A 124,817-nucleotide genomic window follows, 5' to 3' on the forward strand; every position below is an offset into this window, starting at 1 on the left:
GACTCAAAAAAAACTTGCAGTCCAGCGGACAATCCGGCTGTCTGTGCGCTAGTCCACCGGACTTTTGAAATGAACGGACTTGCCCACACACGGAGGAAAGTCCGTTCATTTTGAACGCGGCTCCATGTAAACGGGACTAGCGAAGGAATTCAATAGTGGCGATCAACGACTTATAATGCTACTGCGATATTGCGGCGGTCAATCTCATACTAACTGATGCTTGGGAAACCTACTAACTGCCACTGAGATCACCAGAACCATTAAAGTGTTACTAAACCCAGGAGCCTGCATTCACTATATTTGATCTCCGACAGTACACAGAACATGGAAATGCAGTCGTTTTAGTAAAAATAAAAAAACTGCTAAATACCTTTTCTCAGCACTATATAGCAGCCTTGTGACTTCTATCAATGTCTGGTTAAAGCTTGTAGGAGGAGTTTTCATTCTACTCTGCCTATCCTATGAGGCTTCAGGACCCCTGACCCTCCGTCTAGACAGTGCTGATTGGCCCTGTACCGATCATATGCACCCTCCCAAGAAATAAAAAACTCTCTAGCAATACACACCAAAACTGAGCATGTGCAGTGTCCGCAAGGCTGTGTACTACAGGAAAGAGGGATTGAGGATAGTAAAAGAAGGGGAAGATCAGAGAAAACACAATCAAACAGCCTTTTTACACAATCTACAGGATTAACCCCTTGGGTTCCACAGTGAGTATAATAAGCACGCTTTGCTGCACACACAGACTGATTTTACTTGTGGTTTTAGTAACACTTTAATTCAGTAATCAGTGCTAATACCTGTACGCTATCACTGTACTAATGACACTGGCTGGGAAGGGGTTAACAACATCTAGGTCTAGGATGATTCAGGGGTTAAATATGTGTCTAACTATGTGTAATGTGTGCTGCTTTTACTAAGATCTCTGTTTCTCAGGGATGAAAAACGGAAAGATCGCTCCCTCTGTACAGAGCTCTGTGGTGTTTACCAACACAGAGCTCTGGGCTATGATTGTACACAGCCAATAAGCAGATCTCAGCCATGAATCATTGGCTGGGACATGCTGACAGGCTCCCACTGTGTGCAATTCTAGCGGGTGCTGGGCAGGAGCGTGCATGTGTGTGCCATAGACCCAGAAGAAGGCCGCCGCGTACGAGTATGTCGCTTTGCCTACAGTGGCTGCCTGTCCGCAGTACATTGTGGGCGGGTGGTCACTAAGCGGTTATACTCCTCCTCTCTCTCTAGGTCAGCAGGCAAGCTCTGTGAAATGTGTGGCACAGCAGTGCCAACCCACAGGGCATAGTGACTACATATCACAGAATTAAAGTAGTAAATGAGTGGGCATCTTCACAGAGTAAGTTTACAAACTTGAAGATCATTCAGATTAATAGTAGGCTGGAAATAATTGAAACACAATAGTGAATATATGATTTTATATTTTGACTGTAGGTACACTTTAACCTTTTAAGGACCAATGGACATATTTGTCCTGTTTTTAATTGCCTGTATCATCTGATTAAGAACTTAAAATACTTTTTTTTTTTTGGTTTGAGTCAAAATATTAGTTCTTATCAACAAATGGTTGTCATAATTCCTCCCCCAAAAAAGACACAAGTGTGGAAATGGTTTTATTTATTGTTCAAATACCTTCTTAACCACTTGTCGCCCGCCCTATAACAGATACACGGCGGCAAAGTGGTTTCAAAATCCTGACCGGATGTCATATGACGTGATCAGGATTTTGAGCCGCTGCGTGCCACTGGGGGCGTGCATCGCGGCGATCGTTGTTGCGGGGTGTCAGTCTGACACCCGGCAACTACGATCTCGGTAAAGAGTCTCCGACGGAGACTCTTTACCATGTGATCAGCCGTGTCCAATCACGGCTGATCACAGTGTAAATAGGAAGAGCCGGTGATCGGCTTTTCCTCACTCACGTCTGTCAGACGCGAGTAGAGGGCAGCCAATTGGCTGCTCCTCTGACGGGGGGGTCTGTGCTGATCGAATATCAGCGCAGCCCCCCCGAGGATGCCCACACTGGACCGCCAGGAACGCCACCAGACCACCAGGGATGCCCATGACAAGGTATGCCACCCTAGACCACCAGGGATTCCAGTCAGTGCCACAATGGATGCCAATCAGTGCTCATAATGGATGCCAATCAGTGCCCACAATGGGCATCACTGATTGGCATGCATTATTGTTTGGCACTGATTGGCATCCATTAGTACAGTATAATATAATACAATGCTGCCTATCAGTTCCCATCTGTGCCGCCTATCAGTGCCCATCCGTGCCACCTATCAGTGCCCATCCATGCCCATCTGTGTCGCCTATCCATGCCCATCTGTGCCGCCTATCCATGCCCACCTGTACCGCCTATCCATACCCATCCATGCCACCCACCCATGCCAATCCGTGCCAGCTATTAGTGCCAATTTGTGCCACCTATCAGTGCCCATCCATGTCGCCCATCAGTGCCGCCTATCAGTGCCCATCAGTGCCACATATCAGTGTCCATCAATGCCACCTCATCAGTGCCACTTCATTGGTGCCACCTCATCTGTGCCCATCAGTGCCGCCTTATCATTGCCCATCAGTGTAACCCCATCAGTGGCCATCAGTAAAGGAGAAAACGTACTTATTTACAAAGTTTTGAAACTGAAACAAAAAAAACTTTATTTTTTTCAAAATTTTCGGTATTTTCTTATTTGTTTAGCAAAAAATAAAAACCGTAGAGGTGATCAAATACCACCAAAAGAAAGCTCTATTTGTGGGAAAAAAATGATAAAAAATTCATTTGGGTACAATGTAGCATGACCGCGCAATTGTCATTCAAAGTGCGACATCGCTGAAAGCTCAAAATTGGTCTGGACAGGAAGGTGTTTAAGTGCCCGGTATTGAAGTGGTTAAAGGGAAAAAAGATATAATTGTTTTTATATTGATGACGGTAATCTTATGGTCCTCAAAGGGTTAAAGGGGTTGTAAACGCTCATGGTTTTTTCAACTTAAAGCGGAGTTCTGCCAAAAAAAAAAAGTCAGCAGCTACAAACACTGCAGCTGCTGACTTTTAAAATAAGGACACTTACCTGTCTGTTGACCCATACCTCGGCTCCCGGGTGCAGGCGCCGGCATCTTCAGTAAGAGAATCAGCAAGTGCGGCTTCACAGTCTGGTTCCCTACTGCGCATGCGCGAGTCGTGCTGCGTGTCCTGACTGGTCCCTGCTGTCTTCTGGGACCTACCAGAAGACAGCGGGGGGGGGGGGGGGGGCGCACATGGAGTAGATCGCTGCAGATTCTGTGGCGATCTATCGCCAGAAGTGGGAGCAAATACCTGTATTAGACAGGTATCTGCTCCCCCCTGAAAGGTACCAAATGTGACACCAGAGGGCTGGGAGGAACCGGATACACAGAAGTTTCATTTTTGGGTAGAACTTCGCTTTAATGGATTCTATGCATGGGCTCCTTGAGGGTAGGGATGGATGTGAGTGTGCAATGTACAGGGATAGGGACAATTGTAGACACTCACTCAGGTTGAACTGGATGGACTGGTGTCTTTATTCAACCTTACTAACTATGTAACTATGTATGCATTAAGGTGAAAAACCTTCTTTGCTACAGCTTCCCCCCAGAGACCCCCCTTTTTCTCACCTGAACCCATCCGTTCCAGTGACATGCATGAGCCCAGCAGCTCCAGCCGCTGTCTCTGTCCTCAATGGATAGATTGATAGCAGCGGGAGCCATCGGCTCCCGCTGCTGTCACTCAAATACAGTGACACAAGAGCAGGGGGCAGCGCTGAGTCCTGCTGTCTGTGTCAATGGACATGGGAGCCCCCATAAAAAGTGTCTCTCCGTGGGGGCACCCGATGAAGAGGAGGAGCCAGGAACACCAGCTTGGTACCCCAGAAAAGGAGGATCAGGGCTGCTCTTTGCAAAACCCTTGCACAGAGAAGGTAAGTATAACATGTTTGTTATTTTTATTTAAAAAAAAACAAAAAAAAAAAAAACCTTTACAACCAATTTAAGGTTCTGGGCCAGAGTTCTTCCAGCCAAGCAATTAACATTTCCAGAAGGAGAGGTGCCCCTCATTCCTCTCTCCTGTGGGTCATTGCAGGTTGTCCTTGGCTGAGTCTGGACTGTCTGCTTCTATTATGTGTGGTGTGTGCTGAGATCTGACAGATAAGATCGCCCATGTCATGCTGACAGCTCGGTCCTCAGGATTCCTTGTCCCTGTCATAGGACCAGTTTTGGAGGAGAATATATTGCAGTGATCTCTCAGTCCTCAGCACCGCAGCCTCACACAAGTCAAATTAATGACATTTCATTGAAAAGTGGACGCATCCACTGCCAGCACATAGGGGGGTGTTTGTATGCTTCCTCCTCTTCCATCCCCTCCAACACATCCACAATACAATTCAACCCTTCTCTGATGTGTTGTATTTATAGTCTTCAAATAGACAAACATTTAAACGCAAATACTTTTGTAAATTGCATTGTAAATAGAGATCTGTATGTTGCAGACACCCCTCCACCTTGACTTGGCATCGCCCAGATTGTAACAGTTTCTCTTTGTAGGTTTCCTGTTCAGTTTCTTTGAGGACTGACCATGGCGGCCACAGAGATCGCTCAGCAGATGGTGAGTGATGGAGGTTGTGGGTACTGTAGAGGGCTCTGATCGCCCTTATCCGGGGACTCCCCCACCCTGTGATGGATGCCTGGCTGTGCATTATTCATGTGTGATGGTGCAGACTGCATCATGTGCCCATCCTGCTCCATGCCTGGCTGTGGTGGGGAGCAGCTCTCCCCCCCCCCCCCCATTGTAGAGGCGGTGATCGGCGCCCCACACTCACACCATCACAGCCAGGGCGTTGGCAATGCTGATGGCAATGTGAGGATCAGGAGATGATCTGGAGGATAACAGGTGCAAAGCAGAAGCTAAGCACTGATCTAATGCTGTCTGCTTCCAGCATTGGGGAGGAAGCATCTCCTATGTCTCTGGATGGGGGGGGGGGGGGGCATCTCTGCTTCTACATGTCCCCATCATTCACAGCGGATGGAAGGACTACCAGGCAGCATCATGTGGCTGTGTGTAATGTAGATGGAAAGTGAACCTGTTACTGACCTGATGATGAATAATGTATAAGCAGAATGGTTAATCAGCTGTATGCAAATCTCGACTTTTCTTCTATGAGTCAGACTTGGCCCCGCCTCCTATACAACTTTACCGTAAATGTATTAAGTGTAAAATGTGTTTTGGGCCAGAATGGTGGCAGGTGCAGGGACAAACTCAAATGTGATACTAAACCGTATCATTATTTAAAAAAAAAAAAAAAAAAAAAAAAAGAATCTGCCATGAGCAGTAAAAGGAGGTGGTTGAGCCACGGTTTTACCGCCTCCCCTCTGACTGCCCACCTAAACACAGAAATGCATCTGCTTAAAGCGGGAGTCCGCCGGGACTCCACGTTTTTTTTTTTTTTTTTTTTTTTTAAAGTCAGCAGCTACAAATACTGCAGCTGCTGACTTTTAAAATAGTGACACTTACCTGTCCAGCGCGCCCGCGATGTCAGCACCCGAAGCCGATCTCTAGATCGACACTCGAGTGCTGCCGCTGCCATCTTGGGTATGGGAATCAGGAAATGGAGCCTTTCGGCTTCATTTCCTGGTTCCCTACTGCGCATGCGCGAGCCGCGCTGCGCAATGAGGACGGTCCCCGCTGCCTCTGGGATCTGTGCGTTTCCCAGCAGGCAGCGGGGCACTTGCGGAAGGGGGCGGGCACTTGCGGAAAGGGGCGTAATGTACGCCCCTTTCCGCAGAGAGCTAGCCCGGAAGTGGGTGCAGTTACCTGGATTATCCAGGTAACTGCACCCCCCTCCCCCCTGAAAGGTGCCAATTGTGGCGCCGGAGGGGGGGAGGATTCCGATGAGTGGAAGGTCCATTTTAGGGTGGACCTCCGCTTTAAGCTGTACACAATCCGCACGCAGTGCTTTGCAGCATCTCATGTTGTAAAGCTCTGAGCAAACTGTTGGTGCTATATAAAACCTGTATAATAATAATAATAATAATATCACATTCGGCTGACAGTACCGCCGCTGACCATGACCCATTCAAGTAAATGTGGCTGCGCCACAGGTATGTGAAATGCACTAGAGTTCTGCGTGGTGGCTCCGCATTTTTAGGATTTAAAGTGTTACTAAACCCACAGCAACGAAATTCGTCTGTATATGTAGTAAATCATGCTTGTTATACTCACCATGAAAGCTAAGGGGGTGTAAAAAAAAGAAAAAAAAGCTGTTTGATCCTGTCTTCTCTCATCCACCCTTTCTTTTTCTGTCCCCAATCCATATGCTGATAGCCCAAGGAGGCACTCTGCACATGCTTAGTTTGATGTGTATTGCTGGAGGATTGTTGGGGGTGTTGTTTTATTTATTTATTTTTTGGAGAGTGCATGTGATCAGCATAGGGCCAATCAGCACTGTCCAGACAGAGGGTAAGGAGTCATGCAGCCTCATAGGACAGTTAGGGTAGAATGAAAACTGGACACTGATAGAAGTCACAAGACTGCTATATATTGCTGATCAGAAAAGGTATTTAGCAATGTATATTCACTAAAATAATTGCATTTCCATGCTCTGTGTGTTGTGGGAGACCAGATCTAGAGAATGCAGTCCAGGTTTAGTAACCATTTAAAGCAGGAGTCCGCCGGGGCTCCGCGTTTTTTTTTTTTTTTTTTTTTTTTTTTTTTTAAAAGCCAGCAGCTACAAATACTGCAGCTGCTGACTTTTAAAATAGTGACACTTACCTGTCCAGCGCGCCCGCGATGTCGGCACCCGAAGCCGATCTGTAGATTGTTACTCGGGTGCTGCCGCCGCCATCTTGGGTATGGGAATCAGGAAATGGAGCCTTTCGGCTTCATTTCCCGGTTCCCTACTGCGCATGCGCGAGCCGCGCTGCGCAATAAGGACGGTCCCCGCTGCCTCTGGGATCTGTGTGTTTTCCCAGCAGGCAGCGGGGCACTTGCGGAAAGGGGCGGGCACTTGCGGAAAGGGGCGTAATCTACGCCCCTTTCCGCAGAGAGCTGTCCCGGAAGTGGGTGCAGTTACCTGGATTATCCAGGTAACTGCACCCCCCTCCCCCCTGAAAGGTGCCAATTGTGGCGCCGGAGGGGGGGAGGATTCCGATGAGCGGAAGGTCCATTTTAGGGTGGACCTCCGCTTTAATACAGACAGTGAGAAGGTAATTATGAAGGACCTGGTTTAAAGACTAAGTTCACCTTTTCCAAAAAATAGACTATGGGGCCCCAGTATGTAAAGTCGGCTGACATCACAGAGCTGGTCCAGGCTTTGCTAGGATCTTTACAATAATGTCTGAATCCACCCAGATGTCTGACTGGCAGCAGGCTCAGCCTCTCATTTCACTGCTGAGAGCCTGAGCCAGCCGCTCCCTGCCCTCACCATAGTTTCCAGCTCCTGAGAGTGCTGGAGGAGCAGAGAGCAGTAACTCAGTCACTCTCTGCTCAGAGTGCACAGAGAACTGAGTGATTAGCGCTCTTTGATCTCTCAGTTCTCTGTGAAGAGCTGTCGGGGAACAGCTGCAGCATCAGTCTGGTCTAGATGATGATTGGCTTTTTTTTTTTTTTTTTCAACCCGTAACTCTCTTAACCCCCCTAGCGGTAATCCCAAGTCTGGCTCGGGTTGGGAATTTACTAGCAGGAGCGGCAACCCCGAGCCAGACTCGGGATCGCATCGCTGGATGCAGGGGAGAACACAGGGAGAGTTACTTACCTTGTCCCCTGGATCCAGCGATGTCCCCCGCGCTGTGTGATCGAGTTGTCCTCCGCTCGATTCACAGCGCCGAATGCCGCCGAGCTCCGTTCCCTGTGACGTTACGGCGCACGGGAGCGGAGAAGGGCGGCAAATTCAAAAAAGTAAAAAGACACAAAACACACACAGCACTGTAATCTTACAGATAACAGTGCTGTATAAAAAAATTACACACCCCCTTTGTCCCTAGTGGTCTGTGCAGTGCCCTGCATGCACTTTTATATTATAAATACAGTTTTTTCTGCCTGGAATTTGGAGATTGTCCATAGCAACCAAAAAGTGTCCCTTTTTCAGGGTTTTAGGATTTGATTACATTATTGAATAATTTTTATTATTTATTATATTATAAACTTTATCATACCCGGGATGTCTGCTAGACTCTGGTTTGAAGAGATTTAAGAGCGTTATTCCTAAGAATTACAGGACTACAATATAAAACGCCAGATTTCCATGCAAAATAATTGTACCGCTTTCAGCACCTAAAACCAGAACTAATCATACCGCCAGGGAGGTTAACATTGCTGCACAGTATTGTATTATTGTCCTTTTTAACAAGCTGAAATGCGGTACACGATATGCCCTGACACTGGGTCATTCTGATGAGTAGATCTCCAACATTTCTGGTAGTGGAGGAGCCTGTCTGTTCTGTTTTCCCAATGGCTCCATCACTGTGGAGGACTGGATCAAGGGGCCATTGGGATTAGTGGGGAAGTGGGCAATATACTGATCAGGGTGGTCTTTGGTTTGGTTGTATTGAGAAGGGGCTACAGGTATGTGCTGTATGCACTTGGTAGTGCCATTTTTCTTCTTTTTCTTTTTTTTTTTCTTTTCTTTTTTCTTTTTTTTTGGGTGTAATTACAGAAACATTTTAGCAGGAAAAGTTGATATTGGTCTATAAATGTGTCTTCAAGATATCTGTGACCTACTGTAAATGTCATTGAAGGTAAGCTCAACTTTTGTTGTCTGTTCAATTTTTGGATGGTCCAGGTTAGTGACATGTTTACTTGTGGAGTAGTGATTATTACTAAGCACATCTGCCTGGATAAGGTGTGCAAATACCACTGTCAAATCATGGTTGCATTAGAAGACTTCATCTAGTATTAGTTATTTGTGTAGAATCGATTACCACCCTTTATTGTAGGGATATGCAATTAGCGGACCTCCAGCTATTGCAGAACTACAATTCCCATCAGGCATAGCAAGACTCTGACAGCCACAAGCATGACACTCGGAGGCAGAGGCATGATGGGACTTGTCGTTTTTCAGCAGCTGGAGGTCCGCTAATTACATATGTATCCTTTTATTTTATGTATTTATGATGCCTTGTACACACGGTCAGACATTCCGACAACAAAATCTCTCAGATTTTTTCCAACGGATTTTGGCCGAAACTAGTCTTGCATACACACGGTCGCACAAAGTTGTCAGAAAATACGATCGTTCAGAACGAGGTGACGTACAAAACATACAATGGGACTACGTAAAGGCCAGTAGCCAATAGCTTTCATCTCCAAAAAAATTTCTGAGCATGCGTGGCACTTTGTGCGTCAGAATTCTCTACACACGGTCGGAAAAAGTCCGAACGGATTTTGTCGGAAAATTTTAGATCCAGCTCTCAAACTTTTCCCGTCAAATTCCGATAGAAAAAGTCCGATAGAGCCCACACACAATCGGATTTTTCGACAACGTAATCCGATCAGACTTTTTCCGTCTGAATTTCCGACCGTGTGTATGGGGCATTAGGCATTATGATCTGGTCTGTTCTACAGCAGACACATTTCCAGGGACTTGTTGTAGTGTTTGTAAATATCAGTTCTAATTGATGAAGCGATGCTCCTGGTTGAGCATTTAGAAAGCTTGATTATTATAAATATCTTTCATTTTGTCACAGAGGCTTTCTGGTGGAAAGAACCGGTTGGCCCTGAAAAGGTGGTTGTTGCTTCTTATTAGATGAAAATAAAACTAAAGCTTCTGAAGAACGTTAGGGGTTGGGATTCCTTTCGTTATCTTTCTGGGAATCCATGCAAACCAAGTGTGCACACTGGGAACTGCCATTGCTGGCTTGTGTTTAACCCCTAGGCATAGACAGTATGCAAATATGTGGCCTCTCGGTGGGTGGGCCTTGGCGCCTAAAGACCACGTATTTGCGTACCAATTTACAGACACGACTGTGCTGAGAGCACGCTCCCTGTGGGCTCCCGGCACCGTTCCCAGCTTTTAACACAAAGCTTTCTGATCACGTGACTGCCAATCACGGCGGTCACGTGATCATAAACTCAGTTTCCCGGCATCTGGATACCCTTAAAAGCTTGGGAGGCACCAGCACAAAGGGGTTAAAGCAACTCTGGAGCTTAAAGTGGTTATAAACCTCAGACATGAAATATGAACAAAGCATATCCATCTATAATGTGTACTTGTCTCAAGTAAGAGCACTAAGTGTCACCTTTGTCCTCTGCTATCAGAATGATAAAGCAAGACACCAAGAGAAAAAATGAAGGTGATAGGGGAGGGGCCTCTGTCTGATTGACAGCCTCAGCTCTCTGTTCCTGTGCGCTGTGTGAAAGGGGTGGGGGTTTCCCTTCCCTCCAATCGGGTGTGGGAACTCTTCTCACTGACCTCCCATGGAGTGCAACTTCAGCTCTCCACCCCCACCCTTTTTTTTTTTTCCTGAACTTTGTTTCATCTCTGTATCACCTGAGGCCCGTCACTTCACTGGGTTCATGGAAGGGTTTACAACCACTTTAACCACTTGCCGCAGTTATACTGCTACAGGTTGGCTCTGCTGTGCGAAATCACGTAGCTGTACGTGATCCTGCGAAGTCTGGACAGCGGGTCCTGTGGATTCGATATCCGTGGGGATACCCGTGAACGGAGAGGAAGAACGGGGGAAATGCTAATGTAAACAAGCATTTCCCCGTTCTGCCTAGTGACAGGACACTGATCCCGCTCCCTGTAATCGAGACAGGGAGCCCCCCCCCCACAGTTAGGTCTGCCACCTTCCTCAGCCAGGGTGCCACACCAGGGGGCTCTCTCCGCTTCCAGAACAGGGGGATGCAGCTTTTCACCGCTGTGTCCAGCAGGGGCAAGATGGATTTCTGGTATGTCCTGTTCGGTATGTCATGAGGGTGCAGTAAAAAGAACTCAGGAGTTCTAGGCAGCTCTCAATCCGTGAATTTCTGTATAATACGGTGTACTTCCATCCAGAAGGATGTCAGGAACTTGCAGTTCCAGAAAATATGCAGCATATTGCCTGTCTCATCCCCATACCTCCAGCATAAGTCCGAGCACTGAGGGAACATCTGATGCAACCTAACCGGGGTGTAGTACCATTGTGACAACACTTTGAACCCTGCTTCCTGTTGATTGGCGCATATTGATGTTTTGCATGTGAAGAGAATTATTCTCTCCACCTGCCTCTCGGGTTAGTTGCAATCCCAGGTGCCGTTCCCAGCTGGCTATATAGGGTGGTTTATATCCCACGGGGGGGGGGCGAGATGAGAAGCTGATGGGTCACGGAGATCATATGACGTATTGGTTCTTGCTCCAGGCAGAGGAGCTCAAAGGATAGCAAGGCTCTTTCATAAGGTTGTGCCTTGATAAAGTGAGCCAGTTGGAGCTTTTGCCAAAAGGAAAGATTTGCCAGATGAGGGTCCTCCATAATGTTCTGTCTGGTCATCCACTTTCCATTACTGGTGAAGTGGCGGAGTTAGCATCCTTCACCCCCCTTCAGGGCTCGAAATCTAGTCTCCAAGTCCCGGGCTGAAATCGGGGTTCCCAACCACAGGTGTTAGTGGTGAGGGACTGGGCGCGATTAAGTGATCGTGAAAGGTTTTCTGGGCTACCCTCCACGTCTCCCCCACCATGGGGTGTTTAACTACACGGTCAGGTACAGACTTCTGGCACCAGGGAAGCCCGTCCAGCTCCATTCCCGACATGTGTTGTTCTATCTGGATCCATTGCTTAAGTGTCCCATGGCGACACCAATCAATGATTCTCGTCAAGTGACACGCCATCCGATAAAAGCTCATGTCCGGGAGGGCCATTCCACCCCCCAGCAGTTTAGGAAAGCGTACAATTGTGCCAACCTCTGGGCTTTTTGTGCCCAGATGAACTTCACCAATGCCCGGTTTATTGCTTTAAGGAATGTATTCGGGATCTGAACAGGAGTGTCTGCAGGAAGTAGAGTATTCGGGGCATAATGTTCATTTTTATTATGCTGCAGCACCCAAACCATGAGAACATGCCCGTCTGCCATTTTCGTAGATCTTTTCTAATCTCTGCCAAGAGAGGGGGGAAATATAGGGGAAATATGTCCATTATATGGTTAGGCAGGCGAATGCCCAAGTACTTAATATGAGACTGTGCCCATTTAAAAGGGAAGTCAGCTCGAAGCAGGGCGCTCGTAGAGGTCAGTATGGAGACGTTTAAGGCCTTTCCGATTTCCGAAAGTTGACTTTAACCACTTGCCTACTGGGCACTTAAACACCCCTCCTGCCCAGACCAATTTTCAGCTTTCGGTGCTCTCACAATTTGAATGACAATTACTCAGTCATGCAACACTGTACCCAAATTAATTTTTTGTCCTTTTTTCCCACAAATAAAGCTTTCTTTTGGTGGTATTTGATCACCTCTGGGTTTTTTATTTTTTTGCTCTATAAATGAAAAAATACCGAAAATTTTGAAAAAAAAACAAACTAATTTTTCTTTGTTTCTGTGATAAAATGTTGCAAATTATAAATTTTTCTTCATAAATTTTGGCCACAATTTATACTGCTACATATCTTTGGTAAAAATAACCCCAATTAGTGGATATTATTTGGTCTTTGTGAGAGTCTGCAAGCTGTGGTGCGAATCATAAAAAATTTATCACATCTGATGTACTGGTGGCCGACCTCATTTCTTGCGACCCGAACAAGTCAGGAAAATACAAATACCCCCCAAATGACCCCTTTTTTGAAAGTAGACATTCCAAGTTATTTAGTAAGAGGAAAGGTGAGCTTTTTGATGTTGTCATTTTTTTCCCACAATTCTTTGCAAAATGAAGATTTTTTTTATTTTATTTTAATTTTTTCCACAAAATTGTCATTGTAATAGGTTATTTCTCTTACGTGGCATGTGTATACCACAAAAAATGCCCCAAAATTAAATTCTGCTACTCCTCCCTGAGTATTAAGATACCACATATGTGGGACTTTTTCACAGCCTGGCCACATAGAGAGGCCCAACATGCAGGGAGCGCTGTCACGTGTTCTAGGAGCATAAATTACACATCTAACTTGTTGACTACCTATTACACTTTTGAAGGCCCTGGAGCACCAGGACAATGACACGTGACACAGATGGCACTGATACCTGGCATTGATGACATGTGGCACTGATGACAGATGGCACTAATATGTGGCACTGATGACAGATGGCACTAATATGTGGCACTGATGACAGATGGCACTAATATGTGGCACTGATGACAGATGGCACTGATGACAGGTGATGAGAGATGATCTCAGCCGGCGATGAGAGATGATCTCATATGTTTACATCACATGTTTACATCTCTCATTGGGCACGCTGTAAACGGCCACTGTGATTGGCCGTTTACAACGATCTGTGACTGGCTGTGTCCAGGGGACACGGCCAGCACAGAACTTCCCCCGATGCGTGCCCGTGGCGGCGTGCAGAGGGACAGCCTCCCGGCAGATAGCGTCCGCGCTGCAGCCGTCTTTTGGCTATAGCGTGGGCGCGAAGTGGTTAAAGAAGGACAGCGTTCCATATTTTTTCAGTTCTGCCATCAAGTTAGGGACTGAGACCAGCGGGTTGGATATGGAAAAAAAAAGCAAATCCTCTGCAAAGGCTGCTATTTTTGGGGACAAATGGTCACTCAGACGCATTCCCGATATGTCAGGGTTAACCCTTACCGTGCGGAGGAAGGGCTCCAGGGACAGAATGAATATCAGGGGGGACAGGGGGCACCCCTGCCTCTTCCCATTTGTAATCTTAAAGGGGGGGAATAGCTGGCCATTTATTCGCAGAGCGACTCGCGCATGCGCAGTAGGAAATGGGCAGTGAAGCCACAAAGCTTCACTGCCTGTTTCCCTTCTTTAAGATGGAGCCGTCGGATCGGGGGGGGGGGGGGGGCGCGACATCGCGGGCTCACTGGACAGGTAAGTGTCCTTATTAAAAGTCAGCAGCTACAGTGTTTGTAGCTGCTGACTTTAAAAAAAAAAAAAATTTCAGCTGGCCCACCACTTTTAAGTATTTCTGTGTCCATGCAGTGATGTCCATCACAGAATCATGCCTGGTTTTTAATACAGTGCCACCTGAGAGCCCAAAGATCATGAGCATTCAATATTGCGTTTCAGCCTTGTCCTTTTGTACACAGAAATTTCTCCAGATTCTCTGAAGCTTTTGATATTATGTACTGTGGATGAGGATATATTTTAAAGTCTTTGCAATTTTTACATTGAGCAACGTTTATCTAAAATAGTGTGAAAAATCTTAGATGCAGCTTTTCACCGATTGGTGAACCTCCTGCCCATCTTTACTTCTGAGACATTCTGACTATCTATGATGCCTTTTTTTACCCAGTCATTTTACTGACCTGTTGCCAAGTAACCAAATTAATTGCAGAATGTTCTTCCAGCTCTTCCTTGATAGTAACACTTAGTTTGTCAACTTTATGTTGCCATGTCCCAGTTTTTTTAAGACGTGTCGCTGCTGTCAATTTCAAAATGACCTTATTTTTCTTATTTTCTTTTCTTAAAATGGTAAATTTTCTAAGTTTATACATTTGATATGTTTTCTATTGTGAATAAAATATATGTTTGAGACGTGCAAATCATTGCATTCTGTTTATGTAGATTTTACAGTTTCCCAAATTGTTTGGAATTGGGTTTGTACCCGAGTCCTCTCTCGATCCAGCGCAGTGCCACTGCTCTCTCTTTCTGGTCTCACAGGAGAATGTGAGAGCAGTGGGAGCCATAGGCTCCTGATGCTGTCCATTGAACCCCTAGCAAACTCTGGAGGAACCCTGGTTGAGAATCACTGCTCTATATCTATGCCATTTATGCATTCCAAAGCTTTCATTGCAACATAACACTTTTTTGTTTGTTATAAATCTGAATTTCTGGTGGTTGTTTCAGAAATGAGATAAACAGGTTATTCTGTAGAAGTACATAAATGTAATGCAGTACGATCTTTCCAGAACGAAAAGCGAGTTCATGTTGTGTATTTATTTTCAGAGAATTTTTGTCTTTGAAAAGGGCTTTAAAACAAAGTAGAAATGTTATCCAATAATTTGAACCCCAGTGATGAGCTGTTTGCAGACTTGGCAGCCTTGCAGTCAGTTGGCAGATTAATGGGCTTTACAGGGCAAGTACCACTGCCTGTCCTCACAATATTCCAACAATAATGGATACGGCAAAATGTTGGATCCATACAGCACATGCACTATCTTCTTCTTTTCTTCTTCTTTTCTTCTTCTTTTCTTCTTCTTTTCTTCTTCTTTTCTTCTTCTTTTCTTCTTCTTTTCTTCTTCTTTTCTTCTTCTTTTCTTCTTCTTTTCTTCTTCTTTTCTTCTTCTTTTCTTCTTCTTCTTTTCTTCTTCTTTTCTTCTTCTTTTCTTCTTCTTTTCTTCTTCTTTTCTTCTTCTTTTCTTCTTCTTTTCTTCTTCTCTTCTTTTCTTCTTCTTTTCTTTTCTTCTTCTTTTCTTTTCTTCTTCTTTTCTTTTCTTCTTCTTTTCTTTTCTTCTTCTTTTCTTTTCTTCTTCTTTTCTTTTCTTCTTTTCTTTTCTTTTCTTCTTTTCTTTTCTTTTCTTCTTCTTCTTCTTCTTCTTTTCTTCTTCTTCTTCTTTTCTTCTTTTCTTCTTCTTCTTTTCTTCTTCTTCTTTTCTTCTTTTCTTTTCTTCTTTTCTTTTCTTCTTTTCTTCTTTTCTTCTTTTCTTCTTTTCTTCTTTTCTTCTTTTCTTCTTTTCTTCTTTTCTTCTTTTCTTCTTTTCTTCTTCTTCTTTTCTTCTTTTTCCATGTTAGTGACTTTTGAATATTTCCTCTTGCACTACCTTCACCCCTCCCTGATATTTTTGTATACATTTCTTACAGCTGAAGCCTTCTTACATTTGAATATTGCAGTAATAGATCTGTATGTGAGAATTCCAGGTTTTGTTTTTTCTATTATGGAGGATTCTTGAAAAATTTGAAGTTGGAAGTTTGGCCCCGATTGTACATGCCTACTCTCCCATAGCATGGAATTTTGCTCTTAGAGAAATATGTTACCCATCTCTTTTTCACCTAACCATTTTTTTCTCTGTCATTAACAGGGCCAGCTTTCACCAGGCAGGCCTTACTTATAAGGCTCTATTATTCTACACATTGGTTTGCAGATTTTCAAACATAATGTGATTGTTCCATGATTGCACTGTCTGTGGTGCTGTCTTTGGTCAGATGTGTTATGTGAAACCTTCAATGTTGTGGTAAATCTCCTGTTTTGTTCATGTGAATAGTAATCTAAAGGAGGGTGGCTAGATCTAACTATACTTGCAGATTAGACTGGAATGTATCTCACACACTCTATATCAGCCTTTCTCAACCTTTTCAACACAGAGGAACCCTTGAAATAGTTCTCCGGTCTCGAGGAACCCCTGCTAAAAATTAGAAATCTACAACTCGTGATATATTAGTGTGATGGTCAGTGGGAAGAATGGTCCTTACACTTGTGGTCATTGGGAAGAATTACCTCCTTACAGATAGCTAAAAAGATCAATGGTGTCAGTGGGAACAACATATCTGAGAGGCAGAAATTGCCCAATGCTGAAGGAACCCCTAGCAACCTCTGGAGGAACCCTAGGGTTCCACAGACCCCTGGTTGAGAATCACTGCTCTATATATATATACATGCATGCATGCATGTATCTATTACCATATTCTTGTGTGGTTTTCTTCAATTGCATGCCACAAATTATTTTTCTTTGGGTATAATTGTCTCTGTTTTCTTTGTATGCGCCAAGGAAAGAATGAAGGACATAAAAAAAATACCATGGAATGGAAACACTATTTTTGTAGCCAGTGTTACAGGGTGTATACTCCTATGGCAGTCTTTCTAACATAGCAATCCTACAAGGGCAGTTTGCAGTGTCAGCCTCACTTTTCTTCATCCTTCACTCCAAATGATAGTATGTTGATAAAAACGGTGACACTGCCCCATGACCCTTGTCAGCCCAGATTAATAACCTATCTACAAATCCCTGTACTGATTGTTGAATGGTGGCATCAACCCTTCCATAGACTGAGACCTGTGACCCTCTACATACCTACAGCCTGCTGCCCTCTCCTAGACTAAGGGCAGGAGCACCATGGTGATCTGGTAGTCTCCTGTCTATGTGATCGTGCACAATTGTTGTATGATTAGCAGTTTTTTACTAAGCAATGTAAAAAAATAAGTTATGCAAATGTTCCAAAAAGATCTAATCTAAGTTCTTCCTGTTTCCTGCTTTGGGAAACAGTATGTTTGCCTTTCTGCTGTGGTATTTGTGAATTGTCTATTTTGCAATATGGCAACATACTCCTTCCCAACCTCTTCCCACAGCTTTTCTGTCCTATTCCTGTCTGTGGATAATGGGTTGGTTTTGTTGAGAGAACCTGGCCGCTTCTCTATTACTGGAATAGGGGCCTCCATTGTCTGTCCTTCAGTGACCATATGCTGTTTGTCCTCCTGGAACCCTCCTCCTTGCCTATTGATTGCTTGACTAATTATTGCCTGTGTGCTCCTGACCCAACCATCACTCACAACCCCCATCAGAGCAATGAAAATCAGTGACCTCAGGTTATTTGTTTATGCTGGGCACTTTATCACGGAGACATTTTTTATTTTTTCCTCATCTGTTCACTCATTTTTATGTATTTTTTTGAATTGCACACGATGAGGCTTATTTCAAGGTTTTGAGACTGTTCACTAAGTAGTTTGTGTGAATAGTCTAGTCAGCCTCAACCTATCTGTCAATTGAATAGCTACTGTAGGGGATTCTTTTAACACTAGACTTGCAAGTGCAAGGCTTTAGCTGTGGGTGTATACTGCACCTTGTGCTGCCAAAAGATGTCTCCAATTCCACCATCTCATCATGGCTTCACCTCCTATATCCCTACCATATTATTTGGACCCTTTTACACCAGAGCACCTTACTAGTTGTTCCTCGCAACTAAAGTCCTGAGGGAGAAAATCTCTTCTCAGAAGACGAATGTTACCCAACATTGTGCTTCTACCCATCAACTGGCTCTTTTATGCTTGTTTATGCCCACTTGTCCTACTTGTGTACCCCTCTAATTTATATCATTCTGGACTGTCCCACTGGTTCTTCTATTGTGACAGAAATAACTTGATTGGAACTTGAACCTTGAGTTTTATCCATTTTATTTAACAAGAAAGCATATCTTGGGGCACCGTGCCCCCCCCCCCCCCATATACCATCATTGGGGCACTATATTTCACTTTGATATCAACAATGAGGCACGGATGGGCCCACTGGCCACATCTCTCCCCCCTAAAGCCTGAGTGACAGTAAATTGTCACTTTGCTTAGAAAGTTTAGAGACCCCTGCTCTAGAACACTGTGCACAGACCTGTCCTTGAAGAGAAAACCTAAATGGTATTCAGGTATTCATATGGACTTTGACAGGTACTCAGATGGACTGTGACGGTTACTCGGCTACTCAGATGGACTGTGACGGTTACTCGGCTACTCAGATGGACTGTGACGGTTACTCGGCTACTCAGATGGACTGTGACGGTTACTCGGCTACTCAGATGGACTGTGACGGTTACTCGGCTACTCAGATGGACTGTGACGGTTACTCGGCTACTCAGATGGACTGTGACGGTTACTCGGCTACTCAGATGGACTGTGACGGTTACTCGGCTACTCAGATGGACTGTGACGGTTACTCGGCTACCCTGATGGGCTGCGATGGGTACTATGATGGGTGGTGACAGGTCCTCTTTATGGGGGGGGGCAATCAGTGTGTGTTGGTGTACACTGTAAGCGGTAACGAGATGTTACCGCAATCTCCTTCTCACACACGATCGGTGTGTGAGGAGGAGAACTCTGTAACATCTCGTTACCGCGGTTTGTTTACATTTAGTGATTGGCTGTGAAATGATCACAGCTGATCACGTGGGTAAACAGCCGGCCAATGGCTGTTTACCAGCATCGGTGGCGAGGAGTGTTCCCGAGAACTCGCCGCCACCACCGTGCACGCCGTGCACAGTTGGGGTGTAACCATCTGTGATCGGCCGTGACTTCATCACGGCCGATCACATGGTTAACAGCTATACCCAATGGCTGTTCACCCCCCTCGGTGATCAGCAGTGTCTCCGTGACACGCCGCCACAGAAGGAACAGGGATGCAAGATCGCGCGCATTCCCTGTTTAAATGGGAGGCCATCATATGACGGCCTCCCACCACAAGAGCCGCGCCGCCTGGCCGTCATTTGACAGCCGACTGTCAGCAAGCAGTTAAAGAGGAGTACTGTACACTAGATCAGGTTTGCTTTACATTAGGCATTTGTTTCTGACCAGTCAATGTTTTAGTCTCCTTAAAGCGGACCTTCAGTCATATTTTTTTTTTTTTTTTTTCCCCCTGACTTTCCATCTATTAAATCCTCTACCCTTATCGTTTTTAACTTTTTGTATAGTTAAACATTTTTTTTTTTCTGCTAGTAAATACTTTCTACAGCCCACTTCTTGTTTCTTGTCTGGTAAAAAGCCTAGGCTTATGACATCATGCACAGCTCGTAAAACTCTTGTGAGAGTTTGCCAAGAAGGGAGGGGGGTGAGTCATAAGAGGCCAAATGAGAGCTGTAGGTGTGCCTCTGTGTAAATCCAGGAAGTGAACAGGCAGCAGCTTCAGCTGCCCATGATTAAAATGATTGCAGCCAAACTCAGTGGAGAGAGATTTCTGCAGCATATTTGACAAGTACAAAATTACAGTATGTGTGTGTGTGTGTGTGTGTGTATATATATATATTTATATTAAAGAGAGATATCTCTCTCTCTCTCTATCTATCTATCTATCTATCTATCTATCTATCTATCTATCTATCTATCTATCTATCTATCTATCTATCTATCTATCTATCTATCTATCGGCGTATAAGACGCACCCCAAGTTTAGGAGGGAATTTAAAGGAAAATAACTTTTTAGGAGGGAAATTTAAGGAAAAAAAATTACATTTAAATGCCCATCAATGCAGCCTCGTCAGTGTCATTTGCAGCCCTGTCCTCATGGCAGCCTTGCCTTTTTTATTTTTAAAAATGGCGCCGCCGAAATGTCCTGTGTATCTCAGCGGCGCCCGGTAGTTCTCGGCGGCTTTTGGCCACTCTCGGCCCTTCTTAGCGGTTTTCTGCCACCGAGAAGGGCCGAAAGCCGCCGAGAAGGGCCAAAGGCGGCTGAAAGCCGCCCAGAGCACAGAAATCGCGGAGGATCGGCGTATAACACGCACCCCGCGATTTTCCCCTGATTTTAAGGGGGAAAAAGTATATAAATTTTATAAATAAAATATGCAAAGTGGTTGGAGGGAAGCTTCAGAATAGCAAAGATGTTTTCATTACAAATGATGATGTGAGCGGACTGCAGTTCCTCTTTAAACATGAAGATTGGGCATTACAAGTGATAAAATGAGATGCCAGTGTGGAATATTCTGTGTTCAGGGGGTATACCCTATTGGTCAAAATCCTCTTTTGCCTGGCGCTCTGATGCGACGACCTTGCTGTCCTTTCCAATTAGTTCTGGGAGGAGAACCTGGCAACAAATAAATACTAGCATTGCCTTTGGGTGGAATATGGATTGTTGAAGGCATTAGAGCTGACATTATGTAGTGCTGCCGAGTAAAGTGTCTGCATTAAAACATACATAAAGTCATGTAAAAATGGGGGTTTGTTATAGATTATAACAGGCAGTCCTTGGTATTGTTCCAGGCAAGCAGCCAGACACATCCATGCATGTACCGATATCTATATAAACTTGTTTATATCTTGATGCAAATACATCTTTCCGCTGCCCCAGGACATGATTGTTATCTGAAAAACGCACAAGCTATACATACAAATTGTGAAGCACTGGAATTCATTTCTATTTTGTAATTTGTTGGCAAGTGATCTACATGTTAAGGCATCATAAATGCATTGTATGGCTGTAAAATCTTATTGTGCTATATTGCCTATGGATTTTATTTTGCGTCGGGCTGCAACAGAAAATGAACAGGAGCAGTAGCGCTGGGGGAGATGAATAAAAACCAAAGGAATACAATGGGGGGTACTAAAACTGGAGCACACTGAATCGAGTGCAGCTTTGCATAGTAAACATTCAGCTTCTAGGTTTTGTTGTCAACCTGACTTTAGAAGCTGCAGTTTCTCCGGTTTTAGTAAGGCTCGGTTCACACAGGGGGCGATGCGAGGCGACACGACTTGCCTCGCCGCGACCTGCCGCGACCTCAGCGGCGACTTGCAAATGACTTCTGTATAGAAGTCAATGCAAGTCGCCCCGAGGTCGCCCAAAAGTAGTACAGGAACCTTTTTTCTGAGTCGGAGCGACTCGAGTCGCTCCTCTTAGAACGGTTCCATTGTACAGAACGGGGGCGACTTGTCAGGTCGCGGCACGGCAAGTCGTGTCGCCTCGTGTCGCCCCCTGTGTGAACCGGCCCTTAATCTATCCCCTCCCCGCCCATGAATCAGAAGTCGGATGGTTCTGAATGTGATGCACCGTGTTTCATGTGAATCTGGCCTTATAGTTGGTGTACATGTAAGTGGAATATTAAGGGACAGTATTAAGCACCTGCTGCCCACCCACATTGTTGTGCAGGTGAGCGGCAGCGGCTGTAGGCAAAGCAACTTACCCGTACGTCGCTGCCTACTTACAAGTTTAGGTCGTCTGCATGCGCGCTCCTGCTGTAATTGTACACAGCGGGAGGCTGTCGGCAACCCCAGGCAATGATTCACGACCGGGACCTTCTGATCGGCTGTGTGCACTCGCAGCCCAGAGCTCTGTGTTAATATTGAATGCAGAGCTCTGTTCACAGGGAACGACCTCTACGTTTCTTATCGCTGCAAAGCAGCGATAAGAAAGCAAAAGATCTGTAGTAAAAGGCAGCACATAATACTCACACGTTACACATAGTTGGACACACTTTTAACCCCTTGATCGCCCTAAATGTCAACCCCTTCCCCGCCAGTGTCATTAGTACAGTGATAGTGTAAAGTATTATAACTGATCACTGTATTAAGGTCACTGGTGATAGTGGCAGTTAGTCACTTCCCCACAGCTTCAGTTGGTGTCAGATTGACCGCCACAGCCCCATTATAAGTTGCCATTGGTAGTATTAAAAAAAGGTTGAGAAGGGAAACTATAACCTTCATGCAACCCTATCAATAAATGCTGCTTGGGATTTTTTTTCATCAAAAACATATAGCTGAATACATTTGCCCAAAATGTATGAAGAAACTTGATTATTTTTATTTTTTCCCCCAAATGTTCTGCCTTTTTGTGATCATATTGCAAAAAATTCGAAAACCCAGTGGTGATCAAATAATGCTAAAGGAAATCTGTGTGAAAAAAATTGTATACATTTTATTTAGGTGCAGTGTTGTATGACCGTGTAATTACTGGTTAAAGTAGCACAGTGCTAAATGGTAAAAAAAAAAAATGGCCTGGTCATGAAGGGGGTAAAATCTTCTGGTAGTTAATAATACCTCAGCAGATGGTGTCTGACATAGATGGGAATGATGTAGCATGCCAGAGATCCTTCCAGGGCCATGAAGTAATTTTCCGCTTAAAGCAAACCTGTTCAAGGAAACGCAGTGGCCTCGTTTAACCACTTCAGCCTGGAAGGATTTACCTCCTTAATGACCAGGCCTTTTTTTTGTGATATGGCACTGCGTTATTGTAACCGACAATTGCGTAGATGTGCAACGCTGTATCCAAATTTAGATTACCTTTTTTTTCCCACAAATAGAGCTTTCTTTTGGTGCTTTTCGATTACCTCTGCAGTTTTTTTTTTTTTTTTACGCTATAAACAAAAAAAGAGCGACAATTAAAAAAAAAAAAAAAAACAATATTTTACTTTTTTTTTTTTTTTTTAATGTACAGAATATCGGCCTGCGAGGTTGCCTATCGCATCGGCACTGAAAAAAAAAACAATATTGGTCAATCCCTAGTGGTGAAAGATCACTGTTCCTGATCACTAGGATGTCTGTCTCTGTCTTGTTTACATCCCCCGTCCTGCCTCTGTGAGGAGCGAACGCAGGTGGCCGGCGGACAAGTGCATTGGCTCCTGCGGGCGAGTAGCGCTCGCCCTGTATCTAATTACATGAAACGACGTACAAGTCACGCAATAGAGTTGCCCTGCCGCAGTATGTGGGCGGTCTTAAAGTGGTTAATGTCTAACTCTTTATTTGTCATGTTTTCAGCTATTATCGAAAGTAAAGGAAAATCCAAAATCTTGGGTTATCCCTAGAGCAGTATAAAGCTTCTTGCACACTGCAGCTTGAAAAGGGTCATATACATGCAAATGCGCGCATAAATATGTGTGAATACATGCAAAACAAACACCTAAAATTATGTCCAAAAAAGGAAGTCTTCCAGTGGGGACATTAGAGGGGGGGAAGTCTTCCAGTGGAGACATTAGAGGGGTGGGGGGGGGAAGTCTTCCAGTGGGGACATTAGAGGGGTGGGGGGGGGAGTCTTCCAGTGGGGACATTAGAGGGGGGGAGTCTTCCAGTGGGGACATTAGAGGGGGGGGAGTCTTCCAGTGGGGACATTAGAGGGGGACGAGTCTTCCAGTGGGGACATTAGAGGGGGACGAGTCTTCCAGTGGGGACATTAGAGGGGGACGAGTCTTCCAGTGGGGACATTAGAGGGGGGGGAAGTCTTCCAGTGGGGACATTAGAGGGGGGGGGGAAGTCTTCTAGTGGGGACATTAGAGGGGGGGGGGGGGAAGTCTTCCAGTGGGGACATTAGAGGGGGGGGGGAAGTCTTCCAGTGGGGACATTAGAGGGGGGGGGGAAGTCTTCCAGTGGGGACATTAGAGGGGGGGGGGAAGTCTTCCAGTGGGGACATTAGTGCTAGTGACCCTGATCAAAACCAGGGATTCCTCAGTTTAGAGGGATTTTCTCTACTTTCCTATTCTGGCGATTGGACAAGAAGTGAAGAGAATGTGACAGGTGGCAACAAAATAAAAAACCCTAACAGAGCTAACACCTTCCCTTTTTTGATCTAAAAATGGAGGAAGTAAAGAGTAGAATATAGATCTGCTGTCACACCAGTAGGAGTAGAGAGGAGGATATCTTCTTCCAAAGAGGACAGCTGTTCCACAATAAAAGTAAGATTTCCCATCACTTTGGAGAGATTTCCTTGGACCTCTGGCTGTTGGTTGTAACTTCCTCCATTCTATATGTAGTTTAGCCCAAACCGTGCCTGAAAGGGTTGAAGGAATCCCATACAAGTGCAAGAAGAACATCCTCACTGCACACAGAGTATGTATTTGGTTGGCATTAAACCCTAGACAAGAAGCATTAAAATCTAGGTAACCATAGCTCCTGTACTTGCTGGGGTTGATTTATTAAAAGAAAAAAGACTGTGCACTTTAAAAATGCAGTTGCTCCAGAGCTTGGTAAATGATGGGGAGCTCTGCTGATTTCCATCATCCAATTATGTGCAAGCAAAAATGCCGCTGTTTTTTTCCTTTTCTTTTCCTTGCATGTAATTGGCTATTCTTTGCAAAGTGAAGCTTTACCTAATTTACTAAGCTCAAGAGCGAGTGCATTTGCAAAGCGCAACTGCGCGTGCAAAGCGCCTAGTCTATTTGCTTTTAGTAAATCAACCCCGATGTTTTGTTTTGCTTTCCATTACATGGGTCAATGTAAATGGCTGGTTTCCATCATTTGATCATATTTTTGTTAAAAAAGAATACATTGCTTGTATGAAACTGAGCATTTTATATTTGATTGTCATCAGCAAAGTGGCCAGTGAATTTCTGTAGCTGAACATGCAGCAAGTAGCAGAAGTACTTTGTAGAATGTGAAATTATATAGGTCAAAGTTTGCAGACTGGCCCTTGCTTGATAGCAAAGGCTTAAAATAAACCTGTATTGAATAAAAGTAGCGAACCTAGACTCTGGTAACCTTATCCATTAGGCTGGATTCACACCTATGCAGTTTTAGTGCTTTTTGCATTTTGCAGATTTGCACTACAGAACTTGTTCCATAGGAAACCATGGTGAATGTACTATAGTGCAAATCTGCACTAAAAGCACTAAAACTGCATAGGTGTGAATCCAGCCTTAAACAATGGGGTTGATTTACTAAAACTGGTGAGTGCAAAATCTGGTGCAGCTGTGGATGGAAGGGAAACCATTTCTAACTTCAGCTTCTTCAGTTTTTATTATTTATTTTTATTATTATTCAGGATTTAAAAGCGCCAACAGTTTGCATAGCGCTTTACAACATGTGAACAAGTTAAGCTTTGACAAAAAAAAGCGGTTTCTATGCTGAACTGCACCAGAATTTGCACTCTCCAATTTTAGTAAATCAACCCCAGTGCATGGCAGGTCAGCTGTAAATAATAAAACCTTTACTTTCAGCTGCTCGTTTTCCTAGGACCATTTTGTCATCTATCCAAAAGCACTGTCATTGGCCAGCTTGGCCTGTGCCTAGACCTGTCCTACTGATGAAGCTGCCACTGTAATACAGTGATCAGAAGTCGAAGAGCTATGTGAATGGAGGGTGCCTTCACTTTCACTTGTGCTAACTGATCTTTGTAATTTTAGACTTTAATTATAGGTCTGCTTTAAAGTGGTTGTAAACCCTCCCCCACAACTTTGTCCCATGTAAATCGGCATAAAAAACCCTAATGAACACTGCTTGTAGATATCTCCTTACTTAGTATTGTTGTAATCCTTGTTGTTCTGTAGAATGAAGTCACTGAGCATGCTCAGATCTCCCCTGATTTAAGGCACACTCTCTGTGTTATCTATCTGTTATCAGGACTTCCTACGGCACAGCACTGAACTCTGCTAATCACTCAGAGCTTCCTCCTACACACCATGTGACCTCACAGACAGTCTAAACTTGTTTCCCTTTGTCAGACTTATCGGCTTCAGCTGATAAGACTGCAGTGATGGCCATTAGACATTGGCACAAGTAAATACTATGAAATAAACAAGTAAGCTATGAACAGGGAAGCAGGGTTGCCATAGAAACATTGGATTGAGAACGAGGCTTGGTTAACAGTACAAGAGGTGCTCAATGTAAGGGCGGAAATACACTCCACTGTGGACTCGGAAAACAATAGTTAAGATGGCTCTGCCTAACTCCTGGAAACAAGTTTTTTTAAAGTTTCTTTAAACAGTAAGTAATATGCAATTTGGGCTGGATTACAGTGGCTATAGTCTGATAATGACTTATTATAATGGACTAAATGAAAAGAAGCATCAGAGTGGGAGAGTTTACTTCCTCTTTAACTTCAATACTCACCTTCAGTTTTGTGCTGTCCCCACCATAAAGTCCTCTCCTCCACCAGATTGTGCTGCCTTCCAGGTGAAATGGTGCCCAGCATCATTGAGCCTAGTTCTTGTGAGCCTAGACCTAAGTACTACTGCCCTGAAAGGCTCTTAGTCATCGCATGTGCAATGTTCAGGACTGCCCACAATCAGTGCTGGACAAGAAGGAATACAAGGTGTGGAGAGAGGAGTTTAACTTGTTATATTTTAATCCTCTCCACATTTACTTTAATGATTACCTATGTTAATGTCGTAGTTTCAGCAGTCTAGAACGGATGTGAGGTGCGGTGAAATGGTTTCTTAACCACATTTCCTGATGTAGAGCAGAAAGTAACTGATTTCTTATCTGGGGGATGTTGCTGGTCTTGAAAGTCATGTTGGAGTGTCTGGTACTGTAGATGTACAGCTGCCATTTTGGAATAGTTTCTAGGGATGGAGTGCATCTCTTCCTCTCCTGTGTGCATATATGTACAGTATACAATACATTATTACTTGTGATAAAAACACAGGGTACGCTATTTTTAGCCTTCTAGTACAGTTTCCTTTCCGTTCCTTTTATTTTTTATTTTTTATTTTTCTTTTTCTTTTTCTTTTCTTTAAATGTATTTATTTATTCTAGAGCTGCCACGATGCGTCGATGTAATCGACTACGTCGACTAAGAAAATACGTCGACTTGCGTGCAGGGCGTCGATGCGTCACAGTGGGGGCAGTGCTTAGCATCTACCGCTGCCCTCTGTGCCGCCGTCCCCCTCTCTTCTCCCCCCTCCGTGCCGCCGTCCCTAGGGGTGCAACGGATTGTCACCGATCCGTGAGCACATGCCGCGATCCGCGGAGCGCTCCGCGGTCTCGGCCTTAGCAGAGGCCGTGGCTTCGGCCTAGCTCCGAAGCGGCGGCCATCTTTCTACACCCAGGCGTTTACAATGTGATCGCTCCGATGGAGCGATCACTTGTAAACAAACCGGCGTCATGTCATGACGCCGGTTTCTATCTCCCCTCTCTGTACTGATCTGTGCAGTGGAGACGTCGGATGGAAGCAGCCATCCCTCCATACCCTGCCAATACTCTGCCAGCCCGATACTCTGCCCGCCAATACTCTGCCAGCCAATGCAATACTCTGCCCGCCAATACTCTGCCAGCCAATGCAATACTCTGCCCGCCAATACTCTGCCAGCCAATGCAATCCTCTGCCCGCCAATACTCTGCCCGCCAATACTCTGCCCGCCAATACTCTGCCCGCCAATCCTCTGCCTGCCAATGCAATACTCCGCAATACTATACTCTGCCAGCCAATGCAATACTCTGCAATACTATACTCTGCAATGCAATACTCTGCAATGCAATACTCTGCAATGCAATACACTGCCCTGCAATACACTGCCCTGCAATACAATACTCTCAAGGTTATCCAAAGGATTAATTAGCTAATCAAAAAAAAAAACACTAGATTCATTAAAAAATAAAAAGGAAAAAAAAATAATCGGATAGTCGTTGACTAATCGAAAAAATTATCAATAGATTAGTCGACAGACAAATTAATTGTTAGTTGCAGCTCTAATTTATTCTTTCTTTCTTCTGGAGGACTTTTGACAGATTTAAAGGAAAGTTTGCTGAGATTAAAACAGGGCTGCCATTGCTGATTTTATTTTTATTTATTTTTATTTTTTGCAATAAACCAAACCAATCAAGACAGTAAGAAATAAATTGGAACTCCTAACCTGCATACATCTGAATTTGTGAATTGACACTGAAGCCTCTGGATTCAGCATGAAAGCTATTGAGCTAGTATTTTGTGCTTTATAGCAAGACTGAAGGCATAAGTAGAGGACTTAAATGCAAGTACCCCATAGTACAACTATCGGCTTTGACAGGCTGCAGATATTGGCGATGGACATTACACCTGTGCCCCCATGTGCTCTACAATGCCAGGGCTACACACGGGAGCTGGACTCCCTATGAGCAAGGGGCCTAAATGTAAACCGAAGTAGTAAACTGTTTTTTCAACCGGATACATTTGCAAATGATTTTAATACACTGCATGTTTTTTAATATTTTGTAAACCTGTCAGACTTGATTTACTAACACCGCTCCCTAATGTACCATGCTTTGCCTGTTGGCATGGACTTTAAAGCAAATGTTTATCATTTAATATTAACAGTGTGCTGCATGGCTTACCTAAGTGGCAGTGTTTGTACATTTTATAGCGGATGTGTGATCCCTACCGCTCCCAAGTATAAATATTTTGTATTACACACTTCCATCATTACCATGGCAAAATTCTATGGCCATTTCCAAGTTATGAAGCCAAATGGCTTGTCTCTCTAGTCTTGTATAAACGTTTTGGGGTTTAGAGAGTTGTGTAGCTTGGTGAGTAAAATGTGCTTTTTGTCAAATTTTAAAACACACACACACACACACACACACACACACACACACACACACACACACACACACACACACACACACACACACACACACACACACACACACACACACACACACACACACTGTTTACTTGTCATCATCGTCCTAAGCTGCCTTCTCTAGCAGGGTAGGAGGCAGTGGTCCATAAGGGCGCACGTGCGTCACTCTCTCTATGACCAATGGATAGATTCATGCATTGCTTAAATCCTATCCAGGGCCGCCGCTGCCACCCCGTATTCAGGCGCCGGCCCCTTTTTGGGCACCTGAATTACAGCGGTGGGGGGTGTTTTTTGAAGCGCCTGATTTTAGCCATAGGCTCCAAAATAGGTAAACTGTGAGCGCCATGCTTGGCGCTCACAGTCCATCCAGGTGTGTTAGAAAAGTGAATGAATATTCGTTTTCCTAACACTGAACCGCCAATCAGGTGCTTGGGTCTATTACCTGAGCACCTGATTGGCTGAAACGACAGGTTCTGTGATTGGACGCCTATCAGGAGGAGAGGACGGGAGGAGACCCACCGAGACAGGGTAAATGCCGGGCAAGCGGGTGGGGAGTCACATTGGCGGAGTTTGATAGCACAATGGTAGCATTAGATGGACACAGTGGCTCTGCAATTGATGATTTTTATTTTTTTTGCAGAATTTTTCCATTTGTTTGCGCCCCCCCCCCCAAAATTGTGAGCACCAGCCGCCACTGGAAGGAGGCTTATGACTGGAGAGTAAAGGGGTAGATGCAGGCTGAGCTCCTACCTCCCTCATGTCCTGTCCACATGCTCCCCTTTCACTGCAGCACAACTGGTGGTTGGTTGTTCAGGCACCCAGTGCTGCTCAATAGGTAGAAAAGGTCGCAAATGCCCCCCCTCCAAACCCAGAATGAAAGGGGTGGGCTAGGGACAGTAAATTTGGGGGGGGGAAGCACTAGATGATGCTGGATGTTTTCCAGCCATACGGTTAGGTGGGCTCTATCTGACTTGCTGTAACTTCTAATGCACACTATGAGAAGCTCAGAGTGTAGTCAAGTCAAGCAAATTCAGTACAGGAGAGTTACCTGTACAATGTGCAAGACTGAGGATAAGGCTGGCATTTAGCCTTAAAGAACCATTAAAATGTAAATATGGTGTGTTGTGTTTTTTTTTTTTCCCTGAATCATTCTTGCCTAGATGGATGCAGGATGGGTCCGATGCTGCATCTGTCCCCGCCGGCTCTAACTGAGCAATCGAACACTGCTGATCACTCGGTTCTCGAAGCTCCCCGAGCATAAAGTTCTCTGCTCTGCCCCCCCACGCTCACTGGAGCACTTGGCTGTGGAGGGCGCAGGAGCGGCCGACTCAGGCTTGCTGAGGGCCTGAGTCAGGCGCCGGTCCAGGCATGTGGGTGGATCCCGACTTCATTGTCGCAATCTTGTCTGAGCCTGGATTGTCTGTGACTTCAGCCAGCTTCAACCCGCTGTCTGCTAAAAATGAGTCAATGCAGAACCGACTGCACTCCTGTGATCCACAGGAGAAGTACAGCTAAATGAGCTTTGGCTGTACTTCAAGTAAATTCTTTAAAAGACACTGACAGGTAGGGTTTTTTTATTTTTTATTATAACAGAAGAGACTCAGGTCTCTTCTGTCATTATTTTCCTGGCCTCTAATGTAATCTGAGCCACAGGTGCGCAGCTCAGTCTGCATTTAAATCATCCGATCTGCATGAAGTGACATTATTGTGGCCTGACCATTCAACTGCCTGGAGAGTGCAAACCAAGAAAGTAGACCGATGGAGATGGAAGCTCCCAGGACCTTCAGGTGTGGTGACAGCACAGCGCTGGAGTGCTCAGTTTGACAGGTAAATCTGTCATGATGTGCCAATATACAGTGCACATTACGGCATTAACCTCCTGGGGGGGGGGGGGCATAAAAAAAAAAGAAAAAAGAGTTGACTACTGCTTTAAGCAAGATGACCTGTTTATCCAAACCGTCATATGCAATGGGCTGGGGGAAGTGGCTAGCATTCTTGCAATGCTGGGTTCAGTTTTTTTTTTTTTTTTAATTGCTGGTTTACACTGGTGCGGGGAATCAAATGTGATTCGGACAGGAATCTCACCGTATTCCTGTTTAAAATAAAACGTGCAGTTTGAACCCGTTTATTTTGTATGGCTCAAATTGCACCCCACCCATATGAAAAAGGTGGAGTTTTTTTTAAAAAAAATTGTGTTGTTTTTTATTTATTTTTTTATTTTTATTTTCCGTCTTGCTGAAATCTGATGACATGGGTCTTCACTCCCATGGGATCCTATTTAGCTAATTGCACTGCATTTTGCAAACTTTTTTTTGGCGTGTTGACCTAACCTTGACACCCGCAGTGGTTCACATGAACGTAGTGAGATTGTGATGCAGTGCAGGAAACTCACTGGAATCGCTGCAAATCCAGCACCACATCAATGTGAACCCGGGACATACTGCATGTCATTCAGACACTCTCCCTAACTTGCAGCATATTCCGTTGCATTTTCCCCCATTCTGTACTTCATGTTCTGTGTGTTTTTCGCTGAGAAGTCTGTTTTATCTGGTCATTGGTTCAGCAGCTTACTAGTGGCTTCTGCTCCTTAGCCCATATCTGTTCCGCCTGATGTAACGCATACAATGAACACCTGATTTACATGCACAGCAGCGTAGAGCACCTCTGTGTAGCTTTTCCAGAGCTGAATAATGAACATCCGGTTTATTATAGAATCCTGCTGTTATTATCTGGGGAATGAGCTCTTATTTATATTACGATCAGGTATTTGGCAGAGTATCACGCATTTTAATACTGCTCATGGTTACACATTAATGGAGCTATTTAGTAAGGTAGCACAATGATTAGTGATATGAAGACTGTAGTAACCCCTAGCAACAAAATCCATGACTGGTAAATTATGATTAGCTGCTGTGTGGCCCCCTGCACAATACCTTTCTTCTTACTGAATACAGATTGTATACAATAGAAAAGTAAATATTGCAAGAGGTCGGACTTAATATGTGGTTTTCTATTGTTATTTCAGGGTGAAGGGTGCCGTACTCTTCCTCTTTCTGGACATGTGGGATTTGACAGCCTGCCGGACCAGCTGGTTAACAAATCAATCAATCATGGCTTTTGTTTCAATATCCTCTGTGTGGGTGAGTATTTGCAGACATGCTGACTTTGTTAGGAGAGGCAACGATCCAAAAGATTGTGTATGAATAGCACCAGAGGAGCAAGACTTCTGAAAATGAGCCCATTCAATGGCCGGACATGGATGAATACAGTATTGTGTGTATGCCTTGTTTACAGCCAGCTACACAGTGCTTTGTAACAAGTCAAATTCAAGATCAATTCAACACTGCAGTGCTTTATTTGAGAAAGCTGGGACCATTTTAGTGCAAGTCCAGCACATAAGAATGGTATAGAAAAATGATTATGACTTATGCAATAATGTATCCATTGCTGGTGCATGAATGATCCAATCAAATGTCATCACTGATTTGTCATCAGGGATGCAAATGTGATTTTTTTTATTTTTTTATTTTTTTTTGTTTTATTTATATATATATATATATATATATATATATATATATATATATATATATATATATATATATATATATATATATATATATATATATATATATATAATTTTTATTTATTTTTTTTCACTGCCTGCATGAAAATTTCAAAGCAGAGAGGTGTTATTTAAAAATGTCTAAAATCTGCCTGCCAAAAGCACCATATGCCTTTTAGAAATATTGCTTTCTTATCAGGCATGAAGAAAAGCATCTTGACCCCAAACAAATGAAGGCACATATACTGGACCCATGTGCGATTGTTCACAAACTTGGGCAATTCAGCCAGAAAATAGAGAATAATGACTAAGCAGCGTTTTTATCCAGAGATAAAGGCAGCTAAAGTTTTGTGCAAACCTCTCATAGTGTGTGTGTGTGTGTGTGTGAGTGACACCTCCTGCACCTTCTTATTGGTCCTTTAAGAGCCCTTTTACAACGAGCCTTGGGGGGCACCGGCGGTAAAGCGGCACTATTTTTAGCGACGCTTTACGATCGTTTTAGCGGCGCTGTTCGGCTGCTAGTGGGGTGGTTTTAACTGTGTAGGGGAAAGCCAGAGAGGGAGCCACGCTGTACCCGCAGCACCAAAGGAGTAGAAAGACCGAGCCACTGCCAGGGTACAGACATGCTACACTACTGACTAGAGTCGGCCTGGGCAACCCAGAGTAAATGAACGTCCAGTCGAAGGAATCACTGTTGTGGTTTTGCTGGGTCTGGTAAGAGGGCCTGTTGGCCATTATCCATTATTTATCCTAGGGACTGAGCCATTAGGAAGTGCCTAACCTGCTATCCTCTAGACCTTATTGACCACTACAAGTCCCCCCTCTGCCCTCCTCCCATGGCGTCCCTCTCTGTCTTCCTCCCAAGGCGTCAGGGTCGTCTTTTCGCATGGGCACGCTGGGCAGTTACCTGGGAGCCCCACTTGCCTGGGGGGCCCCACCAGCCAAGCATCATTCAGATGTCACAAAGTTCGCTGCCACATTGTGCCAGTGCTGTGCAATGGCGTCACCAGCGTGGGGCCTGATGGGGCCACAACCCCCCCTACAATTTTAATCTGTGCCCCCCCAAATTAAGTGCTGTACTGTTTTTGTTATAACCAAAACAATGGCCGGCACCGCGGCTGTCCAAGTGTCCGCCCGCTGATCACTGAATGACTCATTATTGAGTGGCAGTCTGTCATGTGACGGCCGCCGCTGTTTATGGAGTTGTAGTCCGCGGCGGCTACGTGCTCAAGCTCCCTGCTCCTGGGGGGTTGGAGTCAGTCTGAGGAGAGCAGCGCAGCTAGCCTACCGCGTGCTACAACTCCCCTTGCCGTTGTCGGAATCCAGGATATTTTGCCTGTCTCAGTGCCTCTGCTCAGCTGGACACTGTGTAAAAACAGCACGTGACATGGCTGACCTGGGGGCGCCACTGCTGGCTGGTGGTACAGTAACAGTACTGTGGAGTAGATGTGACCCCGGGCCAGGAGTAACATTATCGCCCACCCCCCAGGACTGGTGGAAGCCGTGGAGAAGGAAGGAGAGGACCTGTCCTGTTGCTTCTGAGCTGCCGAGCAAGCTGAGGTGAGAGACCCTGACACCCCCCACAGGATCAATAATCCCATCAATCTGCCCCCCATACACCTCATTTACCTTACCCATGGCCTGTGAATCCTGCTGGGATCTGCCTACTGGCCAGCAGGACTCACAGGTCCGCAGCTTGTGGGTCCTGCTGGGATCTGGCCACTAACCTGTGGGTCCTGCTGGCCACTAGCCTAGGGTGACCAGAAGTCCCCAGCACCGCTAGATTACAAATATCTCCCGCTTACACATAATTAGTGCTTTCATACTGTCTCATTTCAATTTTCTTATTTTCTTGTTTTTGAAATTCTTGCTTTTCAAGCTTGTATTTATATTGTCCAAACCTTGTGTTAATGTTTAAACACTGATTTTGTTGGAAGTACCAATAAATATAGCCTTATTGATAATTTGCATTTTTATTCTCATGTGTGATTGTGTAGACCGGGCCCCTGTGCACTGTATTGCCCAGGGGCCTAAAATGCTCTTAAGATGGCACTGCACGGCATCCCTCTCTGTCCTCCTGCTGCGTCCCTCTGTCTTGCTCCCATGAAGATGACAGGGCGGGTCTTAAAAAGGAATGGGTGTGGCCTTGACAAGAAGGAGTGTGTCATATTTAAATTAGGGGGTGTGCGAGTTTAGTCAGGCCTAGGGCAGCACAAAACCTAAATGCACCACTGCCTGTTGTATAATTGTATGTATGCAGGGCCGCTGATGAGGCAGTACAACCAGCCTTGTGCTCGGCCCATCAGCTCAACAAAGGGGGCCCGAGAAGCTTTAAAGTTAATTTCTGGCCCCACTTAAGCACACCCCTGCTCCTACTTGCTTTCCAGGGTGTAATTACATTTTCCTATGCCACATCAGATCAACAGAGCAGACCAGGAAATGAGAGCAGGGGAAGGACTTTTTTTCAATTTTCGGGGCACAGGCATATAACCCGCACTAGTTGCGGCTGCCCATTGCTTGTACGTGGCGGAGTGGGTCATTTGTACACAACTCCCTCAGTAAGTGCTGCGTACTGTGGGAGAGACTTATGAGAGATGGGCAGGCAGCTGAGAGGGCACAGGAGACCTAATCCAGCAGCGGGTGGTGGACGGTGCACAGCTTCAGGCAAGCGGCAGCATGCACTGCACCCAGTCATACAGATTACTGTGGAATGAAGGTACAGACCCCATACTCCCCACTGTGTGCCTATGATCATCATTATGATGATCACAGCACAGCACGTCCCCTATTGCTCTCCTAAAGTGTCACTAGGTTGCTGGGTGTTGCTAACTAGCTGTAAAGTGTGTAAAATAGCCATAACAAAGTCGGCACCCAGCAAACAAGTGACACTGCAGGAGACAAATAGAGGACCTGCTGTGCTGTGATCATCCTAATTATGATCATAAGCATGAGATGCTACCTTACACTTGTTTGGAGGGAAGGGGGGCACTAAAAAAAAAATGCACAGCTGAGTTGCATTTTTACCACTTCCCCCTTAAAGAATCTTTTACCTAAGCTTAATAATTAGGTCCGCCTGCATGTCAGTTTTTCAAGTGGACCTGATCAGACCTCAGACTTTCCTCAGTGGAGCAGTGGATATTAGCGGTGACAAGTCTGCTGGCATCCGCTGCTATCTGATCCGATCCTGTCTGCAAAATCCAGACAAATGGTGGTCCTATTTTCCATCCGTCTGTGGATCAAATTGGATCTGACCAGATTGAAACAGACAGGCAGTCTGTTTTCACCTGATTTCCCCAGGAGAGCGGAGCTCTGTCCATCTCCTGCTCTGCACAGTGAGTGGACACGGGCCTGACATCCTCCTGCACAGTGAGGTCAGCAGAGCGAGCAACCATTGTTTTTTTTTTTTTTTTTTTTTTTTTTTTTTTTTCAACCTAGCAGGTTGGTTGAAAAAAACTGACAGCTCAAGTGGGAGCTGCTGTACTAACAATCCAATGTTAGTACAACAATCTCCCCTGCTGTGGTATTCTGTTCTGACAGGGGGGGTGGCCAGTCGGCTGCTGGTTTTCCAGCATGCTCTTTCAAACTGTCAGACCGGCTGCCATACACATGGGCCAAATGTCAATTTTTATTGAACCGACCGATGTCACTCGACATTCCCCCCGTGTGTACTAGGCTTTAAAGTCAGCCGCAGCATTCTCATTTTCTAGCAGAAATTAGCGCAGGCGTGTTCAGATCCTACTCTGATCAAATTTATAACAGCCTAGAGAAAGGTAAAAATCACTTGAAGCTATTGCACCATTTTCTTTTTTTTTTTTTCAAGGCAAGTGGGCAGGGTTGGGGGGCCCCATCAGGTTTCTAACAGTGAGTATGTATATGCCTAATACAAACTTATTGCTAAAGCAGTTTGGCTATGTGGTGTGCTTAATCTATATATTCGAAATGCTCAAATAAATCTGACAATGAAAATTTTTAGTACAAATAATTGTGTGTACCACATGAATGTGATTAGATTTTAGTTGAATAGGGTAAAAATGAAAAACCATAGAAAGCTTGACCCCAATACAATCTGTTGTAAACAGCATTAATGGTCTGACCGTTTCCTAGAGACAACATTGAAAGAAAATGTATTCTTGTGAATGGTTAGTAGTGGCTTTCTGTTAATTATAGGTCTACTATGTCAGATTTTTGTTGTAGCTTTTTTATTTTATTTTATTATTTTAAGCACGTTTTAAAACCATATTAAATTATTCAGAAAAGTTTCTGAAAGAGATATACATACACACACACACACACACACACACACACACACACACACACACACACACACACACACACACACACACACACACACACACACACACACACACACATAATATAAAAATCTCTCTATCTTCCACAAAGCTGAACTGCTTTTGCTGTGAGCGTTCCATTTTGCTAGTGCATAAAATACTTTGGGGAACAAAAACTGTCTAAATATAGTTATGTTATTTCAGAACCTTGGAGATTGTTAATTTGCAGACTGTCCTTAACCTGTTTTACATACAGTTGTGCTCGTAGGTTTACATACCCTGGGCGAATTTATGGTTTCTTGGCTATTTTTTGGAGAATATGAATTATAACACCAAAACTTTCTTTCACTCATGGTTAGTGTTTGTCTGAAACCATTTATTATCAATCAACTATGTTTACTCTTTATAAATCATAGTGATAACGGAAACTACCCAAATGACCCCGATTGAAAAAAAAAAAAAAATAATGTACATACCCCAGCACTTAATACAGTGTATTGCCCCCTTTAACATCAATGACAGCTTGAAGACTTTTGTGGTATTTGTGGATGAGGCTCTTAATCTTCTCAGATGGTAAAGCTGCACCTTCCTCTTGACAAAAAGCCTCCAGTTCCTGTAAATTCTTGGGCTGTCTTGCATGAACTGCACGTTTTGAGATCTCCCCAGAGTGGCTCAATGATATTGAGGTCAGGAGACTGAGATGGCCACTCCAGAACCTTCACTTTATTCTGCTGTAGCCAATGACAAGTCAACTTGGCCTTGTGTTTTGGATCATTGTCATGTTGGAATGTCCAAGTACTTCCAATGCGCAGCTTCCTGGCTGATGAATGCAAATTATCCTTCAGTATTTTTTTGATAACATACTGCATTCATCTTGCCAACAATTTTGACCAAATTTCCTGTGCCCTAGTAGCTCACACATCCCCAAAACATCAGCGATCCACCTCCATGTTTCACAGTAGGAATGGTGTATCTTTCATCGTAGGCCTTGTTGACACCTCTCCAAATGTAGCATTTGTGGTTGTGGCCAAGAAGCTAAATTTTGGTCTTATCACTCCATATGACTTTGTGCCAGAAGGTTTGAGGCTTGTCTCTGGTGTTTGGCGTATTGTAAGCGATATACTTTGTGGCATTTGCATAGTTATGGCTTTCTTGTGGCGACTCGATCATGCAGCCCATCTTTCTTCAAGTGCCTCCTTATTGTGCATCTTGAAACACCACATGTTTTCAGAGGGTCCTATATTTCGCCTGAAGTTATTTGTTGGTTTTTCTTTGAATCCCAAACAATTTTACAGGCAGTTGTGGCTGCAATTTGAGTTGGTCTACCTGACCATGGTTCGGCACACACACACACACACACACACGCACACGCTAACCATGAGTGAAAGAATTTTTTTTTATTTATTTATTTTTTGTGTTATCGTTCATATTCTCTGAAAAATGGCTAAGAAATCATAAATTCTGCCAGGGTATGTAAACTTATGAGCACAGCTGTATGTGTTAAATCTATTACTTTACTCTACTCTTAAGAAATGCTGTTTCCCTTTCTAGATTTGTAGAAATGCTGCATCTCTGAGGGTTCTCTTCTGTAAAGTGAAGCTGATTTACCAAAGGAAGTGACAACCTTCACTCAATAAATTGTGTGAATATTCAATTCAAATTATGCAGCCAGTTGAAAAGCGAATTTCTGTTTACTGTAATTGTGCAGATTAAATAAGTAAAAGGGAATTTGCTTTTCACATGAGTGGATAATTTAAAGTGAATATTCACACAATTTACTGAGTGAGTGAAAATACTCAACTCTGCCAGTAAATCAGCTAAATATATGCATGCTAACAAAACCCTTACAGTATAAAGTTTAAGCAAAGTGTGTGTTTGTGTGTTTGTTTGTGTGTGTGTTTGTGTGTTTGTTTGTGTGTTTGTTTGTGTGTTTGTTTGTGTGTTTGTTTGTGTGTTTGTTTGTGTGTTTGTTTGTGTGTTTGTTTGTGTGTTTGTTTGTGTGTTTGTTTGTTTTTTATTTAATTATATATAAAATAAATTATATCTCTATCCAGTATAGTGGCCTAAATTTATGGCAGGCGTCTGGAGGGTATTTAAGCAGCCCACTAGCCCATGCTCTTTGTCGGTTCCAGTGCGCGATACTACAAGTCACTGGACAGATTCTCACCTCATGTTCGTGAGTCTGTGCATTTGATCGCAAGTGCATTGCGGCTTCTCCATTTATAGTCTTCGGCGGCGGTTCCTGCTCACTGTCGCAGGTAGTGTTCAAACCTTTTCGTATCATGTGCAATCTTGCGATTCGTTATGCTTCCTATCCTGCATCCCTTTTGTAAAAAACCTGCCTCCGAGTTGTTGTCAGCTTAGAACATTCGTAAGTTCCTTTTGCCAAACCTATACGATTCATTTGTAAATTTGAGCTGCTGTCGGTCGTTGTCCAATATCACTTGACATAGGTTTCAGAGTAAAGGGTGGCATACACTCTGCAACCGATTTGTAGCGGATTCATTTCATACATTTTACAACCAATTCGTATCAGGTACATTCCATACTTTCTACCGTTGCCATTCCCCATGCCATGTGTTTTTTAGTTCTCGCAGCAACTTACGAATCGTTTGTACATGGTTCTTCTCTCATTTATTTACCATACAAAAGTTATTTTCTGTGTCATGCACGGCACCACACCACACTCTTCAGATGTATTGCACACCCGCTCCAGTCCAATGCAAACCAAGTCGCACGGTCAATGTTGCAGGTAGGATTCGTTGCTGTGTTTTGTCATGTCAAAATTCGTGGCCACTCGCGGTGTTGCCTGTACCATGTGTTGGGTTTTCACAGTGGAACTTGTGAATCATTCGTACGCACTTCTCCTGTTCTATTTTCTACACCAAACTTTGTTGTTTTGCCCCGTGTACGGCATCGCGCCGCACCTTCCCGATATGTTGCACTCCAGCCACAGTCGGCCGCAAACTCGCTCGCATGGCCCACTGTCGCAAGTAAGATTGGTTACCACAGTCTTTGTCCTATCAATTCGTTACCATTCGTTGTCTCTCATATTGTTCATTAGTTCCCTCAACGAATCAAACGGATGTTTTCCTTATCCCTTATAATGCTCGCTTAAGAGTACAGTAAGCCGCCAAACAAAGCGGGTGTTTCTATCCTTTTCTTAGTAACCCAATTCTCATTCATTAAGACCCATGCAGCCATGCAAAATGTCTCAACAGCCTGCCACTCTAGTTGAGACCCTTGCAAAATGCAATATCGTCTCGCTACCCCTCACTCGTCAAAAAAAGAAACAAAAACAAACCCCTTTGCCACCATGCAATCTCGACCCTTGCAACCACACAACATCGTCTCAGCAGCCTGACACCCTTGTTGAGATCCTTGCAAACACAACACCGTCTCAACAGCCTCACACTCCTCAAGACCCTTGCAACCACGCAATACCGTCTCGAGCAACCTCCCACTCATCAAGACCTTTGTGACCACGCAGTCTCTCGCCCCAGCAACCTGACATTCATTAAGATCTTAGCAGCCTAACGCCCTTCTTGAGACCCTTGCAAACGCAATATTGTCTCAGCAGCCTCACACTCACTGAGACTCTTGCAAACGCAATATCGTCGCTGCAAACCCGACACCCATTGAGACCGCAGCAGTCATGCAATATTGTCTCAGCAGCCTGACATTCATTTCAGACCCTTGCAAAACGCAATATCGTCTCAGAAAACTCGCACTCATCTAGACTCTAGACCTCTGCGACCACGCAATCTTGTCTCAGCAACCTGACACCCGTTCAGACCCTTGCAGCCATACAAAATCGTCTCGGCAGCCTGACATTCATTTGAGACCCTTACAAAAAGCAATATCATCTCAGCAACCCCTTGCTCGTTGAGACCCTTGGGACCATGCAATATCATCATAAAAGAGGAAAAAAATAAATAAAAACAACCTCATACTCATCGAGACCCTTGCAATCATGCAATATCATCTCAGCAGCCCGACACTCACTGAGACCCTTGCAACCACACAATATCATCTCAAAACAACCTCATACTCGTCGAGACCCTTGCGACCAATATTGTCTTAGTAAACCAGACTAAGCCCCTAGCAACCACGCAATATCGTCTCAAGAACAAACCTCCATACTCATCAAGACCCCTGCAACCACGCAATATCGTCCCAGCAACCTGGCACTCACTGACAACCTTGCAACCACGCAATATCGTCTCCAGTAGTATAAAATACTTCAGCACGCACCTATGTGCAAACCCGCATACCAACTAACTTCCAAACACTCCTCAAGTGCAAACAATCAGCCACATAAACACGCAGCAGAACCCAGTTGGCCATTCATCTCCAGTGGCATGCAGGCCACTCATCCTTTTCTCTGTCTTTCTCCCTGAGGTTAGCTCAAGTTTCCATCTGGGACCAGGTTGGACTTGGGAGGGGAAGAATGTACAGTTCGCATCTTCACCAGGGTCAGTCGTATGACAGGGGTGAGCCAGTTTATTTCAGATAAAGTCACACCAGGCCCACTGTCAGACGGTTATCCACCACCTCGATGACTGACTTCCTGCTCACCGAACAACTGAGCACGCCACCGGCAGATATAGACCGGTTGAGAGTGGTGTTCAGCAATCTCAACATGCCCATGGCTGAGCATAGAGTGGAAGGGCCGGAACACTCTATCACCTTCCTAGGTGTCACTCTGGACACACGTGCCATATTTGATCCCCTACTGATTTTGTATGTTTGCCCACTGACAAAGAAATTATTAGTCTGGAATTTTAATGGTAGGTTTATTTTAACAGTGAGATGCAGAAAACAACAAAAAAATCAAGAAAAACACATTTTAAAAAAAGTTATAAATTGATTTTGCATTTTAATGAGTGAAATAAGTATTTGACCCCTTCGCAAAACATGACTTCGTACTTGGTGGGAAAAACAACCCTTGTTGGCGATCAGAGGTCAGGCGTTTCTTGTAGTTGGCCAGAAGGATTGCAGACCTCAGGAGGGATTTTGTCCCACTCCTCTTTGCAGATCCTCTCCAAGTCATTAAGGTTTTGAGGCTGACATTTGGTAACTCGAACCTTCAGCTCCCTCCACATATTTTCTATGGGATTAAGGTCTAGAGACTGACTAGGCTACTCCAAGACCTTAATGTGCTTCCTGAACCACTTGTTTGTTACCTTGGCCATGTGTTTTGGGTCATTGTCATGCCGGAATACCCATCAAACGACCCATTTTTAATGCCCTGACAGGGATAGAGGTTCTCACCCTAGATTTGATGGTACATGGGCCTTATCCATCATCCCTTTGCATGTGGTGCCGTTAGTTTGTTCTTTATTGCTTCTGTAGGTATTAATTTAACGTTAATGTGTTTATTTATTTTTTATTTTTTTGTCTTATAGGTGAAACCGGTCTTGGAAAATCCACCCTCATGGATACATTGTTTAACACAACTTTTGAGGGGGAACAAAGTTCTCACTCCCAGCCTGGAGTTCAGCTGAAATCCTGCACTTATGATCTCACAGAGAGTAATGTACGTCTGAAAATGACTATAGTTAATTCCATAGGATTTGGGGACCAAATTAATAAGGAAGACAGGTAAGTTTTAATATAGATTATGTAACAAGGGCTTGTCAATTGTAATTTTTTTATTTTATTATTTATTAAAGTGAAAACCTAAGAACGATTCATATGGAATTCGGATCATCACAGTTCAAATGTTTGCATGTGTTGGCCAGTTTAGAATTTTTTTTTTAATAAAGGCTTTTTTTTTTGGTTAAGTTTGGTCTATAGTTGGTGAACTTTGTGCAGTAAATCTTTAAGGTGATTTCTACCAATCAGAGTGGACACCATATACATGTGACTAGGTTAGAAAAGATCTTTTTGTTTTAAATATCCACACACTTGTCCATTTTTATCTTAGTTACAAGTCTCTTGTCGAGTTCATTGACTCCCAGTATGAAGCCTACTTGCAGGAAGAGCTGAAGATTAAGCGAGTTCTTCATAACTACCACGATTCTCGTATTCATGCGTGCCTGTACTTCATTGCCCCCACTGGCCATTCCCTGAAATCTATAGACCTGGTCACTATGAAGAAACTGGACAGCAAGGTCAGTGTCGGAAAACAGGCTAAGACTGCACAGCTGTCTCCTATTTAACGTACTATTTTACAGGATTTATATAGTACCATTGTTTACCAAATAAAGGAAGACTGTACAGTTACAATACATTTCCATGCAAGAGCGTTCACAGGGCCCTGCTCATGTGCTAAAATATTAGCCATACATGTAAAACATGTGAGGAGAATCGAACTGGGACTTTAAATGAGGCAAGTCAATCATTAATCAGATGCTTCTAATGCCTAAATAATAAGGTCATATTGTAACATATTCCACAGAATCACAACTATATCAGTAATTTAATAATACTTATAATACCGTAATCACAAGATTTCCAAAGTAATATTCGTATAAAATATTTAATATAATTGATCATTGGACATGATGGTTCAGACGATAAAAATACAGAAGGCCATTGATGTGGTTAATACAGCCATATATATATATAAAAAGAATCAACAAAGCAATAAATTTAAGGTTATATAAAAAAAATTAAAGCATCCATAAGATATTAACTCTACGCGTTTCATGGTTTTGTACCAATCTTCAGGAGTCAGATGCATATAAATATGGGCTGGAGAATTTTTTATTTTTATTTTCTATGCATCTGACTCCTGAAGATTGGTACAAAACCATGAAATGCGTAGAGTTAATATCTTATGGATGCTTTAATTTTTTTTATATAACCTTAAATTTATTGCTTTGTTGATTCTTTTTATATATATATATGGCTGTATTAACCACATCAATTGCCTTCTGTATTTTTATCGTCTGTACCATCATGTCCAATGGTCAATTATATTAAATATTTTATACGAATATTACTTTGGAAATCTTGTGATTACGGTATTATTATAAGTATTATTAAATTACTGATATAGTTGTGATTCTGTGGAATATGTTACAATATGACCTTATTTAGGCATTAGAAACAGCTGATTAATGATTGACTTGCCTCATTTAAAGTTCCAGTTCGATTCTCTTCACATGTTTTACCTAATTTAGGGATGGGGGCAAGCCAATATTCTACTTAGACTTGGATCAGGTCACAATTTCTTTTCAAATATTAGCCATACATGTGTTGCTCACGTAGGAAGGTAGAAGTACTGTAGATAAAATAAGGAGCACCTACATTTCTTTTTGGTTTAGCCGTTTGTACTGCATATCTAAACTGTTATTACAGATCTGGGCATGGAATGTTTATCTCAATCAGTTTAGGCAGTGACCATATACATATACATGGTTACATCTAACTGGGCTAGCTAATCCTGTATGCCTGATTTATGACCTCCTAATGTTAAAGACCATCATTCTGCGAATACACTTTTGTTGGCTATGGTTATAGTGGGCTAAATATCTGTACAATTCATACTTTGTGTGGAGCTTTTTTACATTAAAAAAAGCGTCAGTTTTTCTGCACGCGTTCTGCAAGGGCCCAAAGAAACGTTTTTCTTTTATGTGCCCTGTGCACACCACAACACTGTATCATGTGCAGATTTTCTTTTTGCACAGGAATCTGCAACGTGTGGTATGGTGTGAACAGGACATAGAAAGCAGTTTTCTTTGTGTCCTTGCAGAGACGTACGTAATATGCATTTCTCTGCACATGGTGTGAACAAGCCTATGCAAGTCAAATGCATGTTTTTTCAATCAGTTTTTATGCATCTATGGTTTGAATTTCTTTTTTTTTTTTTTTTTTTTTATGCACATAAGGTGTGAAGGAGGCCTTTAAAGTGGTTTTAAAGCCTTGGTGTTTTTTTACCTTAATGTATTGCCTGCGTAAGGGTTCAAAAATACACCCCATTGTCTCCCCCTTCCCCCCCAAAACACTTACCCGAGTCTGTCAGCATTCACTCTGCCCTGGCTTTAGGTCTTATCTCCCCTCTTCTCACAGAAACTTGGGTAACAGCCATTGACTCCTCCTGCTTTTGGTTAAATCCGGTGAGCGGGGGTGGGGCTGAGCCATGATGTGTGTGTGTGTGTGTCAATAGCCCTGCTCAGGTTTGAGGAGGGGGTAGCTATGGGGGAGAAGAGGGGAGGGCCAATGGGGGACACCGCTCTACAAAACGATTCAACAGAGCAGGTAAGTGTAACATATTTAATATTTTAATCTAAAGAAATGCCTTTAGAACTGCTTCACTTAGGTGGTGCTAGTGGAAAGATTGTATACAATGTTGACACACTCTTAAATATCTTGGTAACAACCATTCCAGTGGCAAAAAAAGAATTCTTAACTACTTTTCAGGATTGCTATTGAAGATAAACTTTCATCATACAAGTCCATAAATGAAAATATACATTATTGAAAGATATAATATAATATAATATAATATAATATATTTTTATTTATTTTTTTTATTTTTATTTTACCATATTTTGGGCATGTTATTTACTGTTGCCAGCAATCAGCAGACTCTGAACTGCCCCTTGAGTGACACTTTATAGCAGGGGTATTAAACTAAAATTCAAGGAGGTCCGGTCAATAGAATATTCTTCATTCTGAGCTCTGATTCTCATGTTTGCTATTGTTCAGTCCCAGTATACAGTATCTCACAAAAGTGAGTACACCCCTCACATTTTTGTAAATATTTTATTATATCTTTCCATGTGACAACACTGAAAAAAATTATACTTTGCTACAATGTAAAGTAGTAAGTGTACACCTTGTGTAAATTTGCTGTCCCCTCCAAAATAACTCAACACACAGCCATTAAACCGCTGGCAACAGCGGTATACCCCTAAGTGAAAATGTCCAAAGTAGGCCCAATTAGCCATTTATTTTCTTACATCAAGGGACACAGCACCATAGTAATAACTATGTGGGTTATATCGGACTATCAGGTGCTGGACACTGGCACGCCCCTTAAGGCGTAAAACTTCCCCCATATAACCCCTCCCACTACTGGGGGGAGTCAGTTTTTTCGCCAGTGTCTAAGGTGTTGGGCACATGTAAGGATGTGTGTACTAAGCTCCACGGGCAGTAATCCTTTGAGAGCCAGCCATCCTGACCGGATCTGTTCTGATGTCTTCGTAATTGACTAAATGAATGGTACCCGGGCCTCGTCATCCGAAGACACGAGGTTTTGCTCGCGAATACTTTTAAGCTGGGCCCTGGGATCCAGTACTTTTTGGTAGTAAGGCCAATAAAAGTTTACTGGCAGGGTCCAGGATTGCGGGATTACCTGAGTGTACCCCTGTTCCTGAAGGTTTCCTTTCAAGGTCTCGGAGCCTACTGTGAAGTGCGAAGATTGGGCTTTTTATCTGTGATAAAGCCCTGCGGCGGAAAGGTAGGGGAGATTTTCTGCAAAGAATCTCTCCTTCCATGTATTTATGTTGTCATGTCATGTCTATGTGTCACCACTGGAGGCTGTATTGAGCACTCACTATTCTGACGCTGGAAACGGCAGAAGCTTTCACTCTCCTCTCCGTTCAAGCCAGCTCAGACCCTCAGGTATAAAGGGGCTTCTGATCACCTCCTGGGCCCCAGAGTGGCGTTTTTTGTTCCTTTTCTTTTCAAGAGCCAGCCCGCTGCCTCATTTTATTTTTTTTTCTTAAACAAGAAACAAAAATGAAAAAGACAAGAAAAGTTTTTTGTTTTTGGGGCAATTCGCAGCCGAAGGTGGCCTATAACCCATATAGTAATCACAATGGCTCTGTGTCCCATGATGTACTTCAAAGACAACAAACTAACATCAGGATACTCTGAGAGCCTCCCTACTTACATTAGGATCCCCAGAGAGCCCTCCCCTCTTACATCGGGGGCCCCAGAGAGCCCTCCCCTCTTACATCGGTCCCCAGAGAGCCCCTTCCTTCCAGAGGTTCCCCTGTACCTGGCTGGTCTCCGCTGTGCACCTTGGACCCCCAGCACATCTCTGTCCCCCCCCCCACCTGGGGGGAGGTGGGAGGCAGCGATCAGCAGCGCTATGTCCACGGATGGCGGGATTTTCCCAGGGCTTGTAGTTCTCTACCTGAGATTATGCACTGGAGAGGGGAGGGGCATCTGACCCAGGCATGTATCGGCAACATTGTAGAAGCAGAGTGACTCACTGAAGAGTGACGTTGATACATGCCTGGGTCGTAGGCCCTTCCCCTCTCCAGTGGATACAGTAGGAGAGAGAACTACAAACCCTCAGGCCTGTGGGCACCATCAAGCTGCTGATCGCGGCCTGCATTTTAAATCGACAGCAAGGGGTGCAGGGGGAGATGCTGGGTCTCAGAGCACCCCCACAGCGACAGGGCCCAGTTGTAAGTGCGACTACAACGACCCCTATAGTTCCGCCACTGTATTCATCTCATTTGAAAAAAGCTTGCCTGCACACTACTGTGTGTGGTGAAGAGTCTAAAGCCTCCTACACACGGTATGATTGTTGGCAGGGGATTGTCTGTTGACAGACTGTTGTCCTAAAATCTTACCATTAGTACGCTCCTTTTGACAATTGTTGTCCAACTTTCAGCTAACAAATGTTCCGCCTGTCCCCCCCCTGAGGCTACAGATGGATGGGCATCAATCAGGCTCCACTGATGGCAATGGTGGGTGCTGCATTCCTGGCACTTGTGAGGCTGCAGATGGGCAGTGACCCTTATTTTGCTTCACAGTTCTTTTATTTAAAATGTTAAGCTTGTTTCCTGAAAATTCCCTCTTAAACCACTTAGACCGAATTTTAATGGTTTAAAGAATATCAGGCAAAATGTTTGTTTGGTCCTCTCGCATGTTCACTTCATCAAATCTGGCCCTCTTTGAAAAAAGTTTGGACACACCTGCTTTAGGATGAACTCGGGCGTGTTATTTCGAGATTGTATATCTATCTTTTTTGTGGCCCCAACCGAATCCCTGAGCGACGCTCGGGACTAGGGATTAGATCGGGCGTGTTCACAACTCCACGTGCCTGAGCCCGCCGGGAAGCTGGCGGCGCCAATCACAGGCACGGAGATATTTCACGATCTCTGCACTGTGGACCAGGAAATGTCTCCGTGCCTGTGATTAGCGATGCACGCTGTCAGCTTCCCGGCGGACTCGTGCACAAGTAGTTGTGAACACGCCCACGCTCATCCTGAGTGGCGCTCAGGGATTCGTTGGGGGCCACAAAAGAGAGCTAGATAAATATATCTTATAATATACAGTATCTCATAAAAGTATCTCGCCCCTCACATTTTTGTAAATATTTTATTATATCTTTATGTGACAACACTGAAGAAATGCCACTTTGCTGCAATGTAAAGTATTGAGTGTAAAGCTTGTATAACAGTGTAAATTTGCTGTCCCCTCAAAATAACTCAACACACAGCCATTAATGTCTAAACCACTGGCAACAAAGTGAAAATGTCCAAATTGTGCCCAATTAAGCATTTTCTCTCTCCGATGTCATGTAACTCATTAGCCCTTGTCGGACATTCTGACAACCAAATCTGTTGGATTTTGTCCGAAACTGTTGCATACACACGGTCGGACAAAGTTGTCGGAAAATCCGATCGTTCAGGACATGGTGACGTAATTTCGTTACGATGGGACTACGTTCAGGCTAGTAGCCAATAGCTTTGGTCTAGGAATTTGAACTGAGCATGTGTGGCACTTTGTCCGATCGGAATTCGCTACACACAATCTGACAAAGTCCGATCGGATCATGTTGTCGGAAAATTTTATAGCCCAGCTGGAAAACTTGGTCCGTCGGATACTCGGACGGAAACAGTCCGATAGAGACCACACATGGTCGGATTATCCGACAACACGGTCCTATCGGACATTGTCCATCGGAATATCCGACCGTGTGTACAAGGGCTTAGTGTTACAAGGTCTCAGATGTGAAAGGGTAGAAGTTGTGTTAAATTTGGTGTTATCGCTCTCACTCTCGCATACTGGTCACTGGAAGTTCAACATGGCACCTCATGGCAAAGAACTCTCTGAGGATCTGAAACAAAGAATTGTTGCTCTACATAGAGATGGCCTAGGCCAGTGATGGCGAACCTTGGCACCCCAGATGTTTTGGAACTACATTTCCCATGATGCTCTACTACACTGCAGGGTGCATGAGCATCATGGGAAATGTAGTTCCAAAACATCTGGAGTGCCAAGGTTCGCCTTCACTAGCCTAGGCTATAAGAAGATTACCAAGACCCTTAAAGTGAGCTGCAGCACGTGGCCTGATCCATACAGCGATTTAACAGGACAGGTTTCACTCAGAACAGGCCTCACCATGATCGACCAAAGAAGTTGAGTGCACGTGTTTAGCGTTATATCCAAAGGTTGTCTTTGGCAAATAGACATATGAGTGCTGCCAGCATTGCTGCAGAGGTTGAAGAGGTGGGGGGTCAGTCAGTTAGTGCTCAGATCATACGCCACACACTGCATCAAATTGTTTTGCATGGCTGTCGCCCCAGAAGGAAGCCTCTTCTAAAGATGACACACAAGAATGCCAGCAAACAGTTTGCTAAAGACAAGCAGAATAAGGACATATTTTACTGGAACTGTATCTTGTGGTCTGATGAGACCAAGATAAACTTGGTTCAAATGGTATCAAGCCTGTGTGGAGGCAACCATATGAGGAGTACAAAGACAAGTATGTCTTGTGTACAGTCAAGTATGGTAGTGGGAGTGTCATGGTCTGGGGCTACATGAGTGCTGCCACTGGGGAGCTATAGTTCATTAAGGGAACCATGATTGCCAACATGTACTGTGACATACTGAAGCAGAGCATGATCCCCCCCCCCTCCCTTCCTCTCGGAGACTGGGCCGCAGGGCAGTATTCCAACATAGTGACCCCAAACACACCTCCAAGATGACAACTACCTTGCTAAAGAAGCTGAGGGTAAAGGTGATGGACTGGCCCAAGCATGTGTCCAGACCTAAACCCTATTGGGCATCTGTTGTGCATCCTTAAATGGAAGGTGGAGGAGCGCAAAGTCTCTAACATCCACCAGCTCTGTGATGTCGTCATGGAGGAGTGGAAGAGGACTCCAGTGGCAACCTATGAAGCTCTGGTGAGACGGTTAAGGCAGTGCTGGAAAATAAATTGGGGGCTACACAAAATATTGAAACTTTGGGCCCAATTCGGAAATTTTTACCTAGGGGTGTACTCGCTTTTATTGCCAGTGGTTTAGACGTTAATGATGTGTGTTTGAGTTTTTGTGAGGGGACAGCAAATTTACACTGTTATACAAGCTGTACACTCACTACTTTACATTGAAGCAAAGTGTCATTTCTTTAGTGTTGTCACATGAAAAGATATACCCGTATATACTCGAGTATAGGCCGACCCGAATATAAGCCGAGGCCCCCAATTTACCCCCAAAAAAACTGGCAAACTTATTGACTCGTGTATAAGCCGAGGGTGAGACATGCCTGTCCATCCCTGTGTGTGTGTCCGTCCATCCCTGTGTGTCCATCCATCCCTGTGTGTGTGTGTGTCCATCCATCCATCCATCCCTGTGTGTGTGTGTGTGTGTCCATCCATCCATCCATCCATCCCTGTGTGTGTGTGTCTCCATCCATCCCTGTGTGTGTGTGTCTCCATCCATCCATCCCTGTGTGTGTGTGTGTCTCCATCCATCCATCCATCCCTGTGTGTGTGTGTATCCATCCATCCCTGTGTGTGTCCGTGTGTGTGTGTGTGTGTGTGTGTGTCCAGCCTACCTGTGTCCCGAGCCTGTGTCCCGTGCCTTGCCTCCTTGCCTCCGTCCCGTGCCTTGCCTCCTTGCCTCTGTCCCGTGCCGTGCCTTGCCTCCGTCCCGTGTCGTGCCTTGCCTCCGTCCCGTCCCGTGCCGTGCCTTGCCTTGCCTCCGTCCCGTGCCTTGCCAGGATCGCCGCTCTTCGTCGGCGCCTCGGCAGACATTCTACCATTCAAACGCCGCGCCTCCGCCTTCGCCTGTGATAGGCGGAACACTGAATTTCCCAGCAGCCTGTGTTCCGCCTATCACGGACATCGTCTCATCCTCGTCCGTAGTACGAGGATGAGACGATGTCCGTGATAGGCGGAACACAGGCTGCTGGGAAATTCAGTGTTCCGCCTATCACAGGGGAAGGCGGAGGCGGAGGCGCGGCGTTTGAATGGTAGAATGTCCGCTGTCTGTCTGCTCGACACGCTGATCGAGCAGGCAGACAGCGATGACTCGAGTATAAGCCGAGGGGGGCACTTTCAGCCTCAAAAAAGAGGCTGAAAATCTCGGCTTATACTCGAGTATATACGGTAATAAAATATTTACAAAACTGTGAGGGATTTACTCACTTTTGTGGGATACTGAGATTAGATTATATATAGCATAAACTGTCTATCATTCAACTTGGTTGCAACCTTCAGATTTCATAGTAAGCACTGGTTAGGGGGTGACATTTTTATTCGTTGCTTTTATAAATCATTTTACTTAAGATAATTATGCATACCATATTTGTTATTGCAGTGTTGTGCAATCTAAGCAATTACATTTTTTTAAAAAGCATGAGAGATTTGTTTTATAAATCCAATCATCCATAACATTCAAACAAGCCCTTTACCAGGCTCCATGATGGTACAAATGTGGTAAAGGCCGGCAGATTCGTGATACTAAACTGTGGTGTATTTTGTTTTCCTCTGCAGGTTAACATCATTCCTATCATTGCAAAATCAGACTCCATTTCCAAAAATGAGCTAACTAAATTTAAGATTAAAATCACGAGTGAGTTGGTCAGTAATGGTGTGCAGATCTATCAATTTCCCACAGATGATGAAACTGTGGCAGAAATTAATGGGACAATGAATGTAAGTGTTCTCAAGACTATATTTTTTGATAAACTGTTACATTTACCTTGACATGAAGAATGTAAATAAAATGAACCGGTATAACATTTTGTATATTTTTCTACTTTTATGCATTAATGTTTGCATTGTTTTGTTGTTGCCATTTAAAGCAGGACTTCACTGCATCTGAGAACCACAAATCAACTCTAGTATATTTATTTTTAATATTCAAAGCAAACTACCCCATCCATCCATCCATGTTTCGATTCTTTATTTTGTTGAGAAATCACTTTGAAAAACAACCACCTAGTGGCCATCTTGAGTAAGGGCAAATGATACATGTAGCATTTACTTCCTGAAATTCATCTGCCCTTAGCTGAAGCATGCATGCATGCAGGAGAGTGTTCTTAGCTGAGAAAGCCCCTCTTCCTCTCATCCCATCCTGGGTTACTTAAAAAGTCTACTTACTAATGCTAGCAGGATGAGGATTAAAAATAATCAGTGTTGACGGAGAGAGTGAAGTTCCACTTTAACACTTTTTGGTTTCTGCAGGCTCACTTACCGTTTGCAGTTGTTGGGAGCACAGAGGAAGCCAAAATTGGAAACAAAATGATGAAGGTTCGGCAATACCCATGGGGCACTGTTCAAGGTATTTGGTTGACTATTTGCTTATTTTTCAAGTGTGTAGACCTTTGCTGGTTGTGCCTGAAGACTCCATTTTCCACATGGAAATATTCCCTTTCATAGCTCTGAATAAGTAACCTGCTACTGTAGACAATTGGCAACCTGCTGCAAACTAATGCTGATTAGTGTGTAACCGTGTAACTTCAGACAAAGCCCACGAAAAAGTATTTAAACTTAATGTGTTCCAAAAAAAATAATAATAATAATAAAAAAATCGATATATCTATATCTCTATCAAACATTATTATTATTATTATTATTATTATTGTAGCTTACCTATTTCTTATATGGTTGCATTTGTTTTTATTTTTAGGATTTCTTTCCCTTTTTTATTTTATTTTTTATTTATTTTTTTATTCACCTGGTGATCAGGCCATTAAGTCTGTTTTTCAACAGAACAAGCTGTCCTGCAGATGTAGCAGAGGGTTGAGACAAACCACTAACCGAGGTGCTTAAAATCCGCTTTCATTTATGTAAAACTGTTTCCTCCAAAAGGGGGGAAAAAAACTGCTTAAAAAGTATTTGCTGGAGTTTGGTTTCAGTTTGTTAGTGTATCTAAAGATGCTAGTACATCTAAAGGCCCGTACACACGGTCGGACTTTTTGACAACAAACATGCAAATTAGCTGTTTTGGAGCAACATCCGACTGTGTGTACGCTCCATCGGACAAACTTTTTCTGTTTTCATCGGACTTTTGTTGGCTGTGCGAACGGACAAACTTTCTGGCAACAAAAGTCTGATGGAGCAAAGTCCGACCGTGTGTACGCAAAAGCATCGGACTTTTGTACAAGGTACAAACACGCATGCTCAGAACCTATGCAAACGATCAGACTACAATACAGAAGTTGACCAAAGGTGGCGCTGGAGTCATTGAACGTCCTCTTTTGAAGTGGCGTCCGTACGTTGTGACGTCACCACGTTCGTGTTTGTTGTCAAAAAGTCTGACCGTGTGTATGCAATACAAACTTGTGGACCACGCCCTTTGTACAAAAGTCCACGGAAAAGTTTGTACAAGTCCAACCGTGTGTACAGGCCTTAACACTACCCTCCCCCCAGACTGGAAATTCTGCTGTCCAAAGATGTTCCTGTTGCTTCTTTGTTGAATGTAGGCATTATAATACAGTAAGTTAATCACCAAAACCAACAAATGCAGTCACCACATTTTAAGGATTGGTAAAACTACAATATGTAAAAAAAAATAGTTTGGGGTTATATCCCACTTTAGAGTTGTAACACATTGCTTGCTATTTGACAGAGAACTACTTGTGTGTACATATAAACTTTTTACTGCGGTCTTTCTTTTCTTCCAGTTGAAAATGAAACGCACTGTGACTTTGTAAAGTTACGAGAAATGCTTATACGGGTGAACATGGAAGATCTACGGGAACAGACGCACACGCATCATTATGAGTTGTACCGACGGTGCAAGTTGGATGAAATGGGCTTCAAAGACACTGACCCTGACAGTAAACCATTCAGGTATTGATATTTTTACAAAAGCAGGGGTAGGCAACCTTTAAAGTGTTGCTAAACCCTCAACAGTAAAATCAGTCTGTATATGCAGAATAGCATGCTTGTTTATCCTGTATGCACAGATCCTTCCCTCCTGCACTGTCTGTCTGTGGAAAGCCAGCTAACACAGGCAGAGTAGCCAACCTGCACACGCTCAGTGTGTCTTTTATGCTGGAGAGAATAATTACTTGTTCTCCGAGCTAGCCAGGTCGCATGACATTGACATCACACATGTGGGCATGTATATAGGCACTGGAAAAACTCTACCAAAAAGGTATATAGTGGCAATTTTTTATTGTAAAAAAGATTTATAAGCTGTGTGCACTGTGGGCACTGTGGGGGGCAGATTAACTATTTTCATATTACTGGGTTTAGTAACACTTTACCTGCTTGCCGCCCGGCCACTGTCAAATGATGGCAGGGTGGTGCGGCTCTCGTTTTGGGACACTGTCATATGATGGCGTCCCAGATCGGCCACTCTCACGGGTGCGCGCAACGCGGCTGCCCCATGTTGCTAGGTAGCCAGTCAGTGCTGGCTATCAGTGCTCGCAAACTGCTTCTTAAAGGGCAACGTACAGGTACGTTAATCTGCCTGTACATGCCCTTTTGCCGACGTATATCGGCGTGAGCCAGTCAGCTAGCTGTTAAAGAGGTGGAGATCTTCCTGAGCAACTTGGGAGAAGTCAAAGATCTCAGGGCACAGTGTCATCTCCTCACATGATTTAAACCTCTAATTGCCATTCTACGTGTTTCAATTGCGTGCGTTGCATGGCAATCATGGGTTTAAATCAGGTGGTGAGGAGGCAACATAAATCCTCCTCACCACCTGCCAAATACTTAGATCAATTTTCAGAGGAGCAGCAGTGCCTGCTGCACTTGTGAATGGGCCTTTAGTTGCATTCCGCAGCAGGGGGCTCGTTCACATGTAAAGTTGGGGATGGTAAAATCTTGCGGTTGAGTTTACTGCCCCCATTTCCTACCCCCAACAACTAAAGGTGTACACATGCTGCAGCCAGAATTAAGCCCCCTGTTGCTTTTGGTAGGTGCTGCCTGCCAAATGTGGCCTATTCAGTTAAATGGGGCCACTCTGCATGCACCCTGCAACTGCATGCTTCTGCGGGGTCCAAGGGGTTAAAGCAGGTGGTGAGAAAGCAACACAACGCTGCATGATTTAACCCCTTGTTTGCTGTAACAAAAGCTGGCAGGCAGTGGCAGCTGGGGCGGTGGGTGCGGGAGTGGTAAAGATAGATGGTGTGTGGGAGATAGACAGCGGTGGGTGCGGTTGGGACGGGGGTGGTAAAAACACATCTTAACCACTTACGGACCACATGTCGTTTTACGTCGCTAGCTGCCATAACCCCAGAATCCTCTTCTTCAGGGGGTGGTCCGCTTCAAGTTAAGAGGTCTCTGCGGTGGGTCTTTTTGACCCCCAAAGAACAGTGTAAAAAAATAAAAGGTAAGAAAACATTTTTAAATGTCGCCTATGGAGATATTTTTCTTTTTTTTTTTTAAGGTATGTTTATTGGAAATTCTCAATATACAGAAATGTAACCACATAGCAATTACATTTTACAACAGCTTACATGTTAGTACATTCCACAGTGTATTTGTGGAATTGTATTACATCCTAATACAAGAGAAAAAAAAAAAAAACATAACTTGAGACATGTGAACTTTTTAGTAACTCAATCTTAACTTTCTACTGAGATTCAACAACTAGCGCCGGTGGTTTGTGTCTAAACTTTCCAGGTGCACTACTATCTTGACTCTGGGCCTGGATATGACCGGGTTATTTTAAGAATGACAGGTATTCCACCATAGGGTTCTGACTGTGAGAGTGGTAGGGGTACTGGCAGCTGGTTGTAGGTGATCGGTCTCCCTGTCTAGGCTATGTTCTACACTGAAACCCAAGTTTCCGGAAATCGGGTCCAGAGGATGTTCCGGTTACTGGACGAGAGTACTGTAGATGGAGTAGAATGCTCTTCAGAGGCTTGGGGGGGAGGAGAAGGGAGGGGTGGTAAAATTAAAGGGGATTGTAGGTATGGGGTCCTGATTGAATTTTTCAATTTTCGGGGTAAAGGCGTGGAAGCATGGTGTTCGCCCCTCAGGTCAGGCTAGGGATTATGCAGTAATGTTTGGTATTCTGCGGACTCTTGGAAGTGAAGCCAGCGGGCCCAAATTCTATGAAATTTGGATGAAGTGTCTTTGATCTGATGGATAAGATCCTCCATCTCTGCTATCCGTCCCACTCGCCGTATCCAGTCTTTTATACTGGGATTGGTGGTAGACTTCCAGTGGGTGGGAATGCACATTTTGGTGGCATTAATCAGGTGTATTATGAGGGATTTCCTGTATTGCCCCTGAGGTATGGAAGTGTGGTGGAGCAGGTATTGGGCTGGTGTGAAATCAGGGGAATATGTTGTGATTCTAGAGATCAGGTGGTGTATTTCTGTCCAAAATGGTCGGATGAAGGGGCAGTTACAGCATTCCCTCCGATTCTCCAGCATATTGATGGAATATTGGGGTAGCATTTGTGTATTTTGTCAGGGGTTCTGTACCACCTGGAAAAGAGTTTATATCAATTTTCTTGGATGGATACGTTCATGGAGGCCTTGTGAATGTTTAATAGTATGTGGTCCCATTCCTCCTGTGTTAGTTCAATGTTCAAGTCTGTTGTCCATTTTTTGTTAGCGGGGTCGTCCATGCTGGATATTTTGGAGAAAAGTAGAGCGTAAATCTCAGAGACTATGTGTCTCTGTGGTTCACGTCTAGTACATACGTTTTCAAAAGGGGTCAGCTCTCTACTCCAGTTATGAGTTGGTGGCGTGTTGAGTAAGAAATGTCTGATTTGGAGGAAATTAAAAAAGGGTATGTGTCTACTGGGGAACTTAGATTTAAAGGATTGAAAGGGGATTAATTCCCCTTTGTCAAAGAAAGATCCCGCTCTGATGGTGTCCTGTCCTGTCATTGAACTTTAATGCCATCCCAGTCTTAGTACGTAGGGTCCAATATTGCATTGGCCCACCCTTTGCAGCTATAACAGCTTCAACTCTTCTGGGAAGGCTGTCCACAAGGTTTAGTAGTGTCTGTCTGTTGGAATGTTTGACACTGATGTAGGATGAGAATGCCTGGCTCTGTCTCCACTCTTATTCATCCCAAAGATGTTCTATGGGGGTTGAGGTCAGGACTCTGTGCAGGCCATTCAAGTTCCTTCTCTCCAAACTCTCATCCATGTCTTTATGGACCTTTCTGTGTGCACTGGTGCGCAGTTATGTTGGAACAGGAAGGGGCCATCCCCAAACTGTTCCCACACACTTGGGAGCCTGAAATTGTCTGAAATGTCTTGGTATGCTGATGCCTTAAGACAGGCATGTCCAAAGTCCGGCCCGCGGGCCAATCGCGGCCCACGGCCCGGTTTTGAACGGCCCGCCTGGTTATTTGGACATACATATCTTTTGTGGCCCCCAACGATCTCCCAGCGCCGGGGCCACAAAAGATATATATGCTTCGGAAGGTACAGGGAGGACAGGACCGAGCGCCGTACACAGGAGAATTTCCTGTTTACGGGCGGCCTCTGTAATAGGAAGTCCTTCTCCTGCACTGCCATTGGACGACTGTTCTGTCCATCAAAGGAGGCGGGACTTTCTATTAAAGAAGCCGCCGTGTAAACAGGAGATTCTCCTTTGGCGCTCGTCAGTGCATTCCTGGCAATGGTGCTGCGTTCCTGGCAATGGTGCTGCGTTCCTGGCAATGGTGAGTCATTCCTGGCAATGGTGCTGCATTCCTGGCAATGGTGCTGCATTCCTGGCAATGGTGAGGCATTTGGGGAGGCATTCCTGGCAATGGTGAGGCATTTGGGGAGGCATTCCTGGCAATGGTGCTGTGTCCCTGGCAATGGTGCTGCGTCCCTGGCAATGGTGCTGCGTCCCTGGCAATGGTGCTGCGTCCCTGGCAATGGTGCTGCGTTCCTGGCAATGGTGCTGCGTTCCTGGCAATGGTGCTGCATTCCTGGCAATGGTGAGGCATTTGGGGAGGCATTCCTGGCAATGGTGAGGCATTTGGGGAGGCATTCCTGGCAATGGTGCTGCGTCCCAGGCAATGGTGCTGCGTCCCAGGCAATGGTGCTGCGTCCCTGGCAATGGTGCTGCGTCCCTGGCAATGGTGCTGCGTCCCTGGCAATGGTGCTGCGTCCCTGGCAATGGTGCTGCGTCCCTGGCAATGGTGAGTCATTCCTGGCAATGGTGCTGCATTCCTGGCAATGGTGAGGCATTTGGGGAGGCATTCCTGGCAATGGTGAGGCATTTGGGGAGGCATTCCTGGCAATGGTGCTGCGTCCCAGGCAATGGTGCTGCGTCCCTGGCAATGGTGCTGCGTCCCTGGCAATGGTGCTGCGTCCCTGGCTATGGTGGGGGCATTCCTGGCTATGGTGGGGGCATTCCTGGCTATGGGGGGGGCATTCCTGGCTATGGGGGGGCATTCCTGGCTATGGTGGGGGCATTCCTGGCTATGGTGGGGGCATTCCTGGCTATGGTGGGGGCATTCCTTGCTATGGTGAGTGCATTCCTGGCTGTGGTGGGTGTGTCCCTGGCAAAGGTGGGTCTGCAGATGTGCACTGATTAGGCTGCATTGGTGGGCACTGACCATTATTTTGCTTCACAGTTCTTTAATTAAACATTTTTTTTTCCTGAAACTTCCCTCTTAAAGTGAAGGTGTGTTATACGCCAATTAATACAGTATGTACAAATACGCCCAAGCTCATTTCTTCCCACACACAGCCACAAAGGCAAGATAATTCTTGTTGGGCAGTGTATTAGAGCTCGAACGAACACACTTAGACCGAATTTTAACGATTCAAAGAATGTCAGGCAAAATGGTCGGCCCTCGCGCATGTTCACTTCATCAAATCCGGCCCTCTTTGAAAAAAGTTTGGACACCCCTGCCTTAAGAGTTCCCTTCACTGAAACCAAGGGGCCAAGCCCAACCCCCATAAAGACATGGATGAGCGAGTTTGGGGTGGAAGAACTTGACTGGCCTGCACAAAGTCCTGACCTCAACCCAATAGAACACTTTTGGAATGAATTAGAGCAGAGACTGTGAGCCAGGTATTCTCATCCAAAATCAGTGCCTGACCTCACAAATACGCTTCGGGAAGAATGGTCAAACATTCCTATAGACGCACTCCTAAACCTTGTGGACAGCCTTCCCAGAAGAGTTAAAGCTGTTATAGCTGCAAAGGTTTGGCCAATTCAATAGTGAACCCTACAGACTAAGACTAGGATGTCATTAAAGTTCATGTGCGTGTAAAGGCAGGTGTCCCAATACTTTTGGTAATATAGTGTAGATGGCAATGTAGTTAGAAATATAAATAAATATTCTGTCCCTTGCAAGGTATCCTGTTCTTTTGTATGGCTTTGTCCTCTATTTTAGGTCCCAGTGTTAAGGTACTGAGTGCAATATACAGTATACAAAAGTATGCAAATTGGGGTGTATCTGAGCATACACCAGCTGAACCCATTTTTTGGTAGGCCTACTATACCTGGACTTAACCCATCCTGTTTTAAAACCTTTCATACAAATGTTGTTTCTTTTTCTGTATTTAGCCTACAAGAGACATATGAAGCAAAAAGAAATGAGTTTCTGGGTGAATTGCAGAAGAAAGAGGAAGAAATGAGACAAATGTTTGTGCAAAGGGTTAAAGAGAAGGAAGCAGAATTAAAAGAAGCAGAAAAAGAGGTACTTGTTTGACTTAAAACATAATTACATGTGCAGACAAACTTTGTTTTTGTAAGGAGTAAGGATGAGCTCTGGGGTGTTTGCACACTCCACGTGCAGAACTCGCCAGGAAGTAGGCACTGCGCTGCACTAATCGAAAAAGTAAAAAAAAAACGGAACGGATAAGTTCACCGGTCATAGCATGTTACACCCATATTCGCGGTCACAATTTAGGAAAAGAGCCCACCAGGAAGTCATCACAGGCAGTGAGACATTGTCCCGATGCGTAGCTGCAGAGATCGGAAATGTCTCACTGCCTGTGATGACTTCCTGGTGGGCTCTTTTCCTAAATTGTGACCGCGAATATGGGTGTAACATGCTATGACCGGTGAACTTATCCGTTCCGTTTTTTTTTTTTTTTCAATAAACCATGTCCAAAGTCCAGCCCGCGAGCTAATTGTGGCCCGTGTTCCGTTTTAATACAGCCCCACTGGTAATTTGTAAATATATCTTTTGTGGCCCCCAACGAATACCTGAGCACCACTCAGGACTAAGGATGAGCTCAGGCCGCCGGGAAGCTGACAGCGCGCAGCGCCAATCATAGGCACTGAGACATTTCCCAGTCCGCAGCTGCAGAGATCGGGAAGTCTCAGTGCCTGTGATTGGCGCTGTTAGCGCCAAAACTCCACATGCCCAAGCCTGCCGGGAACATGCCCGAGCTCATCTTTTGTCCTGAGTGGCGCTCGGGAATTTGTTGGGGAGATATATATATATATATATATATATATATATATATATATATATATATATATATATATTGTATATATATATATATATATATATATATATATATATATATATATATATATATATATATATATATAATATATATATTGTATAATATATATATATATATATATATATATATATTCTCAAAACAACAAGCTCATCCTTAGGCCGCGTACACACGGGCGGACTGTTCGCCCAACTTTGTCCGCTGAACAGTGTTTCAGCGGACAGTCTGCTCGTGTGTGGGCTTCAGCGGACAGTTTCAGCGGACAGTCTGACGAACAAAGTTTTTCGGAATTTCCGTAAGACAGTCCGCTGAAACTTGGTTTCAGCGGACAGTCCGCTCGTGTGTAGGCTTGTTCGACAAACTAAGTTTCGCGCATGCTCAGAAAGGATTTACACAGCTAAGGTTGCATTGCAGTGTATTGGACGTCGTATTTCTCGTCCCGTCGTACGTGCCGTTCACGTCATCGCGCACGCTTTCAGCGGACTGTTCGTTCATCGTGTGTGGTCAAGTCCGTTCATGCAAATTTTGAGCGGACTGTTTGTCGGATTGTTTGACGAACAAAGTTGGGCGAACAGTCCGCCCGTGTGTACGCGGCCTTAGACTTCACCACACACAGCAGGTGTGCAGGCAAGTGTTTTTTTTTTTTATTTTTTTTTTTTTTCTTTCAATTGAGGTGAATACATTTTGTAAAATCTCAGTTGATGTAAGTTGGTCTAAATATATTTGGACGCAACATGTATTCTTGGTGTTATATTCCTGTTCATATTTTTTTTAACTTAAAAGTTAACAGACAACCTTTATTACCACTAATATGTGCTTTACAATGTTCCTGACATATAGTTCAGCTTCCTGGATTTTTTTTTTTTTTTTTTCATCTGATGTGAAAGGCAGAGTGATTCAACACCTGTTTAGATTTGTCATCCATGTGGCAAAATGAAAAGTAAACTTTGCATAAAGTTCCACCCAAAAATTGAACTTCCGCTGTCCGGATTTTCCCTCCTCCCCCAGTGTCACATTTTGGCTCCTTTCAGGGGGAGCAGATACCTGTCTAATACAGGTATTTGCTCCTACTTCTGGCGAAAGTTCGCAGTATCTGTGGCGATCTACGCCATGTCCAGGGCCTCCTCTGTCCCCCCCACTGTCTTCTAGGAGAGACACAGGTCCCAGAAGACAGCAGGGACCACTTAGAACGCAAGCAGTTGGGGTGCTCACCTGGGGGACCTCCAAGCACAGGGATCCTGGACACTGACCCAAGCAAGGGCCTCCTCCAACCACAGGGAGCTCCTTGAGGTGGGTAAGGCATTAAAGGCTTTTGGAGGCAGGATTCAGAGACTAGAGGTCCAAGTCCTGTCAGACAACGTGACAGCTGTCTCTTATCTGAATCGTCAGGGTGGCACGAGGTCCAGGAAACTACTGAACCTGGTTTTGGATATTCTAAATTGGTCCATATCGGCGGTCCACATAAAGGTTTGGATTTCCGAAGATGGACTTTGTGTGGAAACGACCCTACACTCCACTTGAGTGCTTTCGTCATATACCACTACCTCCCAGTCTGAATATAGATATCAGATATTCCAACCGCTCCCAAGCATAAAACAAGACAAGACTTATTTCACTGCTAACATGGACTGATTTATTAGAACCAAAATGACAAGTATTTATAATACAGTAGAAGAGGAGGTCCCCCCTCCTGCTCATATTATTCTAACAATACAACTGTAGCTAGGAACAGAATTAACATGAGCTAATTATCTAAATCAACACTGGACTCCTTCATTCAATTGCAGGGTTAATTAGCACAAACAACAATAGGTGGCATATACATATCCAGAGTCTGTGTATCTTTGGGGGGGCATGGACCCAGGCATATAGCTCACAAAGAGCACTATTCCCCCAAATGCCAGGGCCCATAATCACAAGGCAAGAGGCTTGCATTCAGTCCCCTCCAAAAGCCTTGGTCCCGGCTAGGTCTGTCAGACCTTTTTCGCCCACAGAGGGAGCAGAAAGATGGATAATTTTTTTTCTCTCTCACCAGAGAGGAGGCATTGCAGGGAGTGGATGATCTATCTCAAGACTGGGATTGTCACCTAGCATATGCCTTAATACTTTGTTGGGTTAATACTTTGGGTTCTACAGAGGCTGGCCCGCTCAGAGTACAAGCTGATCCTGATAGCCCCATGGTGGTGGAGGACACAGTTTTCTACTCTGAGAAAATGGTTGGTTTCTCCTCCACTCCGTCTCCCGCCCAGGCAGGATCTCCTTCTACAAGGGCCAGTCCTTCACCCTGACCTGGGGTTCTTCAAGTTGACGGCATGACTCTTGAGAGGGAGATTCTCGGAGACCAGGGATACTCCGTAATTGAGACCCTCCTAGGTAGCCAAAAACCGGTCACTAGGAATATCTTCTGAAGAATCTGGAATTTCTTCTCACACGTGCCAGGATAGAGAGGTTTCTAATCCTTTTGGTACCAGTGGTACTTGAATTCTTACACGCTGGGGTGTATCTGGGGATTTCCCCCGAACACCCTGAAGGTACAGATAGAGCCCCTGATTAAGAGATTTCTACTAGCAAGGGAGAGGTTAACCCCTTGTAAAAATTAATAGATTCATACCATGAAATCTAATGCTGGTCCTGGAGACGTTCACGAAAGCGTCTTTCAAACCAGCTCAGGAGATCTCAATTACATTTTTGACAGCCTTTTTACTGTTCATCACTACAGCCAGAAGGGTAATCGACCTGCAGGCCCTGTCAATTAAGGAGCCTTTTCTGTTGGTACTGGAGATAAGACTCGCTATATCTTCCCAAGGTCGCATCCCAGTTTCATAGATCTCAAGTGATCATTTTGCCCTCCTTTTGTGAAAACCACGGAAAAACGAGGGAGAGAAAAAAATGTAAGTTATTAGATGTCAGGATGTGTTTGCTGACATACTTGAAAGATTTTAGGAAGTTGAGCCTTTTGGTTCTATTTAGCGGCCCTAGAAAGGGAGGGCAGGCATCTAGATCTACAGTGGCTAGGTGGATCAGACAAACCATAGGAATGGCTTATGAGCAGACAGGTTCCCCAGTACCAGTTAACCTTAAAGCCCATTCAACGGGACCTTTGGTGGCCTCTTGGGCAGAAAGAGCTGGGGCTTCAATAGAACAGATCTGTTGAACAGCCACATGGGCAAAGCAGGACACCTTCTTGAAGCACTATAGAGTGGAACTGCTATCGCCTCAGGATCTGACATTTGGAAGGAAGGTTTTACAAGCAGTGGTCCCACCCTAAGGTAGGCCTTGAACTTCTTGTCCATCCTCCAAGGTGTTCCGTCCTGGAAGATGACTAGAGAAAATTTAGTTGCTTACTGGTAACTGCTTTTCTAGGATATCTTCCAGGACGGCAGGCCTACTTCCCACCCCTGGTTTGATGCAACTACTATGGGAAGAGTTTCTCTCTGGCACCCGGATAACCTATTTCTTTGGTAGAACTGAGGTGCAGGGGGAAGGGAAGGGGCCTTTTAACCTCATGTGTTGATTGTGTTTCCTGTCAGATGTGCCATCCTTGAAGATATCCTAGAAAAGCAGTTACCTGTAAGTAACTGTCAAGTTTTTTGTTTTTGTTTCTTTGGCGGAACTCCGCTTTAAGTGACACCTTTTTTCTTTTTAGCTAACAGCTTTGACTCTACATGGATTGCAGTTGAAGATTCTCTCAGATGTTAATTAAGATCCCTTTCACAACGGGTCATTTTGCAGGTGCTATTGCACTAAAAGTAGCGCCTACAAACCGACCTGAAACAGTCGCTGCTGTGTCTCCAGTGTGAAATCCCCGAGAGCTTTCACACTGGAGCAGTGCGCTGGCAGTACGGTAAAAAAAAGTCCTGCTATCAGCATCTTTGGAGAGGTGAAGGAGCAGTGTATGACCATTGAAATCAGTAGGGCAGCGCGGCTATACCGCCGGCAAAGCGCCTCTGGAGAGGCGCTTTGCAGTGGTTTTTAACCCTTTCTTGGCCGCTAGTGGGGGTAAAATCACCCCACTAGCGGCCGAATAGCGTCACAAATCTGATGGTTCGCCTACGCACCTCCCGCCAAATGTGAAAGGGGTAGGTATTTTGACATGACTCTCAATTTGCATACTTGGTGCATTTATACATTTTGTGCTGGACACTAACCTTTTTATTTACTTTTGATTTATGTTATTCACAATGTCAAGTGTACTATAACTCTTCACCATTTTTTTCATATGGTTTTTACCCATCAGCTAAAAGCAATTGAAAATGTCTGCTGTGCAGATTTATTATTGAATATGGCTGCCTTATTGCCAGTGTTAATGGAGCAGCTAGTGGTTAATTTATCATGTAGAACTCCTTCAAAGAGAACCCATTGTGATGCAACTTTTTAGTTCAGCTAGAGCTCAATAAGAAGGGTGAGGATAGAAATGATTTCCAGGCAAGGCTGCATAATTATCACCTAGTTCTCTTGAAGCGTTCATAAGTAATTACATTCTGTTTGTAGATTTTCTAGTATAATTGGGCAAGAATACATAAGAAACAGATCAATTCTGCTAAATCTTTCTGCTCTGGAAAATTTCTTGATCAGATAGCCCATTGATGTTTTTTGTTTTTGTTTTTTGTTTTTTTTAATCAAATTTTTTAAAGCTTCATGAAAAGTTTGACCGTTTGAAGAAATTACACCAGGAGGAGAAGAAGAAGCTCGAGGATAAAAAGAAAAGTCTGGAGGATGAAGTCAACGAATTCAAGAAACGCAAGACCGCGACAGAATTACTCCAGTCCCAAGCACAACAAGCAGGAGGATCACAGACTCTAAAAAGGGAAAAGGAGAGGAAAAAGTAAGTCAATTTATTACAAGTAGTGATTGGCGTGTACAGAAAATAATTTACTAATGTATGGATCATATCGGGTGTATATATTTGTGCATAGTCTGACAGTTCTTCAATGAACATGGACTAATGAGAAGGATACATTTCTATTCCTTTTTGTGTGAATTTTTTTAACTGCAGATAAAGGCATGTATTTAAAAAAAAAAAAAAAAAAAAATCTTCTTTTAGGCAGAATTCTTTGTATACATTTTCCAGACTATACCATATGAAGGTCTCCATACTTCTACTTTGTACAGTTAAGGCATTGCTGTCACATGTAGAGGCCAACCTTTGCTGTCCATGTATCAGTGTTCTGCTTCAGCAGTGAAGTATGATGCATTTAAAAAGAAAATGGGCAGAGCATACTTTTCAAGGCCTGCAATACAAAAATGCTTTTTACTTGAATGCTCTGTCTCCTTTGTGGAACGACTGATTTCCCTGTGAAGTGTCTGTGAATACACAACAACCAAGCACTGAGATCTCACTAGGTTATGAAGTGAAATATGATGTTCTTAAATGATGTACAAAGTCTCCTGTGTGAGATTCAAAACCGGTCACACGGGGGTAATGCACAAGCCTCGTAAATTGAAAAGCCTGCACTGGGAAGGTTTTAGCGGCACGGGGAGTGCTGTCAATCCAGAAAGCAATGGGTATGACTAGATGTGACTTGATTGTTTGGGAATTAGCAGGGAAATTGCTGTTAGAAGATTTTGCAGGATATGGCTTATACTACCATAGTGCCAGCCTATAGGAGGGTGGCAATGCTGCTCTGAATTTAGGGGTAGTGCAGCATTGTTGTCTTCCTATCACAGGAAGCAGCATAAAGTGGAATTCAGTTGCAGGATCAACAGATATTTTTAGAATTTAAAGTGGAAGTAAACCCTCCTATCGTTTTCAGTCAAGGAAGCTGCCATCTTGGCCTCTAATGATTCTTCAACTGCCATAATGCTGCACATGTGATCAGTTATGACACCAGCCATTGGATGGTTTGAAAGTTTGGTTGAGAGCACAACCAATGTGAAAGTTAGCATTTCCGGCATGCCGGGAATGTAAGTGTTTTTTGAAACTGGGTTTACTCCCGCTTTAAATGAGGGCACATCTTTTAGGTTTTGTGGGAAACTTTCGGACGATTTAGAAGTGTCAGGCAGCAGAGAAAAGCATTCTGGGTGTGCAGCAAAAATTGTTCTCGTTCAAAACAGTGTGTGTTTTAGAGCATGGGTTATATGAGTAAATGTGGAGATGGTCTCCTCCTATAGTGAAGGAAGATGCTACAGACATTCTTTAAAAGGTTGAATTCACTTTTAATGCTACATGAGCAATTTTCATGGCCCACTGTAGTGGCTGTGAATGCCAACAGCTGAAGAAAGAAATCTCAAGGGCCAAATAGTGGATGACTTCACATCTTCTGTGTATAAATGTCAACTATACCTAGCCCCATCTCTTTCATCCAATATACTGTACAGTATATTTTGCACGGAGAAGGGAAATAATATGGTGTTTTTTTCCATGCACCTGTCAAAGTATTTTGGTCACAGATATGGTACACATCATGCTAGTCTGTAATTTGGGACCAATTTTCAAGCTCACAACATAACCATGGAACCATTAAATGTCAGCTGTATGAGAATAGGAAAGAGGCAAAATCTACTGCACTCTCATATATGGTGATTTGTTTTTATTTTTGTTTTTTCTTTCAGGTTTGCTCATTTGTCATTCTTTTGTTCTGTTTTTTTTTTTTATTATTTCACTATTCTGTTTTTCCTATTAACATTTCATTCTCCCATTTGTTGTTACCTCTGTGCTGTTTTTACAGTTAACTGCTGTTTGCTGCATGGGCGCATGGCTTTGGTAAGCGATTAACATGTTAGAACTACTCAGGCTTTGTATGTAGGACAAACGAGACTGAAGATGGCAATGTGTATAACCAGTTTGTACAACCAAGCTGTATCTCCTAATACAAAAAAATGACACGCTGCTATTGTTCATAAATGTTTACTTCATTAATGTAATGTTAACACAGTAATATGCTTGTGATCAAGAGATGAATTAAAAGGGAATTCCCTTGGACTGAGCCATGTTTTGGGTAGAACCTCATTTAGCAGAGGTTTTCCTTCTTTACATGAGCTAGATGTTCACAAAACTGTCTACATTTCACCTTTTAATGGTAAACCACTTCAGTCCTTCATTTTCTAGCAGTAGGAACAGGAAAAACATATTGTCTGTTAGAACTTTCCTGTTCTTATTTACCAATTGCCTACAGCATATTTACTGTGGCAGGTCGGCTCTATTGCGTGAAATTGCGTACCTGTACATCATTTTGTGTAATAGCCACTGGATTGGACACAGGGGATGCCAGTCAGTGGGTCTGGTGGACCCGATGTCTGCCAGCCACCCACAATGGGTCTCCAGAGAGGCAGACCGGCAATCTGCCTTTTAGCAGAACCTGGCAGGGAAGAAGATGGAGATTTTGTGCGTCTGCTAAGCAGGGACACTGATCTGTCTTCATCCAGTCAGAGCAATCCCCACACAGTTAGAAAGCACTCCCTAGAAGCACACTTGATCCTTTGATTGCCCTTGATGTGTTGTGTTTTTTTTTTTTTTTGTTTTTTTGTCGCAGTTCCCCTAAAAATCGCTGATTGCCACCATTACTAGTAAAAATAAATAAATAAAAATTCCAATATAATATCCCATCGTTTGTTTTGCACCTACGATCAATACACACTTGGGATTTTTACCAAAAATATGTAGCTGAATACATATTGGCTTAAATTGATGAAGATATTATAATTTTTTTTTCATGGATATGTTTTATAGGAGAAAGTAAAAAAAATTATTTATTTTTAATTGTCACTCCTTTTTTTTTTTTTTGTTTATAGAGCAAAAAATAAAAACTGTAGAGGTGATCAAATACCACCAAAATAAATCTCCATTTGTGGGGGAATAAAGGACATTCCTTTTATTTGGGTTCAGCATCGGCACGACCACGCAATTGTCGGTTAATGTACTGCATTGCTGTATCACAAGAAAATGGCCTGGTCATTAAGGGGGTGAAACCTTCTGGGGCTAAAGTGGTTAATAGCCTTCTTTAAGGAGGTTCATAACATGTTGGTGAGCTCTAACGCTAACTCCTCAATACAGTAGTCAGAGATGAAGACAAATTGCATTCAATCAGATATACTGTACATTGTGCTTCAGTTAACTTTTGAGCTGTGCTGACATGTCCTCTATCTGTATGTTGATTGTGGCGTGAGGTCATCTGCTTGGTAAATGTAGCAAAAAATTTTCATAAAAAGAGTGACCAGAGTGCAAAGTCTTCGGGTCAAAATGGAGCATCCACTTGATTCCACGCCTATATCTGTTCTGCATCTAAAAGTGTATATTTTTTTCTATGAAGAAACATACATGTCAAAGGCTTCATTAACAATTAAATTAAATTTTTTTTTTATCTAAACAACCTTTAGTGTGCACACAGCATATTTTTGTGAAATCAATTTTTGTCTTTTTTTAAATTTATTTTTTATGCAGGTATAGATTTAAAAAATAATGCTCTATTGACTAGTTGAAACGAAAGTGTCAGTTGTATCACACGTTTTGCAGGTGTGGTCCACTGTTGTCACCATCCAGAAATCTGCCCTGAGAAATACAATACATCTGTCACTGGAGTGTATCTATAGACAGAATGCCACCAGTGTTTGCATATGTACAAGCAAGACCAGTAATGAAAACCTAGTTAGATTAGTTGCTTTGCATTATTATATGATCATGCTTTTGCTACTTTTATCACCTGTTTAGTGATCTATTTCAGGACCCTCTCAGCTTAAAGCGCTAACCAACAGCTAATCTAGCTAGCCAAACATGCAGGGATTCAATCATTCAGACTTACATCTGATGTGCATTTTCACAATTAAGTTCATATCAGGCAAATTCACTTCCTGCTTTAGAACACTTTATGAAGTGTGTTTGTTTTTTTTGTTTTTTAATTCTTGTAGAAGTCTAGGTTCACACTTGTGTGGGTGGTTCCCATTGGGGATCCACACCTGCGGGTCCACACCTGTTCTGCAGCCGCAACCACCTGCACAGTGAAATGCAGGAGATGCATGCATGTTCTAATCCTAATGGCACACCGCACGCACTGGAAATCACCCCTGCACTGCACTTCCAGTTCCCGTGAAGGCTGCAATTTCTGCAGTGCTGTAGGGACCTTTTTTTTCCCTTTTCTTTTTTCAAATGAATGGGCTGCCACAGCCACACAAAATGCGGTTCGCAGAACTACAATAATGTTGGCCTTAATCATCTGTTAAACATTGTAAAAATTCAGTGAATGCAAAACATTTTGACTCTAATTGATAACCAAAGCAATGTATTTAGTTGCATGGATTAATACTTTTACGCTTGTATATTTCACCATAAACAATCTCAGTTGATCATTTTTATACTAAAACACTAGGTACTGATGGAATTGAAATTGCATACAGAAATTCTGCGTGACCCTTTTTTATTTTCTTATCGTACATCATGGGTCACAGAGCCATAGTAGTTACCATGTGGGTTATAGGCCACCTTCAGGTGATGAACACTGGCATGCCCTGAGATAAAGAGTGCACTGACTATATAACCCCTCCCACTACTGGGATTATCTCAGTTTTTTCATCAGTGTCTAAGGTGTTAGTCACGAGTAAAGGTGTGCTGTGCTGAGCTTCTCTGGAGCAATCCTTGCTGGGGCTAGCCATGCAGCCAGATCCATTGAAAGTGTATTTTAGGCCGAATTGAAGGTACCCGGGCCTCGTGTCCGAAGAAACAAGGTCTTGCCTGTAAACGCTTCTCTTTTTAGAGAACGGGACCCTGGGATCCAGTACTTTTTGGTAGTAAGGCCATAAAGTTTTACTGGCGGTGGTGCTATTACAGATCTAGGATTGTGGGTTTCCTCGAGGATTCCCAGCTCCTGAAGGTTTAACGGAAGCCACCATGAAGGGTGAAGATTGAGTCTGTTGGTTTTACCACAGAAAACCCTGCCGCGGGAAAGGTAAATGGAGTTTTTCTAAGTAATTTTCTATGAATGTCTCTAAGTTAGTAAATGTTGTTATCATGCTTATGTGTCACCACTGGGGCCTGTATAGAGCACACACCTTCTCACGCTTCCTCAGAGAGCTCATGTTGTGTCCGGAACAAGCACTTTTCCTTTCCTCCAGCCAGCAGCAGACCTCTGGTAAGTCTGTGGAGTTTTCCTCCCCACCAGACGCCCCCCACCTTTGCCATTTGCTACCCCTCTTCAAGAGGAAGAAGCACAAAAAATAAAAATAAATCAATGGCAGGCCATACTACCCGGTAGCTTCCTAGCTCTCCTTGCCATTTTCCCCCCTCTCTGAAGATCCCATAGGATCAGAGGCCCGCACTCATGTGGGAAAACCATTTTTTTTGAAAGGGGGGGGGGCAGGGCTTAGCGTGGCATTGGCGTCCTTCCATGCCCAGTGCAGGAAAGAGTGTTTTTAAAAAGCACACAAGAGCATAGAGGAGCATGTAAGAGGTTGGTGGCACAAGCATTCTTTTTGAACACATTTACTATTGCATCAGGCTGAGCAATAGGTTAATCACATCCCAGTGTGGTTAAGTTGCGACAGGTTCTCTTCCATTTTCCTAAGACCCTCAGACTGAGGAACTAGGGGCAGGAGAAGATGATTCCCTCAGGGGACCATGGTGAGGCTGATGACTCTTCTTCTGAGGTATCTTTTGTGGGTACAATTTCTTGCTGAATGATCCGCTCCACATGTATGTACCCTTAACTGAGTGTTGGGTTCGCTAAAGCCTCCCCAAACTGTGCATGTTTTTCCTGTCCATTCATTGTTGGGAAATTTTTTTTGTATCTGCAGGGATCGCCCAGATGAGCATTATTCCATTCAAAAAAGTTCTTCACACTTTATCCTATGGTATATCAAATTCTCTAAGCGGGGTGTACCAGCAATTATGGCTACTATATCCTTTGTGAGTAAGTTTGACTTGTCCAGTAGGGATCCATTAGGGATCCAATGGATAAAAGGCTGGAATTCCTATTAAAAAAAACACTTTTTTTCTCTGGCAGGTTGAGTGTCTCAGCCTGCACTGACAGTAATTGGTTAAATCGTTGAGAAACTAGTTTTAACCAATGTTTAAGGTTATCCTGCTCAGCAGGTCCAGGAGGCAGCTTTATGTTTGCAATAGTTGCTATGACAGATTGCGCCTTCGCTAAGCATCATGCAAAAAGCTCCTGGCTAGTCTTCCCTTTTGCGTTAAGACAGCTATCTGGGGATGTTTTGAATATATCCAAAGAATTTATAGCAAAAGAAAGATGCCCCTTTTGCCTTTTTTAAATGAAGGACTAACTGTGTTTTTTGTTTCAAAGTTCCTTCTTCTGTACCATGGACATCAGCCTCCAGGCAGTCACGATGGCCTTCGCCATCAGGTTCAAAGGGTAATCCTCAGGGTTAACCCCAGGAACAAAAGAGGTCTTGAGGGAGGAAGCCTCCTTATGTGGAGGTGCCCCCGCTTGCTCAATAGGGAGAATTCTTATACAGCTCTCAGGGATCTGGCAGAAGGAATGTCAAGACGAATGGGGGACTTCCTCAATAGCTCCAACGTACAAACTGGAGTTCCAAGAGTTTGTCTCCTCGTTTTCTCAGATCAAATGTTCCTAAGGATCCAGAGAAAAAACAAATCTTTCTCTCTAGCATTGGTCCATATTTTGGCAAAAAGCGTTCATGGTGGGCCCCATGTAAGAGCAGAGATTGGGATTTGGTTAAAACCAAAATCTCGTTAATCTAAAATTCAATTGTGGAATATAATCTCTCCCTTTTTTGCATGAAGAAGCATATCTCCATTATGCCCATTTCCTCGCTCACTAGTAATATTTTCTTTCAAAGTGGAAAATCTTCTTTTCTTTTTCATTGTGTAGCTCTGCTTTCTGATCTAGCTGCTTCACATTGAGTACAAGGTTCTGGCTCCTTTTCTAGCCAGATTAAGGGCCCAAGGTATAACGATTATGATTTACCTAGTCGATCTGTTCTTGTTAGACCAGTCGGTAGCCTGCTTAGGCCAAAATGATGGTCACCACATTCGACTACCTGGAATATCTAGGTCTGATTCTCAACCTAGGAGGAATCATCTTTAAAACATGAAGAAAATACTTGGGTCTGATTATAGGTACACCCAGAAAAGGGTATTCGTACCCCAGACTAAGATCAGCACCATTTAGGTCTGACCTAGGTAGTCGAAGCAAGATTTTTTTTCTCCTATTCAACTTGGTGTGAGGTTGTCGGGAAAGATGGTGGCTTCATTCGAGGCTGTTATTTATGCTCAGTCTCATTCTAGACTGCTGCAAAGCAGTATCCTATCGGCTTGAAACAGAGAATTCAAGCTTTACATTCCCAATGTGTCTGACTCCAAAGCCTATGGCCACATCACCCTGATAGCGCTCAATTTCATCCAATCTTTGAGGCCAAGCAGGGTCGGGCCTGGTTAGTACGCGGATGAAAGACCACCTGGAAATATCAGGTGCTGTAGGCTGAGTGCGCCGGAGCCTCAGTTTATGGTTAACATACAAAAATCTGCGCAGGGGAAAAACCTTCTTTCGGTTATCTGGGAAATAGTATCAACATATGCCAACCTTTATTTGTTTAGGTTGGGGGACAGTCCTGAAAGAGGCAGCTGTCCAGGAGAAGTGGCCTAGATCAGAAATGGCCTTGCCCATTAACATTTTAAAAATTCAAACAGAACACTTGGTTCTAAGGCCTGAATGTTCAGTTTAAGGTATTGTCCTGTTAGGAGTCAATCCGTTTTATTCCACAGCAATGGCCTATATTAATCACCAAGGGGGCACAAGAAGTTGTGCGGCCCAGAGAAAGGTGAAGCTTATCCTATCTTGGGAAGAAAACAATGTACTTTGCTTAGCGACAGTTTTCATTCTAGGAATAGAAAATTGGCAGGTGGACTACTTGAGTCGCCAGCAGTTTTTCCTGGGAGAATGATCCTTCACTCCGATATCTTCCTGTCGATACATACAAGACATAGATCTGTTTGCATCCAGGATCAACAAATAAGATTGACAACTTTGTGTCAAGAACAAAGGATCTGCTAGCATGCGGAACAGATGCCTTGCTATTCCCGTGAAATCAGTTCTCACTGATTTGTGCATTCCCTCCTATTCAGCCTGCATCCACAACTTCTTCACAGGATCAAGCAGGAAGGGAAGTCACTGATTCTTGTAACCCCAGTGGGATCCAAGAAATCTTGGTATGCAGAAATTGTAGAGATGACAGTAGGAAACCCATATAGACCCTACCTTCACAGCCAGACCTTCTCACGCAGGGTCCAAAGTTCCATCCTACTTTACAAACAATAAATTTAACGGTTTGGCTATTGAGGCCCACACTCTGAAGAAATGTGGGCTGTCAGGTTCGGTAGTTTTCTACCTTGGCTTATGCCGAACCAGCCTCCATGGTTATATATTATGGAGTCTGGGAAACATATGTCTCCTGGTGTGAAACCTGGAGCTGCACCCCAGGAACCAAGTCTAGGTAGAGTCCTTGATTTTATTTTTTTATTTTTTTCCCTGCACATGGGGTGAGCAATAAAGCTGGGCGTGAGTGCTTTCTAAGGACAGGTCTCGGCCTTATTGGTATTATTTCAACTACTTTCTTCACATTCTTTGGTCCATAACTTTATTCCAGGGTTAACATGGCTTAATCTCCGGTTAAGTAACCCCTGAACCCTTGGGACTTGAATTTAGTTATGTTGGCATTACAAAACAGCCTTTTTTGGGCCGATACGACATATTCCCTTGGTCCTTTTTTGACAAGGAAACAATTTTTTTCTGGTAACCATATCTGCTTCAAGAAGGGTATCAGTATTGGCTGCTCTTTCTTGTAAAGATCCATATTTTTCTTGTTCATAAGGATGAGGTAGTATTGCGTCCTCATCCTAACCTTTTTAACAAAGGTAGTATCAGGTTTGTATTTAAATCAGGATATTGTTCTACTGTCCTTTTATCCAGAACCCTGTTCTTTGGAAGGAAATTCTCTACATTTTTTTTTTTTTTTGATGTGGTGAGAGCAGTCAATGTCTGCTTAAAGGTGATTGCTTAGATTAAAAAAACTGATGTTTTTATTTGTGTTGCCTGAAGGTCCTAAAGGAGGACAGGCAGCATCAAAATCTACTGTTCTTAATAGTTTTGACAAGTAATCGTTCAAGCTTATGGTTAAAGAGATGGATTCCACCCTCTCAAATCAAAACGCACTCCTCTAGGGCTGTTAGTGCTTCCTGGGCAGTGCATCACCAAGCCTCCATGGCTCAAATCTGTAAGGCCACAACTTTGTCTTTACACATACATTTACCAGATTCTATCAAATAGATGTAAAAGGTCATGAGGATATCGCCTTTGAGCGCAGAGTACTGCAGGCTGCAGTATTAGTCCTCTAGCCTCTTATTGCCCTACTTTTTGTTGTGTCTCCCTCCCTTCAGTTGGCATTGCTATGGGACATCCCACATAGTAACTACTATGGCTCTGTGTCCCGTGATGTATGAGAAGAAATTGATTTTTAAAACCGCTTACCTGTAAAATGCTTTTCTTTGAAGTACATCACGGGGCACAGAGGTCCCTCCCTTCTTTGGTATAAATGTGTATTGCTTTGCTACAAAACTGAGATACTCCCAGTAGTGCGGGGGGGGGGGGGGGTTATATAGGGAGTGCACTTTTTATCTGAGAGCGTGTCAGTGTCCATCACCTGAAGGTGGCCTATAACCCACATAGTAACTACTATGGCTCTGTGTCCCGTGATGTACTTCAAAGAAAAGGATTTTACAGGTAAGCTGTTTTAAAAATCCTATTTTATTTTTTATTTTTTTTTGGTTGCATTAACCACTTGCTTACTGGGCACTTAAACCCCCCTCAGTCCCAGACCAATTTTCAGCTTTCAGCGCTGATGCACTTTGAGTGACAATTGCGCGGCCATACAACACTGTACCCAAATGAATTTTTTATCATTTTTTTCCCACAAATAGAGCTTTCTTTTGGTGGTATTTAGTTACAGCTCGGAGTTTTATTTTTTGCTAAACAAACAAAAAAAGATGCAAAAAAAAAAAAAAAAAAAATCATGTTTTAATAGTTTGTTATAAAATTTTGCAAACGGGTCATTTTTCTCCTTCATTGAAGTGCGCTGATTAGGCGGCACTGATAGGCTGCATTGGTGGGCACTGATGGGCTGCATTGGTGGGCACTGATGGGCTGCATTGGTGGGCACTGATGGGCTGCATTGGTGGGCACTGATGGGCTGCATTGGTGGGCACTGATGGGCTGCATTGGTGGGCACTGATAGGCTGCACTGGTGGGCACTGATAGGCATAGTTAAGGCGGCACTAATAGGCACAGATAAGGCGGCACCGATGGGCACAGATAAGGCGGCACTGATGGGCAAAGATGGGCACAGATAAGATGGCACGGATGGGTGGCACGGATAAGTGGCACGGATGGGTGGCACGGATGGGCACTGATAGGTACCACAGATAGATGGGACTGATGGGCACTGATAGGTGGCACTGATAGGTGGCTCTGATAGGTGGCACTGCTGGGCACTGATGGGCGGCACTGCTGGGCACTGATGGGCGGCACTGGGGTGCAGCACCTGAGGCAGATTTTGGGTGGCACTGTGGGTGGCACTGCTGGGTGGCACTGTGGGTGGCACTGTGGGCACTGCTGGGTGGCACTGTGGGCACTGCTGGGTGGCACTGTGGGCACTATGGGCACTGCTGGGTGGCACTGACAGGGGGGCACTTACTTTATTTCAGGATGGCACTGCGGGTGGCAGGTGGGCACTGGCAGGGGGCAGGTGTCCTTTTAAATTGCTGGCCGTGATCGGGACTGATGTCCCGAACACGGCCGCCGGCGATCGGCTTTTTTTTTTTCTCCTCGCGCTGTCAGCGCGAGGAGGAATACTAGCCGATTACCGGCTCCGTTTTATCACATGATCAGCTGTCATTGGCTGACAGCTGATCACGTGATAAGGGGTCGGGATCGACCCCTTACACGGATCGGTGATCAGGCGAGTCTCACGGACTCGCCGATCACAGAGCGCGCCGCGCGCGCCCCTCAGGGGCCGCGCAGGCCGCTCGTAACCGGGACTACGTCAATAGACGTAGTCCCGAAAATGTGGGTCCGCGCTATTGCCGTCATTTTGCAATAGCGCGGATCCCAAGTGGTTAAGTAAATAGACATCTGCCCTAAGCACTGCTATGTAAAAATTAAGCAGGGTTCCTATATATAGGGGTAATTTTGTATGGTGTGCACAACTTTCCTCTAAAACATAATTTTCTGCTTTTATATTTGGCTCGCGTCTCTTCCTAGCAGTTTTTCTGTTAGTATTGTACCTGGACTGCACGTGTTGCTGTAGCAGGTAATAAAGTGGAGTCAGAATGTGAGTTGTATTACAAATGGCTGCAGGAGTAACCAATCAGACTGTACTACTATAATAATTTATAATAATTTAATACATGTAACCGACTTAAGAAGACATTGTTGCTTCTTTATTTTCATTTGTGCCAGGGGAGCTTAAGCTGTGGTAGCAGTGTTTTTTTTTATTTTATTTTATTTTTTTTTGTTTTTGCTTTTTGTAAATGATTTGCATAAAAGGTTATCGCTGTAAGCACCTCCTGGAATTGTTGTAATTTAAAGTCATGCCAAAAAAAGGTAAAAAAAAAAAAAAATGATACTCTACAGTGCAGTTTTCAGAATACAATTTTAAAATCCGGAGTTTGTGCTAATTGATATGGGTGCCTGGGATCATTTTTTTTCAATTTAATAGTCTAGGAACCGGTTTGGTAGGTTTTAAATATTTTTCATGAGTTTATTATGTAATAGGTCTGCAGGGAGCTGTACACCTGTTCTGCAGCAGTGTAATAATTATTGATTGCTAAGGCAGCATTTGTTGAAAAATTCTTCTACTTGCACTTGGGTGGACAGCAGTGATGTACAAACTCCTGCACACTGTTACTACAGCTCATTGCCCCATTCTTCAGCTGTATGGAGTAAGCCATGAAAATGTATGCAAACCCAATCACTAAAATTTCATAGAAGTTAATTTTGTTAATGTAATGTCAAGACATTACTAAATTTTATACCTGGTGATCCTGCCATGAAGGGCCTTGTTCAGATGCTTGCTGTTAGTGACAATCCCAATCGTTCATCTGCATTGTCACACAGGATTTTGATGGAGACTAAAGTGGCAGTTTCAACACATTATGCAGTATGGTCCACTGTTGTCACCATCTGGAAACCTGCCCTGAGAAATGGCATGCAGCTGTCACCAGAGTGCATGTATAGACAGAATGCCATCAATGTTTGTAGATCTATAATTTTGCTATGTGTTTAGTGATATATTTCAGGACTCTGTCATAACTTATACAGCCCAAAGATCTAATTTTGCATGAATCACGTTAGCCAAACACTGAGAGATCCAATCATTCAGAACCCTTTCATCTGATGTGCATTTTCACTATTTAGAATTCCGCTCCTGAGAAATGCAGTGCAGCTGTCACTGAAGCACATGTGTAGACAGGATGTGGCTTCAAAGAGGCAGCAGTAGATCAGAGCACTGAAATGTAACCAATGATAAAAAAATAAAAAATAAAAGTGACATTTTTGCCAATTCTTCTTTGCAAAATAGCTCAAGCTCTGTCATATTGGATGGAGAGCGTCTGTGAACAACAATTTTCAAGTCTTGCCACAGATTCTTAATTGGATTTAGGTCTCGACTTTGGCCGGGCCATTCTAACACATGAATATGCTTTGATCTAAACCGGGTATATTCAATTGGCGGACCTCCAGCTGTTGCAGAACTACAAGTCCCATGCGGCTTAGCAAGACCCTGACAGCCAAAAGCATGACACCCAGAGGCAGAGGCATGCTGGGACTTGTAGTTTTGCAACAGCTGGAGGTCCGCTAATTGCATATCCCTGATCTAAAACATTCCATTGTAGCTCTGGCTGTATGTTTAGGGTCATCCTGCTGGAAGGTGAACCTCCACCCCAGTCTAAAGGCTCTTGCAGACTCCTTAACAGATTTTCTTCTAAGATTGCCCTGTATTTGGCTCCATCCATCTTCCCATGAACTCTGACCAGTTTCCCTGTACCTGCTGAAGAAAAGCATCCCTACAACATGATGCTGTCACCACCATGTTTTACGGTGGGGATGGTGTGTTCAGAGTGATGTGCAGTTTTCTGCCACACATAGCGTTTTGCTTTTAGGCCAAAAAGTTAAATTTTGGTCTCATCCGATCAGAGCACCTTCTTCCACGTTTGTTGTGTCCCCCACATGGCTTTTCTACAAACGGGACTTCTTATGGCTTTCTTCTTGCTAGTCTTCCAAGGCCAGATTTGTGGAGTGCATGACTAAGCCCTTGTACACACGGTCGGAGATTCAGTCGGAATGTGTCCTATCGGACCGTTTTGGCAGATATTCTGACTGTGTGTGGTCTACATCGAACTGTTTCCGTCGGAATATCCGTCCGACCAAATTTTCCAACTTGCTGGAAATATCTTCCAACAAAATGCTCCGATCGGACATACTCCGATCATGTGTAGAGAACTCCGATCGGACAAAGTGCCACGCATGCTCAGATCAAATTCCTACATCAAAGCTATTGGCTACTAGCCTGAACGTAGTCCCATCGTAACGAAATTACGTCATCACGTTCTGAAAGATCGGATTTTCCGGCAACTTTGTCCGACCGTGTGTATGCAACAGTTTCGGACAAGATCCGTCGGACAAAATCTGACGGATTTGGTTGTCAGAATGTCCGACCGTGTGTACAAGGGCTAATAGTTGCCCTGTGGACAGATTCTCCCACCTGAGCTGTGGATCTCTGAAGCTCCTCCAAGGTTACCATGGGCCTCTTGGCTGCTTCTCTGGTTAATGCTCTCCTTGACTGGCCTGTCAGTTTAGGTGGACAGCCATGTCTTCGTAGGTTTGCAATTGTGCCATATTCTTTCCATTTTCAGATGATGGATTGAACAGTGCTCCCTGAGATGTTCAAAGCTTGGGATATTTTTTTATAAGGTAACCCTGCTTTAAACTTCTCTAACTGTATCCCTGACCTGTCTGTGTGTTCCTTGGCCTTCATGATGCTGTTTGTTTACTAAGGTTCTCTAACAAATCGCTGAAGGCTTTACAGAACGGCTGTATTTATTCTGAGATTAAATTACACACATGTAAATTATATTTACTAATCGGGTGACTTCTGAAGGGAATTGATTCCACTAGATTTTGGTTAGGGGTATCAGAGTAAAGGGGGTTAAATACAAATGCACACCACACTTTTCAGATATTTATTTGTAAAAAATATGTGAAAACCATTTGTTGTTTCCCTTCCACTTCACAATTATGTGCCACTTTTGTTTTGGTCTGTCGCATACAATCCCAATAAAATACATTTTATGTTTTGGGTTGTAACCTGGCCAAATGTGAAACATTTTAAGGGGTGTGAATACTTTTTCAAAGCACTGTATAAAGCTGTAAGTGTGACATTTACTAAACATTTACTGCATGTGTATCTTTTGGTGAATGTGGTTCAAATTACTGATTTGCCCGCAGTACATGTCACATTCGCTATAAATATGCTTCTAAATGTCATTCAATTGGGGCTTACATCTACTTTACCGAGCTTCTGAGACTATTGCATCAGCAAGAGCTTTTGTGTTTTTTTTTTTTTTTGTATAAGGCCCCTTTCACACGAGGTGGACTCCACTTCCACAGAGTCCGCCTCTGTCTGCCGGCTCAGCGGGAGATCTCTCCATTGATCTCCGCTGAGCCGGCGGATGACAGGTCCCTCTCCGCTCACTAAGTGGGGAGGGGCTTGTCCAGCGCTGCTGGTCTTTATGGAGAGATCGGATGAAAACGGACAGCATGTCCGTTTTCATCAGATCTCACCCGATCGGATCCGCCAGTGACGGATCCAGACGTAGGGCCATCCGTCTGCTTTTGGTGGATCGGGTCAGATGTCGGCGGACATGTCTCCACTGACATCCGTCGCTCCATAGACCAGCATGGAGCACCCTTTTGGATCCGCCGTCAAAACTGACCGGCGGACCTGAACGGTCCGTCAGTGTGAAAGGGACCTAACCCTTCCCAGCCAATGGACAAAGTTGGCCAGCAAATGAGCTACATCACATTTTAATCAGAGGGGGTATGGGAAGAGGGCAGACACATTCCCATGACTTTCTGATTCTGTAAACAGATCATACATTAAAAAAAAAAAAGCCTTTAGTAATATAAGATTTACAATCGCAGGGTGTTTTTTTTTTTTTTTTTTCTCAAATTGAGCTGTTGTACCCCCTAGCAGCTGCTTTCACTGCTACAAATTAGCTTTGGCAGGTATAGAAGGTTTTACAGGGGAGATTGGAGCTTGTATTCTGAAATCTGCATTGCTGCTCTTAGTGAGTTGAGACGCCACCTTGTGGCAGATCATTGGCTGTGCATGTCAAAAAATGGATAAACAAATGAAATGCTTGGCTGATCTGCAACTCTGCCAGTTGTGTTGATCATCACGTTCTGCCTTTTTCTTTTCTTTTTAGTTTTTTTACTTGTTTGAAATTTTATTTTTGCCATTGCATGTCTGTTCTTTTGCCAAATTGGCATTTTATTCACTAATTGATACCCAAGTTATAATCATGTAAATATTAATCGTTATTTTAATTTCTCATTTACAGTTCTGGTTTCCTGTAACATGCTTATTCCTGGCACACTGTTTCCCTCCATCAATCATTTAATGATTCTTGACCCCTGGTCAATCATAATTCACTCCTTTTGCATGAAAACCTGCAAGTTTCTGTCAGCTTGTAGAAGATGAAATTCGTAGCATGCGGAATTTTTACAACATACATTCATTGTCACCTTATTTTTCATTTGCATGTTTTGTTATATGCATGTTTAATTACAAGGAGATAACCAAAATCTATTTTGCGTATTTTTTTTTTCCATGTCTGTTGTAGGGGACAGCTAGAATTTTATATTGCTGTTGATTTCTTTGTTGACTACATTATTGTTCATGCTCAGGGTTAGGTTTTCAGTAATAAAGTTGGTGCCACAATAGTTTTGTTTCTGTGTATCTTCCTGCAATAGTCTGAAAGCAAACATTATTTTACTATGTGTAGAGAGCCGAACACTTGAGTACAACATTATCCCTTTTGTCCCCATGCCCCCCGCTATGTCTCCTCTAATATCCTATACAAATTTCTGCTTTATTTGTTTTATAATCATGTTTGGGGGGGGGGGGGGATACAATCCAAAGTTTGAATAGCAGCACACTTCGTGTGCCATGGCCAAACATGGGAATGATAATGGTGCTCTAAATCAAATTCAGGGTTTAATAGTGGACCCATAGTGTACTGGGGCAAATTGACGATAATGGCACCATGGCTTCAAAATGACAGCCTACAGGGGACTAAATTAATTGTGTTAATATGCTGGCAACAAATGTGACACTGTATGCAAAAATGGGCAATTGTGACATCTAGGAGACAATATATAGGCGATAATGACATTAGGCAGACTGAAAATGGGCGTTTGTGGCAAAATGTGACCAAAGATCACCCCTGCCCTTCCCCAAGCAAAATCCCTTTACCGAAGCTAAGAATGTTCTTGCTTCTCTTCCCCTGTGTGTATCTTGACATGTGCGCGATGTGGCACAATGATTGAGCATGGTTCCATCAGCAGTGTTGCTACAGACTCAGGTGAGAGAACATGCCTCTGTGGTGGGCAGAAAAATATGAATGAGGAGATAGAAGGTAGCACAGATAACTCGGCTGCAACACTGCTGGCTGCTTAATCATTTGCATGTCTTGGTCACAGCGTAAGCCAATTCATTGGCAGTGAGCACACTCCAAGTGGCAGCAGTTGGTGTGGACTGACGCACACACCCCTTTTGGTCTCTAGGTGTGCCACTGGTGATGGTGTTTATCCCTGGAGATGTTGGTGATCAGTAACCCTGTTTTGTCCTGTGGTAAAGGTTCTTGACAAATTTCCACTATAGGAGGGGGCTTCACGGTGTCTTGTGAAAAGGCAGTCTGGTGTATCCATTTTTGGTGAAGATGTTGCATTGAAGTCTCCATCAAACCTGTCTAAGGCCCTTTCACACTACCACGACTTCAAAGCCGCAATTTCTACACGATTGTGTAACTCGCATCAGTCCGATCAAAGTAGTACATTGACTGCTTTGAAGTCGATGCGACTTGAAGTCACACAGATATGAATGGTACTCATTGGAAATCACGGGGTATGACTTGTCATGCGACTTTGCAGTCCCGAGTCACAGGACAAGTTGCACAAGTGTGAAAGGGGCCTTAGGTTTAGTGTACATCAGTATTAGGCTGGCCTTTACAAGTGTAGAATTTCATTAGAAAATTGTAATTTTCAGAACATTTGCTCAATTATCTTTAAGAGTTAAAGGTTACAAATCGACAATCAATCTCAGTTTCAAGCAGGGCAGACGAAAAAAGGATGGACACTTTCTGCTGATATTGGGAGCAAACAAATTAACCACTTGCCGACCGCCGCACGACGATGTACGTCGACAGAATGGCACGGGCAGGCATAAGGGCTTACATGTACGTCCTTGCCTGCCCGCGGGTCGGGGGCCCGATCGAGCCCCCGCCCGGTGCCTGCGGCGGTCGGTATTCGGTATTCGTTCGGGAGCGATCCCGGACGAGGGGACGGCCATTCATTCATGGCCACCCCCTCGCGATCGCTCCCGACGAATGAAAATGTCCCCCGATCACCCCCCAATTACCCCTGCCCCCCCCAGTCACAGTGACACCAATTGCATTTTTTTTTTTTTTTTTTTGCATTGGTGTCATTTGTGACTGTAATAACTGTTAGGGCAGTTAGGGTTAGCCCCCTTTAGTTCTAATGTGCCCCCCTAACCCCCCCAATAAAGGTTTAACCCCGTGATCACCCCCCCTCGCCAGTGTCACTAAGGCTGGGTTCACATTGCAGCGGTTTATGAGAACGAATGTGATTCGCACCGCACTGCAGTGCAAATCACATCCGATCTCTGTGCGATTCGAGTTCAGCCATACAGATAGTATGGCTGAATTCGTGTCGCACCCGCCGCACCCGCCACAAATTCGCACGGGACCCTTTTTTTGGCCCGCAGCAGAATCGGATCGCATGGGTGTTCACACCATGCGATCCGAGTTTGCAGATCGCACTGCGATATGCGAACTGATCTGGGGGTGTCATTAACATTTCACTGACACTCCCAGCAGTTCGCATAGGGCAGTGTGAACTGCCGCCGGGAGGCATGCGATGAGGGAACCCGCCGCGGATTCATGGCGTTCCCGCATCGCTCCAGTGTGAACCCAGCCTAATAAGCGATCATTTTTCTGATCGCTGTATTAGTGTCACAGGTGACGCTAGTTAGGCAGGTAGGTATTTAGGTTCGCCGCAGCTTTTTATAGCGCCAGGGACCCCCATATACTACCGCATAAAGCCCCCTGATTGCCCCCTAGTTAACCCTTTCACCAGTGATCACCATATAACTGTTACAGGTGACGCTGGTTGGTTAGTTATTTTTTTCATAGTTTCAGGGCACCCGCCATTTATTACCTAATAAAAGGTTTAACCCCCTGATCACCCGGCGGGTGTCATTTGTGACTGTAATAACTGTTAGGGCAGTTAGGGTTAGCCCCCTTTAGTTCTAAGGTACCCCCCTAACCCCCCCAATAAAGGTTTAACCCCGTGATCACCCCCCGTCGCCAGTGTCGCTAAGGCTGGGTTCACATTGCAGCGGTTTATGAGAACGGATGTGATTCGCACTGCAGTGCAAATCACATCCGATCTCTGTGCGATTCGAGTTCAGCCATACAGATAGTATGGCTGAATTCGTGTCGCACCCGCCGCACCCGCCGCAAACTCGCACGGGACCCTTTTTTTGGTCCGCAGCAGAATCGGATCGCATGGGTGTTCACACCATGCGATCCGAGTTTGCAGATCGCACTGCGATATGCGAACTGATCTGGGGGTGTCATTAACATTTCACTGACACTCCCAGCAGTTCGCATAGGGCAGTGTGAACTGCCGCCGGGAGGCATGTGATGCGGGAACCCGCCGCGCATTCGTGGCGTTCCCACATCGCTCCAGTGTGAACCCAGCCTAATAAGCGATCGTTTTTCTGATCACTGTATTAGTGTCACAGGTGACGCTAGTTAGGCAGGTAGGTATTTAGGTTCGCCGCAGCTTTTTATAGCGCCAGGGACCCCCATATACTACCGCATAAAGCCCCCTAGTTAACCCTTTCACCAGTGATCACCATATAACTGTTACAGGTGACGCTGGTTGGTTAGTTATTTTTTTCATAGTTTCAGGGCACCCGCCATTTATTACCTAGTCTCACTAGTGTACCCCTAAATTTAGGGGTGTCTACTTTCCAAAATGGGGTCATTTGGGGGGGGTTTGTGCCATCTTGGCATTTTATGGCCTTCAAAACTGTAACGCCCTTAGAAAGCCTGAAGGCGGTGCTTGGTTTTCGGGGCCCCGTACGCGGCTAGGCTCCCAAAAAGTCCCACATATGTGGTATCCCCGTACTCAGGAGAAGCAGCAGAATTTATTTTGGGGTGTCATTTCACATATGCCCATGGCATGCGTGAGCAATATATCATTTAGTGACAACTTTGTGAAAAAAAAAAAAGTTTGTAATTTTCCCGCAACTTGTGGCAAAATATAAAATATTCCATGGACTCAACATGCCTCTCAGCAAATAGCTTGGGGTGTCTACTTTCTAAAATGGGGTCATTTGTGGGGGTTTTGTGCCATCTTGGCATTTTATGGCCTTCAAAACTGTAATAGGTAGTGAGAAGTGAAATCAAAAATTTACGCCCTTAGAAAGCCTGAAGGCGGTGCTTGGTTTTCGGGGCCCCGTACGCGGCTAGGCTCCCAAAAAGTCCCACATATGTGGTATCCCCGTACTCAGGAGAAGCAGCAGAATTTATTTTGGGGTGTCATTTCACATATGCCCATAGCATGTGTGAGCAATATATCATTTAGTGACAACTTTGTGTAAAAAAAAAAAAAAAAAAATTATTTTTTGTCATTCAATCGCTTGAGGCAAAAAAAAAAAATATTCAATGGGCTCAACATGCCACTTATCAATTTCCTTAGGGTGTCTACTTTCCAAAATGGGGTCATTTCGGGGGGTTTTGTACTGCCCTGCCATTTTAGCACCTCAAGAAATGAGATAGGCAGTCGTAAACTAAAAGCTGCGTAAATTCCAGAAAACGTACCTTAGTTTGTAGATGTGACAACTTTTGCGCAAACCAATAAATATACAATTATTGACTTTTTTTTTTACCAAAGACATGTGGCTGAATACATTTTGGCCTAAATGTATGACTAAAATTGAGTTTATTGGATTTTTCTAATAACAAAAAGTAGAAAATATCATTTTTTTTTCAAAATTAGCGGTCTTTTTACGTTTATATCGCAAAAAATAAAAATCGCAGAGGCAATCAAATACCATCAAAAGAAAGCTCTATTTGTGGGAAGAAAAGGACGCAAATTTTGTTTGGGTACAACATTGCATGACCGCGCAATTACCAGTTAAAGCAGCGCAGTGCCAAATTGTAAAAAGACCTCTGGTCATTTACCAGCAAAATGGTCCGGTCTGAAGGTGGTTAATAGTTGCATTTCCTCTCAGCTGAGAAAAATCAAAACTGGTCATCTGCGCATGCATTTTTTAGAATGTATGTTCTATTAAAACTGAGACATTGGCCTGGTAGTCACACAAAATGTCATTCAAGATTTTAGTTCATGGAGGTACCATGAATCTCTTAAATGTATGAATGAACTTGTACAGGTAAAAGGTCAGCTTTGGCATAAAGCCTGCCATACACTGCTCGTATTTTGGCTGATTTGGTCTAAATTCCAGCCACAAGTGGCCCTCTCTTCATCACTTGGCTCAACAGGGTGGTCGTTTCTAAATATCTAGTAAAAAAGAATACAAATGTCTCTATACTTTGAAGCCTATCTAAGCCCGAAAACAAGAATGTAATATATTACAGCTTCACTATATTTCATTTTTTAGGTGTTTTTTTTTTTTTAATCTTGTAATCCTGCAAACAAAACACTAGTTGACCTTACATGGCTACAACATTTGTATCTAAAGGAAACCATGGTTTTTACCAGTGGCAACCCATCCATAGAAGGAGCACGGGTGCTGGGCCCCCCCCCCCCTTACCCTATCCATGCGTCCGGCCCCTTGGTCTACATACAGGGACGCTGGACCATGGATTCCAATGGGGGCAGGGGGGGGCTGGCACTGACACGTGAATAAAGCCAGAGGCTCTAAGAGGCATCAAAAAAGGGTGGGCTCGGAGCGCAGTGCTCTGTCTCAGTTGTCACTATTCTCACACTTATCCTCCTCCCGGCCAACTGGGAAGTGGGTTATGAGAGAAGTTTCCCCATTGGCCAAAACGCCAGGTGATTTTATTGGATACCTAGGCCGAGAGAGGAGAGCAGAGAGCACGGCTGGAGGCGAAGACCCATCAGCCGCCACTAAATTGGCTCACTTGTGGTGGCGCTCCCCCGCTTGAACGGGGGGGGGGAGATCTGAGTGAGGAGGTAAGGAGGCCGTCCGGCTCGTTGGGGGGGGGGGGGGTGGACCGACCCCTCTGGGGTGGGGGGGGATTAGTAGTTTACAAAAGAAATATGATGGTTGTTGCCGCCTTTTCAACTCACAGGAAGTAAAAAGGAAACTGCATTTCTGGTAAGATCATCAAGTCTTTACTGTACTTGCTTTAAAATGTTTTTTGCCTTAAAAATGAAAAGTAATGCAGGTGCCAAGAAATGGTAATATTCATTTTACCTGGGGGTGGGGGTGATCATTAGTTTTAATCCTTTCAATACGATGAAGTTGATTGTCAAGCAGAGGGAGGGGTTACACAACACAAATTTTACAATACACAAATGGGGCCACCTACCACACACACAAGGAAGTCTCTGGTATCTGGCTGCAATTAATTTAATTGAACTCAGAATAAAGTAATATATGAGTGGGCTTTATAGATTTACAAAAACATCAGTGTTTCTGGGATACCCTTTAGTAGTTTAATGATTAAATTCACTTATTACCCAAAATTGCTTTTTCAAGGAAGCCTGTACTTGGACTGCACTGAAGATACCAATGCTGAGCTTTACTTTTGGAAAAGGCGAATTTCTTGGCTGTCATGCAGCTGTAATGACTTCAGTACTATAGGTTCCTGACCTGGAACAAATCTAGGGATCAGGAATTCTGACTTCACTCTAACTTACTACATCGGCATACTTCTTCTGGGTCAGTAACTCAAAGTACAGAAGACAGGCAGGTATCAATTTAACACAATTATGTCATAAAAAAAAGGGGATTTGCCATTGTTGGTCCTTTCTTAAAAATGATAGTTGCTTGCTTCAATTCTTCTGAACAAACAAGGGTAAAAAAAAAAAAAAAAAAAAAAAAATGCCCCATCACTATACTTGTTCTGGGTCAGGAGCTTGGATAGTATTGAAACCCAAGGATCAGCATAACAGCTAGAGATACAACAAATGCACAAGGGGGATCAGCAACTGAAGCACCCATACTTTTCACGTTACAGACACTTTTGGAAGCAGGGGTTAAGAATGGCAGGCCAGGCTACATTATTTCTTATAGCATGTTTCTCTTAATCCTGCAGATTGAATGTGTAAGAGCAGGAAGAGCCTTATAAACCATACAGATGACATGTCCCTATCAGTGCATAAATAGTCAATATACTGTATGTGAAGGTATATGATACATTTGGGAACTTTATGATTCTGTTTTAAATAAAAATACAAACCTTAATTTGTACTGGTGATTTATTTACTTATGTTTAATTACATCATATTAACTTGGTATTACACTTTTTTCTTTCCAGTAACCCTTGGCTGTGCACTGAGTAGTCTTCTACAGTGATGGAAGATGCCTTTTCTAAATTAGCATCGATATCCTGTTTATCATTTTGATCCAAGATCAAATCAGTACGCTAGTTTACACCTACTTTTTTGTCACAATTGTTTCCTTTTTTTTTTTTTTTTTTTCATTTTTAAAAGGTTTTATAAATACTGGGGCAAAAGTAGAAAGTAAAACGATTGTCGCCTTTTATCAACCATTCTCAGATCTGCAATGGGAAGATGAAACAAGGAATGTTGGCGCTATTTACAACAGCTTAAAGGGACAGTATAGTGTCATTTCACTGAGTTTATATTTTGGGTTCTTATTGCAATCTTTGCCTTAAAGTTATTTGTTAAATAACTTTTACATAAGAATTTTAGATCAGCAAATGCTGGCTTACTCAAGTTTCTCTATTGGGTGGATGTATAGCACTACAAAAGCAGGAGGCAGAGTCTGCTTCTGGTAATAGGCACATGGTGTTTTTCTATGTACATGATACACATGATTTTAAAATACATAGGTTATATATATATATATATATATATATATATATATATATATATATATATAAAACCTATGTGTATATATAAACACACACACACACATACATAATTAATTTTTGGCCGTTTTTCAGAGAATATGAATAACACAAAAACATTTCTTTCACTCATGGTTAGTGTTTGGCTGAAGCCATTTATTATCAATCAACTCTGTTTACTCTTTTTAAATCATAATGGTAACAGAAACTACCCAAAGACCCTGATCAAAGCTTACATACCCTGGTGATTTTGGCCTGATAACATGCACACAAGTTGACGCAAAGAGGTTTGAATGACTATTAACGGTAACTATCCTCACCTGTGATCTGTTTGCTTGTAATTAGTGTGTGTGTGTGTGTGTGTGTGTGTGTGTGTGTGTGTGTGTAAAAGGTCAATGAATTTCTGGACTCCTGACAGACGCTTACATCTTCCATCCAGTACTGCACTGACGTTTCTGGATTCTGAGTCATGGGGAAAGTAAAAGCATTATCACAGGATCTGCGGGGAAAAGGTAGTTGAACTGTATAAAACAGGAAAGGGATATAAAAAGATATCTAAGGAATTGAGAATGCCAATCAGCAGTGTTCAAACTCTAATCAAGAAGTGAAAAATTAGGGGTTTTGCTGAAACCAAACCACGGTCAGGTAGACCAACTAAAATGTCAGCCACAACTGCCAGGAAAATTGTTCGGGGTGCAAAGAAAAACCCACAAATCACATCAGGTGAAATACAGGACTCTCTGAAAACATGTGGTGTGGTTGGTCCCAGATGCACAATAAGGAGGCACTGGAAGAAAGATGAGCTGCATGGTCGAGTTGCCAGAAGAAAGCCATTACTACACAAATGTCACAAAGTATCCTGCTTACAATATGCCAAATGGCACAGAGACAAGCCTCAAACCTCCTGGCACAAAGTCGTTTGGAGTGAGAAGACCAAAATGTAGCTTTTTGGCCACAACCATACGCTACATTTTGGGAGGAGTCAACAAGACCTATGATGAAAGGTACACTATTCCTACTGTGAAACGCGGCGGTGGATCACTGATGTTTTGGGGATGTGTGAGCTAAGACACAGGAAATTTGTTCAAAATTGATGGCAAGATGTATGCAGTTATCAAAAAATACTGGAGGAACATTGGAATCCATCAGCCGGAAAGCTGCGCATGGGACGAACTTGGACATTCCAACATGACAATGATCCAAAACACAAGGCCAAGTCGACCTGTCATTGGATACAGCAGAATAAAGTGAAGGTTCTGGAGTGGCCATCTCCGTCTCCTGACCTCAATATCATTGATACACTCTGGGGAGATCTCAAACGTGCCTTTCATGCAAGACAGCCCAAGAATTTACAGGAACTGGAGGCTTTTTGCCAAGAGGAATGGGCAGCTTTACCATCTGAGAAGATAAAGAGCCTCATCCACAAATACCACAAAAAACTTCAAGCTGTCATTGATGTTAAAGGGGGCAATACACGGTATTAAGAACTGGGGTATGTAAACTTTTGATCAGGATCATTTGGGTAGTTTCTGTTGCCATTATGATTTAAAAAGAATAAACACAGTTGGTAATGAATGGCTTCAGCCAAACACTAACATGAGTGAAAGAAAAGTTTGTGTTATCATTCATATTCTCTGAAAAATGGCCAAGCAATCAAATTCTGCCAGGGTAGGTATGTAAACTTATGAGCACCAATAATATATATATATATATATATATATATATTATAAACCTGATGTGTTTGTAAAAAATACTGAAAACCCCAAACCTTCCTATTAAGCTTAAGTCAAGGTGTGTGATCCCAACAGTGCTTTATAAGTATTTGCCTGTCTGCCATGCTTTGAAAAAACCTAAACCTAAAATGTAAAAAAAAAAAAAGAAAAGAAAAAAACTTCTATTTTATTTTAAATTACTACTGAAAATGAAAATGTTTACAGGCTAATCTCAAAATGTAACTCTAAACGTGGCATCCTACATTGAGGGTAAATCCAGGCTTTATTACAACTCTATCATAAAGAAGCTATTTTTTCTTATGAACATGCCTATCTTTATTTATAACTCTCATATTACAAGTGGACTCCAAACTTGGCTTCAAATAGATCAGTAAATTATAGTCCTTTTTTCTAAACCAATTTTCTCATTTAAAATAAAAAGTAGCATTCTGATAACCTTTCCCTGTGTTAATCGGGGTGAGGCTACTGTACAGCACTCCAGTTACCCCTTCAGTGCCTTGCTACACGCTCATATCATGCCAGCACTTCCAGGTAGTAATCCTCCATCTCTTATTTTTTATTTTTTTTTCCTCTTACACTCTGGCTCTTCTTATTGGATCCTGGGTACGCTGAAGATCCCACAAAAATATGCTCCTATACAGTGCTGCAGTGTTGGGCATCAGCTTTTCTAGGATCCTGGAGTGAGACCCAGTAAACCTAATCGGCACCTAAAGGAAGCGGTCAGAACCCGGGTATAAAGAGAGATTATTTGTTCTTCACTCTTTTTTTTTTTTTTTTTCAATCAAGGATAAGGAGGACTTTTACCAAAAATATGTAGAATATATATCGGCCTAAACCAAGGAAGAAATTTGTTTTTTAAAAACATTTTTGGGGATATTTATTATAGAAAAATTCAAAAAAATAGCTTTTTTTCCCCAAAATTGTCACTTTTTTTGTTTTTGTAGTGCAAAAAATAAAAACCGCAGAGGTGAGTAAATACCAAAAAAGAGCTCTATTTGTGGGGAAAAAAGGACGTCAATTTTGTTTGGGTACAGTGTTGCACAACGCAATTGCGCAATTGTCCGTTAAAGCGATGCAGCTCCGTATCGCTCAAAATGGCCTGGTCATTAAGGGGGCAAATCGTCCGCTCTGTAAGTGGTTTAAAGGATTACTCTACTGTAGATTTCCTCTGTTTAAGCTGTCATTTGACAGTTGTGATATGTAATGATCCTGGATAACCAATCATAATGTAGTCTTCAGTTTGAGTGATCAGGCTACAAAATTCCAATCCTTGTTGGTTTGTATGCATCACTGCACATTTTTGGCTTTACACTATATTATTGCGTTCAGGCTTGTCCCAGAACTATGGAAAATGGATTCTCCTCAAATTTCCGGAGTATTTTAAATATTAGTATGTTATACATTAAAGGCTTTATTGTAAGGTGTAACCCTTTTGTATTTGTTTAGTCATTTAATGTTTGTATGATGTTACATGACCCATACCTTCCTAAAATGTTACACCCAAAGCATTTCTGTCCTATAGTCATTTCATGGCTTCAATTTGTCCTTTTTATATTGGTCTATATGTTTTGTATTGTAGTAAATAAAGATACTTTTGGTAACATGAGATTGAGGTTTCATCAGCTTTAATGTAGCAATGTATAATGAATTCATTATTCTCTAATCCTTAAATCTTTTTATGAACAGCCCATAGACACAACAATACCATTAGGTAATCTATCTAGATTGTGCAATGACCTTCTCTGTTAATGTTCTGCCCATGGGCGTAGCGTGAAGGGATGCAGGAGTCGCCATAGCAACCCCGCGTTTAGCTCTAGGGGGCCCGCAACTCCCTGCCATTTGTTGTCATTGTACATGCTGCATTTTGCAATCGCAAAATCCTTGGTTTGGTAATTTTCTGTTTTGTTGAATTTCTAAAATTGTATGGAGGTATGTCACATTTTTACTGTATAAAAGCCTTATTTTAAAAATAAATGTTTAATACATGGTCTATCATGACATTGTTTTTAAAGCATTCTATGTTTCTAGAAAGCCCAGCATTAGCATCTCACTTGTCCATCTGAGACTCCATATAGGTCCCTAAGAGGTAGAGACCTGGAAGAGAAGAATAAAAAGCAATGATTAAAAAAGCAATTCATGATAAAGGATTTTAGTAGGTAAAGTTTATTCTTTAAACCTGAACTCCAAGTAAATGGCTAAATACACAGAAGAAAGGCAAAACTGCTTTTATACAAATCCTGTGACAGACATTCTGTGTATCTGTGGGTTCAATCCCGTGGTTTACAAACCTCTGCCACACAGCGCAGCCTAATTATTATTTTTTTTCTGCTGTCATTAACACAGGTCTAGTCTTCTCCTTCCCCTCCCAGTCAGAGTCTAGACAATGAAAGGAGAAGCAGAAGACTGATGACCCCTGCTCCCTCTCACACTTGCTGCTTATTAGCACGTGAACACTGCAGTACAACTTGCTGGCTCCTTTGCTTCTCTTTCTCCAAGTCTGAGCTTTGCTGTACAGCGATTGCAAGAGGCCGATCAAAGTCCGATTCAGGTGCTTGCATTAAAAAAAAAAGAAATTTAATGTATTAAATGAATACATTCTGCACAAATCAATGCAGGACCAGGGCACACAGGAAATAATTGTTTCTATGTGACCTGTACATACCGTAATGCTGCCTTAAAGCAGAACTTCATTCAAAATACGAGATACCACTAATTCACTCCCTCCCCTCCAGCATGTAACGGAGTTGCAGGTTTGTTCTTTAAGGAAGGGGGCAAGTACCTGCTCCTACTTCGGCAATCCTTGACTAGGTAAGGATGATGAAACTTGCCCAGATGCCTCCTCCTCTCGCAGTCTCCTTGGACTTTTCTTGTGTCTCAGGAGGCTGAAGGATAATTCAGTGCGCCATGTGGTTCAGCTGATGGCTGCAAGAACCAGCACTAGACTTCAGGCACTTGTAAGTACTTGTTTTTTTTTAAATCCAACAGCTACAGTAGGTGCTGTAGGAAAACAGAAACTGAATTTCCCCTTTGAGGTGGGGTGCAGTGCATTGCATAAAAGAAAATGTAGACCTACTACAATGTTCTACCATGCACCACGGCTCACATGTCATCTGTGATATTCCCATGAAGTTAAAAGAAAAAGGTGCCATTCGTACACATGGAACACCAGCCGGCACATCATGAGATTGTTTTAGTATGTGTGTGATGGTGTTAACAAACCCTTAAAGAGGAGCTCCAGTCTCCTATGTAAAAATGTATTTTAATAAACAGGCACTCGCCTGTTCTACGATCCAGCACTGTGCTCACCCCAGCCATTTTCACCTCCATTCTTCTGTCTCCAGCATCTTTTGAAGTGTATGTAATTTTCTTTGCTTGAATTAGTGCCTTACTGGTTCATGTGGTTTGTTGCCACCTAAGCGCCACACTTTTTTGTTTTAATTTTTGTCTCCAGCATCTTAACTGTGGGCACCTGGCTGTTGCAGCTTCACATCCGGGTGCCCAATGCGTATGCGCAAGCCACGCTCCGCATTGTGAATAGTCGTGCAGTCTTCTAGTACCTGTGACATGTCCCAGAAAACTGCGGGGGGGACAACTTCTAAATCGGGTACCCACTCTCCCCCTTTCTCAAGTGCCATTTCATTAATGAGAGGGAGGAGGCCTTAAAGCAGAACTTCCCCTTTTGGGTGACGCTCGGCTTTAGGGTTTGATGAGGCACTTCTTCGTCTGTTCAGAGAATTTTTCATTTTGAGTTACCTAATTTTTAATCCTTTTTTAGATTTAGTTTATGAATGGGTATAATGTTTGGAAACTTTCTATACTTTGGTTTGCACCATTTGCGATTACCAGTTTGATAGATGTAACGTCTAAATACACCTGAGTAATTACATTTTTGTACTTTTGGGTTTGGACACCTCTTTTTACTTATATTTTTTTTACAGGTTTAGGTTTAATACAGGTCTGCTTGAAGTTGGACGGCCATTTGTATAATAATCTATTTGTGTATCTGTCAAGTTTTATGGCTTTTTGCTTTCCTTAACTACTATTTTCTTTACTGCTGCTGAATGCTAATAACGTTAATGCTCTTTGGCTGATAAGCTTTAATCACTGCGCATTTATCTGCCACTTGATAATACCCTCTTTTCTCTCCTTTTTTCTCTTCATAGCTTCTTTTAATCTGTCTCCGCATCTGTCAAAAGGAGAAGACTGCTCTGTAGAAGATGTAGAGGTCCCGTTTTATCTGGGAGAGGGAGAGGAACAATAGATTAAAAAACAAAAATAATAATAATTATCCTAACCAATGGTGTCAATAATTGAACAGTGTGCTTCTGTGACTTGCATGGTATCCATTGAGATGTTGGGAAATGGTTAACATTTTGATGGTATATGCAGCCTATTAATCAGATTAAACCATACTGCATAATAACATCTGTCACTAACAAAAGTACCTATACATACTGTAACTATTGCCATGCTTGGGATGGACATTGGCTAATGCATATTGCTATTCTATTTACCCAGAGAGCAATGCTCAGGTCAGTGCTAACAAAGCCATTTTCACAAGTAGTTCTCAGCTTTGTGAATGTGTTCAATGATGGAGCAGAGAAAGGGGGGGGGGGGGGGGAGTAATTCTATCTGATAGTGGGGTAAGGCTTAAGGGAAATGGTAAGTGTGGATGTGTGATGGTATGTTGAAGCACATGCTCTTTATCTTTGTCAGCTTTTGCAAACTTTCAGGTGTTCTTTCTCTGAATCCAGAACAGTGTTTTCCAAATTCCCAGCATGTTTTATAAAGATATTGTGGGGATAACCAATTTGCGTCAGTTTACATGTTATACCCTAAATATGGTTGTAGCATGGTGCAAAAGATAAAGTTGGCCTTTAAATTGCTGCATTTTTCATGCTGCTGATTAGGAAGGCAGATCTTGATGGGTGTTGATGGCACATGACTTGTTCAAGATGTACAGATTTCCTACTACTCATTGTTTTCACCTATGTCCACCATAAGCCCTTGTACACACGGTCGGAGATTCCGACAACCAAATCCGTCGGATTTTGTCCGAAACTATTGCATACACGTGGTCGGACAAAGTTGTCGGAAAATCCGTCGTGATGACGTTATTTCGTTACGACGGGACTACGTTCAGGCTAGTAGCCAATAGCTTTGGTGTAGGAATTTGATCTGAGCATGCGTGGCACTTTGTCCGATCGGAATTCTCTACACATGATCGGAGTATGTCCAATCGGAGCATTTTGTCGGAAAATTTTACCAACAAGTTGGAAAACTTAGTCCGTCGGATACTCCGACGGAAACAGTCCGATGAAGACCACACACAGTCGGAATATCCGACAAAACGGTCCGATCGGACACATTCCGTCAGAATTTCCGACCGTGTGTACAAGGGCTAAGATGAGAAAGCTTTGTTTTAGTCAACGTCAGATCTGGCAATCAAGTTACTCAGAAGAGCACTGTTTTAAGCTAAGCAGCAATTTATGTAAATTGCAAAAGGATTTTTACCTTTTACCTTTACAAACAAGCAAAGACTGCAACTGTTATCCACTCCTGTATTAAACCAAGACCTTTATTATTTGTTAAATTACTCTAGAGACCGATGATGTATTTGCTATACAGAAATCCCACAATAACCATACTTTACCCTAAAATTACTGCTCAATTCAATATTAGCTGAAACCATCAATCAGAGTCTGCAAAGAAATAACGGTTATGCAGTAAGATCGGTATTGATACAATGAGATGTTTTGTGTAGGGATCCTTCATGTGCCTCCTTCACTCTTGTACTGATATTGATGCGTGTGTGTTGTGTGCTGTGTGTGTGTGTGTGTGTGTGAGATTTTACGAAGTTTGTGACAAAACTGCCCCAACTAAGTAACAACTCAAATTCTCTATTTCTCTACCCAGAAGTTCTTTAACATATGTGATTGTAAGTTATTCTTATCGATCATACTGTGTAAAGGTCAACAAATTGCGACTCCTTTAAAAAAAGGGCACAAAGGGAATATCAAATAAAGCTTGCCTAATATTGGAAGACAAGGCTCTAAAGCTCATAACATGAGCCGTTCCTGAAATAAACACGTGGCTGCCTTTTGCTGATCTCTTTATAGCAATTCAAGTTGTTTGGCTTTTATGCTGATCCTCTGTTTTATATACTTTGAGTCACTGCCCTAGAAGATGTCTGAACTCCTTTTTGGCATACTTGTTTTGTGATAGCGAAACCTTCTTGCTTCAATATTGATTCACTAACAGGCACGCAACTGTCGGCAGTGTGTACCTTATATTCTTACTTAAAAATAAGAAGCTCACTTCCGAAAATGTGAATGTGACTAGGCACTCCTGTACTAGTGCGTCATAGCCGTAGATCTGCAGTGTGAGAGTTAGTGTTACTAAACCCACAACCGTAAAATTAGTCTTTATATGCAGTAAAGCATGCTTGTTATACTCACTGTGGTACCTAGGGGGTTAATCCTCCGCTCTTAATCCGGTCTTCTCTAATCCTTCACTTCTTCCACAGTCCCTAATCCATCTCCTGATAGTACAGAGCCTTGGGGGGCAAGCTGCACATGTTTAGTTTGGTGTGAATTGCTACAGCTTTTTTTTTTCCCTTGGGAAGGGTGCATGTGATCAGCATGGGGCCAATCAGCACTGTACAGACAGAGGGTCAGAATCCTGAAGCCTCATAGGACAGTCAAAACAGAATGAAAACTACTCCTATAAGCTTTAACCAGAACTCGGAAGTCATAAGACTGCTCTATACTGCTGATGAGAAAAAGCTATTTAGCAGCTTATATTTACTAAAATAATTGCATTTCCATGTTCTGTGTACTGTTGAAGACCAGATTTAGTGAATGCAGGGTCGTGGGTTTGGTAACACTTTAAGGCACTGCTGCCTCTGTCTGTTATTCTCATGAGATTTGGTGAGGTCAAGCTAACTAGAGGCTCTGACATGTTTCTTTTTTAAGAGTTTAGTGTCACTTTAGATTTGGTGACTAGTCCTTTGTCCTCTTCCTGCCTTTTCTGGCCACAGCTTTCAGAGTTCAGCTACTGTTTAAATCTCCCTTTTTACTCAAACCCAAAGGTTGAAATTACCTGGCATGCACAAAACATTTTTAATGTGCTGTTTCAGTGCTTCAAGCATAATTCTGCTTATTACTTTGGTAATCAAACTAATAAAAGCTGTGCAAGTACATACCAAATAATACTCAATGGTCATCAACCCTGTCCTCAGGGCCCATTGACATGCCAGGTTTGCAAGATAACTGAAATACATCACAGGTATCATTTGCTGCTCCGTGACTGCAGTATTCTGGTCTGCATCTCCCCTAGGTAATACATGAAACCTAGCCTGTTGGTGGGCCCTGAGGGCAGAGTTGATGACCACTCTTTAGGAAACAAATGGGTTTAAATTTGTTTTGGTTTTTAGGTGTCGGAAAAAAAATTATGAAGGGGTTCCAAAAAGGATCCTGGAAACACCATTTGGTCTCCTAACCCACATATTGTCCACCTGTGTCAATAGAATCAGTTTAAGATGCTTCAGCGACCATTAGGAATTTACTGACAGGTGCAACTGACCTGCAGTTGATTTATTTTTTGTATGGGAATGCAAAACCTGCTTGAAGCAAACAAAAGCCCACCAACATAGGTCTATGCTCTAGCTGCACATGCATTTCATGTGAAAATATGGTAATATTGATTGCCATTCCATGAAAAAGCGAAAATGATTTGAAGCTGTGCCATAGTCATACCTGTGTTTTGCATACAATCTCTCAAAAAGGGAGTACACCCCTCACATTTTTGTAATATTTTGTTAAATTTTTTCATGTGACAACACTGAAGAAATGACACTTTGCTACAATGTAAATAGTGAGTGTACAGCTTGTATAACAGTGTATATTTGCTGTCCCCTCAAAATAACTCAACACACAGCCATTAATAACTAAACTGCTGGTAGCAAAAGTGAGTACACTCCAGCACTGCTTTAACCCTCTTGGGCATGGGGTTCCCCAGAGCTTCGCAGGTTGTCACTGGAGTCCTCTTCCACTCCTTCACGACGACATCATGGAGTTGGTGGATGTTAGAGACTTTGCGCTTCTCCACCCTCCATCTGAGGATGCCCCACAGATGCTCAATAGGGTTTATGTCTGGAGACATGCCTGGCCAGTCCATCACCTTTACCCTCCGCTTCTTTAGCAAGGCAGTGGTCATCTTCGAGGTGTGTTTGTTTGGATTCGTTATGTTGGAATACTGCCCTGCGACCCAGTCTCTGAAGGGAGGAAGATTCACTGCTTCAGTATGTCACAGTACATGTTGACATTCATGGTTACCTCAATAAACTGTAGCTCCTCAGAGCCGGCAGCACTCAGTCAGCCCCAGAGCATGACACTCCCACCACCATGCCTGACTGTAGGCAAGACGCACTTGTCTTTGTACTCTTCGCCTGGTTGCCACCACACACGCTTGACACCATCTGAATCAAATTAGTTTATCTTGGTCTCATCAGACCACACAACATGGTTCCAGTAATCCATGTCCTTAGTCTGCTTATCTTCAGCAAACTGCAGGCTTTCTTGTGCATCATCTTTAGAAGTGGCTTCCTTCTGGGATGACAGTTATGCAGACCAATTTGATGCAGTGTGTGGTGTATGGTCTGAGCACTGATGGGCTGACCCCCACCCCTTCAACCTCTGCAGCAATGCTGGCAGCACTCATACATCTATTTCCCAAAGGCAACCTCTGAATATGACGCTGAGCACATGCACTCAACTTCTTTGGTCGACCATGGCGAGGCCTGTTCCGAGTGGAACTTGTCCTGTTTAAACCGCTGTATGTTCTTGGCCACCATGCTGCAGCTCAGTTTCAGGGTCCTGGCAATCTTCTCATAGTCTAGGCCAGTGATGTCGAACCTTGGCACCCCAGATGTTTTGGAACTACATTTCCCATGATGCTCAACTACACTGCAGAGTGCAGGAGCATCATGGGAAATGTAGTTCCAAAACATCTGGGGTGCCAAGGTTCGCCATCACTGGTCTAGGCCATCTTTATGTAGAGCAACAATTCTTTATTTTCTGATTCTCGGAGAGTTTTTTTGCCATGAGGTGCCATGCTGAACTTCCAGTGATCAGTATGAGCGAGTGAAAATGATAACACCTTAACACCTGCTCCCCATTTACACCTGTGGATGTGTTGGCGCTCACAAAATTCAGTATAAGCCCACAAGTCCAGGCCTGAAGAAGGAGTGCATGCTCTCCTAACCCTCTCATCGCGTCCCAGAAGTGACATCACATCTGGCTCCCTGTTCATTCCAGGCTTCAGGAAGCATCAGCACCCACTGGCGTGGCCCATTCTGATTACCCACCACAGAAGCCTTTAGATGGACCCCTCTCTACAGATGCTGATTGCACTGTTGTGCTCAATGCCTACTGACCTTTTCCTTTTGTGAGTACCCTTATCTATTTGTGTATTAAAACTCACTAATGTGCTACACTGAGGTTGGCGCCTGTGCCTTCTCCCCCAGTTGTTCCACATTTTACACCTGAAACCTTGTAACACTAACGAGGCACATGACACCAGGGAGGGAAAATGATTAATTGGGCCCAGTTTAGACATTTTCACTCATTTTACTCACTTTTGTTGCCAACAGTTTAGACATTAACGGTTGTTTTTGAGTTATTTTGAGGGGACAGCAAATGTACACTGTTTACAAGCTGTACACTCACTACTTTTCATTGTAGCAAAGTGTCATTTCTTCAGTGTTGTCACATGAAAAGATATAATAAAATATTTACAAAAATGTGAGGGGTGTACTCACTTTTGTGACATACTGTACATCTTGCCACATTGCTAAGGCTTACCCATCGATGAAATTGTTATTCCCACATCTGTGACATTTAGGTCATATACAAAAATTATCCCCCTTCTCTCATTAGTGACTGGGTACAGAAACTGTATTTCCTTTTATCTCTGCTACAGTCCTCAGTGCTTTACAATGTTCTCTGTGTTCTTGCTAAATAAGGTTTAGAAAATTTTAGCACACCACACACTGTTGAACTACAATTCCCACCAAGCTCTTCCAGTTGCACAATCAAGTGTAACAATAGTTCAGCAACTAGAAAGGCAGAATTTGCTTGAAAGACGCCTGTACTAAGGGTAATATGCAGGCTGCCAATGCTGGCCTGAAAATGCGTATTGCCTGGCTGTTTTACTGACACTTTAAATCATCGACTTGGCACCTGTATGCAGATCAGGAGATGTGCTTAGCGCTGATTCATCACCTACATGCTTTTTAAATAAAATATCAAAGGCAGAGACAGCCAGGCAACCAGCATTTTCAAAAAGCCCCCTAAATGCAGTCTACATATTCCCGTATATGCAGGTTTCCTTTAAAGGTGTAAAACATGAAGATAAGGTGTGGATGGTAGGATGCTGATACATATTTCTTTCTGAACTTAAAGAACCAACACTATCTCATGTAATACTTTTACGTACATTTTAAATAAAAATAAAAAAATTAAGACTGCCTTTTCTTGGTCATGCTTTGCATTACATGATGTTAGCAATATTGGTCTTATTTGGTAATCCAGTACGAGGAAAACTGGTAATGTACATAGTAAATTGTGTTTTTGACTTGTGGGTCTATTGTAAATTACACCTGTTTGTTATGAATGCACTGCAATGAACACATAATCAGAGTTATCAGGCCAAGAACATTCATGTTTTTATATATCCTAAACAAGCAGTAAATGAGCTTTAGTACAAGACTTGTCTGACTGACCTTTGTAGTTGCAGGCACTGTGCAGCAGTTTATTCTCAATGTTCACAGTAAAAGAACTAAAGTTGTCTAATGCCCCATACACACAAGCGGATTTTCCGTCAGAAAAAACTTGGATGGTTTTTCCGATGGAATTCCACTCAAGCTTGTCTTGCATACACACGGTCACACATAAGTTCTCTGAACTTTGGACCGTCAAGAACGCGGTGACGTACAACACTACGACGAGCCGAGAAAATGAAATTCAATGCCTCAGAGCATACGTCGAATTGTTTCCAAGCATGTGTAGGAGTTTTTCACGTCGAAATTGGTACAAACGATCGGAATTTCCGATCTGAACTTTTTCCAACCGAAAAATTGAGAACCTGCTCTCAATCTTTTGCTGGCTAAAATTCCGCAAATAAAAGTCCAATGGAGCATACACACGGTCGGAGTTTCCGACCAAGAGCTCACATCGGACTTTTGCTGGCGGAATTTCCGTTCGCGTGTACAGAGCATTAGGCAGCTCAGCTCTCCCTGCCGAAAGAATGACTTCAGTGCTTCTGCTGGTTGCCTTGAGGATGAATTCCTTCACAATATCTACAGCTCCAGAAGTCAGCGAGGGTTCAAACGTTTTAGGTGTCCTTTTATGAAACTGCGGTAAAATACCGCTATTCAGTTCTCAGGAATTTTCAGAGGAGATCGCTCTCTTCTGAGTGCCTGTTTATGATGATCTGTAGATCGCTTCTCATGTTGAGTTGAGAACAATCTACAAACGCCAGGAACTCCTGAGAACGGCTCCTCTCATTGTAATCTCGCGTGATGTAGCGGGATTACAGTATGAGGAGGTGTAAAATACAAAAGTTTAACACAAATCAGCACACATTATTCCCCAACATATTAATAAAAGAATAAAGTTAAATCCCCCCCCCCCCTACACAATATACGTATGTATTTATATGTGAATGGTGTATAGTTGTCACATGAAAAGATACAAGAAAATGTTTAAAAAAAATGTGAGGGGTGTACTCACTTTTGTGAGATACTGTAAATAGAGAGGGAGGGAAAGAGACTGGCATCACAATTGTGCAATCACATGCATGTGACGCATTGCTGTGCATATCACATGCAATGTTTGTGCAATGTAAATTTAAATCATATTGCATTTGCACCAAAATGGTACAGGACCCTTTATTTGGTCTGTACTGGAATCGGATCGCATGGGTGTTCACACCCATGCGATATGATTCCTGCACCATTTCATCGTTCGCACTACGATCTGTGAAATGATCTAGGGGTGTCATTAAAGTGGTTGTAAACCCTTACAACCCACTTTGACCTACAGGTAAGCCTAGATTAAGGCTTACCTGTAGGTCCAAGAAATATCTCCTAAACCTATATGGTTTAGGAGATATTTGCCCAAAAACAGGCACCGCTGTCTACGGCGCATGCGCCGTAGACAGCGGCACGCAGGCGCACTGAGCGCGGCATTCTCAAAGACTGAGCTGCCGCGCGTGTCGGCTCCCGTGCGCATGCGCGGGAGTGACGTCATCGCAGCTTCGCCGAATGACAGCGGCGGAGCTGCGAGACCCCACCAAGAAGATGGATGCTCCGGACTACAGGGGACAGCGGCGACTTCGCTGGCTCCTGTGTCAGGTAAGTGACACATAATGGACTACTATGCGATGCATAGTAGTCCATTATGCTTTGCCTTTGCAGGGAATGAAAGAGGAAGTAAACTCATCAGGGTTTACTTCCTCTTTAAATTTACATTGACACCAGCAGTGGTGCGCAGATGTCAATGCAGGTGCGATGTGGAAACCCGCACAGGAATCACGCTGGTTCACGCATCGCACAAGCGTGAACCCAGCCAGAGACATGAACATCTAAAAAAATATATATAAATATATATATATATATATATATATATATATATATATATATATATATACACTATAGATTCCTAACCTGCTTGTTTTGGGGTGTGTAATGGTGGGGAAGACTTCCTGCTTTCTCCAGAATACTCAGCCAGCTTCATGCTTATCTCTCTGATTCTCCACCTCTGAGATGGTGAATCAGAAAGTGAGAATTCTTCACAGATCGCCAGTGAGGTGCCGAGATCGCACCTTCATACACTGCCCGTTTCTGTGACAGTTACAGTTTCTCACTGTGCTGAGGTAATCAGTGGAGAATGTGTTCTCCGCTGATTACCTCAGTTTCATAAACTGGTAATGACCTGAGATCAGCTGTGAGACCTGATCTCAGTTTCATAAAAGGATACCTTAGAGCATATTTACTGTTAAGCCTTGCCACAAAATTGGTCTTGGTAAGAATTTGACAGAAGAGGAGATGAAAATACATTTTAGTACACTCTAATTATTGGGCTTGGTGTGGCCCGTTACTAACCTAACCTCAGTATCAAGGTGTTCTGAACATTTTAAAATGTCAGAATCCACAATTAAGCTTCAATGTGAGTAAAGAGACTGCCTTGAAATGTATGCCTGGTCTTCATTCCAAGAATAGTAGCTTATGTTGAAGGTTTCTAAAGTGGTATCTTGCTTTGTGACAGATTTGACTTAAATGTATGTTACAGCCGAGGTCTCCAACGTTTTCAAAGGAACCCTATCACTGAAAAAACATGGAGGCCACCATTGCTGACCTTTCCTCTGAAAAATGCTAGGTGCTTGGCTGTCACATTGACCTGTTTACATCAGCACTTTGAAGCCAGCCATAGATGGATTGAATCTTGGCCAGTTCAGCTTCAGCAGGGACCTGCTGAGATTCAATCCATTAATGGGCAGGCTGATTGTACCCAAATACTGCCGGTGGCTATAGCCGCTAGCAGTAATCCTTGTGTTTTACCAGCCAAGAAGGCTCCCATGCCCCCCCCCCCCCCCAGCAGCACAAAATATCAATCACTGTGGGAGACATTCAGTCAGTGTTGATGGGGGTATCAAGCGATTTTATTTCCTTCCACACATGACGGGTGAAGTTTGGTTCCCTCTGGGGAACCTGCAGCATGGGTGAAGTATGACATGGTTCTCCTGTATTTGTGACTAGGTCTTATTTATACATGTGGGGTGTTTTATTCACTTTCATTTGTTTTTCTCCACTGTAAATATGTCTAGTATATTGGAAATGGGTAATGTTATTATTTAGGTTTACAAAGAATTGGCTTTTATGACATAGTTACACTATTCCTTCTGGATGATGCTCTTTCACCTGCCATCTCTGCTGAGAATGCAAGAAGCAAGTTTCCATTGCAGCTCCTTTCCTAGACACGCTAATGCCCTCTCATTCCACATCCATTTTGTAAGTACCCTACAGGGAATTCCCTCACTTAGGCTGCCCATACATGGGTCCCTTTTTTTTTTTGATCAACCAGTAAATGAGGTGGATTGAGGAATTCTCCCTGCTGTGCTATTGTATTCTGACCGTGGGGACTCCTGCAGCCACTAATCGAATGACATTTTTCCAACAGCCCCGTTTTGAAAGAAGTTGATCGTTAGATTGACCTCTGTTCAGCGGGAAAGGCCAAAGATGGATTGAAATTTGACCATTCCCTGCTGAACCGGCCAAATTTAGATTCCTCTATGGCCAGCCTTTGTGATGGCGGAAACAAGGAACAGAGGAGCTGAGAAAAAAGGGCCCAATAGTCTATAACAGCATTGAGGAATACCAGCAAAATGCTCAGGTTGTTAGGACCTTTCTTCAGGGCAGAGAACTGCTATCTTGAAACAGTTTGCTTCCTCTAATTCTAGACAGCCCTATCTGACTGGGGCAGATTTCACTGCTACTACATCTGATATCTTTGGGAAATTCTGCCCTTCTAAAACCTAGCCCTATTCACAGTTAGCGCTTTGGGATTGCTGGCAGATGTGCTACAATAGTGATGAAATTCACCACGCGTGTTTGGGTGCTATTCATTTTTCAGTTTTGCTGCAATCGAGCAATAAAAATGAATGGCACCCAAACAGGCATGGTGCGTTTAGCCACTATTGCAGTGTGATTAGGGATCGGTGGCAGAATCAAAGCGATTCATCATGGCCTCCAGATACAGAAATTTGGCAGGTATTTAGCCTGGTCCAGGGATTCCCTAGACTTCGAAGTCGATGTTCTGTTACTGTTCACACCGGCACACGCATTCCCTTCATTCAAGATTATTCTTTGACTGCTCCGTGAGATAGGGGAAGAAGGAACTCCAGTGATCTTCCTTATTCAAAAAATGGCCCAGGTAAACTTGGTACACAGGCCTACACAGATACCTGGTGGATGAGGCTCGGCCTCTTAAAGCAGGCCAGACCTCGTGTCACAGGGCCCACTATTGCACCCTGATTCTCAGTCACTGCTTTAAATGGCATGGCTGTTGAAACCCATGTTCGAAAGCCGTGTTTCTCAACCTTTTTTGCAGTGAGGGCCTCCCCCTTCCACTTCACTGTCCTGACCAAGCATCTACTATGTGCTCTGCTGATGTACGGTTCGGCAGAGCAGGAGCTTGGTCTGATCTGATGCCCTTTCTCAACCAGGATGCTGTGAAACCCCTGACAACCTCAGGTGGCATCCCAGGGTGCTGCGGCATCCTGGTTGCGAAAGGCTGTTCTAAGGCTAGGGGCATTACTGACACTTTCATTCCCTTCTTTCCCAAGGTAAGAAAATCTGCCTCTAGTAGGAACTACCACTGCAACTGGATGGTCTGCTTTGGCTAGTGAAAAGCAGGCCCCTTAACCCCCTAAGAATATTCTATTTTTCACATCCAGGCCTTCCTCAAGTCTGGTCTGGACCAGCATCTGGCTCTTAGAAGGGTCAGGTATCTGCCATTATACTTTCTATTAAAAAATAAAACCCTATGCTTTACACTTTTTTTTGTCAAGACCTTTATACTTGGTGTTGCTTTATAAAAAAAAAAAAAAAAGAATAAAATGCAGCCAACACATCTAAAGACCGAGAAGCTGCCAAACAATTAATTTGTGTTCTGGGTTTAGATAAACTTTATTTTTTATAGCTGCTGTTAGGTTTTTTTTTTTTGTACATTTTTTTTTACAACTTTTGTCTTATTAGGGAGATTTCCATTCACCCTATGTCCTACAAACTGAACAGGAAGTAAGAGGATTTCCTTTAAATATGAGGGAAATCCCCTTTTTAGACAGCTGTCAAAGGATCAACTGTTCCCATTTTAGAAGATTTCCTTATTTTTTTTCTATTCTGGCAGCAACTGCCCCATGACATTGGGGATCAGGACAATTAGAGACAGTGAACTTACTAAAGGGTACACAGACAGCAATAGAAGTCTGACAAGGGTTCATACCACTCTATCCAAATCTAAAAAGAAAGTTTTGTATTTTGTTCTACCTTAGAGGTGCGATCTGTGTGCGTTCTGTTTAGATTTACCTTTATTATAATTGAACAGGTTTTCTCACTGCTACATTTAGACCCCTTTCACACTGGGGCGTTTTTCAGGCGCTTTAGCGTTAAAAAAAAGCACCTGTAAAGGGATTAAAAGAAGCCTCATCTGCAATCCCAATGTGAAAGCCCAAGTGCTTTAAGAGCCCTTTTTACAATGTCAGCGCCCGAAAAACGTTTGAGAAGCACCGCTTAAACTAGCAGCGCTTTACCAGCTTTTTTCGAGCGCTTTTAACCCCTGCTAGTGGCCAAATAAAGGGTTAAAAGCGCCCACAAACTGCTGCTGCCAAAATCGTTTTTCAGGCATTTTGCAGGCACTTCCCATTGATTTCAATGGGAAGGGGCGCTTTAGGAGCGTTGTATTCACCGCTCCAAAAGCGCTGCAAAGAAGCTGCTTGCAGGACTTTTTTTGACGCTCTGCCAGCGCAGCACCTCAGTGTGAAAGCACTCGGGCTTTTACATTGGGATTGCAGTTGCGGCTTCTTTCAGGCGCTTTACAGGTGCTTTTTTTTTAAAGCTAAAGCACCTGAAAAAACGCCCCAGTGTGAAAGCACTTGGGCTTTCACATTGGGATTGCAGATGAGGCTTCTTTCAAGCGCTTTACAGGCGCTTTTTTTAACGCTAAAGCGCCTGAAAAATGCCCCAGTGTGAAAGGGGTCTTAGTGAAGTCTGTTGTGATCACCATGGGGTTGCAACCTCTGGTTGGGGACTGGTATTTTACTATTACACCATTGAACATAAATGGAGTAGAAACCATCCTGGCTTTGGATAAAAATGTCAGGGGGTGCTTCTTTTAAAATAACTACATCAAGAGAATTTGGGAGAGGTCTGTGGAACTGTGAGCAACTGTTACACATATATCCTTGCCTTTAATAAACTGACATGATGAGCAAACAAACCTTTTTATTGGGATTACTTAACAAATATGACATTTGCTATTGAGTCATTGATGAATAGTGATGGACGAACTTCCGACGGGACGTTTCGCGAAAGCGAAATGCGAACGGACCCAAACGTTCGCGAAACCGAACGTTCGCCGCGGGCCCCATTGACTTCAATGGGAGGCGAACTTTGCAAACCTTCATGTCGAATTTGCGGCCACGTGGTAATTATTAGGGGGTAAAACGTAGTCCCACCATCTGGACAATGACATAATACATGTATGAGGTGAATTTGGGATCGATAACTACAAGCATTTTTATTTTATTTGGGAAATTGTTCTAACAATTCAGGACTATGGAGCTAATGAAGGCAATGGAGGAGAGGGAAGGTCAGGGACCAGGGTAGGCAAAGAAGAGGGTGCAGGAGATGATCACCAGCAGCGTGACATACCGGAATGACACATGCACCGTGATAGAGGCATCTGACAGCAGCACCGTAATACAGAGCACTGACAGCAGCACCGTGACATACAGCGCTGACAGCAGCACCGTGACATACAGCGCTGACAGCAGCACCGTGACATACAGCGCTGACAGCAGCACCGTGACATACAGCGCTGACAGCAGCACCGTGACATACAGCGCTGACAGCAGCACCGTGACATACAGCGCTGACAGCAGCACCGTGACATACAGCACTGACAGCAGCACCGTAAGCAGCCCCAGGAGGAAGTCAGCACAGCACAGGGATGGTGTGATCCCCTCATAATAAGAACCCCCAGGAGGAAGTCAGCACAGCACAGGGATAGTGTGATCCCTTCATAATAAGAACCCCCAGGAGGAAGTCAGCACAGCACAGGGATATCATAAGCAGCCCCAGTAGAAATATGACACCGCTCAACCTCTTCAAAGAGGAGGGTAGGGGCATATAGTACGGTGTGCTTTTTTGGGTCAAGGAAGTGAGCAGACTGTACGTCAGTCCCTATACCGCTGAAGGACTGCTGCAGTATAGGGCAGCGGTCAGCAGTGGTGCACGTCAACCCTATCTATTGTGGACCTATAGCGGTCCTTACAGAACAGCAGACTGTACCGCACTCAAGCCTATGTACCGTAGCACCCTATACCAAGTTACCAGTCCTTATAAGAACTTTTGTGGACCAAGCAGGTTGTGTATTAGTGTTTAGCAGACTGTACGTCAGTCCCTATACCGCTGAAGGACTGCTGCAGTATAGGGCAGCGGTCAGCAGTGGTGCACGTCAACCCTATCTATTGTGGACCTATAGCGGTCCTTACAGAACAGCAGACTGTACCGCACTCAAGCCTATGTACCGTAGCACCCTATACCAAGTTACCAGTCCTTATAAGAACTTTTGTGGACCAAGCAGGTTGTGTATTAGTGTTTAGCAGACTGTACGTCAGTCCCTATACCGCTGAAGGACTGCTGCAGTATAGGGCAGCGGTCAGCAGTGGTGCACGTCAACCCTATCTATTGTGGACCGATAGCGGTCCTTACAGAACAGCAGACTGTACCGCACTCAAGCCTATGTACCGTAGCACCCTATACCAAGTTACCAGTCCTTATAAGAACTTTTGTGGACCAAGCAGGTTGTGTATTAGTGTTTAGCAGACTGTACGTCAGTCCATATACCGCTGAAGGACTGCTGCAGTATAGGGCAGCGGTCAGCAGTGGTGCACGTCAACCCTATCTATTGTGGACCGATAGCGGTCCTTACAGAACAGCAGACTGTACCGCACTCAAGCCTATGTACCGTAGCACCCTATACCAAGTTACCAGTCCTTATAAGAACTTTTGTGGACCAAGCAGGTTGTGTATTAGTGTTTAGCAGACTGTACGTCAGTCCCTATACCGCTGAAGGACTGCTGCAGTATAGGGCAGCGGTCAGCAGTGGTGCACGTCAACCCTATCTATTGTGGACCGATAGCGGTCCTTACAGAACAGCAGACTGTACCGCACTCAAGCCTATGTACCGTAGCACCCTATACCAAGTTACCAGTCCTTATAAGAACTTTTGTGGACCAAGCAGGTTGTGTATTAGTGTTTAGCAGACTGTACGTCAGTCCCTATACCGCTGAAGGACTGCTGCAGTATAGGGCAGCGGTCAGCAGTGGTGCACGTCAACCCTATCTATTGTGGACCTATAGCGGTCCTTACAGAACAGCAGACTGTACCGCACTCAAGCCTATGTACCGTAGCACCCTATACCAAGTTACCAGTCCTTATAAGAACTTTTGTGGACCAAGCAGGTTGTGTATTAGTGTTTAGCAGACTGTACGTCAGTCCCTATACCGCTGAAGGACTGCTGCAGTATAGGGCAGCGGTCAGCAGTGGTGCACGTCAACCCTATCTATTGTGGACCGATAGCGGTCCTTACAGAACAGCAGACTGTACCGCACTCAAGCCTATGTACCGTAGCACCCTATACCAAGTTACCAGTCCTTATAAGAACTTTTGTGGACCAAGCAGGTTGTGTATTAGTGTTTAGCAGACTGTACGTCAGTCCCTATACCGCTGAAGGACTGCTGCAGTATAGGGCAGCGGTCAGCAGTGGTGCACGTCAACCCTATCTATTGTGGACCGATAGCGGTCCTTACAGAACAGCAGACTGTACCGCACTCAAGCCTATGTACCGTAGCACCCTATACCAAGTTACCAGTCCTTATAAGAACTTTTGTGGACCAAGCAGGTTGTGTATTAGTGTTTAGCAGACTGTACGTCAGTCCCTATACCGCTGAAGGACTGCTGCAGTATAGGGCAGCGGTCAGCAGTGGTGCACGTCAACCCTATCTATTGTGGACCGATAGCGGTCCTTACAGAACAGCAGACTGTACCGCACTCAAGCCTATGTACCGTAGCACCCTATACCAAGTTACCAGTCCTTATAAGAACTTTTGTGGACCAAGCAGGTTGTGTATTAGTGTTTAGCAGACTGTACGTCAGTCCCTATACCGCTGAAGGACTGCTGCAGTATAGGGCAGCGGTCAGCAGTGGTGCACGTCAACCCTATCTATTGTGGACCGATAGCGGTCCTTACAGAACAGCAGACTGTACCGCACTCAAGCCTATGTACCGTAGCACCCTATACCAAGTTACCAGTCCTTATAAGAACTTTTGTGGAACAAGCAGGTTGTGTGTTAGTGATTAGCAGACTGTACGTCAGTCCCTATACCGCTGAAGGACTGCTGCAGTATAGGGCAGCGGTCAGCAGTGGTGCACGTCAACCCTATCTATTGTGGACCGATAGCGGTCCTTACAGAACAGCAGACTGTACCGCACTCAAGCCTATGTACCGTAGCACCCTATACCAAGTTACCAGTCCTTATAAGAACTTTTGTGGAACAAGTGAGTTGTGAATGTTTAGCAGACTGCAGCAGAAGGGCAGCAGTCAAGTATAATATCCTTTCTATATTTGGAAGAAAGAATATTATACATGTACAAGCCTATTACTGTACCACTGATACCAGTCCTGAAAAGAACCTTTGTGGAACTAATAATAACAGCAAGTCTTTAAAATTACCCTCACTGCCTGACAACACTGCTTCCTTCCTGTCCCTATACAAATTGGCAAAAAAAGAGAACGATTAGTGGTTACTGGAACAGCTCTTTTGTGGACCTTGATAGTAACAGCTAATGATGATGATGATGATGATGATGATGAAAGACTAATCTGGCTGTCCCTGTAGCATACACCGTCCTTTCCCTTTCTCTAAACTAACAAAAGACACTCAGGCTGCTGCAAGAATCAGCAGCACAGCAAACCTATCAACACCTAACACCTATACCAGTCCTGAAAAGAACTTTTGTGTACCAAATAGCTAGTGGTTTATCTCTCCCTACTCCACACAGGAACCTGTCCCTATCGTAACAGAAGAAAGAATGTAAAATGGCCACCGGATCGGGTGTATTTATAGGTTAGGGGGAATGTCCAAGTGTCCATGTGCTGTCATGTCTCAATTGGCTGTCCTGTATCACATGATAAACGTGTCACCAAAGGTTAAAGTTCTTGTATACATTAAACACGTAAGTCCGCCGCGGCGAACGACGGAAAAAGGCGTTCGAACGTGCGGACCGCGAATGTCGGAAATTCGCCGCGAAACGACCGCCGGGCGAAACGTTCGTCCATCACTATTGATGAATACGTATCGGTGTGGATTTTTTATTTTTTTTTGTAATGACTGATCTTTATTTTGAGCTACACCAAATGATTATCACAGAGCTTCAATTATGCTGTGAAGAGATTTTCTACTGCAAACCAGAAAACTCCAGGTGTTATGGATGATAGAGATGGATTGAAGCCTACCCCACTGCCTTCTGACAAGAGAGAAACAAATTGCAGGTATGTAAAAATGTTTACATTTATATGTACTCCCCTGGCTTGCATTGTAGGTACAGGGCAAAGCTTGCCATGGCTAGCATTTAAATGGGAAATCGTTTTATTTCAAGTCCTCCATGATTCAAACATTAACCACTTCAGCCCCGGAAGATTTTACCCCCTTCCTGACCAGAGCACTTTTTTGCGATTCGGCACTGCGTCGCTTTAACTGACAATTGCGCAGTCATGTAACGTTGTACCCAAATAAAATTGGCATCCTTTTTTCCCCACAAATAGAGCTTTCTTTTGGTGGTATTTGATTGCCTCTGCGGTTTTTATTTTTTGCGCTATAAACAAAAAAACAGCAACAATTTTGAAAACAAAATAAATATTTTTAACTTTTTGCTATAATAAATATCCCCCAAAAATATATAAATAAAAGATTTTTTTCCTCAGTTTAGGCCGATATGCATTCTTCTACATATTTTTGGTAAAAAAAATCGCAATAAGCGTATATTAATTGGTTTGCGCAAAATGTATATGTATAGCGTCTACAAAATAGGTGATAGTTTTATGGCATTTTTATTTTAATTTTTTTTTATTAGTAATGGTGGCAATCTGCGTTTTTTTTTTTTTTCCAGGACTGACTGCGACATGGAGGACACATCGGACATTTTGGGACCATTGTCATTTATACAGCGATTGATGCTATAAAAATGCATTTATTACTGTGTAAATGACACTGGCAGGGAGGGGGTAAAGTGTGTCCTAGGGAGTAATTCTAACTGTTAGGGGGCTGGACTTCAACACACAGGACATAAGATAGAGAGAGAGCTGTGATCACTGTCCTGTCACTAGGCAGAACAGGGAAATGCTTTGTTTACAAAAGCATCTCCCCGTTCTTCCTCTCTGTGACACGATCGCGGGCACCTGGGGGATGCTGAGTCTGCGGGACCCGCGGTCACGCGCCCGCGACATCGCATCTAAAAGGGGACATACCTGTACGCCCTTTTGCCTACCAGCGCCATTCTGCCGACGTACATCGGCATGCGGTTAACAAAGCAATAGTACAGCAGACATAGGGTCCATTTTAAGCACTTCCCGACCACGCTATAGCCGAATGATGGCTACAGCAAGACTGTCGGTTCTGGGAGGGCGTCATATGACTTCCTCCCGTGATTGCGGGCTGCACACTCTGTGATTGCAGTGTCCCCCGGAGACTGCTGATCACAGATTCAGATAAAGAGCCAATCGGTGGCTCTTTACCGCGTGATCAGCTGTGTCCAATCACAGCTGATTACGATGTAAACAGAAGCCTGTTATTGGCATTCCTTTCTCTATGCTGACAGTGTGAGGAGAGGAGAGCTGATAACTGGCTTGTGTAAAAGGGACATGTACAGCACATTCATAATCGGGGCACTGATTATCAGTGCAGTCTCACCAGTGCTGCCAATCAGTGCTCATCAGTGTAATCTACCAGTGCCACCTATCGGTGCAGTCTCATCAATGCCCATCAGTGAAGGAGAAAAATTACCTGTTTGCAAAATTTTAAAACGAACTACAAAAAAGTTTGTTTTTTCAAAATTTTCGGCCTTTTTTAGATTAGTTAGCTAAAAATAAAACAGTGGTGATTAAATACCACCAAAAGAAAGCTCTATGTGTGTGAAAATATAACAATTTAATTTGGGTACAGTGTTTCATGACCACGCAATTGTTATTCAAAGTTTGACAGCGCTAAAAGCTAAAAATTGGCCTGGGCAGGAAGGGGGTCAAAGTGCCCAGTAGGCAAGTGGTTAATGCCTTTTAAATTAAATGTTTGGTAGATGCTTTTACTCTGCATTTGGTTTATGGGAAAATACAATTTTCAAAAACAGCGCCAGAGACACCATATTCTGGCATCACAGATATTGGATGTGTCATTAGATTTTTAACTTTTATTTTTCACTTGACCTAAATACAGCAAAAGTGCCACAATTTGATTTATTTCCCTTTTTCAATAAAAAGCTTTTTTCTTTTCTTACATCAGGGGACACAGAGCCATAGTAATTACTATGTGGGTTATATATCGGACAGACAGGTGCTGGACACTGGCATGCCCCTAAGGTATGTACTTTCCCCGTATAACCCCTCCCATTACTGGGAGTCCTAATTTTTTTCGCCAGCGTCTAAGGTGTTGGGCACAAGTAAAGATGTGCTGTGCTGAGCTACACGGGCAGTAATCCTTGATGAAAGCCAGCCATGCTGACCGGATCCATTCTGATGTCTTTATAATGGGCTAAATGAATGGTACCCAGGCCTCGTAATTCGAAGAAACAAGGTTTTGCTTGCGAACGCTTCTCTTTGAGAGCTGGACCCTGGGATCCAGTACTTTTTGGTAGTAAGGCCATAAAGTTTTTTACTGGAAGGGTGCAGGTCCAGGATTGTGGGATAACCTTAGAGTTTCCCGGTTCCTGAAAGTTTCTTTTAAGGTCTCGGAGCCTACCGTGAAGGGTGAAGATTGGGTTTTTATCTCTGATAAAACCCTGCTGCGAGGATAAGGTGAGGGAGATTTTCTCAGGAATTTCTCCTTCTATGTATTGTGTTGTGTGGTCTATATGTCACCACTGGGGGTTGTATTGAGCACTCACCATCCTGACGCTGGAAACAGCAGAAGCCTTCATTCTCCTCTCCTTCAGCCGGCACAGACCCTCTGGTAAGAAAAGGGGGGTCTGATGTCTTCCTGTGCCCCCAGATTGGCGTTTTCTCTCTTTAGTATGCCAGACCATCTTCCTCGTTTAAAAAAAAAAAAAAACATTTTTTTTTTAGAGAGCAGGCCGCGGGTGCTCGAGAGAGCGGAGGATTTACCCTCCCCACCATGCTGCAGGACGCTGCTCGCGAGGAAAAATCTGCTCCTTTTAAAAAGGAAGAAGGGGGGCCCGTATTCCACCCGGGGGCATGGCTAACGGTGTCAGACACCGGCCACACGTCCAGGAAGTGTTTAAAGCAATGTGAAAGAAGCTGCTGCCTGGCGGTGGAGGGACAGAGCAGAGAGGTTGGCTGGATCACGTTTGGTGACACAGGCATTTTCCTTTGACAACATTGTACTTTAAAAGCTAGGATTAATAGCTGTTATTGTACTGTACTATAACTTAGCAAATTTACATTCTTTTGCTGGTAGCGCCTCTGCTTTGTGCTGTAAGCTATGAGTGGCAAAGGGACCAGGAACTCCTCTAAGCCCACGTACACTCGGAGATTTTGCCAACCAAATCCGTCAGATATTGCCCGTCGGATTTAGTCAGACGGATTGTGTCCGAAACTGTTGCATCCACACGGTCGGGCCAAGTTGGCGAAAAATCCGATCTTTCAGAACGTGATGACGTAATTTCGTTACGATGGGACTACATTCAGGCTAGTAGCCAATAGCTTTGATGTAGGAATTTGATCTGAGCATGCGTGGCACTTGGTCCGATGAAAATGCTCTACACATGATCGGATTAGGTCCGTCCGGCCCAGTTGGTCGGGAAATATTTCCAACATGTTGGAAAATTGGGTCGGATGGAGATTCGGATGGAATCAGTCCGATGCATACCACACACAGTCGGATTATCTGACGACACGGTCTGATAAGACTCATTCCGACAGATTCTCCGACCGTGTGTACAAGGGCTTAGGGTTCTAAGGGGTCAGTGGTTACGCAGAAAACTAAAAACCCTTTCCGTGTCATCCTCCCCTGAGAGCGATACGGCTAGTCAGATTCAGTCGTCAAAGGTAGAACACTTCAGTCCCTGTATATATCATACAAACGGGTTTTTTTCTTCTACCATTTAAAAAATAATTTGAAAGAAGGTTATTGCTATGATGTCTCTCCATAGTAGGACTAAACATAGCAGATTCCCATCTAGTCCTCAGGGCCCTTTTGTTGAGGTGCAGGAGGCTGGGGATCAGGTAGATATTCCCAAATATTGGAAGATATTTTTCCTATTCGGAGAATCCTAACAGGAAGGGAGTAGCCTCACAAGTCAGGTGTTTGTCTACTCCCTTACTTAACCCTTTTGTTGCCTGCAGCACAGGCTCTTGAGGTATCTACCTCTAATAAGGTTAATTTAAACCAACCCCACCTGGGGATGTTTTTTCCTATTCATGCATAGCTTATGTATTCTGAATGGGAACATTTCTATGAAGAAATGGGGGGTTCCAGCAATTGATGCTGCACTCACCTCAGTGAGCAGAGTATCACATGTTCAGTGGATAATGCACTGATGTTAAAGGATCCAGCAAATTAAGGTTGGAACTTCCTTTTAAAGACCAGATGTCTTTTGCAGTTCTTGCAATTGGTGTATCTCAGTCCATTAACCCTTTAACGTCTGCTCCACCATTTTGGTGGAGCACACTTTAAGTCATGCTAATTCATTGAAAAATGTGGACTTCTAAGGGTTAAGGAACAGGTTGTGAGATACTTGAAATTCTGCCTGATCAGCAGGCCCGGCAATGGGCTGGTATATCTGATGCACTGTGTCTCACAGATGCTATGAAAGACTAGTATGGCTTATACTTGGACTAGTGCATTCTCATAGTTCCGTGGCTGAAATATTGATCAGCCGAAGCGAATGTGAAAACTCTTAGCCAGTTTGTGTCCCTTCCGGGGGTATGGCTATTTAGAGTGGATAAGTACATCCAAAAGGGTAAAGCTCTCTTAAAAAGTAAAAGGAGGTTCAAACATTTCTCCTTTAATCGTGCTGCCTCTCCTATGCCTCGACGGTCTCAATAGTCAGGTTCAGGGGAAATTCCCCAAGGGCAGCACCAGGATCTTGGGGGCAGAAAGCCCATAAAGCAGAATGCTAAAGCCTTCTCATGAAGGAGCACCCCCACTCGTTTGGGCGAGGTGAAAGGTCCTGCGATTCTCAAAGTCTGGCAGGAACAATGTCAAGAGCAGAGGGATTTCTGCAATTTTTTCTCTAGGTTACGACTAGAGTTCCAAGAGCTCGGATGGCTCAGTCGGCTTTTGATCTGAGAGTTCGGGTCCCTGTTTGGGTGCTGCCTGTGGGGTCCTTGGGCTGCTGATGCGGCGGTCTTTATGCAAGAGTTTCCGTCTCCTCTGAGAATGTTCCTAAGGATCCAGAGAAAAAAATAAATCTCTCTTTCTGGCCTCTGGTTCAGCTGTTATCCCAGTCGGTGATTCCCTTAGTGGAACAGGTTTTTTTTTTGGCTCAAACCTTTTAAGGTTCCAGAACTAAACAGAGAGGTAAGACCCATTCTAGATCTCGAAGATCTGAATTGGCACTTAAACATCCAATCCTTTCAGAATTAGATCGGCTGTGTCCATCCTGCAAGGAGGGGAGTTGCATATCTCCATGTGCCAAAGTTTCCCGCTTACCAGAAATTTCTGCGGTTTGAAATATAAAATAATTTTTTCAGTTGTGGCCGTGCCATTGAGCTTAGCCACAGCACCACGAGTGTTCTGAAAGATTCTGGCACCTCCTTTAGCCAGGTTAAGGGCTCAAGGCATAGCGATCCTAGCCTATTAGAAGATCTACTTTTAATAGATCATTCAGTCTCAGGTCTAAAACCAGACTCTGATCTCAGCCGTAAATATCTGAAATCTCTAGGTTGGATTCTCAACCAAGGAAGATTCTCCTTAAAACCATCAAGGAGATTACAGTACTCGGGGGCTGGTTATAGATACCATACAGAAGAAGGTATTCTTCCCCCAGACAAGAATCCGTTCCATTGTAGGATTAATTCAATTTATCAAAACAGAGGAAAATCCCTTCATTCGGCTGTGCAGGAGATATTTAGGGGAAATGGTAGCCTCCTTCAAGGCCGTCCTTTACGCGCAGTTTTACTCAAAGACTGCTTCAAGACACCATCCTGTCGGTCTGGAATAAAGAAGATTCAGGCCTTGTTTGTTTCCAATACACTTGGCTCCCAACATAGGTCAGAGCCTAAATTGGTGGTTGTTATCCAGCAAAAGGGAAAATCTTAATCCTGGAAGGTGTTAACAACAGATACCACCCTTCTAGGCTGGGGAGCAGCCCTGGAAAAAGATTCTGTCCAGGGGAGATGATCCAGGTTAGAAGACCTTGCCTATCAACTTTTTTGGAAGTTTCAGGCAGTACATCTGGCCTAGAATCTTGGCGGTCAGACTACGGGACTGTCCTGACAGGATTCAGTCTGACAAGGCCACGGCGGTCGCTTACATCAATCACCCGGAGAGGCACGAAAGGTCGTGCAGCCCAAAAAGAGGTGAATAATGTTCTAGCTTTGACAGAACATAACATTCCTTGCCTATCAGCAATTCTAATTTTTCAGACGCGCTACTTGAGACGCCAATAATTTAGTTCTGGGAAAATGATCTCTTCACCCTGACACCTTCCTAGCAATATGTCAGATGGGGTATTCCGGACATGGACCTATTCTCGTCCAGATTCATTAACGAGGTCGACAACTTTGTCGAACAAGGGGTCCGCTAGCAGGCGGAACAGATGCTTTAGTCTTCCCATGGGATCAGTTTTCACTGATCTATGCATTTACTCCAGTTCTGCTACTTCCGCAGGATTAAGCTGTAACAAAAGGAGGTGCTTTTGGCGGCCCCTGCGGGTCCCAGAAGATCTTAATTTACTGAGATCATAAAGATGGCAGTAGGAGTCCTTCGGACTCTGCCATTATAGCCAGACCTTCTTGCACAAGGTCCGGTATTTCATCCTACCTTACGGAAAAAAGATTTAACAGGTTTGACTGTTGAATCCCACTCTATAAAAGATCATGGGTGATCTCCTTTGGTAGTGTCTACTTTGTCTAATGCCAGGAAGCCGGCTTCCAGAATCACTTACTTTAGTGTCTGGAAGGCATAGGCTTCTTGGTATGGATCCGGGGGTTGGCATCCCAGGAAGTATGTCAATAGGCAGGATTCCTGATGTCCTTGTGAGGGCTTACCTAGGTTGGAGTCCATGGTGCAGAGATGTGCGCTCACCCTTGCAAATACACACAGCCCACGGTAACAAAGAGATAAGCTACCTGGGCTCTGAATCTGTGCACGGGGGCTTGACAGGAATAGCCAAGGGATCGTCGAAGTAAAGCCGTTGTCCAGGATTCCAGAAGTCAACAAAAATGAAATACAAGCCAGGGTCAGAAGCCAGGGTCAGTCTTGGAACACTGTAACTTTGAACACAGGTACCTTTGGTGACAAGAGACAATGAACTGACCCAGCCCTCAGAGTGAGACAGGGTTTTATACCCAGCTAATTGGGTAACCTGCCACAGCTGATCCAAGAGTGACAGGTACAAACAGAATTGCCCACAGTACATTATGCAAAACTAGGCATGGCTGGAAAGCAGGCAGAATAGAACTGAGGTGTGGCTCAGAGGTAAAGAAACAAGAGCAAGAATTAGTTCAATACCACCTAGAGCCACTTGGGGCGTGACCACGCCTGGCCATCTAAAAGACACGGTAGGGACCGTGACAGTCCTGCATATAGAATCTGTAATGAGGCTGGTCTTGATTTCTATCAGAGCCAGATCCCTCCCTTGTAAGAGTTTTTCCTATGGCCTCTTGCTTCCGAATATTGGTGCTTAGCTTATTCAGGGGGTAACACATTTATTCCCCCTATCAAAGCACCTCTAAATCCTTGGGATTTAAGATTGGTCTTATCGGCTTTGCTGAATCAGCCGTTTGAACCTTACGAGAAATTCCCTTGATTCATTTGACAAGAAAGATAATCTTTTCTGGTTGCCATTTCTTATGCTAGAAGAGTATCATTCATTCATCATGTATAGGGATGAGGTGGTTTTATCCTCATCCTGAATTCTTACCAAAAGTGGTAACAGGTTTTCATTTAAACCAAGATATTATTCTTCCTTCGCTCTCCTCAGAGCCTTAATCTGGGGAAGAGAAAGCACTACATTCTCTTGATGTAGTAAGAGCGATCAGAGTCTATTTAAAGGTGACCACTCAGGTTCGCAAACACAGGTTTGTTTGGACTGCCTGAGGGTCCAAGATGTGGACAGGTAGCGTCAAGATCCACTATTTCCAAATGGATTTGTCAAAGTGATTGTTCAAGTTTCAGCTTAAAGAAGAAAATTCTTCCTTCTCATATTAAGAGCACACTCCTCCAGAGTGATTAGTGCCTTTTGGGTGATGCATCATCAGGCCTCCATGGCTCAGATCTGTAAGGCCGGGACTTGGTCTTCGGTTCATACGTTTATCCGATTTTATCAAATCGATATTAAAGGTCATGAGGATATTGCCTTTGGGCACAGAATATACTGCAGGCTGCAGTATGAGTCCTCTGGCCTCCTGTTTTTTTGTTCTGTCTCCCCCCCTTCAGTTGCCATTGATATAGGACATCCCACATAGTAATTATTATGGCTCTGTGTCCCCTGATGTAAGAAAAGAAAATAGGATTTTTAAAAACCACTTACCTGTAAAATCCTTTTCTTTGATGTACATCAGGGGACACAGGGGTCCCTCCCTTCTTCTTATACACTTGTATTGCTTGGCTACAAAACTGAGGACTCCCAGTAATGGGAGGGGTTATAAGGGGAAGTACATGCCTTAGGGGCGTGCCAGTGTCCAGCATCTGCAGCAGTTTCAGTAGGTGTAGTGTGCCTCCTGCACAGTATACACCTGAAGCTACCCCTGGTTGCTGGTGTTGTTCTGTTTCTGTAACACAGGCAGGCAGCTGCAGTAATTACAGTCGGTGTACTGTGTCATCTGCTCAGTGTGCACCTAAAGCTACCCCGATTGCTTGTTTTCCCATCTCCCTGCAGGCCATTAGTATGTCTGGAAGGCCAACAAGGAGAGGCAGACAGTCACGAGCCAATAAAAGAGGGCAAGCAGGCTCTGTGTCTAGAGGCAACAGTGCTGGTTGTGGATGCAGTGCATCATCATCAGCACGTGGCCATGGAACACGCTTGTCTTTATTTTCGGCAGCTGGACATGTTGAGCCGCATCATGCCAAAGACTTGTTAGAGTGGATGACCAAGCCCTCCTCATCCTCCTCATCCTCTCTCACCCAGGCTCAGGCTACTGGCAAAGCAGCTGCCAACGCGTCCTCTTCCCTCGTCTCAATGTCATCAGTCACTCCTTCCCTAGACCCACTATGTCCCCCCTGAGGAGTCCCCCGAAACTGTTTGAGCACAGTGTTGGGTACATGCTCCAGGAAGATGCCCAGAATTTTGAAGGCTCTGATGATGATACCCAGCTAGAGGAAGGCAGTAGCGTGAGCGCAGAGAGAAGGGATGCTCAAGAAGGACAGCGATCTGGCAGTCATGTTCCACCAGCTGCAGCATAATGCCAGGTTTGCTCCAGTGATGGAGAGAGGGGATGATGAGGTCACTGACTCCATGTGCGTGCCTGATAGGAGAGAGGAGGAGGCACATCTCCAATGAGGCAGGATGCCCTCCGGGGGCCAGCTTAAGGGCAGCACACCGACTGAATCGCACCGCAGAGCTCCGCCTGTGCAGGGCGCTGCCTCTACGCATTATTCCAAAAGTTCTTTGGTGTGGGCCTTTTTTGAGACAAGTGCATCAGATCGCACTGCTGATATTTGCAACATATGTCTCAGGCATATATTGTGTGGCCAAAACATCAGCAGCTTGGGCACCACATGCTTGACCAGACATATGTTGACCTGCCATGCAGCTCGTTGGCAAGCGTACCTTTAAAGACCCACACCAGAACAAAGCGGACCTCTCCTTATTCCTCATCAGCTGGGATCTCCAACCCCACTATACCTTCGTCCTCTCTGAAACCTGCACCTAGAGGAATGATGGTGTAGAATTAGGTGTGTCACAGCCAAGTACTTGCGGGCAATCTGCTAGCAGTACACACACGTCCGATTATAAAATTCCCTGCCCCAGCTGCTGGACCGTCAAGAAGTTCACTCCCAGCCATCCACATGCCCAGCGGTTGAATGCTAGCTTGGCTAAATTGCTAGCACTTCAACTGCTGCCTTTTCAGTTGGTAGACTCGGCCCCCATGCGTGAGTTTGTGCAATGTGCGGTTCCTCAGTGGCAGGTTCGCAAAACGCCACTTTTTTTCACGGAAGGCGATTCCAGCTCTCTACCGGCATTTGGAAGGCAATGTCCATGCCTCGCTGGACAGGGCGGTCAGCAGTAAGGTGCATATTACCGCTGACTCATAGTCCAGCAGGCCTGGACAAGGATGTTGCCTATCTTTCACTGCCCATTGGGTCATTCTTCTGGCAGCTGGGAAGGATGCAGAACAAGGTGCAGTAGTGTTGGAGGTTGTTCCTCCACCACGCCTCCAAAATGCTACTACTGGTTGTGACACACCTCTCTCCTCCACCCCCTCCCCTTCTTCTTCCTCCATGGCCTCTTCCTGTGCTTTGTCCTCTGAACCAGCGGTGCTACGTAGGCGTTCAAGGGGCTACGCAAGTACGCAGACAAAAAGATGCCATGCCGTACTTGTCCTGGTGTGTTTGGGGGACAGGAGCCACACTGGGGCAGATATTTTGTCAGCTCTGCAGGGGCAGGCCGAGAGGTGGTTGATGCCACACCAGCTTAAGCCAGGAATGATGGTTTGCGACAATGGCTTCAACCTCCTCTCTGTCCTCCGACAGGGAAACTGACCCATGTGCCCTGTGTGGCTCACGTCCTTAACCTGGTGGTATAGCGGTTCTTGGGCAGGTACCCAGGCTTACAGGATGTCCTGAGGCAGGCCAGGAAAGTCTGTGTGCATTTCCACCGATCATATAATGCCAGTGCTCGGCTGGCTGAGCTCCAAAAGGAGTTGAACCTGCCCAAGAACCGCCTTATATGTGACATGCCCACCATGTGGAACTGAACATTGGCCATGCTGCAGTGGCTGCACATGCAGCAGAGGGCCATCAATGAGTACCTGTGCAACTACGGCACCAGGACAGGGTCAGGGGACCTCAGGTTTTTTTTTCACCACGCCAGTGGGGCATGATCAGGGATACATGCACTGTCCTGTCACCATTTGAGGAGGCCACAAGGATGGTGAACAGTGACAGTGCATGCATCATTGACACTGTACCTCTTGTCCACCTGTTGGAGCATACGCTGTGTGGAATAATGGACAGGGCACATGAGGCAGAACAGAGGCAGGAAGAGGAGGACTTCCTTGTCTCTCCAGGCCCCCTTTATCCAGACAGTGTTCCTGCTGTCTCACCCATCACACAGGAAGAGGAGGAGGAGGATTGTGTCAGCATGGAGGTGGAGCCTGGCACTCAGCATCAGCAGCAGTTTTTTTAGGGATAATATACAGTCCCAAGAAACCCGTGGACTTGTACGTGGCTGGGAGGAGGTGGCTGCGGATCATGTCATCCTTAGTGACCCAGAATGCCTCAGCTAACCTACGCTGCATGGCCTCCCTGATCCTGCAAAGCCTGCGGAAGGATCCTTGTATTCCTCGGATCAAAGAGAGGGACCATTACTGGCTGGCAACTCTCCTTGATACACGGTACAAGGGTAAGGTTGCGGACCTTATCTTGCCATCACAGAGGGAGTAGAGGATGAGACATCTCCGGGAGGCCTTGCAGAAAGGTCTGTGCAACGCGTTCCCAGAGACTGGGAGGTTACAAACTCCTGGTCCTGGACAATGTGTTGCTGAGGCTTTGGTCAGTCACAGAAGGAGCGGTCGAGAAGGTGGCCGTCTGACCGATGCGTTCAGACAATTTTTTTAGTCCGCAGGCCCAAGGTATGATCAGTTCCAGCAACCATCGCCAGCATCTGATTTACATGGTGCAGGAATACCTAGGGGCAAAGTCAGACACCTTTCCATTTGCAGGATCAGGGAGGCCATGCAGCGTAAGTTGCTGAGGCATTCTGGGTCACTAAGGATGACATGATCCGCAGCCACCTCCTCCCAGCCACGTACAAGTCCACGGGTTTCTTGGGACTGTAAATCATCCTTAAAAGACTGCTGCTGATGCTGAGTGCCAGGCTCTACCTCCATGCTGACACAATCCTCCTCCTCATCCTCCTCCTCTTCCTGTTCCCACCGAAAATCCTCTGGCTTACTGGGTCTTGAGGATGGATCACTGGCCAGAGCTTGCACAGTATGCAGTTGAGCTACTGGCCTGTCCTGCATCCAGTGTTCTTTCGGAACGCACATTCAGTTCTGCTGGAGGATTTGTAACCTATCACAGGGAGCACCTGTCCACCGACTCGGCTGATTGACTGACCTTCATAAAGATGAATCAGTCTTGGATCACCACCAGCTATGAAGCACCTGAAGCTGATGTAACCAAATAATTTTTTTAGAAATGTCACATCCCTTCAAGAATGCTGATGCTGGTTGACTGTCCTGTTATGTTGACTGACTATCCTCTTCCTCCTCAATGATCCTGCTGATAGCTTAGAAGAACATTTTTGGTTCTGGGTGGCGCTACCAGTGGCTAAGGCCCAATTTTTCAGCCCCTGTTTAACAGGGGCGTGTAATTACAATTTTTGATGCAATGCTTTGCAACTGGGCTCATTCCTGCACTCCAAATACAGTATCTGGGAGAGGTTGCAGTGTCATGGCACCAGTGCCTAAGGCCCAATTTTTCAACCCCTGTTTAACAGGGGCATGTAATTAAAATTTTTGATACAATGCTTTGCAGCAGGGCTCATTCCTGCACTCCAACTAGAGTATCTGGGAGAGGTTGCAGTGTCGTGGCACCAGCACCAGTGCCTAAGGCCCAATTTTTCAGTCCCTGTTTCACAGGGACGTGTAATTACAATTTTTGTGCAATACTTTTCGGCAGGGCTCATTTCTGCACTCCAACTAGAGTATCTGTGAGGGGTTGCAGTGTTGTGGCACTAGTGCCTAAGGCCCAATTTTTCAGCCCCTGTTTAACAGGTGCATGTAATTACAATTCTTGATATAATATTTCACAGTAGGGCCCATGCCAGTGCCCACCGAGAGTAAATGTGAGAACTTACAGTGTTGTGGCACCAGCACCACCACCACCACCACCCCCAAAGGCCCAATTTTTCTACCACTGATCAACAATGGCATGTAATTACAATTCTTGATATAATAGTTCACAGCAGGGCGCTCCAGCGCCCACCAAGAGTCACTTTGAAGGCTTACAGTGTTAACTTCTGGCAACACCAACACCTTAGGCCCACATTTCTGCAGAGCATATAGGGCAGGTCCCTACTTTCAAACATCCAATTTACAAACGTCTCCTACTTGAAAATGGAAGGAGACAACAGGAAGCGAGATGAAAAAAAGACGGACGACCTAAAAAAT

At 43.9% G+C, this 124,817-nt stretch overlaps 1 protein-coding gene, 1 long non-coding RNA gene and 1 pseudogene across 7 annotated transcripts; all 3 read left to right on the top strand.

The window, feature by feature from the left end:
• Positions 1-4,525: 4,525 nt before the first annotated feature.
• SEPTIN6 (septin 6) lies at positions 4,526-96,388 on the top strand. Of its 6 annotated transcripts, none has more exons than XM_077483105.1 (11): positions 4,526-4,633; positions 31,800-31,914; positions 42,034-42,229; positions 42,555-42,741; positions 51,318-51,479; positions 52,011-52,107; positions 53,453-53,621; positions 59,255-59,387; positions 64,797-64,987; positions 66,831-66,865; positions 87,959-88,486. In XM_077483105.1, the coding sequence occupies exons 1-10, from the start codon at positions 4,604-4,606 to the stop codon at positions 66,832-66,834; spliced, it is 1,284 nt and encodes a 427-aa protein (XP_077339231.1). In that variant the 5' UTR covers positions 4,526-4,603; the 3' UTR covers positions 66,835-66,865; positions 87,959-88,486. The 6 variants fall into 6 exon arrangements, with proteins under 6 accessions (XP_077339231.1, XP_077339143.1, XP_077339050.1 ...); XM_077483017.1 differs by lacking the exon at positions 87,959-88,486 and adding an exon at positions 80,744-81,125; XM_077482924.1 differs by lacking the exons at positions 66,831-66,865; positions 87,959-88,486 and adding an exon at positions 94,410-96,388.
• LOC143989204 (5S ribosomal RNA) lies at positions 72,435-72,553 on the top strand (annotated as a pseudogene).
• Positions 96,389-98,137: 1,749 nt separating the features above from the next.
• LOC143983465 (uncharacterized) lies at positions 98,138-100,769 on the top strand. The gene is made up of 2 exons (XR_013274615.1): positions 98,138-99,145; positions 99,290-100,769. It is a non-coding gene; the product is annotated as an uncharacterized LOC143983465 (long non-coding RNA).
• The last annotated feature ends 24,048 nt before the right edge of the window (positions 100,770-124,817 follow it).

This window comes from Lithobates pipiens, unplaced genomic scaffold (genome assembly GCF_037356315.1).
Source record: "Lithobates pipiens isolate NorthernLeopardFrog02 unplaced genomic scaffold, aLitPip1_a1.2 Scaffold_1, whole genome shotgun sequence".
NCBI lineage: Eukaryota > Metazoa > Chordata > Amphibia > Anura > Ranidae > Lithobates > Lithobates pipiens.

Coding starts and splice junctions, on each gene's coding strand:
- SEPTIN6 (XM_077482663.1), top strand. CDS start 4,604: ATGGCGGCCACAGAGATCGCTCAGCAGATG. Junction 4,634..31,799: donor CAGAGATCGCTCAGCAGATG/GTGAGTGATGGA, acceptor TTGTTATTTCAG/GGTGAAGGGTGCCGTACTCT. Junction 59,388..64,796: donor TAAAAGAAGCAGAAAAAGAG/GTACTTGTTTGA, acceptor AATTTTTTAAAG/CTTCATGAAAAGTTTGACCG.